Here is a 117,882-nt window from a genome sequence, read left to right as displayed (position 1 = left end):
TAAAATATCAATAAAATATATTAACAAAAAAAATTATATATATATATAAAATGCTGCCCCCGACCCCACCAGCCCCCAAGCCCTGTCAGCCCACTTTCAGCATGCTTACTATCTTCCAACAGGCCAAGTAATCTACTTGTTACATGTACTTGTTTCCTCTCTGTCTCCCTACTCTGCCCATGTCAGCGCCCCAAGAGCAGGGTCTTTGTTTTGGACTCTGAGGCAGTCCCAGTGCCAGGACACAGGAGATCAATATTTACTGATTTCATGATTCCGTTTACTTATGGGAACAAAAAGCTGTTCCCATAAATTCCAGCACTACCCACCTCCAAAATTTCAGTCGGGATTACCAGGTTCCAGCCCCAAGTTCCCAAATTCTGACCCTAGAGTCCAGGGTTAGCCTCCTGGCTGTGGAATCCGGGTCCCAGAACCCGCTCACCTCAGGCTCTGGAATGGGAGAGAACCCAGATCCCAAAGCTGGAATCCCGGGCCCTCCAGGCCCAGGGTCCAGAACTCGGGATCCCCAGACTCAGGCTTCGCATCCAGTCCCCCCCCCCCCCCTTCCCTCCAATCTGGGCTCCGGGATTCAGGATTCAGGCTCGCAGTCCGCGCCGGGACTCAGCGGCAGCCCCGGCACTGAGATTTTGAAAAATCTGGCGCCTGCCTCGGGGTGGAGCGTGGGAGGGAGGGCGGGCGGGCGGCGGCGCCGGGTGGGGGGCTGGGGAGGCGGGAAGACCGCGACGGGCTGCGGGGGGCCGCTCTGGGCTCGCGGATTCTCGCCCACCGCCCGCACTCCCCACCCTCAAAGCAGACCGCAGTCGGCCCGTGACTTTCCAGCTTCCTGGGGTCCCAGGGTCTCAGATTCGAATCCTGACCCCGCCACGCCCCTGCTGGGGTCCCGGGACTGGTTCCCTAAAAAAAATAAAATAAAATAAAAAATCCCCGTGTGCCTCAGTTTCCCGAAGACCCCACGGCGTGTCGTGCCTGGGGAGCCCGCGGAGTGGACGGGCCAACTCGGCCGGGGCCCAGATCTCGGGGCCCCGGGAAGGGGAAGGGGGCGATCACGGCCGCATCTGTCGCCGCCCCACCCGCTTAGCGCCAAAATTTGAAAATTGCCAACGCCTCCCAAACTGTGCACAGGGAGCGGGAGCTTGGGCCCCACCCACGGGAAGCGCGGGGCTTTCTGGGACTTGGAGTCCAGCTCCCGCGGGTGGGGGGTGGGGGTCTCGCCAAGGCCAGCGCTGAGAGATCAGGACCTGGGGTAGGGGCCAGACTCCATGGCACAGAGGGGAAGACAGGCCCGCGCAGCCAGGGTGGGAGTGGCAAGTGCCAAGAGGGGCCAGCGCGATGGGCAGCGGTGGGACCCCACAGAGCCTTGAATGGCAGGTGGGTGGGCATCAGGTCCTTACGGCGGTCCCGGGGACTTCAATGGGGAGTGGTCTGCAGCTAAGTCTGGGGGGTGGAGGATAGGAAAGGTGATTCCATGCCACCCCAAACCTCAATCATATTCTCCCCTTGACCCTGCCTCCTGTAGTATCACTATTTCATATTTTTATGTAAATCCCAACTGTCATAAATATTTTATATTTCTACCAGTAGGAGAAAAAAACAGTGGGTCCACAGACACAAGGTAACTTTTCAGAAAACAGCATAGTCACAGTTTAGCCAGGTATTCACTTGTACCTGTCTGGGTTCTAAGGCTGGGCCCTCTGTTTCAGGTGTTCAAGACAGGTGAGTACTCCTTCCCTGGTGGATTGGCTGGGGTCCCTGAGGAAGGCTGGACCAAATGGCCCAGGTGCATGTGTGGGAAGGAGGGATTCTGGCAGAAGGAACACCTGGCAAGTTCCAGAGCAACAGAAAGGAAGTACTTCTTAAAAAAAAAAAAAATATATATATATATATATATATATATATATATATGTATGTATATATTATTGATTTCAGAGAGGAAAGGAGAGGGAGAGAGATAGAAATATCAGTGATGAGAGAGACTCATCGATCGGCTGCCTCCTGCACACACCACAATGGGGATCGAGCCCGCAACCCAGGCATGTGCCCTGACTGGGAATCAAACCGTGACCTCCTGTTTCATAGGTCGATGCTCAACCAGAGTCATGCCAGCTGGGCAGGAAGTAATTCTTAACTGGGGGGGGGGCAATTTGCCCCCCAGGTGACATGGGGCAATATCTGGAGACATTTTTGGTTGCCCCGACTGGAGGTGGTGGTGCTGCTAGTGACATCAGATAGTAGTGGGGAGAGAGCAAACATGTTGCTCCACATCCTCGGAGGAACAGAATGGCCATCCACCACAGCGAGGGATGGGGCCCAAATTCCACAGTGCCCAGACCCTACTTTATCAATTTGCCTCTTCTGGACATTTTTATATAAGTGGAATCATACAGTATGCGGACTTTGTGTCTAGTTTCTTTCACTGAACATGTTTTTTCTTAATTAAACATAATAACAGTTTCAGGTGTACAACCTAATGATTCAATATTTATATATATTGGGGAATGATCACCACCATAAGTCTCGTTAACATCCATACATAGTTGCAATTTTTTCTTGTGATGAGAACTTTAAAGATTTCTCTTAGCAACTTTCAAATACAGAGTATTGTTAACTATAGCCATGCGGTACATCACATCCCCATTACTTATTTATCTTAAAACTGGAAGTTTGTACCTTTAGATCCCTGTCATCCATTCGTGTCTGCCCCCATCTGTTTCCTGTATCTATGAGCTTGTGGTTTGTTTTTATGTTTTTCATGTGTGTCTTTTTTAAGTCAGGTATGAGTGAGATCACTGAGCATGTTTTTAAGCGGTTTTCACCATTTTTACTTGGTAAAAATGTATTTTATTGATTTTTTACAGAGAGGAAGGGAAAGGGATAGAGAGTTAGAAACATCAATGACAGAGAAACATTGATCAGCTGCCTCCTGCACACCTCCCATTGGGGATGTGCTCACAACCAAGGTACATGCCCTTGAACAGAATCGAACCTGGGACCTTCAGTCCGCAAACTGCAAGCCGACGCTCTATCCACCAAGCCAAACCGGTTTCGGCACCATTTTTACTTTTAATAAGACTTCAAAGAGATTGATAGGTGATACGAATGGGGAAATTGAGGCACTGTAAAGAAACCCCATGTCACACCTCAGTGGCGGAGCTGCGATTTAAAAATATATATTTATTTTTTATTGATTTCACAGAGGAAGGAAGAGGGAGAGAGAGAAACATCAATGATGAGAGAGAATCATTGATTGACTGCCTCCTGCACGTCCCCCACTGGGGTTCGAGCCCGCAACCCAGGCATGTGCCCTTGACCGGAATTGAACCCGGGACCAGTCTGCAGGCCGACGCCCTAACCACTGAGCAAAACCGGCTAGGGCAAGGCGCTGCGATTTTGAAGCCCAACGGTTTGGCTCTGGACCCGAGGCCTTTGGCTAGCTGTTTAATGAATAGCTAGTAAAACAGCAAGAGGCTGAGCGGGAGTCCCCCCTCCCAACCCTCGCAGGGACTTCAGCTCCCGGCATGCCCCGTAAGGCACTCGGCCGGACTACAAATTCCAGGCAGCCTAGCGCCAGCGGCAGCGGGCGGCCGGCGCCATCTTGGTCGGCGGCGCGGATTGAATGAGCCCGCCGAGCCGCGGCCGCCGTGGGGAACCGCGCGGGCCCCGAGGAGCCGCCGAGGCCGCCGCTGCCGCCGCCATGGCCACGGCCACGCCGCTGTCCGGCCGCAAGGGCGGGCCTGCCACGCCGCTGTCGCCCACGCGCCTGTCGAGGCTGCAGGAGAAGGAGGAGCTGCGCGAGCTCAATGACCGCCTGGCGCACTACATCGACCGAGTCCGCGCGCTGGAGCTGGAGAATGACCGGCTCCTGCTCAAGATCTCCGAGCGGGAGGAGGTGACCACGCGCGAGGTGGGCAAGGGCTTCGGCCTTCGAGGCGGGTCCACCGACGGGTTCCCAGGGGGCTTGGGAGGCCCTGAGCGCGGTGTGCACGCCGGGGCGGGCGCCGCCCACCGGAGGAGTCCCCAGGAAGGGTCCCCAGGGGGCTTTGGGTATCCCCCAGGGGTGCCGTGTTGGGCAGATCTAGCCTCCGAGGATTCCCTGGGGGATCTGGGTCCACCCCCCCTCCGCTGTGCGACAGGTGGAGATGGGCAGGCCCCGCCCACCAAGGGTTTGAGGAAATCTGGGGGGGGGGTCCCCTGAGTGACTTGGTGTGCACCAGGCGAGGCCCCGCCCCAAAGGGGGTTATGGGGCGCTCGCCCGATGCGTTTGGGTGTTCGGGTGTCCTGGGAGAAAATTTGGGGGCGGTTCCCTGGCCTCCGAAGTGACTGGAAAGCTCAGGCTGACAGGGGCCTACGGAGGGGCGTCCCGTCTGGGCGGGGGGGGTCCCTGGGTAACTCGCGCGGTCGGTTCTCCGTGGAACTTTGCGCGGGTCCTGTGCTGAGTCCTAGGGAGTTCGGGGGCTGGGCGGGGGTTGGGCAGAAAGGCGCCATCTCCTACCCGAGCTGGGGTGGGGTCCGAGAGGAGGTGGCTGATGCCTCGCGGGTCAGGTGGGAAATTTGGGAAGCTCTCAGTTGGCCTCGCACCCCATGACTCTTGGGCGTGAGCCTGGTCCTCCCGAGGGGCGGAGGGGAGGAGCAGTCGGGAGGTCTTGGGGAACCAGAGGGCTCCAAGTTGGTCCCGGACTTCCCTGCAGACTGAGGGCAGAGGGGCCTGGTAAGTCCCGCCCCCTAAGGGAATGTGGGGACCCAGTGCCTGGGGGGGTCTGTGCGAGGCTGGGGACTTACCCAGAGCCACCTCTCCTTTTCTCCGTCCCAGGGGCGGGCCCTGCCTACCGGGGGGTCGCCAGGGGGCTTTGGGTGTTCCCTAGGGGTGCAGTGTTGAGCAGACCTAGCCTCTGAGGACTCCCCAGAGGATCTGGGGCAGGCCCCGCCCACCAAGGAGTTCGAGGAAATGTGGGGTCCCCTGAGTGACTGGATGTAAACCAGGCGAGGCCCAAGGGTGGGCCTTCTAAATAAGAGGGAGTGCCCACCATGTGCTTCCCTGTGGCCTTGGTGGGAGAGCCAGGTCCTGAGCCTCGCCTTCCCCATCCGGAGAATGGGCCAAATGAGGGGCTTATGGCCGGAGAGCAGCTGGGGGTCATTTTTGGGAGCTGCTTGCCCTCTGTGTGACCTTGAGTCTCACTACTTCCTCTGTAAAGTGGAAGTAATAATACCTTTTGGGCTTGTTTGTGGGGCTACGATGAGTTAATATTTTGTAAAATAGAGGCAATGGAATATAGGACAGGTGCCCAGCAGAAGCACTGGTCTGGGGTCTGTTGTCCCTGTTTAGTAGTGGCTGGGACAGGAACCCACTCAGAAAGTGGAGCTTGGGTGTTGGGGGAGAGACCGTCTGGTGGTTGGTGGAGTTCTCAGTTGCTTGGGATTCCGTATTCAAACTCAGGTCCAAATTCTGCTTTTAATCTGGGTGACCTTGGGCACATCACTCAGCTGCTTGGAGCCTCAGTTTTGTTATCTGTTCGGTGGGGCTAGAATTGTCCCCTGCAAATTGTCACACACACCCCCACGCCCGCCTTAGCAGTGTGAGGGTCCTCAGGTTGCCAGCCTAGTTTCTCCCTGCGGGGCTAGTCTGCACCCCATGTTTGAGCTGGTTTCTTGTCTTCCCCATCCCCCCAAGTGGACCCCCTGCAAATGGAGTGAGACTGACTTTTGGGAGTGTTGAACTTAGTGGGCTCCCTGGAGGGCATGTCCCTGACCCCTGTCTGTCTGGGTGTGGCTTATTTCTCAGCTGCTAAGGCTTGCTCTAATGTAAGTTAACATCTGGGAGCAAAGGGTGGCTGTGGGGGCTAAGCCTATCCGACAGAGGCCGGTGGGGAGGTCGGGGGGGTGGGTGGGCTCTAGGTGATGACAGGTGTATTCACAGCTGACTAGGGAGTTCCAACCAGCTTGTTCTTTTGGAGCTCCCTGCTGCTTAGGAGGTGAGGTGGTCAATGCAGGTCAGTGGAGGAAGCTGATGGATAACCTACTGGAGAGGGGACCTGGAGCAGTGAGTGGGGTGGTCAGTGGGCTGTAAGGAGGGAGTGGCCTGCAAGTGGCCTTGGGCTACAGTGGGACCCAGGCTTCAGGCTGTTGGAGAGGACAGAGTGAGGCAATAGGTGGTGAGCAGGGTGGTGGGAAGTGGGTGGCAAATGGGGGCTGGGAAGATGGCTGTACTAGGAGAGTTGTGGATGTGTCATGATGAGGAGTATGCAGGTTACCTGTACAGCATCGTCTCACTGGGGTGATCCTCCCCTCCAGGTGACACTGGGCAATGTCTGGGACATTTCTTTTTTCTTTTTCTTTTTAAAAAATATATATCTTTATTGATTTCAGAGAGGAAGGAAGAGGGAGAGAGAGATAGAAACATCAATGATGAGAGAGAATCATTGATCGGCTGCCTCCTGCACGCCCCCTACTGGGGATCAAGCCCGCAACCCAGGCATGTGCCCTTAACTGAAATCGAACCCGGGACCTTTCAGTCCGCAGGCCGACACTCTATCCACTGAGCCAAACCAGCTAGGGCTCTGGGGACATTTCTGGTTGTTATGACTGGGGGGTGCTCCTAGCATTGAGTGGGTGGGGCCAGGGGGTGCTGCTCAGCTCCACAGTGCCCAGGATGGCCCCAAATGTCAGTAGTGTAAGGGCTGAGAAGCCACGTAAGGAAGCCATTTAAAATGTTAGAAGCATACCACACAAGTCCTTCTGTCCTTCGGGAGAAGCCAGGGCTGCAAGGGAAGCCCGGGTGCCAGAGGGAAGCCAGTGCCTGCAGGCGGGGGGGGGGGGGGGGGGGGAACGGAAGGTCTACTCTTGCACGAATTTCGTGCATCGGGCCTCTAGTTTGTAGTAAAATCCAAGCAATTCAGGTGCCCAGGGTAAAACTAAAGCTCTGCTCTCCCCCTCCGCTGGTGCCCATCTTGCTCCGTTGTCTGGTCTACATACATGCTCCTTCATACTTGTTGATACAAACCTGGCCGTGTGTGCATTCCAGGCCTTTCCCATTGGATGCCAGTTGATATCTCTTGGCTGAGTGGGCAGTACTTGGTGAATAACCACTGCCCATATCACTGGAGGGGTTCTGGAAGGTGGGGGGCTGAGGCTGGCCAGACTTCTGTTTGAGAAAGATCGTGGGTGCTGGGAGAGGGGTGTTGTGAGCCAGGGAGGGGTGGTTCTTCAGGGAGCCTTCCCAGTCTGGTGTTAAGTTCCTCTTGGCTTCAGTTTCTTTTCCCTTACCTGCCCAGGTGTCCTGTTGCTTTGGGGCTGGGGGTGAGGGTGTGGGGCAGGGCTCCCCAAGGGGTAGGGGCTGGGTTCCTGGAGCTTGAGGGAGGAGCTACCACTTGGGGTAGGGCCCGAATCCACCCACAAGAGCCCATGTTTGGGTTTTACCTGTAGAGCTGTGTATTTGTCTCCCCAGGGACACAGGCAACAGGAAAGGACACCTCTGGTTATCTGTACACACACAGACACACACACACCCCACCCCAACGGGAGAGGGACCGCTTGGGCCTTTTTTCTTTTATGGCTTGCCCAAGTGCCAAACAGGAGGAATCCCGACAAATGTGTGAGCACATGTTGGCTGGGGGTGGAGTGCCCAGGCGTCTGCAGTGACCACAGTGATGGTCACAGGTGCAGGGAAGTGAGGGCCACCTGTTTGTCGTCTGAAAGATCCTTTGGGAAGTCTGCTGTCTGTTCATTGTTCTCTAGACAAGGATTTTCTAAATTGTCCCAGTGCGTAGATCAGGGTCAGCACATGTTTTGTGAAAAGAGCCAGAGTCGTTTTCAGCTCTGGGCTGGGTGATCTCAGTCACGATTACTGCCCTGGGCCGTTCTAGTGGGAAAGGCCAGGCAGCTTGTCCGTAAAGCTTTACACAGGCTGAAAGGTATTCATCTCATTGCCTGTGTCACAAAGTATCTTTTTCTTTTTCCCCCTAAGCCCGTGGTCGGCAAACCAGGGCTTGCGAGCCACATGTGGCTCTTTGGCCCCTTGAGTGTGGCTCTTCCACAAAATACCACGGCCTGAGCTAGTCTATTTTGAAGAAGTGGCATTTAGAAGAAGTTTAAGTTAAAAAATTTGGCTCTCAAAAGAAATTTCAATCGTTGTACTGTTGATATTTGGCTCTGTTGACTAATGAGTTTGCCGACCACTGCCCTAAGCCATTTAAAAATGTAAAAACCGCCCTAACCGGTTTGGCTCAGTGGATAGAGCATTGGCCTGCGGACTCGGGTCCCAGGTTCGATTCCGGTCAAGGGCATGTACCTTGGTTGCAGGCACATCCCCAGTAGGGAGTGTGCAGGAGGCAGCTGATGGATGTTTCTCTCTCATCGATGTTTCTAACTCTATCCCTCTCTCTTCCTCTCTGTAAAAAATCAATAAAATACATTTTTCTTAAAAATGTAAAAACCATCCTGGACTTGCAGGCTGGGCAAAATCAGGCAGTGGGCTAGAGTTCTAGCCTATGGGCCTGAGTTTGCAGACCTGGCTAGAATAACTGCCTTAAGACACACACACCCCAGAAATACCACCGAAAAACAAAGTGCTTTAAACACTGGCCCAGGAGCCTGGAGCAGGGCCTGCAAGTGGGGCACTCATCTTGAACACAGAATCTAATGGGGGCACCAAAATCTCAGTCATGGAGATGAATGATATATTTTTAATTAACCTTATTTTTAGGCCAGTTTTAGATTTACAAAAAATGGCAAAGGTAATACAGAGTTCCCAATGTACCCCAACCCAGTTTCCCCTGTTAACATCTTATATTAGGCCCTGGTGGGTAGCTCAGTTGGTTAGAGCATTGTCCCAATACACCAAGGTTTCGGGTTCGATCCCCAGTTAGGGCACATATGAGTCAACCAATTAATGTATAAATAAGTGAAACAACAAATAGATGTTTCCTTCTCTCCCCCTCTCCTTTCCCCCCTCTCTCTAAAATCAGATTTCCTTAATTTTCCCCTGAGGTCCCAGGACCCCATCCAGGATCTCCCATGACAGTGTCACATCTCCTTGGACCCCTCTAGGCTGTGACATTTCTGACACATTCATCAGTTTTCATGCCCTGGGCATTCGTGAGGAGGAGGGGCTAGGAGTTTGGTAGATGGGCCTCTATCCGGTCATCTGGTGTTTTTCTCATGGTCTGGCTGAGGCAATGGGATAGGCAATGTGTTAATGAAATATTTTTCAAGTTGGAATTAATGCAAAAAAAAAAATCCATGGTGAACAAAATACCAAAAACTTAAATCCAGTATCAGAATTGCTGGTTTTCCCTTTTTCCTGAGCTCTGACCTGGTTTTTTGTTGTGTTGCTGCAGTTGGAGACCCTCCTGTTCAAAGAGGGGAGGGTGGGAGAGAAAGGGCTCCAGTAGGCACTCAATCTTCCTATTCTTTCTTTTTTTATTGATTTAGAGAAAAACATTGCGTTGTTCTACTTATTTATGCATTCATTGGTCGATTCTTGTATGTTCCCTGACTGGGGATCAAACCTTGGTAGATCCAGACGACACTCCAACCAACTGAGCTAGCTGGCCAGGGTTAGGCACCCAGTCTTGGGGGCAGGGGGCAGGAGACCTTGTCTATGGCTTCTCCCCCAGGGTACCAGACCCTCCCTGGAGTCAGCAGAGTTCTGGAAGTTGAGACAGAAGAAGACAGAGCAAAGATAGGCATGTGATCCCAGATGCTCGGCTGTCTTTAGAGAGTAGGGCCAGCAGTTTTTTGTGAATTGAGAGTTTATTTCAAAAGGCAGTTCCTAGAAGGTGGGAATGGAGGGGATGACCCAAGGTGACTACTGTCGGTGGGAGAGAGGGCCCTTGCTGTGTGTGTGGAGGGGAGTGGGGAGTGGCCAGGGTGCAGGAGGGAGAAACTTGCTTTGCATCTGCTCACCTTACTGTGTATCCTGACCCCCTCTCAGAATTGTCCCCAGCAGACCTGCTCTATCCTGTATTTTCACAGTTCAGGAGAGGGCAGTTTACTGATTTGTGCCTCGGTTTTCCTATCTGTGAAATGGATCCAGGAACCCATATCCTGCTCTGAGGGATGATAGGTCTTGGAGCTGCTGCAGTGAGGTGGGATATCCAGGCCTGGGAAGGTGGGAGGTGGGAGTCTCAGCCTGGCTCTTAAGTCCCACCTTGTCCAGATTTGCCCAGGACATTCTGGAAGATCCCACATCAGGAAACCCCTCTGTCCTGTGGAAACCGGGACCATTGGTCACTCTACTGACAAGTCCTTGGCAGCTCCCCTAAACCCCTCTGCTCAGGGGCCTTTCCTGTGAAAGGGAGGGGAGTGGCCCTCTCAGGATCTAAGCTGACCCCACCCCCAGCACAGATACTCGCTGGTGTCCTGTAGCTTTGTGGCACATGGTGCAGCTGTTCAAGCCAGCTGCCCTGAGAGCGGGCCTGCTGTCGCCCATCTGTCAGCACCACATGGCGTCTTAAAAGCTTTGTTGAGCTATAACTTCCATCTGATACAGTTCACCTAATTAAACTCTGTAGTTCAGTGGTTTTTGATATATTGAAAGTATGCAGTCATCACCACTAATTCCAGAACGTTCGTCCCCACAAGAAACCCTGTCCCCATCAGCAGTCACTCCCTGGCCCCGACACCCACTAACCCACTCTCTGTCTCTGGGTTTACTTGTCCTGGACATTTCACATAAATAGAATCACACACTCTGGCCTTTTGGGTCTGGCTTCTCTCACTGAACATCATTGTTTCAGGGCTTATCCACATTGTAGCAAGTGTCAGCGCTTTACTCCTTTACATGGCTGAGTAATATTCCGGTATTCTGCAGGACCACATTCGTTATCCATCATCCGTCAAAGGACATTTGTGTTTTCACTTTTTGGCAGTTGTGAATCATGCTGCTGTGAACACATGTGCAGGTTTTGTGTAAATGTGTTATTTATCCTGGGTGGAGATCTAGCAGTGGATTTGCTGGGTTATGTGGTTACTCTCTGTTTAACCATCTGAGCAATCACCAGACTGCCTTCCACAGCAGCTGCACCTTTATCATGGAGGTTCCCATTTCTCCATGGCCTCACCAGCACTTGTCACCATCCATCTTCTTTAGCTGTCCCAGTGGAGGTGAGGTGGTATCACCGCCCTGGTTTGGTTCCAGGTATTTGTAAACACGTGCACCTCCACATGGGGAGGGTGGGCAAGGAGGCTGATGGGAAATATAAGTTGTGCATCCAACTGCTAGGTGTGACCTGGCAGGGGACAAGTGGTGGGGCAGGTCAGGCAACCTGGGGCCTCCCAGGGTTGGTGGGCTGAGCTGGTCGGAGGCCTCCCGGGTTAGTAGGAGCTGTGTCCCATGGCAGGCCATCCTGTGTCCCATGGCAGGTATCCTGTGTCCCATGGCAGGCCACTGTTGTGGGGGCTTTTTTCACCTGGGCCTTGCTTTCTCCCCAGGTAAGCGGCATTAAGACGCTGTACGAATCGGAGCTGGCCGATGCCCGCCGAGTGCTGGACGAGACAGCCCGGGAGCGGGCCCGGCTGCAGATCGAAATAGGGAAACTGAGGTCTGAGGTGGAAGAGGCCAACAAAAGGTAAGGGGTGCAGCTGGTGTGGTGCTGTCCTGATTCTAGGGCCGTAGTGTGTACAGGGCGGGGCGGGCACTAGAGTCAGGGGCTTGTCAGCCCCCTGTGTGGTGGAGTCACTCAGAAGCACCCAGAAAACCTTTGGGGCTTGTCCAAGCTGGTGGCCCCCACTCAGACAGACCTGGGAGCTGGTCCTGTGGGTTCTTGGAGGCCAGGGGTCAGGAGTGCACTGGCTGCTGGGTGGGTGAGGGTGAACTCTGTATCCTAGCCTTCTAGCTATCCCCGGACCACCTTTAATCCCACCCACCCCACAATATAATTTGGCCCAAGGAGGGTTTTGAACCTGGGCAGCATTCCTAGGACTGAATCTAGGAGGTGGTAGTACCAGGTCAGCCTCCTCCTTCAGGCCACAGAGCCCGGCTTCCCCAAGGACCCACTGCTCTCTTCCTCTACCCTGGGTTTGGGAGACGGCGATGTGCCAACTTCCCTGTTCCTGGGGCCCATGCAGGCCCAACTTGTCTTATGCATGGTGAGGTGGTCTTTATCCTCTGTGCCTCCTCTCTGTGTCCTCATCCTGGGAAACTTTGGGGCCAACTCCCCAGCCCCATCCTCACCCAATCAGACCCATTGTGGCCGGGCAACCTTCAGGCTGTCTTTTTTTCTTATTTGCAAAGCATGTTCTTTTGCCTGCTTATAAATTAAAAGGTTTCAAAAATTGGGAAAACAAGTTGGTGCTGGTGATAGTAGCAGAAGTAATAAAGTAGTGTGTGTGTGTGTGTGTGTGTGTGTGTGTGTGTGTGTGTTAATCCTTACCCAAGTACATATTTTTTTCCCATTGATTTTTAGAGAGAGTGGAAGGGAAGGGGAGAGACAGAGAGAGAGAGAAACTTTGATGTGAGAAAGACACATCAGTCGGTTGCCTCCCGCACCCACCCTGACCAGGCCGGGGATTGAGCCTGCACCCAAGGTACATACTCTTGACTGGAATCCACCTTTAGTCTGAGGGCTGACACTAACCACTGAGTAAAACCAACTAGGGCAAAGTAATTTAAAAATATAGATATTTTTATTGATTTCAAAGAGGAAGGGAGAGGGAGAGAGATAGAAACGTCAATGATGAGAGAGAATCATCGATCGGCCGTCTCCTGCACGCTCTGCACTGGGGATCGAGCCCACAACCTGGGCATGTGCCCTTAACTGGAATTGAACCTGGAACCCCTCAGTCCACAGGCCAACACTCTATCCACTGAGTCAGACCAGGTAGGGCCAAAGTAATTTTTTTTAATACTCATCCGAGGATATGCTTTCATTGGTATCTGGAGAGAGAGAAACATTGATCGGTTGCCTCCCGATGCACCCTGACTGGGGATTGAACCCACAACCTTTTGGTGAATAGGACAGTGTTCCAGCCAACTGAGCCACCCGGCCAGGGTGTAATAAAATAATTTAAATACATCAAGTATTAAAGTAATACAGGGGATACCATGAGTAACACCAAGTTCAGGCATGATCCCCTTTCATCCTCACAGTGACCCTAGCAAGGCCAGACTACCATCATCTCCCTTTACAGAGGGGGAAACTGAGGCACGGGATTGGGGACTTGTCCACGGTCCCTCAGCTCAGCAGTGACCAGGACCAAGGCCTGGACCCTGGTTTCCTGAGTTCCTCTGGTAGTTCCAACAGCCAACAGCAACCTTCATATTTGTGGCATTTTCTTCTTCTTTTTTTGATTAATAGATTTTAAAAAAATTTTAATTGATTTTTTTAGGGAGAGAGAGATAGAAACATTGATGAGAGAGAAACATTGATGAGCTGCCTCCTGCATGCACCCCACTGGGAATCAAGCCCAAAATCTGGGCATCTGCCCTGACCTGGAATCGAACCGACAATATCCTGGTGCATGACTCGATGCTCAACCACTGAGCCACACCAGCTATGCTTTTTTTCCCCTTCCTTTTTTTTTAATAGAGGTTTTTTTTTTTTTGTTTTTTTTTTAGCAGTTTTAGGTTTACAGGAAAATGAATGGAACGTTCCGTTTCAAAAATCACCCCTTGGGTTTCCCCATTGTTAATATCTTACATTAATGAGTGAACCATGTTGTTATAAATGACTAGAGGCCTGGTGCACGAATTTGTGCACCAGTAGGGTCCCTCGGCCTGGCCTGTTGGATAGGGCCAAAACTGGCTCTTCCGACGTCCCCTGAGGGGACCTGGATTGCGAGAGGGCGCAGGCCAGGCCGAGGGACCCCACCGGTGCATGATTGGGGCTGGGGAGGATGTGGGAGGTTGGCCAGCTGGGGAAGAACTGCGGGAGGACTCCAGGGTGTGTCCAGCTCGTCTGCTCAGTCCTGATGGGCCAGACCTCAGCAGCAAGATAACCTACTGGTCAGAGCGTCTGCCCCCTGATGGCCAGTGCATGTCATAGCAACTGGTTGACTGGTCCACTGTCTGCCCCCTGGTGGTCAGTGCATATCATAGCGAGCAGTTGAGTGGCCTTAGCATATCATTAACATATTACGCTTTGATTGGTTGAACGGACAATATGACCAGACACTTAGCATATTAGGCTTTTATTATATAGGATGAGTCAATATCTATACATTATTATCAACTGAAGTTCAGAATTGACATTCTGCTTGCTGTTCTTTGTCTGGGCTGAGAAGTCATGTTTTTTTTCTGTTTATCAGAGTCATAGATGTTCACTGTCAAGAAAGTGGAAAATGCAAGATAGTTTAAAGAGAAAAATGGAAGTGTCCGTGAGCCTCCACCCAAATGGAATTGCCTTGGCTGATCTGATACGTGTCTTTTCCGCCTTTTTAATTTAAACTAAAGGTGGACACAGATAGCTATGAGGTTCTTTTGGTATAGCGAGCCTTTTCATCTTCTGAGTTACCAATGTCCTCTGACATGATGTCGCAGTTGCTGGCACGGACCAGCATCTGGGAGTGTGTCACCAGTGGCTGCCATGGCTCAGGTTGGTCCCATTGTTCTGTGACAGTTTCTTTGGATGACAACTGTGTCCATTGTCAGGACAGTCATTTCCCTTGGCTTCTAAGCAAGATTCACCCAATTCTGGGTATGGTGGGTGACTTGTTTATTTAAGGCCCCCACTCTGAAAAGATGGCTTCCTAGACTCTCTGGGCCTATGGCTTTTTCCTTTTCTGCTCTCAGGCCTTCAGCATTACAGGTCTGCAGGCACTTCTCTAGATTGTCTGACTTTCTGTTCCTTGTCTTCAAGTCCTCCCATGGCAGGGAAGTGGATGGGCTGTAACCCCAAGCATGGTTTGAACTTCCAAATAGGTCACATCTAGTGCTCTTTTCTTTTCTTTTTATTTATTTATTTTTTAATAATTCTTTATTGTTGAAAGTATTACATATGTCCCCTTATTTTCCCCATTGACGCCCTCTGGCCCGCCCCTGCGCCCCCCGCCCCAGGCCTTCAACCACCCTATTGTCTGTGTCCATGGGTTATGCATATATGCATACAAGGTCTTTGGTTGATTACCTGCCACCCACCCACCTTCCCCTGCCTTCCTTCTGAGATTCCCCACTCTGTTCCATGCTTCCATGTCTCTGGATCCACTTTGTTCATCTGTTTATTTTGTTACTTAGATTCCACATAAGAGTTCGATCACGTGATACTTGTCTTTCTCTGACTTTCACTTAGCATGATACTTTCCAGGTCCCTCCATGCTGCTCAAAGGGTAAGAGATTCTTCTTTTTTACTACTGCATAGTATTTCATGGTGTAAATGTACGACAGCTTTTTTATCCACTCATCTACTGATGGTCACTTGGGCTGTTTCCAGATCTTAGCTGTTGTAAATTATGCTGCTATGAATATAGGAGTGCATACATTCTTTCTGATTGGTGCTTCGGGTTTCTTAGGATATAGTCCTAGAAGTGGGATCACTGTGTCAAGTGGCAGTTCCATATTTAATTTTCTGAGGAAACACCACACTTTTCTTTTTTTAAATTCTTTATTGTTTAAAGTATTACATATAGTATTACATATGTCTCCTTTTTTCCCCATTGACCTCTCCCTGGCCACCGCTCAACCCCCAGCACATGCCCTCACCCCCCCCTAGTGTCTGTGTCCATTGGTTATGCTTATATGCATGCATATAAGTCTTTTTTTTAAATATATTTTTATTGATTTCAGAGAGAAAGGGAGAAGGAGAGAGAGATAGAAATATCAATGTTGAGAGAGAATCATTGATTGGCTGCCTCCTGCAAGCCCCCCATTGGGGATCGAGCCGCAACCCAGGCATGTGCCACTGACCGGAAATGAACCCGGCACCCTTCAGTCCACAGGCTGACGTTCTATCCACTAAGCCAAACTGGCCAGGGCAGCATACAAGTCTTTTGGTTGATCTCTTACCCCTCACCCCCACCCTCCCTTACCTTTCCTCTGAGGTGTGACGGTCTGTTTGATGCTTCTATGTCTCTGGATCTATTTTGTTCATCAGTTTATGTTCATTACATTTCACAAATGAGTGAGATCATGTGATATTTATCTTCCTCCTACTGGCTTATTTCGCTTAGCATAATGCTCTCCAGGTCCATCCATGCTGTTGCAAATGGTAAGAGTTCTTTCTTTTTTACAGCAGCATAGTATTCCATTGTGTAGATGTACCGTCTTTTAATCCACTCATCTGCTGATGGGCACTTAGGCTGTTTCCAAATCTTAGCTATTGTAAATTGTGCTGCTATGAACACAGGGGTGCATATATCCTTTCTGATTGCTGTTTCTGATTTCTTGGGATATATTCCTAGGAGTGGGATTACTGGGTCAAACGGAAGTTCCATTTTTAATTTTTTGAGGACACTCCATACTATTCTCCACAGTGGCTGCACCAGTCAGCATTCCCACCAGCAGTGCACGAGGGTTCCTTTTTCTCCACATCCTCGCCAGCACTTGTCATTTGTTGGTGATAGCCATTCTGACATGTGTGAGATGGTACCTCATTGTCGTTTTGATTTGCTTCTCTTGATTAGTGACTTTGAGCATGTTTTCATATGTCTCTTGGCCTTCTGTGTGTCCTCTTTGGAGAAGTGTCTATTAAGGTCCTTTGCCCATTTTTAAATTGGATTGTTTGTCTTCCTTTTGTTAAGTTGTATGAGTTCCTTATATATTTTGGATATTAACCCTTTATCAGATGTATCATTGCCAAATATGTTCTCCCATACAGTGGGCTCTCTTTTTGTTTTGTTGATGGTTTCTTTTTTTTAATATATATATATATATATTTTTTTTTTTTCTTTTAATTTCAGAGAGGAAGGGAGAGAGAGAAACATCAATGATGAGAGAGAATCACCGATCGTCTGCCTCCTGCACACCGCCCCCCCCTACTGGGGATGAAGCCTGCAACTCAGGCATGCGCCCCTGACTAGAATTGAACCCGGGACCCTTCAGTCTGTAGGCTGACGCTCTATCCACTGAGTCAAACCAGCTAGGGCTGTTGATGGTTTCTTTTGCTGTGCAGCTTTTTATTTTGATGTAGTCCCATTTGTTTATTTACTCCTTAGTTTCCTTTGCCTTAGGAGATGTATCTGTAAACATATTGCTATGAGAGATGTCTGAGATTTTGCTGCCTATGGTTTCTTCTAGGATTTTTATGGTTTCATGACTTATATTTAAGTCTTTTATCCATTTTGAGTTTATCCTTGTGTATGGTGAAAGTTGGTGATCTAGTTTCATTTTTTTGCATGTATCTGTTCAATTTTCCCAGCACCATTTATTGAAGAGACTGTCTTCACTCCACTGTATGCTCTTGCCTCCTTTGTCAAATACTAATTGAGCGAAATGGCTTGGGTCGATTTCTGGGTTCTCTGTTCTGTTCCATTGATCTATATGCCTGTTCTTGTGCCAGTATTGTTTTGATTATGGTGGCTTTGTAGTATAACTTGAAATCTGGTATTGTGATTCCTTCAACTTTGTTTTTCTTCTTTTTTTTTTATTTTTTATTTTTTATTTTTTTTAAAATATATTTTATTGATTTTTTACAGAGAGGAAGGAAGAGGGATAGAGAGCTAGAAACATCGATGAGAGAGAAACACCGATCAGCTGCCTCCTGCACACCTCCCACTGGGGATGTGCCCGCAACCAAGGCACATGCCCTTGACCGGAATCGAACCCGGGACCCTTCAGTCCGCAGGCTGACGCTCTATCCACTGAGCCAAACCGGTTCTGGCTCTTCTTTTTTTTTTTTTAAATATATATATTTTTTATTTCAGAGAGGAAGGGAAAGATAGAAACATCAATGAAGAGAGAGAATCATTGATCGGCTACCTCCTGCATGCCCACTGGGGATCTAGCCCAAGACCCAGTCATGTACCCTGACCAGGAATAGAACCGTGACCTCCTGGTTCATAGGTCAATGCTCAACCACTGAGCCACACTGGCCGGGCTCCAGTGCTTTTCTGTTCCTGACAAATTAATCACCAAATCCCTATGATGGTAGAATTGCGGGTCGCCGTGTGGAGGACCCAACAAGTAGGCCAGTTACTCTCACATAATCCTTCTGGAATTATGGTTACACAGATAAGGCATTTGCTTGAACACCTTAAAGCTCTTAAGAAACAGGTGCACAAGCCTGGGAGAGCTGCCACAAGTTCGAGTTGCTAATCTTGAACTTGCTGGGCCTGAACACTCTTGTGCTGGAACTACTGCACCTGGTAGTCCACGTAAAGGTGCAGCTCCCATCCGGCACATGCTCAGTCCCTACCTCCCTTCCCTGCTTCATCTCTCTCTTTTTTTAAAAATATATTTTATTGCTTTTTTACAGAGAGGAAGGGAGAGGGATAGAGAGTTAGAAACATCGATGAGAGAGAAACATCCATCAGCTGCCTCCTGCACACCCCACACGGGATGTGCCCGCAACCAAGGTACATGCCCTTGACCAGAATCGAACCTGGGACCTTTCAGTCCAGAGGCCGACGCTCTATCCACTGAGCCAAACCGGTTAGGGTTCATCTGTCCTTAAAACAGGTTCACGTCTAATAGGCAGCATATTTCTCTGTCTCTGCTTCGTGTGAGCAGGGCTGTTTCCACATGCAACTCTGGTGTGAGGACAGCGTTCTCCACATTGAAGTCTCTGATCTCTCTGCCACCCCAGTTCACATGAGCTTATGCAGTGTCCCCAGTGGTTTTCATGCAGGGTGACTGCCCCCAAAGAGCTGGGTGATGCCTGGAGATATTAGTGGTCCTCACAAGGGGTGGGGGCCAGGGATGCTGCTCAACCTCCCACAGTGCACAGGACAGCCCCACAGAATGACCCAGCCCTCATGTCCCCAGTACTGAGGGGAGACCCTTAGTGTCCCTACAATTGCTGAGATGGCCCAGTAAGTTGGGAAATAGGTGGCTAAGCTTTCAACCCCAAGAAAATGAAGAATTACATTCAGAAATGTATAGGAGTCTAAAGTTCATGCTATTAATAGTTGTATATTTAAGAATCCATTTGACATCTTAAATATTTAATATTGGAAATAATTGTCTATTAGAATACCAGGTGATCCTGTGTGAAATAACTAAAGTTTACGCAGGTCAACTTTCAAAGGCCAGGCTTTTAATTTATAACTTTAATAAATTACACATTAGCGTTCTCTCCTAAGTGATCCTTTTCACAATTAAAAATCTCAGAAAAGGACATGAAAACCCATGCCTTGAGGGTTTTTTGAACACTTGTATTTGTAGGTGAAAAGAGTCCTGATGGTGCGGGGCAGGTTTCAGGAAGGGTCACTTTTTATGCCCACAAGTGAGGCTCCCTTACCAGAAAGTGGGGGATGGGTCAAGTCCCAAGAGCAAAAGGGCCCTTGGCTCAAGCAGAAGTGAATTTTGTCTTAGGCCAGGGGTGGGCAAACTTTTTGACTCGAGGTCCACAATGGGTTCTTAAACTGGACCGGAGGGTCGGAACAAAAGCATGGATGGAGTGTTTGTGTGAACTAATATAAATTCAAAGTAAACATCATTACATAAAAGGGTACAGTCTTTTTTTATTTTTATTTCAATAGTTTTATTCATTTCAAACATTTTAACAAGAAGAATATAAACACTAATTATTATAATTTGAAACTTCAAAAATTGGAGGAATCATAGCACAATAACATACCTTATATTGAAGATGGCAAAGGCAAAATAAAATTGCCTAACAAAGGAAAGGTACAAAAGCCTTTCAAATTAAACTTAAATATAATAAAATAATTTAAAACTAAAACAAATAGAAAAGAACAAAATGTGTAAACAGTAAATTAAACATTTTCTTTAGTGCAACTTCCAAATTATGCCCGGGACGTAGATGTAGATGGCAATGTAGACTGGGTTGAAAGGTTTTTGGTCTTTAAAACATCAACTTCAGTGGGAACAGTGTTGTTGGTCTCCTTTTTAGCTAATGCTCTGATACTGTGCTCTCCAGGGGCGTGTCTCCCTACATCACCACGATAACGTGTCTACGCATTCCCAGGGTGATGTCGGGGGACGCTTCCGCGGGCATTACAAGGAGCCTCTGGAAGACTGAGAGGTTGTTCCTTCTACTGAATGGGCGGATATAAATCCGCCCACTCAGAAGAAGGAGCTGCGGCCGTGTTTCCCGATGTTGCCATGTTAACACTGCTGCTGGTGAAGGAGTGGAGGGGAGAGCAAGAGAACCCTCCGCTCTTTCGGCTCCGGGGGCCGGATAGAACAGCCGAATGGGCCGGATCCGGCCCGCGGGCCGTAGTTTGCCCACGGCTGTTTAGGCCCTCCCTGGGCCCCACTGCATAGCTGCTCAATCCTCCCAGCTAACCTCTGCTCTTGACTTTCAGCTCCAAGAAGAGGGATGGTGAGCTCACGGTGGCCCAGGGCCGTGTGAAGGAACTGGAGTCCCTGTTCCACCGGAGTGAGGCAGAGCTGGCTGCTGCCCTCAGTGATAAGCGCAGCCTCGAGAGTGATGTGGCCGAGCTTCGGGCCCAGCTGGCCAAGGTAGGCCCGGGACAGACCCTAGTCTGGAGACAAGAGGCCTCGAGGTGGTGGGCATGTGAGGGTCCTGGGGTGGCCAAGGAACTTCACGCAGGTGTGAGTTTGTATATTTAAAGACATCCCTGGGCACGAGGAGCCAGACGAGTGCAACAAAGAGACAGCCAGGGCACAAGGGCAGCAGACAGGCTGTCACCTCAGCTTCTTGTCCTGTGTCTCCCAGGCAGAGGACGGTCATTCAGTGGCCAAGAAGCAGCTGGAGAAGGAGACGCTGATGCGCGTGGACCTGGAGAACCGCTGTCAGAGCCTACAGGAGGAGCTCGACTTCCGCAAGAGCGTCTTCGAGGAGGTGAGCTTTGTCTCTACTGTCAGAATGTGGTCCACCTTCATTTTTTTGCATGTGTCTCTCCAGTTTTCCCAGCACCACTTGTTGAAGAGCCAGTCTGTACCCCATTGTATATCCTTGCCTCCTTTGTAGATCAATTAACACAGTGAGGATTATTTCTGGGTTTTCTGTTCTGTTTCCTTGATCTGTGTGTCTGTTTTTATGCCCATACTATGCCGTTTTGATTATTGTAGCTTTATAGTATGGTTTGATATCAGGGCACATGATACCTCCCACTTTGTTCTTTCTCAAAATTTCTTTGGCTATTTGGTGTCCTTTTTAAAAAACAACAACATGTTTTTATTGATTTTAGAGAGAAACATTGATCAGTTGCCTCCTGCACGCACCCTGATAGGGAATAGAACCCAAAATATGGGTATGTGCCTGACTGGGAATTGAACTGGTGACCTCTCAGTTTATGGTACAATGCTCAGCCAACTGAGCCATGCCAGCCAGGGTTACTTGGCGTCTATTCTGGTTTCATATAAGTTTTAGGATTAGTTGTTCTAATTCTGTGTGTGTGTGTGTGTGTGTGTGCGCGCGCCCGCGTGTATGCCAAGATCATTCTTATCAGAAAAATTTAGGAAACCAAGCCCTTTGAGATTGCCCTCTCTCTGGCCAGTATTACAAAACAACAAGTCTTATAAGTGCCCTGCAGGTTTCCCACCCACTTCAATGTCACAGATGAACTCCCTGCATGGCTGGACCAATCAGATGTGCAGAAGGTAGTTGTTAGATAGACCTCAGTGGTCAACATAACCAGGGAATGAATAGCAGTGTTTTTTGTGTTTCTTTATCCAGGTGGACAAACTAAAAGCAAGTGTGCTGAAAGATGACATGATGACCAGTTTTGAATAATATATTGAGCAGTGCTGATCCATTACTTCTTTTATATTAATTGCTTACCAGATTTATGATTTTTCCATTTATTTTCCAGTTCCCATCCCTTTCTCCCCTTTAGTGCCTTTAGTAGCCATCAGCTTGTTTTTTGCATTTATGGGTCTGTTTCCATTTTATTTTGTTTGTTTTGTTCTTTAGATTCCACACATAAGTGAAATCATACGGTATTTTTCTTTCTCTCTTATTTCTCCAACTTATTTCATGTTGCAGGATACCTTGTAGGTCCATCCATGTTGTCGCAAATGGCAAGATTTTATTCTTTTTTATGGCTGAGTAATATTCCATTGTATGTATGTACCCCGTCTTTATCTAATCAGCTATCAGTGGACACTTAGGTTGCTTCCATAGCTTGACTATTGTAAATAATATAGCAATGAACATAAGGGTGCATCTATCTTTTCGAATTAGTATTTTGTGTTTTTTTTTCGGGTAAATAATCAGAAGAGGATTTGCTGTGTCATAAGGTGGTTCTATTTTTGATTTTTAAGGCACCTCCATACTGTTTTCCATAGTGGCTACACCAATTTATAATCCTACCAACAGTACAACAGAACAGGAGTTCCCTTTTGTCAACACTTGTTTGCTGATTCATTGATGATAGCCGTTCTGATAGGTGTGAGGTGAGATCTCATTGTGATTGGGTTTTAATTTGCAGTTTTCTGATGATTACTGAGACATGACATTGAGCATCTTTTCATATGTCCATTGGCCACTGGTGTGTCATCTTAGGAAAAGGTCCTCTGCTCATTGTTTAATAGGATTGTTTTTGTTTTAATTGTTGAGATGTATAAGTAAGTTCTTTATATATGTTGGGTATTAATTAGCCTCTTATCTGCGGTATTGTTTGCAAATATCTTTTCCCATTTGGTTGGTTGGTTGTTTTTGTTGTTAATCTTCACCCGAGGATATTTTTTCCATTGATTTTTCAGAGGGAGTGGAAAGGAGGGCGAGAGACAGAGAAACATTGATATGAAAGAGACACATCGATTGGTTGCCTCCCACAGGTGCCCCAACTGGGACCAGGGATCAAGCCTGTAACCCAGGTACATGCCCTTGACTGGAACCAAACCCGCAACCCTTCAGTTGGAGGGCCAACGCTCTAACCACTGACCCAAACTGGTAGGGCTGGTTGCCTTGTATTTTATTGTTTCAGGTCTTACACTTAAGACTTGAATCTAATTTGGGTTAATTTCTGTGTGTGGTGTCAGCAGTCTAGTTTCACTCTTTTGCATGTGGCTGTCCAGTTTTCCCAGCACCATTTATTGAAGAAACTTCCTTTTCTCAGACAACATTGTATGTTTTGGGTTCCTTTATTGAAAATTAGTTGTCCATATGAGGGTTTATTTCTGGACTCTCAATTCTGTCACATTGGTCTATGTGTCTTTCTACCAGTAGGGTACTGTTCAGACTATTATGGCTTTTTATTTTATTGATTTCAGAGAGGAAGGGAGAGGGAGAGAGAGATAGAAACACCAATGATGAGAGAGAATCATTGATCTGCTGCCTCCTGCATGCCCCATACTAGTGATCAAGCCCATAATCCCGGCATGTGCTCTGACCAGGAATCTAACCGTGACCTCCTGGTTCATAGGTCAACGCTCAACCACTTAGCCAGGCCATATTGTGGCTTTTTATTGTTGTTTTGTTAATCCTCACCTGAGGATATTTTCCTATTAATTTTTAGGGAGAGTGGAAGAGAGAGGGAAAGACAGAAACATCAGTGTGAGAGAAACACATCGATTGGTTGCCTCCTGCACAAGCGCCGGCCAGGGCCAGGGCCGGGGAGGAGCCTGCAACCAAGGTATGTGCCCTTGACTGGATCAAACCTGGGACCCTTTGGTTCACAGGCCGACACTCCATTGAGCCAAACCAGCTAGGGCCATATGTGGCTTTTTAATATAGTTTGAAGTTGGGGAGTGTGATACCCTTGGTTATTCATGGTACCTGATGGATTGTTTCTCTGCCTATGCATTTGAGACAGTGGACTCTTGTTTAGTTTTGCTTTTAACAGTTCAGCAGGTTCATAAGTAGAGGTTTTCTTTTCCTTTCCAGCAGGAGGTTCAATAGTGCCAGTTTGTTTTCCTCTCACCTGCATGAGGGCAATTCCAGGATCTGGGTGAGGCAGTGTCACCTGGGTCATGGAAAATGCCCCATATACCCCAAGGTGGTGGGCATCCCCTCTGTCTTGGGTCAGGTGGTGCTCCGGGCCTATAGGTTTCCAGTGCTGCCTCCTTGTTTTGTTTTTTTAATCCTCACTAAGGATATTTTTTTCATCGATTTTGAGAGACTAGAAGGGAGGGAAGTGGCGGGGGGTGAGGATTGTTTGCCTCCCTGCCCCAACCACGGCCAGGGGTATTGAACCTGCAACTGAGGGACATGCCCTTGACCAGGGATTGAACCACGAGTGACCCTTTGGTCTGTAGGCCGACGCTTTAACCACTTAGCAAAACTGGCAGGGCCAGAGATGTCTCTTAAGATGGACACTTGCCCTGGCTGGGTTTCTCAATGGTTGGAGCGTCAGCCCACAGACTGAAGGGTCTCGAGTTTGATTCCCAGTCAAGGGCATGTACCTGGGTTATGGATTTGATCCCCGACCCCAGTCAGGGCACATTCGGGAGTCAACTAATTGATGTGTCTCTCTCATGTCAATGTTTCTTCCCCCCCCCACCCCCATCCCGCCCCCGCCTGTCTTAAAATCAATGGAAAAAATATCCTTGGCTGAGGATTTTTAAAAAAAGGACACTTGTCATTGGGTTTAGGGCCCACCTGGATAATCCAGGGTGATCTTACCTTGAGACCCATAACTTAATTATATCTGCAAAGTCTTTTTTCTTTTTAAATTAAGGTCACACTCAGGTTCTGGAGATTAGGATATGGCTATACCTTTTTTCCTTTTTTTTTTTTTTTTACAGAGAGAGGGGTAGAGAGAATCATAGATTGAGATTGATCAGTTGCCTCCTGCACATGTCCAAATCGGGGATTGAACCTGCCACCCTTTGGTATACGGCAGTGGTCGGCAAACTCATTAGTCAACAGAGCCAAATATCAACAGTACGATTGAAATTTCTTTTGAGAGCCAAATTTTTTAAACTTCTTCTAACGCCACTTCTTCAAAATAGACTCGCCCAGGCCGTGGTATTTTGTGGAAGAGCCACACTCAAGGGGCCAAAGAGCCGCATGTGGCTCTCGAGCCACAGTTTGCCGACCACGGGTATACGGGATGATGCTCCAACCAAGGGAGCCACACTGGCCAGGGTGCAGGTATACCTTTATGGGGCCACCATTCAGTCCACTCCAGTCCCTCCCCATCAAAGGGCAGGGTGGGGCCCTGCACTCCCCTCTGTTCTTGGGTCTGGTCAACCCTCATCCCCAACTTCCTAATGCCTGTGCCTTGGCTCCCTGGCATAGCCAGGCCTGGCTGGGAGGGGATGAGGGCCCCACAGTTAGAGCTAGGGTTCTGTGTCCTCTGGGAGGGGGCCCTCCCACATTGTCATCACAGGGCCCATTGTGCTGCCATGGCCCAGATGGAACCTTACAGCCGGGCAGTGGGCAGTTCCTGGGCCGGGAAGAGCTGCTGGCAGGAGGGCACACATGCAGCTGAGAAGTGGTCTGTGGCTCCAGCCAGGCCCCATGACAGCCAGGGCCTCCAGGGGAGTCAGGGAGAAGGCCAGGAGGAGAGCTGAAGGGGGACCCATGAAGGTACCCAAGTCTACCAGGGACCAATGAAGAGGCCCATGTGGGGTGATGGGAGGACACCGTGGAAGGGGGTCCCTGAGATGGGCTGTGATGAGCTCCTGGGGGAGTGGACTATGAAGGGAACCCACGAAGTGGACTATGAAGGGAACCCATAGGGGTGCAGTGAGGGGTTGTGCGCAGGGCAGTGCAAGAGGGACCTGGCAAGAAGCTGTGGGGCGCGTGGTGAAGGTGGGTGTGCTGTCGTGGGTTCCACAGGAACGTGATTGGCTTCCCAGGGTGATACTCCTGTTGTACTTACAAACCGATGACACATTGACAGCGACTGGTTTCTGAGCTGGCATTGAGTGGGAGAGGATCCTTTTCCTCTGGAGCCCCCTAGCCTGCCCCCCACCTGCACTTGGCCCCACTGTGGGCCTGGGGCAGCTACATTGGTGGCACTTGTGGTTTGGACTTCCACCTGCTGGTTTATTCAACTGTCACTGTCATGATGGCCAGATGTCTCAGGCCCTGGGCACCTGGGACAGACTTGGTCAGAAATATCTTTTTTAACTAGAGGCCTGGTGCATGAAAATTCATGCACTGGAGGTGGGGGGGGGTGGTCCCTCAGCCCGGCCTACCCCCTCTCACAGTCCAGGAGCCCTCAGGGGCGGGAGGCAATCCGGTGATCAGGGGAAGGCGATGCCCCCATCACACCTCTGCTGCTGCCACTGCCAGCAGTGTAAGCCCTGGGCGGCTGGGCAGCTGACATCCAAGCCTTGCCTGTGCCTCGGGCCAGCCCTAGGTGGCTGGGGGGCTGAGGGGACTGGGGAACTCCGGAGGCAGGCGCCCGGGAGGGGCTGAGGGGACTGGGCGCCGCCACCTTGTGGCTGTGGGCTCCACCATCTTTGAGGGCATGGCAGTCAATTAGCATATGCCCTCTTTATTAGATAGGATAACTTCATTGAAATATTCCCATGTCATAAAGCTTTCAAAGTGTACAATTTAAAGTGGTTTTTAGTATATTTAACAAGGTTGAGGGACCATCACCTCTAATTCTAGAACATTTCATCACCCCAGAAAGAAGCCCGGCACCCATTAGCAGTTTCTCCCAAACCCCCTACTTCCTATCTATGGATGTGCCTGTTCTGGACAGTTCACATAAATGGACTCACACACTGTGCGGCCTTTTGTGTCTGGCTTCTTTCATTGGACATCATGTTTTCAAGGACCATCCATGTTGTAGCGAGTGTCAGTGCTTTGTTCCTTTTCATGGTTGAGTAATACTCCGCTGTGTGGATAAACCACATTGTGTTTGTCCATTCATCATTAGAAGGACGTTTGGGCTGTGTCCTCTCTGGTGATTGTGAAATGTATATTCATTAATAATTTGTGAAACCAGGGTGACTCCTCAGAGGTTCCCTTTTTGCACAGTTTTGAGCCCTCGCTTACACCTGACACTTGGGTGGAAGACACTGGTGAGCAGGATGGGTTGGTGGCAGGGCTGGGGGTGTTACTCCCCGGCCCACCAGCCCTGCTACCGGCCTCAGTGCGTCAGCGTGCTCTGTCCCCAGGAGGTGCGGGAGACACGCCGGCAGCATGAGCGGCACCTGGTGGAGGTGGACAGCGGCCAGCAGCAGGAGTACGACTTCAGGATGGCACAGGCCCTGGAGGAGCTGCGAGGCCAGCACGACGAGCAAGTGCGGCTCTACAAGCTGGAGCTGGAGCAGGCCTACCAGGCCAAGGTGCTGGGGGGAGGGGGCCGGAGACGGCAGGTGGGATGGGATAGATGGTATGGACAGGACAGGGAGGGGGAACAGGACAGGGGAAAGTGCAGGTGGCCCCTCTTGCCCCATGCCCAATGCCTCATCTTCCTGCTTCTGTCTCCTCAGCTGGACAATGCCAAGCTGTGCTCTGACCAGAATGATAAGGCCGCCAGCGCTGCCCGTGAGGAGCTGAAGGAAGCACGCATGCGAGTTGAGTCCCTCAGCTACCAGCTCTCCAGCCTCCAGAAGCAGGTGACTCACGGGAGTTCCTGCCTGCCCCTGCCCCACAACCCCAGCAGTTCTTCCTCCCGCTAGGGTAGTAGATGCAACCTTGAAGGTCAAGCACCCGGCCATTCCTGTCCCATCCCTGAGTGAGGCTCCCAGCTGCTGGCCCCCCACCAGGCCTGGTGTCTGGCTTGGAGCCAGGTGGGTTTCTTATGACCCACACAGGCCGCCCTGACCTGGCCCTCGGACCCCTCCCCAGGCTAGTGCAGCTGAGGACCGGATCCGGGAGCTAGAGGAGGCCATGGCTGGGGAACGTGACAGGTTCCGGAAGATGCTGGACGCTAAGGAGCTGGAGATGACAGAAATGCGAGATATGATGCAGCAGCAGCTGGCCGAGTACCAGGAGCTGTTGGACGTCAAGCTGGCTCTGGACATGGAGATCAGTGCCTACCGCAAGCTGCTGGAGGGCGAGGAGGAGAGGTGGGGGAAGGGGGAGGCAAGAGGTAGTGAGGAGAGGTGGGGGAAGGGGGAGGCAAGAGGTAGTGAGGAGAGGTGGGGGAAGGGGGAGGCAAGAGGTTGCTGGCTAGGAGGAGAGATCAGGTGGCATGAGGGATGGGTCCAGGAAGGGAGAGGGTGGGAGGTGGAGGGTAGGGTTTTTAGGGAGGTATAAGGAGGAGAGGCTAGGGAGGTGTAAGGAGGAGAGGCCAGCCTGGGGCCGGTCAGGATGGACTGCTGAGTGAGTCTGCCTACTTAGCACTGTCTGGGCTGTTCTGGTCTGACCTTAAGCCAACAGGCTCTTGCTGCCACCACCAGTCACCCTGTGCCCCTTCCCCCAGGCTGAAGCTTTCCCCCAGCCCATCGTCACGGGTCACCATCTCAAGGGCCACCTCGAGCAGCGGCAGCAGTGTGTCCATGATGGGACGCTCTGGCCGCAGCAAGCGGAGGCGGCTAGAGACAGAGGAGCCACCGGGCACAGGCTCCAGTGGCATCAGCTCGGGCGGCAGCAGCAGCAGCAGCAGCAGTTTCCACCTGGCCCAGCAGGCCTCAGCCTCGGGCAGCGTTAGCATTGAGGAGATTGACCTGGAGGGCAAGTTTGTGCAGCTGAAGAACAGCTCGGACAAGGTAAGGAGCCTTGCTGCTGGGGTGGAGGGTTCTCCCCAGTTGGGTCTGGGCTGTGTTTCAGGCCATTCCCCTTTGCAGGACCAGTCTCTGGGGAACTGGAGGATCAAGAGGCAGGTCCTAGAAGGGGCGGAGATTGCCTACAAGTTTACACCCAAGTATGTGCTTCGGGCTGGCCAGACTGTCACGGTAGGTGGCTTTGGAAGGGCAGGTGGACTGAGTGGAGGGAGTTGCGGGGATAGGAGTGGCCACCAGTGGGAGGGAGATGGCAGCAACCACACAGGTGACAGAATGTGTGATTGGGGCTGGAGAAGCAGGACCTGGCTTGGGGGATGGAGTCGTGGTTGAGTATCCGGTTTTGAGAAAAGCTGCCTGCTGTCACAAATCACGTGTGTGCCGGCATTGTTCCACTGGGCCCTCCCTAGAGCCCTTTGGAATGCCTAATTGTCATTCCAGGTTCCCATGGTGGAGGTGGGTCAGTCCGGGCTATCTGGGCCAGTGGGAATTGGCAAGAGATGTAACTAATAGTCATGGGCATGGGCCTTGGAGCTAACAGGCTTCAGATCCCAGCTCATCCTGTTTGCCAAGATGAGTGTCCTTGGCCACTATGAACTTCAGTTTCTTCTTCCATACCTTAGTGATCATTTCTGGGTAGGACCCAGTAAGGCTGGAAGGATTAAACACCTGGTGCATCTAAGGGGGGCTCTGATAAGGGACTGGCTAATAGCACATGAACCGGGACCAGAGCCAACATTGACAGGGAGGCCCTCCTGTGTGTCTCCAGGTGTGGGCAGCTGGTGCAGGGGTGGCCCACAGCCCCCCATCGACACTTGTGTGGAAGAGTCAGAACAGCTGGGGCACAGGCGAGAGCTTCCGGACTGTCCTTGTCAACGCCGATGGGGAGGTGGGTATTTGGGACTTGGGATGTGGGGGTTCCTCTGCCTCAGTCCTTGTGTCTCCCCTATCCACCTCACACCACACCACCAGCCAGTGCAGGAAGGAGCCCTGGGGTGGAGCCTAGGCCAGTGAAGGCAGCCCTGGGCCTGGTCCCCAGATGGCACTCTGCAGTGTGGTGACACCCTGAACAAGCATGTTAACTGCCACCAATGTCGGCTGGGCCCTGCACCTGAGGGGTTGGGTGGCCATGGCTCTTGTCTTACACAGGAAGTGGCCATCAGAACGGTGAAACAGTCCTCGGTGGTGCGGGAGACCGAGAACGGGGAGGAGGGAGAAGAGGAGGGAGCCGAATTTGGCGAGGAGGATCTTTTCCATCAGCAGGTAGGGCCCCAGGGGGCTCACTCGGGCGCACACATGCATACACATGCATTGCTGGGCCCTGCAATTTGTAGCTAGAGACGGCCATGGGGGCAGCATTCCTTGCCTCTAGGTCTTGCTTGTTTTGTGGACCTCGGGGTACTAGTCCAGGGACCCCTGGGAGTGGGGTGTTGAAAGTGGATTGCCTCTCTAGGTGGCACCACTGGTTCTGCTCTCGTGGTCTTAGAGAATGCTCTCTGGCACCATGATTTTGGTCAGAGAATGGTGCCTTAAATAATGGCCTTTGGGGAGAAGATGGAGAGCCTAGCACCACACCGTCTTAGATTAGGCTGTGGAACTTCGGTGTTTGAGACAAAATTGTGATGTGTTAGGTAGCTGAGAACAGAAGTAAGGGAAACATGGAAGGTTCTGGAACAGGGACAGTTGTGGCTGATGCCATTAGCCCTGTCATCCTTTTGGGGGCTGCTCTTCCTGAGGTGGCTCAGTCCCTGGGCTGGCCCAGCCCCTCCATGGTGGAGTTGGGGGCCACCAGCCCCACGTGACTGCTGCTGTCCTTCCCTCCAGGGGGACCCGAGGACCACCTCCAGAGGCTGCCGCGTGATGTGAATGGAACACGCCTCATCACATCTTTCTTTCCCCAGAGCCACTGAAGACTATTTTTATATCACTGGCTTTCTTCCGTCCTTCATACATTTCTAGAGAATTTTTAAGCAAACTGCCAGAATGTGGGGTGGGTCTCTGTCTGTTCTATCAGTGGGTTTCTATGGACCCTCCCTCCAACCACTGTCCAGGGGTCTTTCAGTGCCCATTCCCCGTGGGTTGAACTCCAGGCCCAGGAACCTAATGGCTGATGGGTTTGGTCTTGGAGGCTGGAGGGGCCCGTGTACTGCCCCTCCCTCCTCAGTCTAACGGGATGGCAGAGAAGCTGCAGGAATTCAGTAGTTGTCCTTTGTATTAAGCTTTTAAAAACCAAAATCAGAATCCAGGTTCCTGCCTGGTGGGATAGGGGTGTCCACGATGGGTTTGGTGGCTCTGCCCACCAGAACGTGGTGTGGGAGCTCTCGGGAGTCACAGGTTTTACTGTCTGCCTGGCTTTAGGGTTATTGTAACTCCTGCTCTGAAGGTGCTGGGTGACAGGCAGGGTTTTCCACCTGTGTCGATCAGGGCACCGCTGGGTGGGGGGCTCCTTGTTCCTATTATGGCTGCCTAACCCATGCATTTCTGGAACAAGACCAGTAGGACAGGAGGGAAGGAAACCTGGGGACAGGAACACTTTAAACCCAATACTGGTAACCAGGTAAAGTGAGGGGACAAGTGTGAACCTCAGCAGCAAACGCCTCAGGTTTTAGAACCATGTCCACGTGTAACCACTTCGTGCCCTCCTGTCACGAAGACACTGACTTCAGGGTGAGCCATTGGATGCCCCCCCACATATACCTTGTGCCGGGGCTGAATGCCAGCCTCCCGCCTTCATCTATATATATATATATAGTGACCCCAAAAAATGTATACACACTTTGAATAATTATAAAGGCAGTGTTTATTAAAACACATTTTCAAAATTGAGTATCAGCTATTACAGTGTATACATTTTTTGTGGACACACTGTATTCTGCATATATATCACTATTCTTGCTTCTATCTGTAACTCTTGTGGAAATAGTTACTCAGGCCACTGCCAGCTGACCCCTTTAGGGTGGTTCCATGTCACAGGCTAGCTTCTGGCTGCCTAGTGACCCTCTCTGCATTAGCCTACCGTTTACAGCCCCCACCTAGATACACAGAAGTTATTTTTTTAATGGATATTTATTTTTTTACATTGGTCAGTACTCAGATTGCCGATCCTGCTTCCATGGCTCAGGCCAGAGTCATGGGGACACTCCCCCAGGGAGCCTGTCCCAGTGAGCTCTGAGCCCACAGATGGCATACTTCTTCAGAAAGGGCAGCTATGAGCCTGGGCGGCAGTCTCAGCACCCCAGTGGCTGGCCCTGTGGTTCCCTTGGCTGGGAGAAGCACACCTGCCCATTTGCCCTGCGCACACCCCCAGGCCTGGCTTTCCTTGGGAATTGCTTATAGTGAGGAGGGGTGGAGACCAGAGCCCATGCCAGTGGAACCCCAGTGGCTGACAACCTAAATGTGTTGTGTTCAGAGTTCACCCACAGCCCTCACTTTACATCTGGGTCCTTCCCGTGGCCACCGTAAGTTCCCAGGCCTAGGAGGGAAGTGTGCCACCAGGACAACTCACAGAAGGGTCTGGTGGGCCCCACAGAGCTTGCCAGCCTGGCAATGCAGCACCCTGTACCCCACCTGAACTTTTCCTGGGAGTGCTGGCAGGGCTCCTGAGGCTGAAGGTTGTATGCATTCCCCCCACCCCAGACAAAAGGGGCAGTGACATTTTTGGGGAATCAGGGAAATCAAAACTATTTTTGAATTTGAGTCTGTGGTTTGCCAACAGTCGTTCTCTGTTACAAGCTCATGGACAGAAAGGGAGAGGGCCCCCCTAGTGCTTGGCAGAGGCCTTGGGTGGAGCTGGGAAGTGGTCCAGGCCACCACAGGGGAGAGTCATCTGGGCCCGGGGTGACACTCATCAGTAATGAAGTGTTTGGAACCATGGGGCAGAAAGCAATGTGAAATTGCTTGCCATGGCCTGGGAAACAGTGCATGTGTCCTTAAACAAGCTTAGCTTTAAGCCACTTACAATGATGCAGAAGTGATTCCTCTGTCTGAGCCCTTGTCATGTGATTGAACCCAGCACTGGTCCCAGAGAAAAACCAGGCCGGCCCCCAGCAGGGGTGAGGGGGCGGCATGCAGGGAGGTGTCTGCCAGAGCACACCGAGTCCAGAGCCCAGGCCTGGGCACCCACCTAGGACGTGATCACTCAGCTAGTTTCCTAGCTGAGACTGACAGGAGACCCTGCAGTTGTGTTCATATGAGCATATCCGAAGGACTAACCTTCCTCCAGGCCAGCAGCGCTACTCACCAGGTTTTCCGACCGATCCGGGCCTCAGCACAACTAGCAGTGGAGTAGGCTTCCAGAACTGCGGGGTGGGGGTGGGGGTGGGGTCTGCACTTTCATTTCAGATGTATTGTTGGTTTTGAAGGTGCATGCCAAATGTGTGGTCTTTTTTTTCCCCTCCAATGCTTTGTAATATACATTTTCTGACTGGAAACGTTTTTGTACAACACTCCAATAAACATTTTGCTTTTAAGTTGTGCCTCTGAGCTTGCTTTGAAGCTGGGTTACTGAAGCCCAACTGCTAAAATGCCAATGGGCTTCTTCCCAGAAAGACTCACTAGAGGGGTGTCGGGATGGGGCAGTGCAGGGTCCCACTGACCTCACCCCTCCCAGGAGCAAACTCAAAGACACATAAAAGTTATTATCCCTGGGACAACTGAGGGCTGGACCAGTGGTTTCTGACAAGGCAGAGATGAGCAGAAGGCTGGGAGCCCTCTGCGGTGAGCACCACTGCTCGTGTCCTCCGCCTGCATAGGGCGCAGGGGAGCACTGCAGTGGTTCCCAGCCACATGGCCCAGATCCTTCTGCCTCTGAACAAAGGGACGTCAGGGCCCCGGGTCTCCACCTGAGACTGATGCTTAGGTACCTTCTAGGCTCCTAAACCCCCTGACAGCCATAACCTACACAGGCCACTTTCTGTACAACGAGATAAACGAAGAGAAGGCTGGAGAGATGGCTCAATCCAGGGGTTTGTTCCAGTCTTATATTTCATGAGCCTGTTTTGGCCTGAACAAAGGGAGTAAGTGGGATCACACCATTACTACACACACCTGGCCTCCCTACCCCAGGGCCAATCCTTAGGCACCAGCTCACCTCCCACTGACTTGCCAAAACCCCTGGCACACGCAGCCTACACAGTCTACTACATCAGAACACTTTTCAATGACTGGGAGAGAGCATTATTTTGTCTAATTCTTTTTTCTTCCTTTCTTTTTTGTTAATCCTCGCCGGAGGATATTTTTCCATTGATTTTTAGAGAGAGGGAAAGACAAAGAAATATCAACGTGAGAGAAACATCCACTGGTTGTCTCCCGCATGCTCCCCAACCAGGGCCAGGGATCGAGCCTGCAACCAAGGCACGTGCCCTTGACCAGATTCAAATCCGGGACCCTTCAGTCAACAGGCCTACACTCTATTCATTGAGCCAAATGGCTAGGGCTATTTTGTCTAATTCTTTTTTATATTTTTATTTTTTTATTGATTTGGGAGAGGGAGGGAGAGAGAGAAACATCAATGATAAGAAAGAATCATTAATTGGCTGCCTTTTGCACGCCCCCCACTGGGGATCGAGCCCGAAACCCAGGCACGTGCCCTTGACTGGAATTGAACCCGGGACCTTTCAGTCCGCAGGCCCATGCTCTATACACTGAGCCAAACCAGCTAGGGCTTGTCTAATTCTTAAAAACCTTCATACACAGTTAAACAAAATGAAAAGAAAAAATACCTTTCAAAGGAACAAGGAAAACATCTTAAGGAAATGGAAATAATTTGCCTGATAAAGAATTCAAAGAAAGAGTCATATGATGCTCACCAAACTAGAGAATTATTTAGGGAGAATTTCAACAAAGAGAAAGTATAAGAAAGAACCAAGCAAACCTGAAGAGGACAACAAATGAAATGGGAAATACAGCAGGAGGAGGAAACTTTATGCATATTCAGTTGGTCCGTCCATGATGGCGTCCATCTGTGAGGCTGAAGTAGGCAGAGAAACCTGCAGGCCACTTACCAGACTTGTGATGTTCTGATACTGGCCAGAGAGAGGGCTATTGCCAAGGGTTTGGTTTCCTAAACTAATGAGATTTACTTTGGACACACGCACACACACACGCACACATACAAAGAATTAGAATAACTAATCCTAAAACTTAAATGGAATCACAAAAGACCCCAAACATCCAAAGAAATCGTGAGAAAGAACGAAGTGGGAGATATCACGATCCCTGATATCAAACAATAAAGCTACAATGAAACAGGATGGTACTGGCATAAAAACAAACATATAGATCAATAGAGAGCCCAGAAATAAATCATCCCTAATACAGACCATATATCTATGACAAAGGAGGCAGACTCACAGAGTACAAACGGGTTTGCCAGAAGGGAGGGGGTTGGGGGATTGGGTAAAAAGGACACCTGAAACTAATATTGACTTTGTCAACTGTAACTGAAAAATAAAATCAGAAGAAACGAAGATGGCAGTGTAGGTAAATGCCGTTACTCACTGCCTCCCACAACCACATCAAAATTACAACTAAAATACAGAACAACCATCATTCAGAACCACCTGAAATCTGCCTGAATGAAGTCCTACAACTAGAAAAGTAAAGAAGAAAGCACAGAGGCTGATAGGAGGGGCGGAGGCGATTAAGGGCTGGGCTGACACCCACGTATGGCATTTTTTTAATCAGGAGGGAGATCTCCAAGGCCTCCACTGAGAAGCAGAGGGTCCCAGCCCCAAACCAGCCCCCCAACCCAGGGCTGGGAAGAGTAAGTCCCCATAAGTTTGGACTGTAAAAACCAGTGGGGATTGTGGCTGATGGAATCCCAGGTGTTCCTCTTAAAAGCCCACAAATGAGCTTACACGGTCATGATTCCTCTGAGCTCCAGCCCCAGGCTGTGGCTTTGGGGAAGTCCAGGGATGTATGGGAAGGAATTGGATTGTCTGGCATTGGGGCAGGAACTCAGGGGCAGCTTCCTCCCAGACAGGGTGCCCACAGGGTTCACTGTTCCTATGCTGGGACCTCCCCTCCCTCCCCCGCCCCCCCCCCCCCATGTCAAAGAGCAGACTGGTGGCCATATCTGAGTTTCCATCAGTGTGGCCCACACTGTTCGCTTGGCCCTGGTGATTCCCTGAGACCCCACCCAACCCAATTTGCAGTCCCAGCCAAGCTGTTTGTAGCTGCTTTTCCATATGAATGGCCTAGCCTGGTCAGGCTTCACGCTGTGCTAGCACGTTAAACGCCCAGCCTGTTTTGTCAGTCACTGGTGAGTGACATGGCGCTTAACGTGTTAAACAAGCAGCAGCTGGAGTCAGCATGCCCCAAACCTATCAATAAAAGGCCCAATACCCAGCACTAGCACCAGCCTGCCTTGCCTCACATCTGGGCCTCGCCTGGGCACTTCCTCACCCAATACAAATAGCAGGCATCTGCGATCTCTCTGTAGCTCCTGCCAGGTGGCCCCAGGCAGTGGCTGACTTTGCACCTCCCAAGAGGCCCCAGGGAGACCCCAGAGACAGTGTACTGTACCGAGTAGACAGCTTCAGATTACAACTCTGCACATCCACAAGTGACACACTCAAGGGGCAGACTCAGTGAGCACCAAGCCCCACTGAAGCAAGTCCTGCTCCACAGGGGACATGTCTCCTGCACAGCAGCTCTTCCATTATAGACACAGCTGGTCCTCACAGCCAACTGAAATGGAGGCCAATTCCTCCCAATGACGCCAACACCAATCAACGCTCAACTCCAAGACTGCACACAGCCCACATAGGGGCACACCTATAGTGCCCAACTCAGGTGACTGGGGAGGCTGAGCCACTGGGCCCTACAGTACACCTATTACACAAGGCCCACTACCAACTCCAAGAGACATAACAGCTCTACCTAATACATAGAAACAAACACAGGGAAGCAGCCAAATGTGGAGACAAACATGTCACAAATGAAAGACATGGAAGCAAGCAAGCTACTGGATACAGAGTTCAAAACAATGGTTATAAGTTTACTCAAGGATCTTAATGACAGCTTCAAGGGACTTAATGAGACTTTCAATGAGGATCTCAGTGAGAATGTCAAAGACATGAAAAAAGACCAGTCGGAAATTAAACATACACTAACTGAAATAAAGAACAGCTTACAGGGATTCAACAGTAGAGGATTCCGAGAATCAAATCAACGATTTGGAACATGAGGAAGCAAAAAACACCCAATCAGAAAAGCAAAAAAAAGAACACAAAAATATGAAGATAGTGTAAGGAGTCTCTGGGATAATTTCAAGCATACCAACATTTGCATTATGGGGGTGCCAGAAGGAGAAGAGAGAGAGCAAGATATTGAAAACCTATTTGAAGAAATAATGACAGAAAACTTCCCCTACCTCAGTGGTCGGCAAACCACGGCTCGCAAGCCACATGCTGCTCTTTGGCCCCTTGAGTGTTCTAACGCCACTTCTTCAAAATAGACTTGCCCAGGCCGAAAACCGACTTCTGCGCATGGGCCACGAAGTTTCAATCGCACTGTACGTGCACGCCCGCACGTGGTATTTTATGGAAGAGCCACACTCAAGGGGCCAAAGAGCTGCATGTGGCTCGCGAGCCGCCGTCTGCCAACCGCTGCGAAAGAAATAGACTTACAAGTCCAGGAAGCACAGAGTCCCAAACAAGAGGAATCCAAAGAGGACCACACCAAGACACATCATAATTAAAATGCCAAGAGCAAAAGACAGAGAATATATTTTTTTTAAAGCAGTCCCTGTCGGCTTTCTTTATCAATGTTTTCTTTTTTTACATATATTTTATTGATTTTTACAGAGAGGAAGGGAGAGAGAAAGAGTTAGAAACATCGATGAGAGAGAATCATTAATCAGCTGCCTCCTGCATGCCCCATACTGGGGATCGAGCTCGCAACCAAGGTACATGCCCTTTACCGGAAACGAATCCAGGACCCTTCAGTCCACAGGCCGATGCTCTATCCACTAAGCCAAACCAGTTAGGGCCAAAGAGAAAATTAAAAGCAGCAAGAGAAAAGTAGTTAGTTACCTACAAGGAAGCATCCATATGATTGTCAGCTGATTTTTCAACAGAAACTATGCAGGCCAGAAGGGAGTGGCAAGAAATATTCTCAGTGATGAATAGCAAGGACCTACAACCAAGATTACTCTACCCAGCAAAGCTATCATTCAGAATTGAAGGGCAGATAAAGAGCTTCACAGATAAGAAAAAGCTAAAGGAGTTCATCACCAACAAACCAGTATTATATGAAATGCTGAAGGGTATTTTTTAAGAAGAGGGAGAAGAAGAAGGAAGAAGAAAGAAGAAAGGAGGAGGATGAGGGGGAGGAGAAAAAGATAAAAAAGACAAACAATAAAATGGCAATAAACACATATCTAAAAACAAATCTAAAAATCAAAATAAACTAATAAAAAATCTAATAAAAAGAATCAGAGGCATGGAGACGTAGAACAGACTCATGAATCTCAGAGGGAAGGGGTGGGGTGGGGAGGTGGGAAGAGATTAACCAAAGATCTTATATGCTTACTAGAGGCCCAGTGCACGAAATTTTTGCACTCCCCTCAGCCTGGCCTGCGCCCTCTTGCAGTCGGGGAGCCCTTGGGGGATGTCCAACTAATGGCTTAGGCCCGCTCCCCTGGGCTAAGCCATCAGCTGGACATCCTTAGTGCTGCCACAGAGGCGGGAGTGGCTCCCACCACCACCACTGCGCTCTCCAGCCATGAGTCCAGCTCAGGGCTTCTGGCTGAGCGGCGCTCCCTCTGTGGGAATGCACTGACCACCAGGGGGCAGCTCCTGCATTGAGTGTCTGCCCCCTGGTGGTCAATGTGTGTCATAACGACCGGTCATTCCACCGTTCGGTCGATTTGCATATTACCTTTTATTATATAGGATATGCATTACCTATGGACACAGACAATAGGGTGGTGAAGGCCTGGGGTGGGGCAGGAACTGTGTGGAGGGGGGCAACGGGGGGAAAAAAGAGGGATATCTGTAATACACTCAACAATAAAGTTAAAAATTAAATTAAAAGTTAAAGCCTGGCCAGTGTTGCTCAGTGGTTGAGCATTAACCTAGGAACCAGGAGGTCCCAGTTCAATTCCTGGTCAGGGCACATGCCTGGGTTGTGGGCTCCATCCCCCGTAGAGGGTGTGCAGGAGGCAGCCAATCAATGATTCTCTCTCATCATTGATGCTTCTATCTCTCTCTCTCCCTCTCTCTTTCACCCTGAAATCAATATATATATATATATATAAAGTTAAGAATACAGCTGCCACACAATCCAGCAATTCTACTTGGAGGTATTTATCCAAAGGGAAAAAACAACACTAATTTCAAAAGACATAAGCATCCCTATATTCATTGCAGCACAATTTTTAATAGCTAAGATCTAGAAACAGCCCAAGTGCCCATCGATAGATGAGTGGATAAAAAAACTGTGGTAAGCCTGGCCATGGTGGCTCAGTGATTGAGCATCGACCTATGAACCCAGAGGTCATGGTTCGATTCTGTGGTCAGGGCACATACCCAGGTTGCAAGCTCAATCCCCAATGGGAGAGTGCAAGAGGCAGCCAATCCATGATGCTCTCTCATCATTGATGTTTCTGTCTCTCTCTCCCTCTCCCTTCCTCTCTGAAATCAATTAAAAAAAAAAAGCTGTGGTACATTTATACCATGGAATACTATGCAGCAGTAAAAAGGATCTCTTACCCTTTGAGACAGCATGGAGGGGCCTAGAGAGTATTATGTTAAGTGAAATACGCCAGTCAGAGAAAAATCAAGTATCACACGATCTTTCTCATATGTGGAATCTAATGAACAAAATAAACTATTGAACAAAATTGAGACATAGAAGCATGGAACAGACTGTGGTATCTCAGAGGGAAGGTGGGGGGGGGAATCAACTGAAGAACTTGTATGCATATATGCATAATACATGGACAATAGGGTGGTGAAGGCCTGAGGCGGGGCGGGGGATGGGCGCAGGCTATAAGGGGTCAATGGGGGGGAAAAGAGGACAAAAAAAGAGGTGTTACAAGGAACAGAGTTGCCCAAGTCTTATGGTGACTACTGCCATGCCTACCTCACCCATGACTCTCCGTCTGTGAGAAAGACATCCTGCAGTGGCAGGAAACAGAGAATGTGAAAGACGACTATCAGAAATGGATGCAAGAGCACGACTGAAAAAATGACTGCAGCATTTCAGCAAGGAAGGGTACCTCCTACTCCACTCTGCTCCTCCTGCAGGGGCAATGATCCCACCTCCCCCGAGTCTCCCAGGTCCTTCTCGCCTTGGTATAACACCAGCACCCCGTATGGGGCCTTCCCATGATGCCAATGGGCCCTCCGCCTCCTGGGATGATGCCAGTGGGACCTGCTCCTGGAATGAGGCCGCCTATGAAAGGGCACATGCCAATGATGCCTGGGCCCCAAATAATGTATATTCTTTCTCCGGTTAACAAGTGGTTAAGACCCACACACACTTTAATTAAGTACCACTGGCAGGTGCAGACAGGCTCCACTTCCTAACCTTCCCTGGCAGTACCTGCTACCGTAGTTTTCTGCATTGTTTTTCTAGCGGGCTCTTCACAAGGCCGGCGTTCTCCAACTCTTGAGGCGCCTAGGGTTCTCCCGAGCTCCACTCCCGTGCGGCGAGCACCGTACACTTGACGCCACCACCCCCTACGCATGCGCGGTGGGATGAGCTGGGGGCTGGGCCTGTGCTCGGAGTGCTGCTCCCTGCGACAGGTCGGAGTCACCGGCTCCCTGCGCAGCCTGCGGCCCCGCAATCTACGCGAGACCTCAGCTCCCAACGTAACCGCGGGCATGTGGGAGTCGTGGTCTGGACCGTCGCCCCGCCCCCAGCACTCCCGGACTCCATTTCCCGTGGATCCACGCGCCGCCGACTTCCGGTGCAGGTACGGGTCGGCGCACGCGGCCGCGAGCCGGTTGACTTTGCGGAGCTATGGATAGCTTCAGCTCGGACTTCGGCGGCTCCGGCAGCGGCAAGCTGGACCCCGGGCTTATCATGGAGCAGGTGAAGGTGCAGATCGCCGTGGCCAACGCACAGGAGCTGCTGCAGGTCCGGGGCCGGGCTGGGGGCGGGGGCCGAGGGCCGCGGGGGCCGCCAGGAGGCGGGCGTAGCGGCTGAGGGTTCGCATGTCCCAACAGAGGATGACGGACAAGTGCTTCCGGAAGTGCATCGGGAAGCCGGGGGGCTCTCTGGACAATTCGGAGCAGGTGAGACCCTTGGGGCCGGCATGAGTCTTGGGCTCGGACTGGCGAGGGGCCTCTGCGCGTGCGCGAAGTAAGGGGTCGGCTTGGTGGGACCGCTGCGCGTGCGCAGTCCGCTGCCCGGAGTGAGGGACGCGGGTTAGGGAAACCCTGAGCTGATCCCTGCACTTTCCTCGCCTCCAGAAATGCATCGCCATGTGCATGGACCGCTATATGGACGCCTGGAACACCGTATCCCGCGCCTACAACTCACGGTTGCAGCGAGAACGAGCCAATATGTGATCGGGAAATGCGGTGCCTGGCCAAGCCAGTGGGCCGCCCCACCCGTGTTCGATTTCCATAAATGTGCTTTGTGAGGCAGGGGCCAGCGTGTGCGTGCTGCCTGCCCATGTTTATGAGGATGAGACTGGTGCTGGGACACTTGGAATTTTGTCCCCCGCCCCCTGGCCAGACCGACCTCCCACCTGCCAGCGAGTGTAGTTGGGGACCCTGGATTTTCCCAAAGTGCTGGCAGCGCTGTGGCACCTTTCCTGGTGTGCCCCGGTCACCTTTATGCCCTAGCCATAGATTTCCGGTGGGCCTGGAGGGTGGGGATATGGTCAGACCCCACCTGAGCTGTGACCTCCTGTGGGTGGGCTGACAAATAAATGGATGAGGGAGGGGTGGAGAGAGTCCTGTGTGTCTTCCCTGGAGGAGGCTTTTGTCTGGGGTACCTGGGTCCCCTGCCCAGACTGAGCGTCAGTCTCTGCCCCCACCCTCCCCCACCCCCCATTTTCGCCCTGGGCACTTGCTGCTGGTTCCCTGGATGACACAAAAGGAACCTTGAAGATGAGGCTGAACCCCAGCCCCAAAGGCTGGGATTATGGCAGCCCTCTTCCTGGGAGGTCTTGCTACTTCACCCCACCCATCTTTCATCCCAACTTTAGGCCCTGGGTCATGGGCAGTCAAGTAGTTCTTGCTGTGATGTGCAAGTGTGTGAGCCAGTAAGTTAGGGACAAGGGGCTTTTTATTGGAACAAAAGATACAGTAAAACTGTACTCCCACTGCCCGCAGCACTCCCCTCCCACCATCTGGACTGGACTCCCCTTCTCGGACTGCTGGCTGGTTGGTTACTACTGCCTTGTCCTCCCAGGCCTGGACAGCCATGGGATGGTCACTCCTGGATGTTCTGTGTGATCCAGCCTCTCACAGCAGCCACCCGGGTATAGACACCTGGGAAGTGAGGTCGCCCGCAGCCATAGCCCCAGCTGGTGACCCCAGTTAACACCCACTGGCCAGAGGGTTCCCTGCAGGCCAGAGGTCCCCCAGCATCACCCTGAGGGGAGGAGAGAGGAAAGGCACTCAGAGAGAGCAGGCCAGTTTCCCCCACCTCCCCATAGCAACCCTCGGGCAAGAGAGGACTGACCCAATCTGCACACCTTGAGTGGCTGGCCACCACAGTAGTGTCTCCTGGGCTCCCCATGTGACCCCAAGTGAGTAGCCCTGTGAGCCTCACTTTTACTATCTGGGAAATAGGCTTAATGCTAGGATAAGCCACTCATCTGTCTAGCAGACATTTGTGAGCACCTGCCACAGGTTCCCTAGTACAGTGGTCGGCAAACTCATTAGTCAACAGAGCGGCAAACCGCGGCTCGCGAGCCGCATGTGGCTCGCGAGCCGCCGTTTGCCGACCACTGCCCTAGAACAGCTTTACACTGCATGCAGCCTGTTCCCATTCCTCGCCTGCAGGGCGGCAGTGAGGATGTGGGGTGGGAACTGGCTCGTAATGGATGCCCAATAAACTGGTCCATTGAAACATCTGAGGGTGAAAAGGTTCCCTGCTTGATCAGCTTAAGTTTGCACCAGAGTAGGTCCTGGCTGTGGGCTTTAGAGCAACCAGAACCTTGCTCTCCCAGATGGATGGGGCCCTTACCCCGCAGAACACCCATTTCCATTTTAAACTGTGCTCACTGAACAGCTGTCCACGCCACCCTGAGGGAAGCCGGCACACAACATGCGGCTGCTGATCTGCACGGGGTAGTAGCGGCGGCAGGCCTGCTCACTGAGGAGGCGCACAGCCGCCTTCTGCAGTTGCCGTGCCATGGAGCCTGTGGGTGAGAGGGGCAGTAGGCCACAAGGGACCAGGCTGGAGGCCTTCCTGATGCCCCCACACCAGGCCAATAACCCCTGAGGGTGCGGGCCTGGCTTTGCGTATTAGACTCTCCTACCTCCCTCTCGAACGGAGCCCCAGCCGGTGATTACACAGCGTGCCCCATTGGGGGGCCGGGGTGCAGGCTCAGGTAGGCAGATGGGCTGAACCAGGCGGCTTCGGTGCACAGGCCCTACCAACTCCAGCAGCGCCACATCATAGTCGAGCGTGTAGAGGTTGTAGAAGGGGTGTTTGTAGATGCGTGCCACGCGCTCCAGCTGCCCATCAGTGCCACTTAGGAACGGTGTGCCCAGAAAGGCCACCCACTGCTTGGGGTCTCCATAGCTGTAGGGTACGTGGGGACAGGTGTCCTGGATCCCCGCACTCCAGTCACCACCTGCCTGTGGCTCCTCTGGACTCTGCCCCATAGGGCTGTGGCTTGTCCTTGCCTGTGCCCCAGGGGGTTGGTCAGGGACCTTTGGCAGGGCACTCGGCCTCTGGGCCCTGTGTTGCTCATGGATATGGGGATGAGTCATCCCTTCCTCATAGGACAGTGAGGGGGGCCTTGCCTGAAATGCACCCACAGCAATGAGGTGACATCACAAATTATCTGTTTCTGCCCAATATTAGGGCTCTGGTGGCCAGAGGGTTCCTGCCCATTCCCTCTGACCCCGTCCTGCAGTGTGCAGAGTGTGCACAAGAACTGGGTGTCTCCAAGGAGGGAGGACCCCTGGCCTGCTCCACCCTACTGAGCAGCCTGCCATGAAGGGGACTCCCCAGTGTGTGGCCTTTGGAGAATGGAGAGGTCTCAGGTACCGAGAGACACCATGCACCACCAAGCTGGGCCCTGGACTGGAAGAGGCTGCAGCCCTGGGGTTTGGGGCGGGAGGTGTGTGGCAGGGTGTGTGCGAGTGGTGTGTGTAGGATTGAATCCCTGCAGCCCCATGTGGTGAGTGGGCAGGGGTGGGCTGCACGGACTAGGGGCAGCAGTGGTGGGGGTGGGGGCATAACCGTAAGTTTGGGGGTCACAAGTCATTTCCGGTGAACCACCAATGGGCTGGGGCATTGGGGGCAGACGAGACTCACACGTCAAAGCAGTGTGCAGCAGACAGCAACCACCTCTCAGCCACCAGCACGGCCCCGCAGCGGTGCTCCCGGCGCCGCAGCCACAGGCTCACCTGCCACGGCCACTCCCCGAGGCCTGCGGCGCTGCCGCCCACGATCCTGGTCAGCGCTGCCACGGGTGCCAGGCCGCAGTCTGCAGGAGAGCGGGCATAGGGCATTGGGCAGATGCAGTGTCTCACACTGCCCCTTGAGTGGGGTGGGGGACCCGCCTGGAAAAAACTCCGCACAAACACTGGACTTAGTACTTGGTCCTACAAACACGCCTCCTCTAGGCTTTTCCCAAATAATATTTGAAATGCATTGAAGTATGTTTCCTACAACCTCAGCTTTGGGGCTGTGCCTCCTCCCCAGATGGGGACCAGGATAATGTCCTCTCCCACCACCACGCCTTCCCAGGCATCTCAGTCCCTTAGGAGCTGGGTTCTCTGCTGGCTCAGATCTTCCCACACACCTTAGCACGCCAGGAGGCCCCTACTTGCCCACCAGCTCCTGTGCTAGTTTGTCTTCCCAGACACCCTGTGCTGTGACACCCGTCACCCCTAGCACAAGGTGCACCCTCAGAACACAACTGCAAAAAGTACAGGGTGGTGTCAAGCGGGTGCTGAAGGGACTCATCACCCATCAGGGGCACGCCTACCCACCTGGTCCCACAGGGCCATTCAGAGCCTGCCCCTTCCCACCCACTCCCACCACCCAGCTGCCTCCACCACCCTCCAGATTGAGGAAAGGCTCCCGCTCTGGATTCAGCTGGAAGAAGAGATGGGGAGACAAGAGGCCACCTGCCCCATCCCTGCTAGCCTCACCGCCTCCACACTGACACCATCTGGACCTTGCCCAGGACCCAGGGGCCTGGGGAATCTGGCAGAAGCTGTGCTCCCTTTCCTGGAAACGCTGTCCCCACAACGGACGCCTGCCCGTAGCTACTGGAAACGTGAAAATCAGGCTAAAGGCCAGAACCAGATGAAGCTAGTTGGGGAGTTAAACTGTTTCTCCCAAGAACAGTTACAGCTGTACAGTATCACACACCCATGTTCTCTGAGTACCCCTGCTGGAAACCCTGTGCCCCGAACCAGACTGGCAGAAAATGCTGTGAAGGAAAGGTCCCACTTGGGTCTGGAGGGTCTAAATCCCGAAACTTTGCCTCGATTTCCAGTCCAGGTGCAGGGTTCAGATAAGGGGGTTCTAGACTCAACAAGTCACCTCTATCTTAACTGTGATTCCCAAGGAGACAGGACCCAGATCCTCCCCGCCCTCCGAACCCACATCCAGGCCCTTGGCACATGGTCTGCTTTGGTCTGAGCCGATGAAAACCCTGCTTCATCTCAAGGTCACCTACACAGCACTCCGCCCCCAGATCCTGACCTCCTGACGACCGGGCTTGCTTTGTTTGGCGACCCGTCCCTGGTTCCTCTGGTGTGCGGCTGCCTTGTTGCCGAGCACATGAATCTGGCCTGGTGGGTTCAGGTCTGTGTTTAGTGACAGGCTGATGGAGCCAGGCCACTGCCTGACCATGTGCAGGGGGAAAAGGTAAGAACCCTCATGACATGTCATGAAGGATACGGCGGAGCAGTGGGATCATGGGGAGTTTTCCCCAAACTTCTCTGTAATGGGATTAAGTTATACACACACCCCTGCCCATACCAATCTGAAGGACAACGGACCTAAGGAGGGCCCAGGGAGGGGGACTGATGATGGAGGAAAGAGGCAGAGACATCTCCCTGGATCAATCTCTGCAAGGAGCCACCGTGAAGATGACGGGGGACTTGGGGCAGTGGGAAGTTCTGGGGAAGTTTGCAGTGAGGAGGAAGGTGGGTGCAGCCTGCATAGACCAGCAGCCTGTGTGCTGAGCATCTGCCCCCTTTGGGAGCTCACCAGAGCAACCTGCTCCCCGCCTCCCCACCTGAGTGAAAGCAGCCCAGACATGGTCCCCAGAATCTGGATATGAGAGCATTAAGTTCATGTCTGCCTGGAGAGTGGGAGGGTTTGCTAACATGGGGTGCACCTGGCAAGTCCCATGTCATGCAGAAGTCAGAGTGTTTTCTCTGTGGTCCCCCAGGTATCTGCTGACTTAGTCTTCGCTTGAGCCACATGAAATCGCCCGTACCTGATGGGGCTTTATTTTTGACCAACAAATACAGCAGTTTTATATAGTTCTGATTAATCCTATATAATAAAGAAGCAATATGCAAATTGACCGTCATACCCTCACACAAGATGGCCGCCCCCATGTGGTCCCAAGATGGCCACCACAAGATGGCCGGCAGGGGAGGGTAGTTGTGGGTGATCAGGCCAGCGGGGGAGGGCAGTTGGGGGCGATCGGGCTGGCAGGGAAGTGGTTAGGGGCAATCAGGCAGGCAGGCAGGCAAGTGGTTGGGAGCCAGCAGTCCTGGATTGTGAGAGGGATGTCCAACTGCCGGTTTAGGCCCGATCCCTAAACCGGCAGTCAGACATCCCCCAAGGGGTCCCAGATTGGAGAGGGTGCAGGCTGGGCTGTGGGACACCCTCCCCCCGACAGTGCACGAATTTCATGCACTGGGCCTCTAATAGTTAATAAAAGTGAACTCAGCATTTTAGACACGAATGGAAGGATCTCAGGGCTACATTCTCTCTCAGTGTCTCCACAGGCCAGTGAGATACCCTCTCAGCCCATAACGGGAGCCTGGGAAACCAGCTGGCCCTGTGCCCCAGCTTGGTCCTGCTCGGTCCTCCTCTCTCCTAACTATGTACCATTCTGCTATGAGTTTGTTTCTCCACCTTCTGGGTTCCTGCTGCACCTGAGCGTAGCATGGGGTCTGGCCCAGAGGGTGGCATTATGAGCATGGGATGAGTGGATGGAGAATTCCCCTCATGGAGACCCTGGTCAGGGACTCCCTGGTGTACCCCCTGAAGTTTCCTTTTAAAAAATGGGAGCTGACAGGGGTTGCAGATTAAGACATTTGCCATTAGGTGGTGCAGGTCTGCCCATTCAGTGCCTGCCCATTCAGTGCCCGCCCATGCCCATGTCCCTGGCTGTCAGGATGATGATGGGCAGACTTGTGTCCCCACAAAAGCCATAGTTAAAGCTCTGATCTCCAGGACATCAGAATGTGGCTATGGGGAGAGAGGGCCTGTGAAGAAGTGATTAAGGTACAGTGAGGTCATTGGGTGTGGGTCCTAATCCAATATGACTGGATGGATTCCTTCTAAGAAGAGATCAGGACACAGACACAGAGGGACGACCCTGTGAGGACACAGGGAGAAGGCGGCCGTCTGCGTGCCAAGGAGAGTGGCTTCAGGAGAACCAGCCCTGCTGACACCTGGCCTCCAGGACTGGGAGCCAGTAAATGTCGCTGCGTAAGCCCCCAGCCTGTGGGATGCTGACAGCAGCCCTGACAGACTGACGCTGGACCCCTGCCACCGACACGTGTCACCCATTCCTCCCAGTACCTGGAAGCTGGGGGTCCTTGGTGGTCCGCGAGGCATTTGGAAGTGGCGTCTGCCCCCCCGCAGTGGTGCTCACGGCACTGGCAGTCCTGTTGGCAGGTTGGCTGGTTGTCCTGCTGGTGGTCCGGAGGGTGGGTCTGCTGGCGGTGACCCCCAGGACTGTGAGGCCAGCCATTGTCCCGGGGACATGAGTGGTGGTGGCAGGCATCCTTGTGGTGGAGGAGGCAGGTGTGGGGAGTGGGGAGGAGGACATGACATCCAGGATCCAGCCCTTCAGACTGGTGATGCGAGCATACACGCCAGGTTTCTTAGCCTGAGCACAGCCAATCCCCCAGCTGACAATCCCCGCCAGATAAAACACACCAGGGGTCTCCTCACAGGCGAGGGGGCCCCCAGAGTCACCCTAAAAAGAAGGAAAGAGGGCTGGCTGTGGCCATCGGGCACCTCTCTGCAGAGGGCACTGCCAGGACCTCCTGCATTCCCACAGTGGGAGAGGCCCGTCAGGGGAGCAAGAGGACAGAGCATGGGACACGGCCACAGCCCCGCCCTCGTCCCCATGCCCCACCTCCCCAGGAGTGAATCCTGTTGGACAGTGTGGTCATATGTGTACTAATCTGGGATTAGCTTTATTTCAGTTAATATACAGTGTACCTGCCTTGGCTGGTTTGGCTCAGTGGATAGAGCGCCGGCCTGTGGACCGAAGGGTCCTGGGTTCGATTCCAGTCAAGGGCATATGCCCGGGTTGTGGGCTTGATCCCCAGTTGGGGGTGTGCAGGAGGCAGCCGATCAATGATTCTCTCTCATCATTGATGTTTCCATCTCTCTCTCCCTCTCCCTTCCTCTCTGAAATCAATAAAAATACATTTAAATATATGCAATGTATCTCTTTTTAAATATGTACATATAAAATATGACTTTAAATATGCATATAGATATATTGAAGTATGTGTACATTTTGTATATATCTACATTCTTAAAAACGTTTTAAATAGATTTTTAAAAAATATAGTTTTATTTTGATTTTAGAGAGAGAGGAAGGGAGAGGGAGAGAGAAACATCCATCAGCTACCTTCTGCATGACCCCCACTGGGGATGGAGCCCGAAACCTGGGCATGTGCCCTGACTGGGAATCAAACTGGTGACCTCGTGGTGCATGGGACAACACTCAGCCAACTGAGCCACATCGGCCAGGGCCTACCACACACTTTTAAACTGCTACCTCCTCTCCTGCTGGGACATACTATCATTTCTCTAAATTACTCGTATTTAAAGACAGTTCAATTCCAGATTTCCCCTCACTGAAAATCCTCAAATCTGAACAAAGGAGCACTGCCAGGGGCAGGGTGTGGGCTCTTCATCTGAATCCCGCTCCATCCCCTCTGCGTGCTACCTGGCAGGAGTCGACCCTGCCCTCCAGGAAGCCGGCGCAGAGCATCCTGTCCGTGAGCGAGAAGTTGTAGAGGGCACTGCACGCCTTCTGGTCTATGATGCCCACGGACGCGCGCTGGAGAGTGTCTGGCTTCGTTGCTGCCAGGAAAAGGAGACCCCCCATAATGACACAGAGTGATCACCGTTCAGTAAATGGTTCGGCTCTGAAAGGTACCCTGCTCATCCTGCAGATGAAGAAACTGAGGCTCACAGTGTTGCTGGGAAGCTGAGTCACACAACAAGAAGGAGGTGGAGCCCGGATCTCTGCAGCCCTAGCATCTCAGCACCGTCCCAAGCGATTCCCTAGCCCCTTGGGTGACCTGTGGGGAGGCCACTCTGAGTTTCCAAAGGAAGCGTTAACTCTTGGGGCTCTGAAGGGTACAGCACAAGGGTCTGAAACTTCTAGAAAGGCCACAGAGGAAGTATTTTCAGCTTTACGGGCCAGTCTCTGTCGGGGCTACTCATTTCTGCTTTTGTAGCAGGAAAGCCACCACAGATCATCTATCAACAAATGGACTTTGCTGTGTGCCAGTTAAATGTTATGTATAAAAAAGAGCTGCGTTGGGCCTGTGGCTGGAGTTTGCAACCCCTGGAGGAGTGCAGAGACCCGTGGTTTGCAGGCATTGGGAGCAGGGACCCCACCAGGCACTCACCATTTCCCTCCTGCGTGTTACCCCATCCGGAGATCATGCACTTCCGGCCCACGGGGAACTTCTGGATGGCCAGGGGCAGGCAGAGGGGCTGGATGTATTTGTTGAAGACCAGGGGCCCTGACAGCTCCAGGATGGCCACGTCGAAGTCCAGGATGCTGGGGTTGTACTGGGGGTGCAGCACTGTCCTTTTGAGGCCCATCTTCACCGGGCTCCCGCCGATGCCCGTGAGAGACACAGTACCCAGGTGGGCTTGCACCAGCTCCACCTTTGTGCTGCCAACAAGGGGCCACTCAGACACACCTGCTGCCCCAGGAAGCCAGGCAGAGCTGCAGGGCCCAGACTCTGGGGAGGGGCACCGGGAGGATGGAGGGGCCCCATGTCTGCTCCCCCAAAGCAGTCCCAAACTGGGAGGCTGGGGGCAAGACAGGGAGCCCCTTTGGGCCTCATTTCCTTGTCTGTAATGAGAGGGAGTTGGCCCAGCGGCACGAGAGGCCCCGACAGCTTTATGACACAAAGGTCAGTGCCGCCTGGCTGTCCCTCCCCAGTTACCCCCTAGTGCTCCCCGAAAATCAGCTTGACAGATTATTCCCCCTTGAGATGGCTCCTCCAGGGTCCCCCACTTCTCCTTCATGCTCCCCTCTCATTTGCAATCAGACATCCAGACACCAGGATCGTGAGCCGGGTGAGGTGGGGGCTGCGGAGGGGGCTCTGCCGTGGCCACCCAGTGCCTAGATGGCCACACGTTTGGTCTTAAGTGGTTTCAGAATGCTGGGGAAGGCCGGAGGGAAGGGGACCCAGTGGGGATGGGGGAGCTGAGCCGGGGCTGGTCTTACTGGTTGAAGCAGTGGGCTGCCGACAGCAGCCAGCGGTCTCCCACCACAGTTGCTCCGCAGAAGTGCCTGGAACCTTCCTTCAGGCTGACCTGCCAGGGCACCTCCCCAGCGGTGGCTCCGAACCCGCCCACGATCCGGGTGGGCTTCTCCATTGCTGGTCTGGCGCCACACTCTATGAGGGGAGAGAAGGGGGCCCGGGTGCCTCAGCTCAGAGTGGGAGCACCTGAGCCTAGGAGGGCCCCCAGACACCAGATGCAGCCCCCGGGCTCTGATTGGGCCGGGGCAAACCACTCCCATTATGCAGATGGGTCATTGAGGCTTAAAAGTGCCCTAATGTCCTAAGGCAGTGGTCGGCAAACTGCAGCTCCCAAGCCCTCTAGGTTTGCCACTCTGTTGACTAATGAGTTTGCCGACCACTGTCCTAAGGACTAGCAGCAAGTATGTGGCACAGCTGGAGGGAATAGGTTAAAAATGAGAAGATAGCCCTGACTGCTTGCTCAGTGGGTAGAGCATATGCCCTTGGACTGAAGGGTCACAGGTTTGATTCTGGTCAAGGGCACGTACCTGGGTTGCAGGCTCCATCCCTGGCCCCCCCACTCAGGGCACGTGCAGGGGGCAACCAAGCAATGTGAGTTATGGATGTTTCTCTCTGTCTGTCTCTCCCCCTTCTTTCCACTCTAAAAAAAAATCAATGGGGAAAAAAATAATCCTCGAATGAGGATTAACAAAAACAAATAAATAAATGAAAAAAATACCCTCAAGTGAGGATTAAGAAAAGGAGAAGAAAAAAATTATAAAGTGCCCTGGCCCCATCAGACTAAGACCTGAAGCCAGACACAGACCTGAAGCCCCCAAGGTCAGGTTTATGAGCTTGCTACAAGGGGGGAGCCAGCACATCAGAACCACGGTGGGGGGTCACCAAACAAAGGGGGACTCAGGTTACTGTGGGATCTTGGGATGGGGTGGCGTATAGGGGCCATTTTTGTGAAACAGAGTTTGGAAGGGCTCAGAGCACCGTGGTTTTGCGGGACCATAGAGGGCCGCTGTCAGATCTGGGTCCTTGGAACCCACCAAGTGAAGACAGATGTAAATGTGTTTCAAGACCCAAGTCCCACAAGGCCAACAGACTTAACTGCTGAACCGGACACTCTAAAATGTGTACAATGGTTGATTTCATGTTACGTTTCTTGCGTGTCACCACAATGAAAAATAAAAGTAAAAACACACGGATAAGCTGGATTTTAAAAAGAAGCATGTGAATTAACAGAAGCATGCAAGCACATCTAGGAAAATTTTGAAAAGAAAAAAAAAAGCGAGGGTTCTTTGATATGAAAATGTACACATACGCGCTCTGTGTAAGTGGTGTTTCTGGAGGGCACCCACATGTGAAAACTCAGTTGGTCTCTCTCCCTCCCTGGTCCCACCATCGTGGTCACTAGCCTCTTGTTGACCCTTTGGGGTATTCTGTGTTTACCCCATTGGATTGCTTGACTTTTCTTGGCCATAAATCTGAAGGATGCCCATGTGTGTCTTAGCCTGTGCTCATGACAGGCATCACTGATCCATCACCCATCTCTTCCCCACGGAGTGCTTCAGGAAGCCAGTGCCAATCGATCCGACCCTGCAGGGCGCACGCGCCTGCCCCTGCCATCTCCCCAGGAAATACCTTGTGGCTTGGAGGCCGTCACTGAGTCAAGAGGTGCCGAGCTGGGGGCCACTGTGGGTTTGGTGGGGGTGTTGACCACCTGGCTCTTGGGGCTGGTGGACCAGACAGTGCTGGGGGTGGCGGGGGCAGGAGCCTCCGTGGGAACCAGAGGCTTGCTGGCCATGGCAATCGCCCCCAGGATCCAGTCTCGCAGCCTGGTCACTCGGGCATAGACCCCTGGGCGCCGGGCTTCCGCACAGCCGATGCCCCAGCTCACGATGCCGGCCAGGAAGAACCTGCCAGAGGGCTCCTCGCAGACCAGGGGGCCTCCTGAATCACCCTAGGAGGCAAAGGCACACCCTCAGAGGAGTCAGGGCTCCCTGGCTCCAGGTCCCAGAGCTGCAGGGTCCGAGAGCCGTCCCTGGGTGGGGACCTCTCCCCACACCAGCTCACAGAGGAAATGTGGGCTGATAATTCACATCTCGGAACCTCCGTTTCCTCTTTCATAAAAATAAAATAGGGCGGTAGGACCATGGGATCTTGAAGATCTCCTTCAGTTCTACCACTAGCAGTTCAAAACCCAGCCCCAGTCAGCACCGTCCTCTGCCCTCTGTATCTCACTGCATCTTCGCGATGCCACCCTTGCTCAGGTTGGCAGTGCGGCTGCCCTGCTGGAGCCTCCAGTCAGCTCACTGGCTGCGGGGCCTTCTCCTGCCGTGCCTGCTCTCTCCTCACTTCTCCTGTCTTGTGATCCTTTGCCGTCTCCTCACACCCAGCTCACCTTGACTCTTACATTCTCAAACACAAGCATTTTCTTATTATTTCCTTTTCCCCATTTTATTTATTTTTTATTTTTAAATATTTTTTATTGATTTTGAGAGAGAGAGGAAGGGAGAAGGAGAGAGAGAGAGAGAGAATCGTCGATCAGCTGACCTCCTGCATGCTCCCTACCAGGGATCAAATCTGCACCCGGGTATGTGCCCTAACCGGGAATCGAACTGGCAACCTTTTGGTGCGTGGGATGAGCCCAACCCACTGAGCCACACCGGCCAGGGCCCCATTTTATTTTGATGTATTGATTTTGAGAGAGAGAGGAAGAGAGAGATTTGTTGTCCTACTTATTTATGCATTCATTGGTTGATTCTTGTATGTGACCTGACTGGGATCGAACCCACAACATCAGCGTATCAGGAGGATGCTCTAATCCACTGAACTACCTGGCCAGGGCTCATTTTATTTTATTTTTAATATATATTTTTATTGATTTCAGAAAGGAAGGGAGAGGGAGAGAGAGATAGAAACATCAATGATGAGAGAGAATCATTGATCGACTGCCTCCTGCATGCACCCCAGTGGGGATCGAGCCCGCAACCCGAGCATGTGCCCTTGACCAGAATCGAACCCGGGACCCTTCAATCCGCAGGCTGATGCTCTATCCACTGAGCCAAACCACCTAGGGCCAGGGCTCATTTTATTTTTTAATTTATTGAGGTGATGCTGGTTAACAAAATTATACAGGTTTCAGGTGCACAATTCTACAACACATCGTCTGTACACTGTACTGTGTGTTCACCACCCCACGTTAAGTCTCCGACCATCAGCGGTGCTCTCTCATTATTTCCCAACATTTCCTCCAGGTTCTGGGTTTTTGATATGGCAACCTGAGCACATGTAGCAGTCTCTCCTCACCCACCAGGCTTTAGAAATGAGAACAAACATATACCATAAACTACAGCCCTGGCCAGTGTGCCTCAGTGGGTAGAGCGTCGGCCCCTGCACTACAGGTTCAATTCCCAGTCAAGGACATGCACCTGGGTTGCAGGTTGGATTCCTCAGCCCTGGTCAGGGGTCATGCAGAGGCAACCAATCCATGTGTCTCTCTCTTTTCCCCTTCCTCCCTTCCTCTTTCTCTAGAAATCAATGGAAAAAATAGCCTCGTGTGAGGATAAACAAAACAACAACACACGCAGAAATACAAACCTACAAAGAAGGAAATCCAGAGCTAAATCCTGTGCTAAAAACCAAGGGTAGAAACCTGGGGGCCTCCTTTGGCCGCCTCCTTAGGTGGGGCGTTGTCTGGGGCCCCTGTGGGCCCAGGGCTCACCTGGCAAGAATCCACCTTGCCATCCAGGTAGCCGGCGCACACCATCCGGTCCGTGAGTGAGTTGCCGTACAGGCTGGCGCACAAGGCCTGGTCCAGCAGCTCCACGGTGGCTTTCTGCAGCATCTCCGGCTTGATCACTGCCCGGGACGGGAGAGACCAGTGGGGTGAGTATTCTGGGGCCCTGGCAGTCAGCCTGAGCCAGAATGCTGAAGGACTTCGCTTCTCTGTGCCTCAGTTTCCCCAGCTGCAAGCAGAGATGCTGCAGCACCAGCCTCAGAAACTAGCGAAGAGTAAAGGCTCCACAACGCCTACGGATAACACTCTCCGCTCCGACAGCTAGGAGGTGTTCCAGGTTAACACCCCAAGACTGGGCTCCACGTCTCCGCTGCCCTTACCTGCGTCTGCTGTTACTCTAGTCCAGGGGCGGGGAACACAGGCCATATAAGGCCCGAGAAATCATTTGGTCTGGCCCTGCCAAGGCATTAGGGGTGCGTTAATTAAATGTTTGACCGAATATAGCAGGCTAATTTTTAAGGTGATAATTTTGTCTGACGTTATAAATATCCAAATGGCCCTTGGCAGAAAAAAGGTTCCCCACCCCTGCTCTAGTCCTACCCTGCTGGAGTCATTTCTCAGGCCGACAGCCAGTGCCATCTTGGCTAAACATGAAATCAGATCATATCTTTTTTTCCCCCTCAACAACCCCTTCCCCCAGGGTGTGTGCCTCCTGACTCAGCCTAAATGCCCAAAACTGAACCACCTACCCCAGGGCCCTTGCACACCCTGTTCCAGCTGCCTAGCATGATTGTCCCGAGGCATTCGCTTGCCTTCTGCCTTCCTCTCCTTTCTCAAGGAGGCCTCTCCTGACCTCCCTATTTACAATTGCAGCCCCCATCCTGGTTATTTTCTCCACTGCTTTCATCACCATCTATCACTCATCTTGTTTAGTATTTACTGCCCCTACAATTGCCATGTCCGGTACAGTAGCGAGCGGCCACATGTGTAAATGAAATAAAATGCAAAACTCAGTTTCTCAGTAGCACTGGCCACATTTCTTGGGGCTGACGGCTCCCATAGTGGATGGTACCAACAGACAGCACACCCATCACCGAGGACGGCGATGCTGGATGGTGCTGGGCCGGACTGGATGGGGAGCGCCCCGTGCGTAGGGACTTCTGTCTGTTTTGCTTGCTGCATTATCTCTGGAACAGTGAGCTGGAGGGGCTCACATGTTTATTGATTGGATTTAGTCATCAGCTCCTTTCCCTCCTGATTAGGTTCTTGTGGCAAATACCTTTCCTTATCACAAAAATCCTAATCTCCCAGGATTTTTCTTTTTTCTAAGGCAGGCACAGACCAGAGAAAACCCCCAAACACAGGCCAGGGGGCCTTGCCGGGGAGGTCAGGTGTGCCCGAGGCTCAGACCCTGGCCTCAGGAAGCCTAGGGAGGACAGCCCCACGCCCAGGCTCCAGAGTCATGGACAGGCACTGTCTGTACAAACCTGTGTACCTGCCCACCTGGTCTGCGGCTGTGGCTACTCTACTGCACACGGCAGCTCTAGAACGTTCTGGACCAACGTTGTCTCAGAGAACTTTCCCCAATGATGGGACTCTTTCCTGTGCCCCGACTCTTTGCCTGTCTGGGTTTGCATCATCCGCCATGACTTAGTTGAGGTGTCACTTTGCGGGCCTTTCGTAAAGCTGTCCTCCATCCTGTTGGTTTCCTCCCCAGCACTTATCACCACCCAATCACAACCGGTTCTCATTATTTGAGGCAGTTCTGGTCTCTAAAGTCACTACGAACACTGGATTCCTGAATATGAACTACTGTTCTTGGGGAAATGCAGAGTTAGGTTCCTGTGACTCTGGTCACAGCATTTCCTCAAGCAATCGATGCATAACCTTGTGCTATGTGTGTTTCCGTTTAAAGAAGCCGTACTTAATACACAGGCAGTCCTCGGGTTACGTCGGAGATCCGTCCCTACGGCGCGACTTAACGCGATTTTCGCCGTAAGTCAGAACCCACCTACATAAGCACCTACATGGAGCACGTACACGGCAGTAACGAAGTGAAACAGTAAACAAATTTAAAAGAAAGATAACAATTCCTGACCTGTACTTGTGGTAAATAAATAATAAACATAAAGCACATATGTACATACGTCAAAATGACGGAACTTTTTTTTTTTATAACTACTGTAAATGGGAGATGGCGACGTAACCACGAAATGACGTATGTCGGGTCCGACGTAACCGGAGGACTGCCTGTACATTTGTCCAAAATAATGGAGCCACTTTAAAACGGAGTCAAAGCTGCCACCCCAGAACTGCCTGCACGTCTTGTGCCTCAAACCTTGGGATGTTAAAACAGGCAAAACAACCCTCCGACATACCTTCGTCCCCACTAATCGCGCACTGTGATTTAGAGCAGGGGTCAGCAATCCTTATCTCTCAGGCCAGATACTTGTTGGTGTGTGTGTGTGTGTGTGTGCGCGCACTTTTCTGGAATCTCCACTAGTTGTTTTTATAGATAAAGCTTTTTTTAAAAAAATATATATTTTATTGATTTTTTTACAGAGAGGAAGGGAAAGAGAGAGTTAGAAACATTGATGAGAGAGAAACATCCATCAGCTGCCTCCTGCACACCTCCTACTGGGGATGTGCCCACAACCAAGGTACATGCCCTTGACCGGAATCGAACCCGGGACCCTTCAGTCTGCAGGCCGACGCTCTATCCACTGAGCCAAACCGGTTAGGGCTGTTTTTATAGATAAAGCTTCATTGGTTCATTTAAAAAAAAAAAAAAAAAAAGGGCCAAATAACCCTTGGGCTGGGCTTGGGCAACCTTGTGTCCCAAAGAACTGTTTGCAAAGATAGTAAGAAAGCAGATATTGTGACTGCTGGACAGACAGCTACCAGGCTGAAGAGTAAAAGCAGTTTTCAGGATAAACACCACTATGTCATGCTGTGGGCACTGTGAGAATAAACAAGCCATCTTTTCTGTCAAAGAACCGTTTAGACAGCCGCCATTTTGGACTGCATGACTTGGCAGCCGCCATGTTGGCCGCATGGCTTGCAGCTCCCCTGGGGGCTGCCATCTTGAAACAGCAAAGGCCAACCCCTCCCTTTGAATTAGCCAATCGCGAAAGACTGTGCGCCTGAGCTCCAATCAAAAGCAAAGCACAGGTCACGTGCCTCAGGGATTATAAAGCCAGCAGCCTGCCTGCTCGGTGTGCATGCCCTTCCAGACCATGTGCGCACCCTTCTACGTAGAAGTAAAGATGTTTGCCTTGCTGCCTGGCTCCCGAGTGTTTTGTGTTCTACCAGGACTCTGCATTTGGGGGCTCACCTTATTTCTAACAGGCACCAACAGCACTGCCTTCCTTCTGTAGATGTAACTGTTCCTCTTGCCTTCCTCACAAATACCCATCGCCTTGTCTCCTCATCGGAACTCTGCGCTCCTTCATTGACCTTGAACTCAAGGCCAGCAGTGCTATAACTCATGCCTAAACGAAGTTGATCTAACACCGTTTCTCCCTGAGGCACATGGCAGCCTTCTTGTGCCACACTAGCCAGCACTTCAGCCTTGTGCTTGGGGGACAGCAAAATCAGCCACAAAAAGCACAAAAATGCAAAAAAACCACACACACAAAAAAAAACACACACCCACAAAACCCCCCAAAAAACATGGCAGTAAATATACCATGAAAAGGACCCTCCCTTACAGTCTGAGCTGAAACAAGGAGGCAGGGCATCACCTTAAATGAGAACATGCTTGTCCTCAACTCAAACACATCCTCTCTGTGCGCATCCGCAATTGAGCACAAAATTCCCATTTGTATCTACTTGGGGTTCCAAATAAATATTAGCAAGTGGCGAATCTGCAACAGGGAATTGTGGGTAAGGGGGAGAACTGTGTGGTTAAATTTGCTCCTGGCAGCCGGCAGGGAGGGGAGCTTACGGAAGTCCTCCTTGAGGTAGCCCCAGCCAGAGATCAGACACTTCCTCCTGGGCGGGAAGACGTGCGTGGCCGCCGGCAGGCACACGGGCTGGACGTGCCGGCTGAAGGGCAGAGGGCTGCCCAGCCGGAGCACCGCCACGTCGAAGTCGGCGGTGTCGGAGTTATAGGAGGGGTGCGTGATGATCTGGGCCACGCGGGCCCGCACCGTGCTGGCCTCGGAGCCGCTGAGCTGGGTGGTGCCAGCGTATGCCACCCACTCGGTGGGATCTTGGAACCTGCGGGGCAAACGAATGGCACTGAGCGGCCCCTCTGCACGGGGCTGGGGAGGGGCTTAAGAGAGGGAGGTCATCTCTGGGGGCCAATGTTAAGGGGTGCCCCAAAACTCAGTCATCAAGACATATTTTCAAGCAACATCGTCAGAAATCATAATAAGTACCAAAAAAAAAAAAAAAGGTGTGGGGATTAGCAACTTTTTAAACAAAGACAGAATCCCACAGGGCTGAGTTAAGGTGAGAAATGTTAAGGGACACGAAATACTGTGAATCTGTACCGTGGGTTCTAAGGACACCCAGGAGAAGTGGTGAGGCCAAGGCGGAAGGGAAGGTGGGCTCCAGGGTGAGGTGGGGGCGGCCCCGAGCCTCAGGGACAGGGGCTCACTCGTTGAAGCAGTGGGCAGCGGACACCAGCCACCTGGCCCCGATGACGGCGGCCCCGCAGAAGTGCTCGTTGTTTTCTCGGAGGCTGACTTGCCAAGGGAACTCCCCCGGGGACGCTTCCACGCCGCCCACAATCCTGCCAGCTGTTCTCCAGGCGGGCTGCAAACCGCAGTCTGCAAGACAGGTCACCAGCCAGGACCTCGAGGAGGCAGGACTGCGGCCATGCCCCGGGACACCTGCCTCTGAGCCTCTCATCCCCACAACCCCGACGTGGAAGGACAGGCCCAGGGTCCCACACTTGGCTTTTCTGTGCAAAGTGGGCCAGGGGGCATGGCCCAAGACCAGGCCAGGCAGGCGGACTGACCACAGTGGACCTCGTCGGATCCATCGGAGCAGTCCGCTTTGTCATCACACTCGGGGTTCACTTTGGTCACACACTGGCTGTTCCCGCAGGAGAAGGCATTCCCTGGACAGTGTCCTGTGGGCAGAGAAGAACCGCGTTTCTGACTTCACTCCGTCTGTCCCCGCTGCAGCGAGATTCCACTTTCCCGCTCAGAACCTCCGGCGTGGAGGACATCTATCCCCTCTCCTTTCTGAGGGCTTGTGACATGATGTCCAAAAGAGCAGGGAGACAGCATGGACGTCAGTCAGCACCAAGCCAGGGCTGGGCCACAGAAGTGTCTGTGCGCATGTGTGTGATTCCACATTTCTAGGACCCATGTTTAAAAAAGTGAGAAATAAGTGAAATTAAAGAATTTTCATTGTGGTCAAATAGGCAACATAAAACTTGCCACGTTGACCGTTTTAAGTGTGTGGTTCATACTGGGGCCAGGTCACGCTCTGTGGGGCCTGTCCTGGGCACTGGGAGGCTGTGACAGCCAAGGACGTCTCCAGACAGCACTCCGTGTCGCTGGGGGCCGTCACCCCTGGAGGAAGCACTGAGATGAAACGAAATACATGCATCTACACGTGTGTCTCCAGCTGACTGGAAGGACAGTCACTAAAATATTAACAGTGATGACATTCCAGGGAGCATTTATTCTTTTTTCTTTGTGGCCCCCAAACTTTTTCTTTTTTTTAAACAACAGGTTTCCACCACTTTTCAAAAAACCCCAGAAACCAAGGAATGTTTTCTCTTAATCATGCTTGGCCATGTATACTTCAAAGTGCCTCATCTTTAGTTGAAATTTTTTAAAATTTATTTTTCAATTACAGTTGAAATACAATTATTATATTAGCTTCAGGTGTACAGCATAGGGGTTGGACGTTTATATACCTTACCAAGCGACCCCCTCAGTAGGTCGAGGTTCTAACGAAAGGCTCCGTCTGTAAACGCTGTGCAAACACAGGACTTGGAATCTGTGCACAGAACCAGCGTTCACCTGTGCGGGCATTTCCTTTGCGCCCTTGAACCGAGTCGTAGGAGCCCTCTCGCCGTGACCACAGGCAGAGGAAACCTGGCCGAGGGCAGGCAGCTCGTGGGCGGGAGGAAAACATACCTGATTTCAAGTCTCTTTCCGTCAGTGGCCCCTTCTGGCTTCCTGCAGTGAAATGGAGAGAGATATAAGCTCACTCGGTGAGTGGCGGCAGTCTTTGAAAACATCACACTGCAAAGCAGAGAGCAGCTCTGTCCACCGTGGGAGCCACTTAAACGTCTAACTTAAATCAAGTGAGATGAAGCCAGATGGAACACGGTGTTCCTCAGTCTAGCGGCCACATGACGAGTGTTCAACAGCCAACGGGGCTGGTGGCTGCCATAGCGGACAGCACAGCCATGAGACATTCCCACCCCCACGGCATTGTGTTCGTGCTGACGTGAAGGCCACTAAGACTCAGCTGGTGTGTCAGGGTTGGTGGGGAGGGGACCATAAATGTCCTGTAGGGCCAGGGCCAGGGCCAGGGCGAGGGCGAGGGTGAGGGCAAGGTGATCAGTCTTTCATCTGACAATAGTCTGATGCATCCTCAGATTTTATTTTATTTTATTTTTTAAATATATTTTATTGATTTTTCACAGAGAGGAAGGGAGAGGGATAGAGAGTTAGAAACATCAATCGATCAGCTGCCTCCTGCACACCCCCCACTGGGGATGTGCCCGCAACCAAGGTACATGCCCTTGACCGGAATCGAACCCGGGACTGCTCAGTCCCTAGGCCGACGCTCTAGCCACTGAGCCAAACCGGTTAGGGCCTCAGATTTTAGAATTTATCTTATTTCCATACCAGAGGTCAACAAAATGCAGTCATGGGCCAAACCTGACCCACCACTTGTTTTGTTTTTTTAAATATATATTTTATTGATTTTTTTACAGAGAGGAAGGGAGAGGGATAGAGTTAGAAACATCGATGAGAGAGAAACATTGATCAGCTGCCTCTTGCACACCCCCTACTGGGGATGTGCCCACAACCAAGGTACATGCCCTTGACCAGAATCGAACCTGGGACCCTTCAGTCCGCAGGCCAACACTCTATCCACTGAGCCAAACCCCACCACTTGTTTTTGTAAATAAAGTTTTATTGTTACACAGCCGTGTCCATTTGTTCAGACATTGTCCTGGGCTGCTTTTGTGCTCCTATAGCAGAGCCCAGTGGTGGGCTACCAAGATGAAAATAGTTACACTCGGCCGTTCACCGGTGGCTGACGCCTGTTCCATACCATTGAGGGTGAAGCAGGGGGAGGGGTGATGATTGAAAACCTAAAGTTTAATGCTCCCCTCCATAGCCTCTCAATGTCTTGGGTCTCCACTGCCTACTTGCCTGTGAGCTCGGCAGACACAATGGTGCCGTGGGCAGCCAGGGGGATGCCGTGGCCCTGCAGCCTCGCCCAGAGTCCCTGCTGCAGCAGCTCCTGCTCCAGCCCCAGGTCCAGCGAGCGCAGGGCTAGCAGCAGGAAGTGCAGCCGGAAACGCACAAGGACACTGGAGTTCCCTTCCCTGCAGACAGGAGAGAGGCCTATGGAGGGCGGGCTCCCCTCGCTGGAATCTCCCAGCATCTGGGTGTCCACCAAGGTTCCTTCAGCCCCAAGGAGGCCCCGGCTCACCTGTAACTCAGCACCGTGCAGCCCACGCAGCTGGCCTCCAGCTCTGTCTTCCTGAAGCTGCTGACAAACTACAACGAAACAACAGCAGCAAATGTTGAGACCAGAGCACGGGCGCCCGTCCCCCAGGAAGCCTGTCCTGGGTGGGAAGCTGGGGCGGGGGTGGAAAAGCACCTCCTCTTAGACCCAATGCATGCGGCGACTTCCCAGAGCCACGTGATGCCAGGGAAGGACATTCCAAAGTTATTCATAGGAAAATATTGCTCCATGGAAGCAATAAACGGGGTCCATCCACACACTAGAAATTACTCAGCCGTGAAAAGGAGTGAGGCACGGACACTTGCTACAAGGTGGATGGACCTTGTAAACATGATGCTCAGTGAGAGAAGCCAGACACAGAAAGGCCACGTTCAGATCAGGCAGAGCCACAGAAAGCGGTTGGTGATTGCCAGGGGCTGGAAGCAGGGGTGGGTGATGGGGACAGGGTTTATTTTGGGGTGATGGACACAGCAGTCCATATCCTAATTGCCTGCATCGATAGCTGTACTGTCTCATAGAACGTTCTACAAAGTCCCAGAATGTTCTACCTCTGTCCCGCCCCGCATGGCAGCCACCATCACGTGGCTACTGAGCATTTGAAACATGGCTGGTGCTACTGAGGAAATGATTTTTACCTTTTAGTTCATTTTAATTAATTCATGCTTAAATTTTTTTTAAATATATTTTTATTGATTTCGGAGAGGAAGGGAGAGGGAGAGAGAGATAGAAACATCAATGATGAGAGAGAATCATTGATCAGCTGCCTCCTGCACGCCCCCTACTGGAGATGGAGCCTGCAACCCAGGCATGTGCCCTTGACCAGAATCGAGTCCAGGACCCTTCAGTGTGCAGGCTGATGCTCTATCCACTGAGCCAAACTGGTGAGGGCCATGCTTAAATCTTAAAACAGATACTTGATTCACTAAGCACCACATGTACAGGGCTCATCCACGCTATAGTGTCAGTGACTCACTCCTTTTCATGGCTGAGTAATACTCCAGGGCGTGCAGGGACCACATCTGTGTATCCGTTCATCGGCTGACGGACAGCTGGGTCGCTTCCACTTTTTAGCCATTGTGAATCCTACTGCAGTGAGCATGCGTGTGCAGGTTTCTGTGTGGACATGTGTTTTCATCTCTCTTGGGTGGATACCGAGGAGCAGAATTGATTGCTGAGTCATAGGATGACCCTACATTTAACTTTCTGATGCACAGCTAGGCTTTTCCATAGCAGCAGCCCCATTCCATAGTCCCACCAGCCACGAATGGGGATTCCCACTTCTCCACTGGAAGACAACTTACAGCCTTTACACGTGGCCTACAAGCCCCGCAGGAGCCACTTCCCGTTGGGCACCATTCTCCTCCGCATTCTCCAACGCGCCAGCCTCGGCCACACAGGCCTTGCCCAACTCCTCCACGCACCCGCCTCCCTGCCCCATGCCCGCCTGGGTCTCCCCCTGCTCAGCTTGCTCGGCATGAGAGCTTCTCTTGGTGGAAGCTCCTGGCCACCCACCTTGCCCCCTTGCTCTCAGGTGCCCCTCACCAGCATTTCCAGGGCGGGCGTCAGCGTGCGGTAGTAGTCGGAGGCCTCCTGCTGCAGGCTGCGGGCGTACCGGATTCCTTGCAGCTCGGCCGTGTGCTCCACATCGACACCCTGTGTAGAGAGGGAGGCTGCGGGCGAGACCAGGGCTCTGTGAGAGAGCCCACTGCGGGCTCAGCTAAGGGGCCTCGAAGGCCCCACCACCTAGGGCAGTGGTCGGCAAACTGCGGCTCGCGAGCCACATGCGGCTCGTGAGCCGCGGTTTGCTGCTCTGTTGACTAATGAGTTTGCCGACCACTGACCTAGGGGCCCGGGTCACCTGATAAATACGTGGGTGGGCTGACTCCCCAGGGGTTGTCCTGGCTGATTGTTAGCAGTGCCTCCTTTTCAACTCTCACATGTCCCCCACCTGGAGTTCCCCAGGGACAGCACAGAGCCTCAGAGGTCCCCAGGTTTTGCGTGAGGGCAGGACTAACTCCCAGTTACCCTTGTCTCACTGGATGTGCCTGGCCAGGGCCTGAAGCCGACTTCAGCCAAAAATGGCTGAAATGACCTCAGGATACCTCCCCTCCACTTTAGAGCAGCAATCCCACCTGCGCCCTGGGAAGGGGACACCAAATACTGCAGGGCATGACCACAGCCACAGGCACCAGGACCCTCGGACCACCGCCCCAGGACACCACCCTCTGAAAACACTGGGTTTACAACTGTCAGAAATATTTTGTCAAAAGTACACATTAGCGCCCGGCCAGTGTGGCTCCGTGGTTGAGCGTCAATCCATGCACCAAGAGGTCACTGGTTCGATTCCAGGTCAGAATACATGCCTGGCTTTTGGGTTTGATCCCCAGCAGGAGGAGTGCAGGAGGCAGCCAATCAATGTTGATGTTTCTTTCTCATCATTGATGTTTCTATCTCTCTCCCTTCCTCTCTCAAATCAATAGAAACATATTTTTAAAAAGATTGCACCTTTAAAAAAGAAAAAAGTACACACTAGCAAGGAATGGTAGTTATAAAAATGTTAAATAACTAATACAATAGTAACCACATAAACCATGAAAACACGCATTTCTCACTGTTGAAATATGTTGGGACTGTCAAAAGAACACACTAGCAAAAATGATCATAATTGCAAACATTTATTACTATTATTATTTGTTAAATATATTTTTTATTGATTTCAGAGAGGAAGGGAGAGGGAGAGAGAGATAGGAACATCAATGATGAGAATCATTGATCGGCTGCCTCCTGCACGCCCCCTACTGGGGATAGAGCCCACAACCCGGGCATGTGCCCTTGACTGGAATCGAACCTGGGACCCTTCAGTCCACAGGCCGATGCTTTATCCACTGAGCCAAAGCAGCTAGGGCCAAAATTTTTTTTAAATTATAGTAGCTGCCACATAAACCATGAGAGCTGGGTCCCAATTCTATTTATTATGAGTGAATACTCATCTAGACAGATATTTAGATATTTGTTTATTGAGTAGATAAAATAAATATTCTAAACCAATTCTAAAAATTTTGCTTTTAGGTTTGTCTTCTCATTCAATAAATTAAAAGTAAAGAAAAATGAGCATCCTGTTGTGTAGACAAAATTGCTATGCTCTGTATCCAACTAAGCCTTTCTGTTTCCCCCGGAAATAGTCACAGACTCCCCAGGGGTTGTCCTGACTGATTATTAACAGCAGAGATGCCCCAGCACCCTCCCCCAGGTCCCCCCAAGGTTAACTTGTGAGCTGTCTTAAAGGGCAAAGGGATACATTTTCATTTTAACTTTAAAGTGTTTGTTTGTTTTATATTTTTATTGACTTCAGAGAGGAAGGGAGAGAGAGAGAAACATCAATGATGAGAGAGAATCATCAATCGGCTGGCTCCTGCATGCCCCACACAGGCACATGCCCCACCTGGGAATCAAACTGTGACCTCCCGGTTTATAGGTCGATGCTCAATCACGGAGCCACCCTGGCCGGGCCATTTATTTTATTTTATTATTTTATTTTATTTTTATAATATATTTTTATTGATTTCAGAGAGAAAGGGAGAGGAGAGAGAGATAGAAACATCAATGATGAGAATCATTGATCAGCTGCCTCCTGCATACCCCCTACTGGGGATGGAGCCCACAACCTGGGCATGTGCCCTTGACCGGAATCGAACCTGGGACCCTTCAGACCACAGGCCAACGCTCTACCCACTGAGCTAAACTGGCTAGGGCTGGGCCTTTTTTTAAATTAAAAAAATCTTTAAGTGCTTCTTAAAGCCTTCCTTGGTTTCAGGGGTCCTGCTGGGGATTATGTTTATCTCTTATTCACAAAATGTATCAGTGCTTCTAGAATAAAGGTGTGAAACCCTGCCTCCTCCTCTCCCTGGTGCAAGGATACCCACATACGTATGCACACTCTCACACACATATACACCCTCGTGCATGGGCACACATGCATACTGACACATACATGAACACACATACTCTCACGCACACACATGTCTACATACATGCACAGGTGCACACACATACACACGAGTCCAACTTCCTGCACTTGATGCCAAGAGCCACTAGGGGCCTTGGTGAGCTGTGTCCAGCTTTGAGATATTCCTGATGTTCCACAAATATATATACTTCTAAATGAGGGGGACCCACCTAGCATTGCCAAGCTACTACTTGCTATCATCATCTCATGAAAGCAAGGTGACTTCCATAGTCCCAAATAAAACCGTAAGAACCTTATCCTCTCAGAATAAGCCCATTCCAGAGCCACAGAACTTCCCGAGACGACAGAATGTTCTAGATCTGTGCTGTCCAGTACAGTAGCCACGAGCCACCTGTGGAATGTGACTGATGGGGACTGAGGAATTTAATTTTTAAAGATTATTTCATTTTAATGGATTTCACTCTAAATAGCCCATGGGGCTCGGGGTTACCATCATGGACGGCCCTGGAACGCAGCACAATCTGTAGGGACCTGCAGCGCATTCTGTTGAAATATAAGAAGAACTTCCTTTGTGATTTTTATAACTGCAGTCCCACACCATATAGATGGGTCATCATTTTGCATGTTTCGTTTTAAATTCTATCAGTGTCTACTGGGAACAAATATGAAATGGGAACCATTGTGTGGTGGAATATAGACCATTGTTCATTTTTTTAAAAAAATATATTTTATTGATATTTCACAGAGAGGAAGGGAGAGGGATAGAGAGCTAGAAACATCGATGAGAGAGAAACATCGATCAGCTGCCTTCTGCACACCTCCCACTGGGGATGTGCCCGAAACCAAGGTACATGCCCTTGACCAGAATCGAACCCGGGACCTTTCAGTCCGCAGGCCGACACTCTATCCACTGAGCCAAACCGGTTTCAGCCATTGTTCATTTTTTTTTAATACGTTTCAAGTTTCTTAAGACTTTCGTTTTATTTTTTAAAAATATGTTTTTATTGATTTCAGAGAGAGGAAGGGAGAGGGAGAGAGAGATAGAAACATCAATGATGAGAGAGGAAAAAAGATCGGTTGCCTCTGCATGTGCCCTGACTGGGAATTGAACCCTGACCTCCTGGTTCATGGGTCAGTGCTCAACCACTGAGCCACACTGGCCGGGCTCTCAAGACTTTTAATAAATTCATTTCTCTGTCGCTATTTGTCCATTTCACCCCGGCTGTGAAAGCGTCCTTGGAGAGCCCAGCTGTGGGAAATGAAATTACGCAGGTATTAACTTGCCTGTCCGTGTGCCCACCCACCTCCGTGTGTGCCTGGTCTGCTCATCGTATCCCTTGGGTGGCAGGAAGGGCCAGCCTTCAATTCCACGCTTGCACACTCAGCCCTCTGTCTCTGGAGATAAACATAATCCCCACGCGGACACCACTGAGCCACCTCTGAGCGTCATTGTGCAAGTCACCCAGTGCATGAACCCACGCAAGCCCTCAGCCACTTACCCACAAGGACTGCCAGGGTGAGGATGACGATGCTGGTGGCCACCGCAGCGGAGAGCGCCACTCGGCAGCACGCAGCGTCCGGTGCGGGGACTTCTTTGGTTGCCCCAGGCATGAGCTGTAACTCACCAGCGGTGGGCTCCATGGCTCCCAGACCCTCAGACAGCCACCTGGATGCCCGCAGAAAAGGGGCAGACAAATATCAGCGCTGGAGGGTGTTCCTCTTCCCCTAAGCCATCTTGTGCAGATGTGGCAGCTGTCAACAGTGCCCTAGGCCCCAGCAGACTCATTTTAAAACGTGGCCTCAACGTGCTGGCTGTGCAGAAGGCCACATTACAGGTTTTCTGTGTTACTCAACATCTACCTACTTAAATGTTAATCTCACTCAAAAATTAGATGTGGCAAAGGGGGAAAAGGGGGACATATGTAATACTTTGAACAATAAAGATAAATTTTTTAAAAAGAAGAGAAAGCCCAGCTGGGGTGGCTCAGTGGTTGAGCATTAACTTATGAACCAGGAGGTCACAGTTCAATTCCCGGTCAAGGCACATGCCCGGGTTGCAGGCTCAATCCCCAGTGTGGGGTGTGCAGGAGGCAGTTGATCAATAATTCTCTCTCATCATTAATGTCTCTCTCTCCCTCTCCCCTCCTCTCTGAAATCAATATATATATTGATTACCTCTCTCTCTCTCTCTCTCTCTCTCTCTCTCTCTCTCTCTCTCTGTAATATGCAAAACGTCATGACCGCTCAGGAGGAGGCTGCGCACTCCTGAGGTGGGCGGGAGGGGACTGCGTGCACGGTGAGGCAAGCCACGGATGGCACAGGCCCGCAGAGAACAGGGCCTGCCAGCTGCGACGCACCGGCAGTACCGCCTCTGCGTGTGAGCTGCAGAAGAAACACCTTTTCTGACCGCTCAATGGCTAAGCTCCCTGTACGCCACTTGCAGTGTTCTTGGTAACTTGGGTAATAAGAATCCAAGAAAGTGATCTAGGGTTTTTCCACCTCATTCCTGGAGAAGGTCTGCTGCTGGAGGGCTAAGAAATGTCATATCCTGCCCTAGCCGGTTTGCCTCAGTGGATAGAGCCTTGGCCTGCCAACCTCAGGGTCTGGGTTTGATTCTGATCAAGGGCATGTACCTAGGTTGCAGGCTCCTCCCTGGCCGGGGCCCAGGTCAGGGCTCATGCCGGAGGCAACCAGTTGAAGTTTCCCTCTCACATTGATGTTCTCTCTGTCTTTCCCTCTCTCTTCCACGCTCTCTAAAAATCAATGGAAACATATCCTCAGGTGAGGATAAAAAAAAAAAAAAAAGAAAGGTCATATCTTATGAAAGAAACATCTTGAAAATGCCTAAAGAAAGTTGTCATTTTTTTGTGGTGAAGGGACTGGAGTCTGTGCTGATGAAAACACCTTGGCGGCTGTGGTGGCCAGCAGTGGCAGCAGCAGCGGGGGTGATGGGGGCGGCGTCTTCCCCTGATCAGCCTGGTTGCCTCCTGCAGAGGGAGGCAGGGAGCGGGCCTAAGCTGTCAAAAGGACATCCCCTGAGGGCTCCCAGATTGGAGAGGGTGCAGGTCGGGCTGAGGGACATCACCCCCCTCCCGTGCACGAATCTCATGCACCGGGCCCCTAGTATATATATTTAAATGAGAGAAATGTGGGCTGTGCATGCAGGCTCTCTGGAGGTCGTTGGAGTCCATTGCTGGAAAGAATACGTATCAGTTTCCTGGGGCTGCTGTAACACATTGCCACAAACCCAGAGGCTTAAAGGAACATAGATTTATTATCTCGCAGCTGGAGGTCAGAAGTCTCCAAATAGAGGGCTGTGGTTCTCCTGGGGGCTCCAGGGTCCCAGTTCCCAGAAAGCAGAGCTGAGAGATGGTGACAGGCTGAGCCCTGGCACCTTTGCCTCTGAAACTTTTTGTCAAGAGCCAACGAAGTCTCTTTTTCACGTAAGGCAGGTGGTTTCTGCCCCTCAAGACTAGAAAAGCCCTAAGACAGAGCCTTAAGACATAGCCCCCCACCACCACCGGGTAATTCTCTGAGGTTCCCGAGACCTGAGCAGACCTCTCTTCCAAACCCACTGCATTCCCAGCCCCAGAGGAGCCCTTCTTGCCAGAGGGGCTGAATCACCAGCACGCCTCCTGCAGAGGTGGCTCTCATGACCTCGCCTTCGCCTTGGCTCCCGGAGGCTGCCTGCACCGTGTGGGCGGAGAGGATCCATCCCTGGACTCTGACACTTCCCCCCCTCTCCCCCGTCAGAAAACCGCAGAGAAGAGAGCTGGGTGACAATCCTATGCTATGTTCCTTGACAGGGCTCCGTGAAGATGCCACCGGCTGGGGGCCTCCCTGAAGGTCATGGAGTCGCTTTGGAGGCTCCTGGGGATGAAGAGCAGGCCTGGGTGTCAGATAAAATACAGGACACCCCATTAAATGTGCATTTCAGAGGAACAACACAGACTTCTATAGCCTAAGTATGTCCCTGGAACGGTGGAGTCTGTGTGTCCACTTTGCTGGGCCTGTTGTTTGGTCAAGCATTATTCTAGATGTTGCTGTGAGGGTGATATTTAAACGAGATAACATTTAAATGGGTAGATGTTGAGTAAGGCGGAGGACCTTCTGTAATGAGGTCTTCTGCACGCCACCGCCCGGAGCTGGTGAGAAAGGGGAGCTGCGCGGGGGCGGCGGGGCGCGGGGCAGGCGGGGAGCGAGGCTGCATAACACTTGCCCCTTTATCCTCACACTTGAGCTGAATTGCCTCCCGAGGAGCCAAGAATCTCTAAGAATCACTTGATGAAATGTTTTAGGGACAAAGACACCAAGATTCATTTCTGTGATTAAGGCTGGAAACTCAAAGTTAGTGTGTGAGCTCATTGACGCCCCCCACCCTAAGCACACACACTACGTTCATTCAACCCCAGCTGCTCCTGCTACCCCCACGCCGCGGGTTTTCTAAGGATTCCTGTGTTCTCTAAGTTGTCTTGTCATCATCGTCATTAGGGCACAGGAGGGGCCCTGCTGCCATTTAGCATCGAATATAGAAGCACCATTCATTCGACTCTCCATCTGTCTGATACGTATGACCTGGTTGCCCGATGCTGGGTACCCAACCCTGAATGAGGCAGATGTGATTCTCTGAGCTCACCGAGCTTAAACCTTACTGGCAGAGGCCTAAATAATTTAAAATGACGGCAACAACAAAGGCTCAAAAATCGAGATATATCCCTGGGACTATCTAGACGGGGGTCAGACGGGGGTCAGAGGCGGCTTCCTGAGGGAGGGAGGAGTTAGCTGAATTCCGAAGGATAAATAAGAATTCAGTAAGTGCCCAGTGGAAGGAACAGATGTTCGGACAGTCAGAACAAAGTATGCAAAAAGCCCCATGGCAGGAGGGAGGGCGGAAGGCCAATGCGGAGGAAGTGTGTCAGTCAGCTGTTGCTTTGTGACAAATTACCAGAAATGCCGCAGCTTGCCACAATGCACGTTGATTTTCTCAAGGTTTCCGTGGGTCAGGATCCCGGCGTGGTTAAGCCGAGTCCCCGGCTCAGGGTCTCAGGAGGCTGCAGTCACGGTGTTACCTCCGCTGCACCCTTGTCCAGGGGGTCACCTGGGGAAGGGTCCACTTCCAAGCTCCTATTGTTGGCAAAATGCATTTTCTTGCAATTGTAGGCCTCAGGTCCCCATTTTCTTTCTGGCTGTTGACCAGGGGCTGCTGTCAGCTCCTGGGGTCCTCCTGCTCACAGGCCCCCTGACAACATGGCAGCGACTCATCAAGCCTGGAGAACCCGCCTCCTGTCAGCTGGGACGGAGTCTTAGAGAATACCCAGGGGAGCCACACTGTCACTTCGCTCATCTAACGGGACCCAATCAAGGGAGGGACCGTGGCGTCACCTCCAGTGGTTCTTCACACTCATGGGGAAGGGATTATATAGGTCGTGGACCCCAGGAAGCAGAAACCTGGGGAACTGCCTTAGAAGTCTGAAACTAGCATGAAACTAGCATGGAGACTAGACCTTTGACCTTAGGGTCAGCCCTAAACTCCTCACTAAGAAAAGGAGTTACAAAAGAGAGATTTCACAGCCATTAGGACAGCTACTATAACACACACACACACACACACACACACACACCAGACAATAACAAACGTTGGTGAGGATGTGGAGAAACCTAACCCTTACGCCCTGTTTGTGGGAATGAGAAATGGGGCAGCTGCCTGGAAAACAGCTTGGTGGTTCTTCAAAAAAATTACAGAGTCACTATATGACTCAGCAGTTCCCCTTCTGGGTAGATTCCCAAAGGAATGGAAGGCGGGACTCAAACAAGCACGTGCACATCTGCACTCACAGCAGCATGAGTCACAACAGCCAAAAGGCGGAAGCAGCCCCAGTGCCCATCGATGAGTGAATGATTAAACACAATGGAGTCCATCCACACACTGGAGTATTAGTCAGCCACGAAGAGGAAAGAAGCACTGCCATAGCCAGTTTGGCTCAGTGGATAGAGCCTCAGCCCGCGGACCGAAGGGTCCTGGGTTCAATTCTGGTCAAGGGCAGGTACCTTGGTTGCAGGCTCCTCCCGGGCCCGGGCCCTGGTCAGGGCGCGTGCAGGAGGCAACCAGGCAATGTGTTTCTCTCACATCGCTGTTTCTCCCTGTCTTTCCCTCTCTCTTCCACTCTCCCTAAAAATCACTGGAAAAATATCCTCGGGTGAGGATTAAAAAAAAAAAGGAAGCACTGATCCTTGTGATCCTTGCCACAATACGGCCGAACCTGAACCTTAAGGACGTTAGGCTCAGTGAGAGAAGCCAGACACTGAAGGACAAACGCTGTGTGATCCACTCAGAGGAGGCCTAGGACTCAGATCCACAGAGAGAGAAAGTGGATGTGGGCGTCAGGGCCTGGGGCAGGGGAGATGGAGTTAGGGTTTAATGGTTACGTTGGTGAATTTTATGTTATAAAAAGTAAAAAGGAAGGAAATTTTTTAAGAAAGAGAACGAGAGGAACTGCTGGGAACTGGAATGTGAGAAGAAGGAGCTGGTGCGGGGGACAAAGTCTCAGAACCACGGGGACACCCTGGAACTGGGTCTCCACAGAAATGTCCAGAATGAGGAGAGCCAACAGCCAGTATCTGCGAACAAACAAGGAAACGCGGGCGGCGCCTCCGGGCCAGCTGTGCGCCTCTCCAGCTCCTTGCACACCCGTGCTTCATGCCCCGGCTCGACCCCCCCGTGGCCCTCCTCGAAGGGCAGAGAAACCTCATCTAGCAGTTGGCAGGCTTGGTGCAGAGCAGATAGAAATCAGGCTACAGCCCTAGCCGGCTTGGCTCTGTGGATAGAGCGTCAGCCTGCGAACTGAAAGGTCCCAGGTTCGATTCCGGCCAAGGGCACATGCCTGGGTTGCGGGCTCAATCCCCAGTAGGGGGTGTGCAGGAGGCAGCTGATCAATGATTCTCTCTCATCTTTGATGTTTCTATCTCTCTCTCCTTCTCTCTTCCTCTCTGAAATCAGTAAAGAAATAAATTTTTTTAAAAAAAGAAATCAGGCTACAAACTCTGCCTTTGAACCAAGCAAGGCTCAGAAAAGGCAGTGACAGCTCGATCCAAAAATTCTGACAGTGTCTCTGGTGCTTCCGTAGGAACAGCATGTTGCTTGGGCGCTAGTGGCAGGCAGAGTAATGCCCCCATCCTGGTCCCAGGCCTGTGAGCACACGACCTCACACGGTAAAGGGTCTCTGCAGGTGGGGTTAAGTAAAACACCCTGAGATAGGGCCGACCCTGGATTACAGGGGGTCCAGTGTCATCACAGGGTCCCCATAAAACGAAGGAGGGAGGGTCAGATGGAAGAGGCTGTGCTGCTGGCTGTGAAGATGGAGGAAGAGCCGAGAGCCTGGGATGTGGCACCTCTAGAAGCTGGAAAAGTCCGGAAGCAATTCGCCCTGGAGCCTCCAGAAGGACCAGACCTCCCACACCGGGGTATTAAACCCTGTGAGGTTCACTTTGTCACAGCAGCAACAGGAAACTAATACAGGCTTTGTGGGCAATGCTGCCCAGTGCTGACCTTAGAGAGAGGGTTGAGGCTGATCCGGGCATTGGGCATCTTTGTAGGAATAATACCTTCCCCCACTGTTCTCTGGGTCACGTGGGAGGACTGCTGGTCATCAGAAGACGAATGTCCACATTCCAGCTTCAACCTGACTAATCTATGACCCCAGAGGCAGTTCACTTCCTCAGGCCTCATTACCTCTGGTTGATCAGATTTGTCCCTTTAGTACTAATTTTCCGTGCTGTGTGGGTGACAATGTCATTTTTGTCTTCCCAGAATCCCCCTCTTTGGTAATCATGGTGTCCCCATGTGGTGCCCCCACCCACCTGTCCCCCAGGCCTGCCAATCACAGCACCTACTCCTTCATCCAATCGGGTACCACCTCTCCCATCCGCTGATACTCTAGACAAGCCCCCAAGTGTTCTGTCACTCCTCCTTCCTCCTTCCCCTCCTTGCTGGTCACCTCCAAATCTGGCCAGCCAGTCTACTTCCTTCCTCCTCTCCAGGGCCTCCACCCACCTATGCCAGCTTTCACAACCTTCACCCCTTCCCTGGGCTAGTGGCTTTCTTGCTAACTCCAGGCTTGCCCCTACCCATCAATTTTTTTCATACAGCTAGAGCTCTCTGCCTAAACCAGGAGTTCTCATCTGGGTCTGATTCCGCTCCCAGGGGACCCTGGTGACATCTGGGAACAACTTTAGTTATCACAATTGGGGGTGCTCCTGGCACAGAGTGGATGGGAGTCAGAGATGTTGATCCGCACCCCACAGTGCCCAGGACGCCCTGAACGTCAGTTGTGCCCAGAGGGAGAAAGCTGACCTATCTACCCATGATGGCATCACTTCCTGCTCTTCCACAGCTCTTCACCACCCTTAGCACCAAGTTCAAATTCTCAACCCCAACACCCTCCCAGCTCATCACTCAGCACCCACCACGTCCAGCCATTCCACGTTTGTTCTGCTCCCAAAGACATCCTGGCCCTGCTACTACATGGATGGACCTGGAGGACGTTATGCTCAGGGACATAAGCCAGTCACAGAAGGACACATACTGTGCAATCCCACACAGAGGCGGTCCCTAGAGTTGTCACACCCAGAGACTGAGGGTAGAATGGGGGTGGCAGGGGCTGGCTTGGGAATCGGGTATAGAGTTCTACACGGACGCACCCATTTCACAGAGACTTTGCAGTGCCTGTGAGTTCTTCAAGGACGGAAACGTGTCTTCCGCACCTTCTCTCATCTTCCTGCAAAGTTTTTGCAAACAGTTGGCATGGACAAGACCTCTACTGCTTGAGTGAAAAGTTGACAAGGTTGCCAAAGAAGAAGTGGGCCACGTGCTTATTAGCTTTGCAAAAAGTGAACTACACACCTCCAGCAGCGGCCCGCCTGGGCTGCTTTCTCTTCCATCTCAGGTTGAAAAGCAGAAGCCGGAGTCGTCACGGTGTAATTATCGAGTCCTAAGGTAACATCCACTTAATACCCAAATTTCCCCAAACACCCATCTTTCTAAATCGAAGTAAACTTCTGACCAAGATGTAAAGTTCATTGAGGGCTTAAAAAAAAGTCAGCCAAATGAATTATTTGGTGTTGGGCAGGTGAAAAACAAATGTGCCCGTTTAGATGTATCTTTTTCTTTTCACTCAGATGGAATGGAGACAGACTGTCTCAGACAAGTGGGTGTTTTGCTTAAGAGAGAGGCAAAGGGATGGAAGGATCTGGAAGATCCTTGACACCCCTAATCTCAGGCTACACAATCTCTTCTAGAATTTGCTTTATTTTTATTTTTTGCAAAGATTGGGGGTGGGAGAGAATGGGATACAAAAGCTGAGTAGAAAGAGGGAAGATAGCTGATTAAGAGAAATAAGAGAGAGCACACGGGGCCCCCGCTGGCTCCGCACGGCAGCCTGGAGCTAGGAGAAAGCCTTGACAGGATGAGGCATAATTAATGTTTTTGAAAGCCACATAGGAGGATAAGTTACCACCTGAGCTTGAGAGATACATGAGAACACCCCAGGCAAAGCTGAAGAATAGATGTGCAGTTGTAAAATAAGAGATGGGAGTGGGCGAGGGGCTCGCTGGCCCCAGGTCGAGGAATGGTCCCTCTAGTTTTGAGACGGATCGGCGCCAGATCTAAGATCTGAAGGGTTCACCAAGATACAGGGAAGGAATCGAGATACAGGGAAGGAATCGAGATACAGAGCAGAACTGAACTGTGAGTTGTTAGCGCTGACGTCCCCCACGTGAGCCTGTGGTTCGACCAGCCCCTGGCGTCATACATGCCACTGTCCACTGTCCTCTGTGGGAGGCAGAGGCCTGACTCGCACTCCAGCTCGGCAGTGATGGCGTGGCACTGAGCGAGCCACTCCCCGCTGCGGTGACGGGTCATCCTAGGCCACCTGAACTGTTCCCGCTTGAACTTGGATATCAGGACATCTGGCCACCCGACTCCCCTTCTGTCTTCATGTGCCAGGAAGGGTCTGGAACAATTTGGGGGTTTTTCTGAGGAGGTGCTAAGCAAGAGGACTTTGTGAACTGAGCCGTAATAGTGGATGAGGCAGGAACGCCCGTTTGCAGCCTCCTGGAGGAGAGTCTCGTTTTAAGGCCAGCGTGTCCTTAATGCACTCTCATGCTTGCCAGTGTTTGTTTCCAAAAAGAGTGAACCTCAGATGCAGAGCTTTCTGGGAGGAGACTCAGGCCAAGGCCAAGGCCGAGGGTGAGGTGATGGAGGCCCTGGCTTCAGGGGGCAAAATTTAAGAGGGCTCCAAAGACCTTGGTCCACAAGATAAATAATAGATGCAACAATTTTTTTAAAGACATTTTTATTGATTTCAGAGAGGAAGGCAGAGAGAGAGAGAGAGAGAAAGGCAGAAACATCGATGAGAGGAACACTGATGGGCTGCCACCTGCACATCCCTCACTGGGGATGGAGCTTGCAACCCAGGCATGTGTCCTGACCGGGAATAGAACTGTGACCTCCTGGCTCATAGGTTGACGCTCAACCACTGAGCCACACCAGCTGGGCTATGCAACAATTTTTAAAAATAAAAATTAAGCCCTGGTCGGTGGCTCAGTTGGTTGATACATCATCCCGTAGACCAAAAGGTTGGGATTCGATTCCCCTGTCGGGGCACATACCTGGTTTTCAGGTTCGATCTCTGGTCAGGGTGCATAGAGGAGGCAACTGATTGATGTTTCTCTCACATGGATGTTTCTCTCTCTCCCTTCCTCTCTCTCTAAAAATCAATGGAAAAAACTATCCTCAGGTGAGGATTAACAAACAACAACAAAAAAAAGGAAAAAAGAAATGAAAAATTGCATTCTCTTACTTGTTTCCTATTTGTACATGTCAGTAACTAAGTTTCCTTAAAAAAATTTTAGGTTTAAAAGGAAGGCCATTTAAAGAAGATTAAATAACTAATTTTCATGGACTACATAGAGCTATGCCCCCATGATCCCCTCTGGTTTATGGTTTTAATAATATCCCTGATGGCTACAAGTTCCAGCACAGACTCAGGTCCAAATGGTTACTGGAACCTTCTTCTGGATGACCTCAGGTGACCCCTGTGGCCCCCACTTCCTGGTGTTCACACCCCTGTGTAATTTCCTCCCCTTGAGTGTGATCAGGACCTATGACTTGCTTCTAAACAACAGACTATATGGCAGAGGTGATGGGACGTCACTGTCATGATTGCATGACATTCTATAAGACTCTGTTTTAGCAGACTGGAGCTGGCTTGATGAAGTAAGTGACCGTGCTGGAGAAGCGACCTCCAGTAGCTGAGAGTGGCTATCCGCTGACAGCCAGCTCAAGCCAGGCCCTTCATCATCTGTCAACAACCTGAATGAGTTTGGAAGTGGGTCCTTCCTCAGTCAGGCCTTCATATGAGAACACAGCCCAGCCAGCCCTCTGATTGCAGTCTCATGAGACCCTGAGCAGAGAACCCAGCGAGGTCATGTCCAGACTTCTGACCCACAGAAACTGTGAGATAATAAACAGAAATTGTTTCAAGCAACCACAATCTAATGACTGACAAGCATCTCAAATATGACACACACCAAACTGAGTTCCTGATAGCTCTTCTCATGCCCCCCAAATACCTGTTCCTCCCACGGTTTTCCCCCTCAGACAGAAGCTCTGTCTCTTTGATTGCTCAGGGCAAAAGGTCATTGGTGACACCTTTCTCAGAGCCCCCATCCAGTCTGCCTGACAATGCTATCAGCCTTCACCTTCAAAATATATCTAGAATTGGGCCACCTCCACCATTTCCACCCTGGGATAAGGAGAGCATTGCCCTGGCCTTATTGAGGGCTGGCTGCTTCCATCCTCATCACCAAAAATCTGAGGCCATGTCTCGCCTCTGCTCAAACCTCCCCATGGCTCTCACTCCCTGAGGTCCCACCTGATCTTTGGTTTCTGTCTTCAGCTCCTCCCTCCTCCCTCCCTCAGATCCAGCTACATGGGCTTCCTCGTTGTTCCTCAATCATTCCAGGCATAGTCCAGCCTCAGGGCCTTTGCGCGTGCTATGCCCCCGCCCCTGATGTGCTTATCTATAGCCTCACGGTTGTTACCTCCACATCCCCTGCCTTGTTTTCTCCTGAATTTTGCAAGCTGTACTCATGGGCGTAGACGGCAGGATGGTCTCTTCCAGGATGCAGAGCCTGGGGTGCCCTGGAGTCCCTTTGGGAGATGGGGCTGATCCTTTGAGAAGGGAGCCAGGGAGAGAACAGCCACAATGTTCTCTCCACTCTACCCCAATATTAACCAAGAGAGTGAGTTATCTCACTCTGCACTCTGGCCTTGCAGTTCAAGGATTACAGTTTGATAACTACAGCTGGTACATTGCTCCTCAAGAGAATGAAAATGTGCTGAGAGAAATGGGTCACACTAAATATTTACATACGTTATCACCACTCTGCTGGGAGGCCAGCCATATTCTGATAGAAGAGGAAACAGAGGCACACAGGAGCTAGAGGTCACAGGATGTGGTGGTTTGAAAATGCCCACAAAGTCTTTGCCCCCCTCTTTTTGGCAGAGCCCGATTTGCCTCCTTTTGAGTGCAGACTACTTGATGACTCAATCCTAATGTACCAGAAGCGATGGAGCGTGACTTCTGAGACTAAGTTACAAAAGATGCGTGACTTCCTCCTTACTCTCTCTGGGATCACTCAATAGGCCATCCCAGCCACCATGTTGTGAGGACGCTCAAGCAGCACTACAAAGGGGCCACACGTGGCGAGAAGTAGGAACCTCCTGCCAACAGCCACACAGGGAGCCATTCTTGAAGTTGCTCCTCTAGCCCCAGTCGAGCTTTCAGATGAGGCAGCCCCAACCAGCAGCTTGACTGGGAGACAGACCCTCAGCCAGAACCACTCAGATGATCACTCCCAAATTCTTACCCACAGAAACTGGCATAATAAATATTTGTTTTTCAATCTGCTATATTTGGAGATAATCTGTTATGCAGCAACTGATAACTAATACACAGAATTCCAGAGCCCATGAGCCTTCTGTCTGGTGTTCCGAGTTCCCGCCCAGGAAGCACACACTCTTCTCAGTGGCCCATCCTGAACCTGTCTCTTCATAGCCCTTAGCCCCCGTCCTTCCTGCAGTCGGCCAAGTGCCCACCATGAATCTCCTCTTTGCCTTCAATGGGCAGTTTTACCTAGTTGGTTAAGACAGTGGTTCATCCTCTCCAAGGGGAAACAGAATGCTTGGGTTCACTTTCTTCCGAGCAGGATCAGCTATGAACTTCAACAAAACCCCTAACTTCTTCTCAGCTTTCCCCTGGCACCTAAACGTCTCCCCCAACTCACTCTCAACTCTGTCACATCTTGCCTACCTGTCTGCAGGACCTTTTTATTTCTGCTAATCCAAGGTGATCCTGGATTTTAGAATCTCCCATCCCACGTGTCTCCCAATTTTCGGTCCCACTGCAGCCAAAACGTGTTTATGGAACAGGCATCACTTGTCTATACCACAGCCTCTCCTGCTTCTCCCCACCCTCTTCCTCAGATTCAAACCAAGCCAGCAAAACCTCCCTCCCCTTTGCCCCAACTTCATGAAATAAATCACTCTGCAAGCCTAAAGGAAATTTAATAAGTTTGGCTGCTTCTTTCTCTTTGTCTGTGGACTTTTTGTTAGGTTTTCATGGGAAGAGGTATTTGTGAGAAAACTGTTTGTGGTGATGATATCTTGTGTTCTTGCAGCTTTATAACATGCACAGGAGAAATGGAGTTGGAGATCTTGGGGGTGGGGTGCAGGGGAGAAGCCGACAAACACCCAGGTGATACCCAGGAAAACAGATGAAGACGCCCAGGTTTGAAAAAAGAAACTTCCAATCACTCAGGACTTCTGTCCTTTAAAATGAATGCACGTCCTGAATGCAATGGGGGTCCCTGGCTTGGATCCAGGACAGAAAGAAGACATGAGTGGGAACACAGGAAATTAGAATAAAGTCTCTGAGAGTGCTGACAATATTAATTTTTTAGTTCTGATTGTTGTGCTGTGGCTACATAAGATTTTTAAAAATATTTTTTTAATTGACTTCAGGGAGGAAGGGAGCAGGAGAGGGAGATAGAAACATCAATGATTAGAGAAAATCATGGAGCCCGCGATCCGGGCATGTGCCCCAATGTGAAATCAAAACATGACCTCCTGGTTCATCGGTCGATGCTCAACCACCGAGCCACACCGGCCGGGCATTACATAAGATTTTAACACCAGTGGAAGCTGGGTGAAGGGTGGATGGGGCCTTCCCTGCTATCTTGGCAACTGAAATTATTCCGGAATCATTTTCTTTCTTTTTTTTTTTTTCTTTCTTCCTTAGGAACCATTTTCTTTAATTAACAGAGGTAAAGTAAGTAAAACATCAAAGCCTTATGCAGATACCAGCCAACAACTCTGAACAGGTTATCCTCTGGGTTAATGTTAGAGCCACGCAGATTCACGTCATTAGCGTGGGACAGCCATTTCCCTGTCTCCGCTTGCGTGGATCTGATGTGCTTATGCCTAGAGAAAACTGTTTGTGGTGATGATATCTTGTGTTCTTGCAGCTTTATAACATGCACCAAGTCCACACCTCGCACCTGTGCGCTCACAGACGTCAGTAAGTTAAGTGAGCCCTCAGGGGCCGCACAACTATCCTCCCGTTATAGGTGACAAAACCGAGCCTTAGAGAGACCACCTCCTCTCTGTCTCTGCATCTCTCTGTCTCTATGTATATGTTTCTGTCTGCTTCTCTGTCTGTCTGTCTCTCTCTGCTTCTTTCTGTCTCTCTTTGTCTTGTCTCTGCCTCTCTGTCTCTCTGTATCTGTCTCTTGCCTCTCCCTGTCTGTCTGTGTCTGCCTCCATCTCTCTGTCTCTATCTCTGGCTTTTTATCTCTTTGTCTGTCTGTCTGTCTGTCTATCTGCCCCTCTCTCTATATCTCTGTTTCTCTGTCTCTGCCTCTCTCTGTCCCTCTCAGCCCTTCTCCCCCTCCTCTCTTAAATGCACACAATTCCTAGAATTCCAGAAATTCCTCCCATTTTGCTAGTGACTTCTCTACCACGAACCCCAGGACCCTGCTGTCCAGGTTGAGGCAACTGAGCCATGAAGACGGGGACCAGAGACAGTGGCATCCACACGGCTCCATCACACACACCCTCTCCCCGCCTGTCCCTCTCTCCTTCCTTTCCCAAAGGATGAGAAGAGCAGCCCAGACCCAGGCCCGCTCTGCTTCCGTCCCAGCCTCCTCCAGGACGAACAGGACTCACCTGCCACGGGTCAGGGGAACACCTGCCCCTATACATTCACTCTGCAGTCCCCCTGCCGCCGCTCCCGACCTGGACGGACAGCTGCGGTAACAGGAGCAGACCCTTCTGTAGCAGGCTGCTCCCCGTCAGAGTCCCAGCCTTGATAAAAGGCCGTCCAACATGCTCTGTCTACACTGCAAGCCACATGTTTTACACCCTATGCCTTCAGAATTCTGCAGAGACAACTTTGACCACCACACACACACACAGCAGGAGGGGCTTCGGGTCCACCCACTCGCATCCACACTGTATGAGCGCATGGACACATGTCTGGGCTTTTGTTTGCTGGGACAAGAGGGCTGCCCACTGCAACATGGACTCAGGTTACGTGGCTGTTACATTCGTGTCAGCAGCAGTGACTCTTGTCCCATTTTCCAGAGGAAACTTGCAAGGGGGAGTTCACACACACGCAGTCATACACTCCACCTCATGCAACCACATACTGTTGCGACTAAACCATACCCAATTGCACACCACAAACTTAGTTATACACACAAAAACACATAATCATATACAACCACACACAATGACACAACCACATGTGAGTGATCACACGTAATTACACAATCATATACAATCACACACTATCACTACATGCACAACCATACAGTTATACAACACACAAACACACAATGATACAACCACACATAATCATGACCACACACAATCACATACAATCTCACACATGTGACCCACAGGCACACACAATCATACACAACCCTAAACATGTAATGGCACAACCACACACAGCCATGACCACATGCAGTCACACATGTGGTCACACACATGGCGCAACCACACAGTCTCACAAACACACACACATGCACCACCTGGCCAGGGCGGCAGGCAGGTGGGTGAGCTCTGGGTCTGCAGGATCAGCACCCCATGGGCACAGGCAGAGGTGCCGTGGGGGCACCACCCCTGCTTGTCAGATGTTACGTCCCACAGTCACGATGCACAAAAGGTGTCCCTTGTGCACTCGGTTCACAGTCCCAGTAAGTGGACACTAACCGGGGCCGAGGGGCCTGGGGGATGTGAAAACACATTCCCCAAACCTCTGGCCATCCCAACGCCCATGCCTTCCCATGTGGGGTCCCGGGAGCCTGGCTTTTGACCCCTGAAAGATGGGTAAGGAGAGTGAGGACTTAGCCATCCTCAGTCAAGTCATGGGAAATACAAAAATTTCTAATGAGACCATGAGAACTTGGAGAACATCACAAAATGTGTGCCGAGAATGGCTTTCCTGTGTCGTGTAACTAAATCCCCCAACAAAGACAACTCCACCCCAGTTTCAGGCAACACCCTCCCCCAACTGTTACCCCCAAATCTTTGTCATTTTATTCACTCACCAGCAACTAAGAAACTGAGACAGGGGAGGGAGAGAAGCACAGCGACTCCTTATAAACACAAGTCAGTCTTTACCCATCTTTGTCCATCTGAGTTTTGCCGCAGCCCTACCCCCCCACCCCCTTGCAGTCCCCACCCCAAGACTCCGGGCTGAGGCACCATCCTTGGTTTTAGTCACATTAATTCACAGAAAGGCCAGAAAACTGCCGTCGGGGATGGGGAGTCCTGGGGACCTCCTGCCTGCAGTGTGCACGCGCGGGTGCGCCGCATCTACCCGGATGCACACACCACAGAGGTGTCTACACAGCCCTCTGCGTGCACACGGCCAGTCCACATGTCTACACAGCCTCATTCACACACCCCGATCGTGGTCACACAGCCCGTCCACGCATCTACGAAGCCACGTCCACACAACGCGACGCCCGGGAGAACTGAGGCTCAGAGAGGGGCCTCTCTGCCCCATTTCAGGAGACCCCCCCCCCGCCCCTCCGCTCACGGACCCGGACTCACCGCGCTCTGCCCGAGGCTGCACCGCGTCCAGCGCCCGCTGCGCAAACCGAGCCCAACCTTAGGGAGCGGGGCGGGGCTGGGGCATCGCGGACTGAGCTGGGACGGCACCTGGGCAGGGGCGGCACCTGGGCTGGGGGCAACACAGGTTGAGGGCGGGACCTGGGCTGGAGGCGGGACCTATGCAGGGGGCGGCTCAGGCTCGGGTAGCGCCTGGGTTGGGAGCCGGACTGGGCTGCGGGGCGGGACCTGGGCGTGGGGCGCCACCGGCTAGGGTCGCTCATCCCCTCCCCCACCGGGGCATCACCCGCCCCTACCTCCCCTGGGCGCACGTGAGCCCCTCCCCCTACTCTCAGCCCCTCCAGAGGACGTTGTGGCCCAGGTGAAGCTCCAGCAGTCGACCACCCGCTTGGGGAACGGGCGGACCAGCAGGGGGTGGGGAGTGGGTGCACCCGGTGCCTGGGAGCCAGGGGTTGGGTGGTCCGTTCCTGGACCCTCGGGCTCCGTCAGGTGGAGGGCAGGGCCTGGGCAGGTGAGCTCACGTGGGCAGGTGGTCAGGACGAAGGCAGGGGAGGGGTGCAGGGATCTGCAGAAGCAGATGCTCAGAGAGCTTGGGGAAGGGGTGCCCTGTGTGAATAAGTACAACATTTTTTAAAAAATAAACTTGCTTTTAGAACAGTTTTGGATTTACAGAAAAGTCAGGAAGCTAGTACTAGGGTTTCCAAGCACCTGGCACTCAGTTTTCCCCATTATTGGCATCTTACATCACTGTGAGATATTAACAAACTAATGTCCACCATTGTTAACTAGCACGCTTTATTCAGATTCCTCAGTTTCCCCAACATCTCCCCAGGACCGCGGGACAGGCCCTCTAGGCTGTGGCCGTTTCTCAGCCTTTCCTCTTTCTGGACGCCCGGGGCAGTAGTGAGGAGGAGGGCTCGGGAGTTTGGTAGGCGCTCCTCTGTTGGGGTTCTTCAGGTGTGTTTCTCACCATCTGGCTGGGGCAATGGCTTGAGCTCTTTTGATGCACCTGGCAGGGCCACGAGGCAGCCCAGCCTACCTTCTCACTTCCAACTTGGATTGCTTATTCCCGCTAGGACACCATGCCCACCCGCCCTGAAAACTGTTAGGACTGTAGGGCAATATAATCATCCTTAATGGCCATTCGTAAGCTTCCTGCCACAGGAGACACAGGCCAGGAAAAAAAGCTTGCTGGACACCAGGAGTCAGACCATGTAAGAAAGTGAAACTGTCCCGAGGACATCTGATTGCACACCTGCGTTCCATCGCATTCCAAGCCCACCAGCTCAGCCCTCGAACCCACTGATGTTTCCCGCTAGTGACTGCATATAAGGGCGCTGCCATCATCAACCCAATGTCCCCTCGGCTCAGTGCTGTGCAGCCCTTCCCTTTGGATAGCCCATCCCCAACCCCTTCCCTTAAATAAATTCAATTTTCTTAGATCACCATCTGAGATGGCCATTTAGCCTGCCCACAGGCACCATCCACCATGTTCACCTTTCAAAGACCACCATCTTTGTTCAGGACACTTCCAGAATATTTTGAACCGGTCGTTTTACCACCATCAGTTGCAACATCTTTGTGCCCTAAGTGGTGATTTACTGTTTGGGGGAGTGCTGCAGGCCACAGGGGCCACGCCTGGTGTTGGAGGGGGAGCTGTCCCACGGAGTCCCAGCTATCTGCAGCAGGCTCCCATTTACTGAACATGTGTGGGTTCTCTCTGGTGCTCAGGATGATCCTGCAGAAGTTGCTGTCACTCTTTCTGGCAGAAGAGGCAGCTGTAGCCCCAGAGGGCAGTGATGTGTCCAAAGTCACCCAGCTCAAGACCTGGGTTCTTCCCCCTGCTACCTCCTTCTTTGAGCCAGGACAGCTGTGTGGGGAGGACCCTGCAACCTCTGGGGGCCACCCTCTGCCCTCCCAGGGCATCCACTGGGCTCTTTCTGGAGCTCCAGCCCCCTGACATGTCAATGACTTCCCCACATGGCTGGCCATCCCCTCCCCTCTCTAACCAAGGCCCTCACCCTCCATTCTTGAATGCTGGCACCAGCCAGGCTCACTTCCCCACCCAGCCTAGAACCACCCCTCCTGAGTCCTTTGGGCTCAGCTAACAGTTGCCTCCTCCAGGTAGCCTTCCCTGATACCTGCTTCCCAAGTTGGAGCTAGGGGCCTCTCCTGCACTGACCCATGTCCTGTCCTTCTCACCACGCTGAGTCACCTGGGTCAGAGCAGGGTCCAAAACTCACATTCATCCTTGAGCCCGTGCAGGGGCCCTGACACACTGCAGGCACTCAATGAAGGCTGGCTGAATGAATGAGTGGATAAATGAAAAATGTGAGCAAACGGAGTGACTTAATAAAAGGAAATCACTGTCCTTATAGCAGTGTTCAAGACGCTCAGCTGTGCACCCCAATGGAGCAGAAATAAAACATGGTCTTTCCAGAGAAGTGTGTGGGGCTCTCCCTACCTGGGCACCCACTGGGCTCTGCCACCCTCACAAAGGCCTGACCACCATCAGTTGTGTAACATGGACAGACCACCAAGTCAATACAGTGAATCAGTGCTGCCCTAGGTACCTGACCTCAGGCTCAGCCCCCATGATGGGCAATGGGTATGTCACCACCACGTCACAGAGGACTCAGAGACAGGATGAACCTGCCCAAGACCACTCTGAGGCACTCCCTTTAGAAAAGCTTATCAAGATTACTACCAGTTAAAACTTACAAACAACTGATTTTAAATATTCCAGAATTACTTGGCAGTAATTAAGTCATCCCTTCCCAGCTGGTTTAAATTAGGCTTTGCAGTGTCCACCCTAAACTTGGCTGGCGGCTTGCTCCTTATTTTCTGTTGGTCTCAGAGGGTTTGGGGTCTTTTTGCCCAAGAAGGGGGGATGGGGACACCTGGAGTCCACACATCTCTGCTCGAATCTCGCCTGGCCTGGTGCGGGCTGGCTGGCCTTGGAGACATGCCTCCTGTATGTGCAAATAAGGGGTTGGTGACAACAGAACATTGGTCTCAACATTCTGGCCAGCTCCCCTGGCTGCAGAGTGCCCACGTCTTTATAATCTGCATTACTGCGGGGGTCCACACTCTGGAGCAGGTCAACCAGATCTGGCCCACTGCCTGTCTCTGCACAGCCGCTTGCTAAGAAAGAGCTTTATGTTTCTAAACAGTTGGAAAATACCAAAAAGAATGTTTCCTGATCTGTGAAAACTACATGGAACTCGCATTTCAGTGTCCACCAATAGTTTTGGCCACAGTCACCCCGTTTGCTCACATGTTGTCTGATGCTTCCAGCCACAGCAGCAGAGTTGACTAGCTGTGACAGAAGCTGTGTGGCCTGAAAAGTCTCAAACATTTGCCACCTGACCTTTATGGCAGGTCTGCAGCCCACACTATAGGTGATTTCCTTCCGATTTCTAAGATAACCATGAATAAGCTAACAGTATCCAAGACATGGGGAACAGACTTCCTTCAACTCTGAAATGCCATGATGACACCACACTCACGATTAGCGGCACTGCAGCAAAAGTCCAGCTTCAGCACCAGCCAGCATGGCCTGTCGATTTGCCTGATACCTATAAGCAAGTGTCTATGCAGAGCAGCCCGCCCCCGCGCGCCCCCCGCTCACCATGTGCCTGGTTGGGGTGCCAGGTTCCTCCAGCTCACTGCACCTCAGAAAAGGCCAAGGTCGAGTCCTACATATCAAAAGCTGTTTAATTATAAGATATGAATAGAAGCAAGGCCAAAACTGCAAACAAAAACTGTAGGAACTAACATCGCCTTCAAATCCCGTGACATTTGTCTAATTTCCAAAACAAAAGAGATTCCCATCTTTGACACCGATGTACAAAATGGCTTAGATTAAAGCACAGGCCGAGGGTCAGACAGGGTCCACGTGGGTCCTTTGCCCAGGCCGCCCCAGGGCTACATCCAGGTCCCGGCCCCCAAGGAGTTCCCGTGGGGCCAAAGGTCCAGCTGCTCTCCCTCCCAGGAGAAACACAGGGAAACAGGTGGAAGACATCTTTTTTTCTGAGGAATAAAATTTCTCCCTTGAGAAGTGTGGCTAACAAAGATGGTTTGCCAGTCTGTCTGGCGCTGGTATTTTTGGAGTGGATCATGGTTTGGCCTGTTCCCATGGTCTACAAGATGCAGGACCGGGACCACATGGCTGGAAGGTCTGTGCCTTCACGTCACTCCGATGGAAAATCTTCTGAACATGAGTCTGGAGGCTGTGTGGACGGACAGGGAGGAGCAAGGTCCGAGGGCCACAGACAGTCCTGGCAGTCGGTAGCCCCAAGGCACCTGCCATTCAGAGTGGTGGTGACACATGCAACACGATGGTGGACGGAGGGTGCCGGGAGGGGGCCTCTGGGCATGTCATGAGGTTCAGAGGTAGAAAACAAAATGCCAGTTCCAAAATATTCCCCCACGTTCCAGAAGCTCCTCGCAGATGCTCGCCTTGCTCGTGCTGCAGCTGGAGGCCAGGGAGTCGTGTGCTGGAATGCGGTCAAGAACGTGCAGATGCCCGTGATGTGGAAAGGGAAGCCCGGTCCCTCTGTGCTGAGGCAGCGGAGCTGACACAAAGGACAGAGCTGGCTGTTGAGGGCTCTGGGGTGTTGGGCCCTGTGGACCCAAGGACCTGGCCACCCGGCCTGATGCCCATCCTGCCTCCAGGAGGGGCAGTCCAAGAGAGGCGACACCACTGGAATTTCGGAAAGTCGTGGCTGTTTATTAAGACATGGAGGAGTTGGATGGAGTACAGGCTGCAGACACTCCTGGGCTGACCAAGGAACCAGGGTCAGGCTCAGACCAAGAGCCCCTGTCCATTTACCACCAGCTTTGCTGGCAGCTCTTAGCCCGGCTCCCGAACCTGTCCAGAGGTGGATGCAGACCCCATGCCAGCTGGGCTGTGGGCCTGAGTCCACACCTCCAGGCCTGGGCTTTCGGCATCTGGACCAGCTGTGCTGCAGAAGGAAAGCCATGGCCTTCGGGGGCAGACCACTCCCCTCTGGCCCAGGACAGGGCATCTCCAGGGGAACCTGAAGGAAGCAGCAGCATGGTGTAAGCACCAAGTGTGGCAGGTGTGCAGCCATCAGTGGGCAGAGGTGACGCTCCTGCCCTTTCTGAGGTTCCCCTGAGACTCTGACTAGGAAGAATATGGGGCTGGGATCGCGGGACGGGGACCTCGGCAGTCCAAGGGGTTGCGGTGGCCACATGAGCTGGGAGCAGGGCCGAGGTCCAGGTGTGGCTGGGCTTGAGGAGGCAGAGATGTGAGCATTGGCCAGACCAGAGCACCGAGTTGAGGGAATGGCAGGTCCAGTCTTAGAGGGACAGCAAGGGACTGAGGCTGCACTGTCCTCCTTGGCTAAAGTGCCTGGCAGGCCTGAAGGCTCAGGGGTGTGGCTGGCAGGACTCAAGGGTTCCTGGGTGGACACACCGACCACATCCTGAAGATCAGCCAGTTCTGGAGGCTGCTCTTCGGGCAGTGTGGGCTTGACCTGTGCTTCTCCTGGAGGCTGCTGGGAAAACACAACCTCGGAGTCTTTCAGAGGCTGTGGGCCTTCGGCTGAGGCTGGCACCCAAGGAGGCTGAGGTAGATCCTTCTGGAAGAGGAGAGAGCCAGTGGTAAGGTGTGGGCGAGGCCAGTGAAGCCTCAGGGGAGGAGAGGCAGGAGTCACTGTGCCCAGAGGGTCAGGCTCTAGGCCGGGGGTGGGGAACCTTTGTTCTGCCAAGGGCCATTTGAATATTTATAACATAATTCACGGGCTACACAAAATTATCAACTTAAAAATTAGCCTGCTATAGTTAGTCAAATACTTAATTAACTCACTTCAATGCCGTGGCAGGGCCAGACCAAATGATGTTGCAGCCCTTATACAGCCCGTGGACCAGACGTTCCCCCTCCCTACTCTGGCCCCAGTCCCATCGGCCAGCATGCAGGCCACAGGAAGGGGACCTGGCGCAGAAACCTGGCTGACATCACTGGCTTGTTCCCCACGCCTGAACCTTCTAGCACCAGCTCACCAGTTCTGTGGCAAAGCCAATGCCCATGGGGACTGAGACCCTTTGAGGACCATGGGCACTGACCCAGGCGGCCTTCCCCAACAGCATGGGAAAGAGTCCGGCTCCAGGCGGGTTAATGTCAGACCTGGAGCCCTGGTCCTTTCTGAGGTAATACCACACTCAACGGTACTGCTGAGCGTGCCATGTCACACTCAGTGGAGAAGCCCCACGATACCCCCTCCTTTGGGCAGTGTGCTGGGCTGACCTACAGGCGAGGAAGGCTGGTCTGGCACACTCTCCCTGCTGTCACTCCTTCATGGCTGGGCCTGAGGTGTCAGGTCCCCTGCAGAGCCTAGAGCCTGAGCTGTGACAGCTCTTGCCCTGGCAGAGGGGCTCCAGTGCACCCCCTAGACTAACACTGCATTCTCCATGGTGAAAGCCAATACCCACACAAGTGGGGTGCTGCTGTGCTGTGGGACCAGCACCTTCCTCACATGGCAGCCACACATTGTCCCCTCCGTGGGGATGGCTGAGCCACCAGAGCAACGTGGACACAACACCCAAATCAAAATCTTCTGGAAATGGGGAGACACCAACACAGGAGGGGGCTGCAGGGTTTAGTTGTAAAACTAGAGGCTTTACTCAACTTTAATTCTAGTTAAGGCTTATGGGTTATTATTTCTCGCAGACAGTCATAGCAAACTGGTATTCACCGCAAAGCCACTGCCCGTCCAGAACATGCCCAGCTCTCCGCGCCACAGGGCTAGGGCGCCACTGGTGATCAGCGTGCAGGGCACCAGGTAGAGGAGGGCCGGCTGGCCACGCTGCATGAGGGCCAGGGCCATGAACGTCACCAGGAGGCCGATGCCATAGGCTGGAGGGACAGAGATAAGCAGTGTGTTATCTGGGCCAGCGGTCCCCAAGGCCAAACACCCCCCTCGAAGGAATGCTGGGAACACAGGGTACCAGACATGACACTGGGACAAGCCGATGAGATTTGGATACTTCCAGAAGTTAATGGAACCTTCTGGCATCTTCCAGGACATATGGCCCAACTAGTCCTGAGAGGACAGGCAAGAAAGGAGTCAGGTTTCAATGAGAAGACAGGAGAAGCTGAGAGGCTGGAGAGAAGATAGGACATTGGGGAGGGGAGGGGACATTGGGGAGAGCAGGGGACATTGGGGAGAGCAGGGGACATTGGGGAGGGGAGGGGACATTAGGGAGAGGAAGAGACATTGGGGAGAGCAGTGGACATTGGGGAGGTGAAGGGACATTGGGGAGAGCAGGGGACATTGGGGAGGGGAGGGGACATTAGGGAGAGGAAGAGACATTGGGGAGAGCAGTGGACATTGGGGAGGTGAAGGGACATTGGGGAGAGCAGGGGACATTGGGGAGGGGAGGGGACATTGGGAGGGGAGGAGACATTAGGGAGAGGAAGAGACATTGGGGAGAGCAGGGGACATTGGGGAGAGCAGGGGACATTGGGGAGGGGAGGGGATATTGGGGAGGGGAAGGGACATTGGGGAGAGCAGGGGACATTGGGGAGGATAGGAGACATTGGGGAGAGCAGGGGACATTGGGGAGGGGAGGGGACATTGGGGAGAGCAGGGGACATTGGGGAGGGGAGGGGACATTGGGGAGAGCAGGGGACATTGGGGAGGATAGGGGACATTGGGGAGAGCAGGGGACATTGGGGAGGGGAGGGGACATTGGGGAGGTGAGGGGACATTGGGGAGAGCAGGGGACATTGGGGAGGGGAGGGGATATTAGGGAGGGGAAGGGACATTGGGGAGAGCAGGGGACATTGGGGAGGGAAGGGGACATTGGGGAGAGCAGGGGACATTGGGGAGAGCAGGGGACATTGGTGAGGGGAGGGGACATTGGGGAGAGCAGGGGACATTGGTGAGGGGAGGAGACATTGGGGAGGGGAAGAGACATTGGGGAGAGAAGGGGACATTGGGGAGAGCAGGGGACATTGGGGAGGGGAAGGGACATTGGGGAGAGCAGGGGACACTGGGGAGGAAAGTGGACATTGTGGAGAGCAGGGGACATTGGGGAGAGCAGGGGACATTGGGGAGGGGAAGGGACATTGGGGAGAGCAGGGGACACTGGGGAGGAAAGGGGACATTGTGGAGAGCAGGGGACATTGGGGAGAGCAGGGGACATTGGGGAGGAAAGGGGACATTGGGGAGAGCAGGGGACATTGGGGAGGGGAGGGGACATTGGGGAGAGCAGGGGACATTGGGGAGGGGAGGGGACATTGTGGAGAGCAGGGGACATTGGGGAGAGCAGGGGACATTGGGGAGAGCAGGGGACATTGAGGAGGGGAGGGGACATTGGGGAGAGCAGGGGACATTGGAAGGGGAGGGGACATTGCGGAGAGCAGGGGACATTGGGAAGGGGAGGGGACATTGGGGAGATGAGGGGACATTAGGGAGAGGAAGAGACATTGGGGAGAGCAGGGGACATTGGGGAGAGCAGGTGACATTGGGGAGGGGAAGGGACATTGGGGAGAGCAGGGGACATTGGGGAGGGGAGGGGACCTTGGGGAGGGGAGGGGACCTTGGGGAGAGTGGGGACATTGTGGAGAGCAGGGGACATTGGGGAGGGGAGGGGACATTGGGGAGAGCAGGGGACATTGCGGAGAGCAGGGGACATTGGGGAGGGGAGGGGACACTGGGGAGAGCAGGGGACATTGGGGAGAGCAGGGGACATTGGGGAGGGGAAGGGACATTGGGGAGAGCAGGGGACATTGGGGAGGGGAAGGGACATTGGGGAGAGCAGGGGACATTGCGGAGAGCAGGGGACATTGGGGAGGGGAGGGGACACTGGGGAGAGCAGGGGACATTGGGGAGAGCAGGGGACATTGGGGAGGGGAAGGGACATTGGGGAGAGCAGGGGACATTGGGGAGGGGAAGGGACATTGGGGAGAGCAGGGGACATTGGGGAGGGGAGGGGACCTTGGGGAGGGGAGGGGACCTTGGGGAGAGTGGGGACATTGTGGAGAGCAGGGGACATTGGGGAGGGGAGGGGACATTGGGGAGGGGAGGGGACATTAGGGAGGGGAGAGGACATTGGGGAGAGCAGGGGACATTGGGGAGGGGAAGGGACATTGGGGAGAGCAGGGGACATTGGGGAGAGCAGGGGACATTGGGGAGGGGAGGGGACATTGTGGAGAGCAGGGGACATTGGGGAGAGCAGGGGACATTGGGGAGAGCAGGGGACATTGGGGAGGGGAAGGGACATTGGGGAGAGCAGGGGACACTGGGGAGGGGAAGAAACATTGGGGAGAGCAGGGGACATTGGGGAGGGGAAGGGACATTGGGGAGAGCAGGGGACATTGGGGAGGGGAGGGGACATTGGGGAGGGGAGGGGACATTAGGGAGGGGAGAGGACATTGGGGAGAGCAGGGGACATTGGGGAGGGGAGGGGACATTGGGGAGAGCAGGGGACATTGGGGAGGGGAGGGGACACTGGGGAGAGCAGGGGACATTGGGGAGAGCAGGGGACATTGGGGAGGGAAGGGGACACTGGGGAGAGCAGGGGACATTGGGGAGAGCAGGGGACATTGGGGAGGGGAAGGGACATTGGGGAGAGCAGGGGACATTGGGGAGGGGAGAGGACATTGGGGAGAGCAGGGGACATTGGGGAGGGGAGGGGACATTGGGGAGGGGAAGGGACATTGGGGAGAGCAGGGGACATTGTGGAGGGGAGGGGACATTGGGGAGGGGAGGGGACATTAGGGAGAGGAAGAGACATTGGGGAGAGCTGGGGACATTGGGGAGAGCAGGGGACATTGGGGAGGGGAAGGGACATTGGGGAGAGCAGGGGACATTGGAAGGGGAGGGGACATTGCGGAGAGCAGGGGACATTGGGAAGGGGAGGGGACATTGGGGAGAGGAAGGGACATTGGGGAGAGCTGGGGACATTGGGGAGAGCAGGGGACATTGGGGAGAGCAGGGGACATTGGGGAGGGGAGGGGACATTGGGGAGAGCAGGGGACATTGGGGAGGGGAGGGGACATTGGGGAGGGGAGGGGACATTGGGGAGAGCAGGGGACATTGGGGAGGGGAAGGGACATTGGGGAGGGGAGGGGACATTGGGGAGGGGAGGGGACATTGGGGAGGGGAGGGGACATTGGGGAGAGCAGGGGATATTGGGGAGGGGAGGGGACATTGGGGAGAGCAGGGGACATTGGGGAGGGGAGGGGACATTGGGGAGAGCAGGGGACATTGGGGAGGGGAGGGGACATTGGGGAAAGCAGGGGACATTGGGGAGGGGAGGGGACATTGTGGAGGGAAGGGGACACTGGGCAGCGGAGGGTGACTGGAGATGAGGAAATCCCGGGGCTTTCTGATCAGCAGTAGCAGCTGTGGGAAGGGTCTGAACCACAGAAGCAGCTGAAGAGTTGTGAAAATGCCCAAATATCTCATTTTTATAAGCTTTTAGTTAGAAATATAATTTTGAATTACAATAATATACACGCAGAATTAGGAAATAAAATCTCCGATAACCTAATCATGACCCCGGAAAAGAATGATTTATTCCCATGAGCCGCTTGGTGAAGCATGGAGGGTGAAGGGGCGTGACGTCTGCAATTCGCTCTCACAGCTCAGAATAAACCTGTATTACATGTGCGTGAGTGTGACTATGTGGCCACGTATGCATACACATGCAGAGAGAGAATAGTGAGGCAACTGGAATGAAACATCACCGCTGGGCACTGAGAGCGGGAGTGTGGAGTCTCTTGGACTAATCTTACGGCAGTGATCTTGGAATTATTTCAAAGGACAAAGTTACAGGAAAAGCAGCCTTTAACTGGAAGCTTCCTGCAGAGCCCAGAGCCCGTGTCCAGCATCCACCTGGGCCCTGTCCTGACCTCACCCAGCACTCCCAGTGGTGTGCTCGCCTAGGGAGGGTGCCTATGCAACCATGTCGACGCCCATGTGTCCTACGAGTGATTTCACAGGCAGACGCTGGAAGGATGCAGACGTCTGGCAGCTGTGTACGATCTAAAGGGCTCCAATGATGGAACTACGGGAACCTTCTGGCACACTGGTTTAGACAGGGAAGCCCCTGCCACTGTGTCTTTACAGAGCAGTTTTGAGGACGATAACTTGGAGAAATGTTCAGATACAATGAGCCAGCAATTGCAGGCACCAGGGTGGGCAGGACCAAACTGTAATTACCCCAAAATGTGACTGAAGGCCAGCCTGTGCCCTCTTGTGCTATAGTGACATCTACAAGGTCTCTCCACTGGTGTAGAAGCTGCCAGGCCTGTGCATTCTGCTCTCTGCCCATGACAAGGGGCAGGGGGCAAGGGAACACCAGCTGGCTCTCCTGCAGAAGTAGGCAGGTGTGTACAAGAGCAAGTGTATGACACACTTCTCTTCCTTGAGAGCTGACAGGGTGGGGACAATAAAAGGATTTTTTTAATCCTTACCAGAGGATATTTTCCCATTGATTTTGAGAGAGAGTGGAAAGGAGGGGAAAGGGGGAGAAAGAGAAAGAGAGGAGAGAGATCAATGTGAGACACATCAATTGGTTGCTTCCTGCACACACCCCAGCCCCAGTCATGGCTGGGGATTGAACCTGCAACCCAGGTATGTGCCCTCAACTGGAATCGAACTCGAGACCCTCCAGTCCACAGGCTGATATTCTTAACTGCTGAGCCACCGGCCAGGGCTAGCTGGGAAATATTTTAAAGCAATCAGGGCTCAACAGAAAATGAGAAAATATCACCTTTGTGTCATTGGCTTTGGTAATAAAAGAAACCAATGAAAGAAAGAAAGAAAGAGAGAGAGAGAAGGGAGGGAGGGAGGGAAGGAGGGAGGGAGGGAGGGAGGGAGGGAGGGGGGAGGGAGGGGGGGAGAGAGAGAAAAGGGAGGGAGGGAGGGACCAACGGAAGACAAGCAAGAAAAAGAGAAAGACAAAAGGGAGACAAGAGAAAAGAAAAACAACTGCAACAATCACAGAAAGGTAAGAAAAAGGACTATGCAGTGAGAAGAGGCTGCGACGCCCCCTTTCTACCAGCTCCATGAGCCGCTGAGAAAGGATGGGGGTCCGAGGGCCACAGCCTGGCCTTCCCACGCTGGTGCTTACCGATGGTGCAGGCCACAAAGTAGACCCTGGACGACTGCACCTGGATGTCAAACCTGTGGCAGTACGCCACGAGCAGCCCTGGGAGAAGAGAACATGGCCAGTCCTCACCGGAGCTGGGGGAGAGCCAGTGCCCCGTGGGAAGGGCCGGGCACTGTGCATGGTCTCATCTAACAGCCATTATTGCTATTTCACAGATGGCCACACTGCCGGCTCAGAAAGGAGCTGTAACCCGAGACCCTGGGCCAGTGCATACCCCACACCATGGAGGGGCAGGGAGGTCCCGCCTGGGGCGCAGTGGGCTGTCAAGGCCATACTCTGTCCTGGGTAGCCAGCCCCAGGCAGGCACATCTGTGTAGTCATGACCCACAGAACAGAGCTGTCCCCAGGGCCGACGTGGAGCTACCTCGACCATGCACCACCTACCGGCCCCCAACCCGACACTACCAGGACACCTGGGTGCCCTCAGGGCTGAGGGGTGACCCACCCATGTGTCCAGCCCCTGTACCTGGGACCAGGATGTCCCCAAAACCCAGGAGGGAGAAGGGCCGGTCACATAGGGCCAGTGGCGAGGCGTTCAGCCTGGGCACCTTCAGGACCATGGGCAGCTGTGGGGAGAGGAGGCAACACCTGCAGACCAGTCCAAGCCAAAAGCTCCCCTCCAGCCACCAGGGTCTGAACATACCTTCTCACGTGTAGCCGAGTCCGCAGGCCCGGTCGCTACTTCCACCATGATACTGTTCCCGCTCTAACACAGGAGAGCCACATCAGAGTGGGGGCGTGGGGTATGGGGTTCGGACAGTGTGGGAGGGGAAGGGCAGGGGTCAGGAGCTCCCACCTTGGTCAGGAAGGGTGTGATGAACACGAAGAAGATGTCATAGATGAACAGCACCATCAGCAGCAGCGTGCAGGCCTGGGGAGACACGTCCTGAGGGGCCGGCCCAGAACTCCCAGGCACACAGACCCCCCTGGCACAAACCCATAGAGACACCCCCACACCCTTGATTCCCCTCACAAGGCTCAGAATATTCCCACTGGGATAAAGCCTTTTTGAGCGTCTGAAGACCTGCCCAGGCCTTGGGCAACAGGAGACGAGGGAGAGTGTCCAGAGCGACATGCAGTGGAGGGCTGGGCAGAGCGTGAGGCACACTCTCCAGGTTTCCCAGTCATGGGAAAGGTGGCCGAAGTGAGCAGGTGGGAGACATACGTTCCATGATGGGTCAGCTATGGGTCTAGGGAGGTGATGCCCTTCACCTTCCTTCCCCATGTGTTTCTAAGTTTTTTCCACCAGGTCTTATAGACAATAATCTCAGGCCCCAAGCTCAGAGGAGAAGGCCAGGACAGAGCTGGGTGGCAGGCAGGTCTGGCCGCTCAAGGTATGGGGCTGACACAGAAAAGGCCCTCATGACTCGGGCTCCCCAGGGTCCCTCCCCAGGGTTCTCACCTTGAAAGTGGGGAGGCGGATCGTTTTTAGCATGTAGAGACAGAAGGCGATACCCAGCGCATCCTGAAGGATCCAGGCCCACCTGGAGGGCAGAGCAGCATCATTTGCTGGCTCCATCAAGAGCCACTACCTATCCGGTCCCTCCCTACTCAGACACCTTACCCACACCAAGCAGTCTGAAACACCCCGCACTGGGCCTGGCCTCACCATGTTTCAAAGGCTCAGGCACTGTCAGAGGCAGCAATGTGGGTTCCAAAACCTGGGAGACGGACCCACTTCGTTGGGACAGGTGGGGCAGTGATGGATGACAGGGCAAGGGATAAATGAACCCTCCACTCTAACACCAAGAGGCCAGAGAAAGACAGACAATGCTGGGCCCTCTGTCTCTCTACAGTGGTGGCTTTCGTACCCAGATCACAGGATGGGGTGAGAAACCTGTGCCCAGCCAGGTTACATACTTTCAGCCCCAGGGGAAATTAGGGCTCAGACCCACGGGGGCAGGCTCTGAGGATGAGCATCTGGAGTCCCCCGAACGGTTCCATGGGAACAAGCAGCAGAGGCAAGACCCATCTCAAATATCTGCATTAACCCAACACCATCGGGCGCTGCCATCCCACAGCCATACTCCTGGACCTGCATATTAGATCTGTGCTGTGAAGGCCTCACATGGAGGCTCTAAGAAAGAACTAGCCTGATAGAGGGGCCAGCGGGGACAGGGGGCATTCACCGCCCGAGGCCTTGGGGGTGGTAGAGCCCCCACCTGCCTGGGCTGTCCTCCCCTTCCTGCCTCGCCCTGCACCTTGGCCAGGGCTCTGCCTGCCCACCTCCCTCATCAGATGCTTCAGACAAGGGATCGAACATTTCCCCACCAGGGCAGGTTGAAGAACAGGGAAAGTTCGAAGGTGGTGGGTGGGCACATGTTGGCTGCATGCACCCAGAGGTACAGGAACCATGGCCCGTTCTAATTTTATACAACAGAGAAGTGTCTTGGCTTAGATTTAACTGTGAGAATTCAGGTTCTCTTTGTGTACAAAGGACTCAAAATATTTTCCCATTTTCCTTCTGCCACTTAAATCTGTTATGGCTCCAAAAGGAGGTGCCGCCAAGAACATTTAACTGCCTTGGGAAAGGCTCGTTGAGAGCGCCAGATGGTGTCAGCGATAGCAGGAGGGGGTTGGGCAGGAACAGGCCTGCTCTGTCCTCCTAGCGCAGCCCGGGCTCCAGGCCACAGGGCAGGCGCGCTGCCTTGCACGGGAGGCCGAGCTTAGGGTAGCAAGTGCTCAGAGAAGCCAGCCAGCCTCCCTGAACCATCCGTGAGGGTGCTGGCTGAGCACACCCGTTGGGCACCACCTCGGGAGCAGTGGGGACAAGTGGCGCCAGGGACAGCGTCCCCTCCCGCCGCCCAGGGCCCCATTGAGGCCGTCCTGGAGAACACAGCTTGGGGTGCCCAGGCCAAGAGGGTTTGCAGCACCTCATATCCAGATTCAATCACTGTTCATGTGGCACCCAGACAAGTCAAATGAAACTAGACGCAGGAGGCAAGCAGGGCAGCCACGGCTGGGCAGCCGTCAGCTGAGCCCCGTCAACACCTGGACGCCACTCGGCCACTGCTTCCAGAGGACGGAAAGGAGGGCTTTTGATAACCAAGGAGGTGAACTGGCTCCAGGTGCCCCCAAATGGCCTCCGGGGAGGTACAGGAAGACTGCAGTCCAGCACTCGGAGCATCTGAGGACAGCCCTCAAGGGGGGGGGGGGGCCTCCTAAGCCCTAAGACCTAGGGGGCTGTACTCACTGGTCCTCATTCCGGAAGATTCCCCACACCACACTGACACCCACGCAGAACAATGCCAGGAGCAGCATGCGGACCTGAGGGCACTTGTGGAAGTAGGGCAGGCTGCTGCTGCAGACCCTGAGACGGGTAGGGGAGAAGGGGGCAATTGTCATGGGCAGCATGCCCCTCACCCCCCAAATGATCTCTGACTCTTCCACCCTTGTTCCCACCCAGCACCCAGAAGGGTCATCTCAACTCCTACCCGAAAGCCTCTCAGCCCCCTTAAGTCCGACTCCAACAAGCCCGCTGCCCAGGCCTCCTGCTATCCTCCAGGCTCGGCTCTCAGAGGGGCCACTCACCACCCTGCCCACCTGGCCCTGCCCTCCTCCACTTCCCGTTCTCTGTTAAACCCACCCACAATTCCCCTGAGGTTCCCAAGAGCAGAGGAAGTCAGGTGGGGGCAGGCACTTAGGGTGAACAACACTTGGCCAGTTTCCAAGCCAGCCTGCCCACAAGGAGCTCAGAAGAGCCCACGGGAGCCCTCAGCCCAGTACCGTGCCTCCCGGCTTGTCCCAGGTCCCCACCTCTCACCCTTGTATGGCAACCTTAAAAGGTCTCATCCACCCTGACCGGTTTGGCTCAGTGGATAGAGCATCGGCCTGCGGACTGAAGGGTCCCAGGTTCGATTCCGGTCAAGGGCATGTACCTTGGTTGCAGTCATATACCCAGTGGGAGGTGTGCAGGAGGCAGCTGATTGATGTTTCTCTCTCATCAATGTTTCTAACTCTCCCTCTCCCTTCCTCTCTGTAAAAAATCAATAAAATACATATTTAAAAAAAATAAATAAAGGAGGTCTCATCCCCCTTGTCTAAAACCTTGAGGAGCTGCCCATATACCCTATAAGAACCAAACTGGGCCTCTGGCAGCAGGGAGCCTCCAGGCCTGAACCACCAGTGCATCCAGCCAGGTGGCCCAGCCTTGCTCTGCCCTGCCAGGCACCCCTGCCCAGTACCCACATGCACCCACATCATCCCACTCCGCCCCTGTGTCCCCACACTGGGCCTATCTGCCCTGGAATGGAAGGTGGGGAGAGGGAAGCCACTCAGAAGAGGCCTCGGGAGGACTGAGAAAGCCCACTCACCTCCCATTCTGTTCTGCTCCCAAGGCCCATGAACACCCAGCAAGCACTGAGAGAGCACCTGTTATCAGCCTGTGCTGTGCCGGACTGGCCAAGGACCACAGAAGAGTTGGGGGCGTTCTTGAATCATGGAAGCAGAGCTTGGAGCCTCAGGGGCCAGAGGACGGGAAACAGTAGTTGGGCCAAGGAGAGGCTGTGGTGTAGGACCTCAAGCACAAAGCTGGGGGCAGGGGGCTGAGTGGGGCTGGGCAAAGGCCACCTGAGGAAGCTCACCTGCATTTGCCAAATGGCAACCTCTGGACCAATGGCGACAGGCAGCTGTAAAGGCCCGTGGAGGAGGCCAGGCAGAAAATCCCAATGATCACGTAGACTGCAGAACAGGGTGGCAGTGAGGGGAAAGGCAGGCTGCGGGGTCCCAGCACACCCCCAAGAAGGGCCCCGTGCACTCTTGCACTTGGGCAGGATGACCTTCACCCGGTAAAGGGAGGGGACAAAGCCCTCCTTTCGCCCTGCTGTCCACTGGACTTCTCCAGAGGAGCCACAGCCCGCGGAGACGTACCAAGGTGGTCGTAGAAGTAGTACAGGAGCACCAGCATGGAACAGCACATGACCACAAAGACGCAGGTCATGACGGGCGTCACGTCCACAGCCTCGTCCTCCTGCTTCTCAGGCTCATCATCCCGCTTGTGCTTCATATACCTTCTTGAGAAACACGGGTCATGAGGACACCTGGCCAGCTGGCACAGCGCCAAGGACTAAGGGCCACAGAGACTGGGAAGGACTGGCAGAGACAGCTCATCTGTTGGCCTGTCCGCCCTCTCCAGACCCACTATGTGTCCACAGTGCCCCTCCAACGGGAGAGCCAGACCTGCCCCTTGGACCTCACGTCCTTGTCCAGGAGCTCAGGGTCCTCGCAGACAAGGCTCCTGCAGGTGGGATACTGGTCACCCACTATGAGATGCCCTTGAACACTGCTGAGACTACCCACAGGCCCCGTCTCCTGAGTGCGCCCCAGGCGGGGACGGCCTGGGCTCGCATCCCAGTGCCAGAGCACAATCTCGGGGAGCAGGACCCAGAGGGCCTTTGGCTGGGTCTCCCAGGTATTCACAGCAACTGTATTCCAGAAGGTTCTCTGAGAGTATGGACACCTCTCTTCTGAGCAGTCCTGTTACTCTCACATTTTCACTTCCCAGCGTTAGGGGGAACCAACAGTTACACATGTGCACACATGTACACACAATGCACACACACATAAAGGAAGGATACCTACTTCTTCACGTCCCGGCTCCCAGCCCAGTAGCCCCCAAGGGCAACGGTGCCGACGGCCATGATGAAGATGATGACCATGTTGTAGTCCAGCATGGGCTCGTGCGGGGCATACAATGCTGCCCTCACCGATCGGCCAAAATTCTGCCTCGGAGAACACATCAGAGTTCAAGGCCAAGGCCCCCTGCCCTATGCCTTCTTCCACTGACCCCAAAGCAATCAGCTCTGACGTAACAAGCTGTGTATGAAGACAGGCAAGCAGCCCCGCATGCGAGAACACAGCCCCGAGCTGAGATGTGCACGTGCTTGAATGAGGGTGCACATCACCTGTGTAACATCAGGTGGCCTATGGGGGACCCTCGGGGAGAGGTGTGAGGCCTGCGCTTACTGTGAACTTCTGGAAGTTTCACAAAGACTGGAGATTCTTGTTTACTTATATAATGATGCTCACTGTGCTCCAGACCCAACTCCCCAAATCAAAGATGAACATGGGCCTCGGGTCAGACAGGCCTGGGCCAGGAGTGTGCAAGCAACAGAGAGGGAGCTATGCTCATTCTCCATGTATGGGGAGCGCCAGGCTGGCCAAGCCTGGAGCCTGGGTTACTCTAACCAGCTGCACAGGGCACTTCAGGGCCATGGTCTCCATTCCTGGCATTAGATGGCCCTGGAGGCTACATTCACGATGTGGCTGACTCACAGTGGGCAAGACCCACCCCTGGCCAGCCCCAGACAGGATAGCCTTGCCACGACCTACTCAGGCCCAGGGCCCAACAGACTTCAGGGGGAGGGACCCCTTACCTTAAAAATGTCCAGCATGTCTTTGTAGCTGAGCAGGGCCACGGGAATGCCGATCTCCTCATACTGCGTCTTGTTGCCTCCTGGGGGGACCTGGGAGTCCAGAGGAGGCAGATCTGCTGACTGACCAAGGCCCACCCAGGATGGCACAAACAGTCAACCCCCCCCTGATGGCATGGCTCACAGAGCTAGCTAGCCCTCTCTCTGAGGAAGGGGAAGATTCCCTCGTGTGTGCTGGGTCATCAGGTGCCAGCACAGGAGGGGGACACACAAGGAGGGAGGCCTACAGGCTCGGCATCACCCACTAGGGGAGGAAAACCTAACCCTTCACTCAAACCTTGGGGTCAGGAGCCAATCCACCCTGCTAGGGGCCTGGAGGAGAGGCCAGCAGGTAGGCCCATGCCACCTGCTTCTTAGAAGTCACCCTCAGAGCTCTGCCTTGAGGACCTGTATCCCCCAACCCACAGGACTGCTCTGGGATAAGCCCCCTCCAAGATGAGGGTCCAAAGGCCTGAGTCCACAGCCAGTCAGCAAACCAAACTTCTCTCTCCTGGCTGTGGCTGCCCGTTCCTGGACAGCACCCATCCCCACTTTGGTTGGGGCACAGGGGCTCCGCCCGGCTTCCCTTAGGGCACCTCCAACCCTTGCCCTCGGTAGGTCCTATTGTCCAGAAGGGCGCCCAGGCAGCTGTACCAGGGTCTCCTTGCTGACGATGAGCAGCCCGTGTGCCCCGCTGCCCTGGGCCAGCCTCACTTTGTCGTAGAAGGTGCAGTTCCCCCGAGTCACCAGTGGAATCTGGTTGCTGAAGCCTTTGGCAGGGAGGTCGGATGCAGAGCAGAGCATGGAAGTCGTCCAGTCCCTCAGCTGCAAGAGAGACTGAGGGAAGGCAGAGCTCATAGGAGCTGTTCTGGAAGAGTCAGGGCAGGCCCCAGTCCTCACGGGAACCAAGGCATCGAAGAAAGCTGCCCAGCTGTGCTGAGCCTTCAGTATCCAGATCACTACCGTGAGCGCCATCCTGATGCCCCTCCCCTTAGGTCCCACGGGACTTCAGGCCCTTGCACCAAGAAAGGATGAGAGGTGGAGGGTGGGCAGGGCCTGCAAACACACATACCAAACGCAAGGCAGACAGGAGGGACAGGTGGTGTGCGCTCAGAGCAAACCCCTCAGAAATCCTCCCTGCATCTCCAGATCCACCTCTAGCATCCATTATGGATGGGATACAAGGGGCAAGAGCATCAGCCTCTGTAGTGAGAACTCACCCACAAGAGCATCCTCCAGGTCCTCTGAGTGGAGGAGCGAGGCCAGACCAGGGAGAGGGGTCTTCTATAAGAAAAGCAGAGCCCTTCCCCGCCCTCTGCTGTCTCTCCTCTCGGGAACCCTCTGGCAGCCAGCCCCCATCCAACACATGGAAGCCTGGCTGGTGCCTCCACCAGAGGCATCTCTAGATAGCACTCCAAACAGATGCCTTTCATTCATGACCAAAGAAACTGAGGCCCAGAGAGGTTAACGGGCCCCTTTAGGGCTGCCCAGAGACCTCTCAAGTGTGACTAGATCCCACCCCATAGCTCCCAGCTGAGGTCCTTTGAAGCTCTTTCCCCCAGCTGGCTCTCTGCAAGGGAGAGTCTCTTCAAGGGCCCCTCTGGACACTGGGCAGAGGGGTGGAGGGATGACAGCAAGACAGACAAGATCCCAAGCTGAAAGGAGTGTTCAGAGCCACCTTGCCAGGAGGGCCACCAGTCCAATACTCACCGCCTTGCTGAGGTCGTGTGGTAGGTGGGCCCACTGTGGGTTGTAGAGGATGCAGTAATCCTTGCCTTTGGGGCCCCCCATCTCGGAGACCACGTGTACCATGCCATACTCACAGGCCACCTGAAGCAATGGGGCAGGGGGCAAAGAGCTCAGGGTAGGGGCCGGACCATCCATGACATGGGGTACAAGTTAAAAGAGGACACTTGTGAAGGCTGGGATGGTTTCCTCCCTGACAGGACAGAGAGGACACACACAGAAGTATCTCATGATGGAGAAAAAGAGGGGGGACAGCGAGTACAAGGACAAGTCTCCCTAGGGAGACCTGGGTGTGACCTCAGCCCTGTCAGCACCCAGCCAGGGGCACACACCACACTCACAGGCCCTGGCCCCTCCTGGCCCCTGGGCTCTGTGGAGCTGAAAGGGCCTGTCTGGACCCTGATCAAGCTCTGCACGCTTTGGGCTCCTAGGCCTGCCCTTCTGTAGCTCTCACTCCCCTTGGGCTATAAACACCTCCAGACAGAGGCGGAGAATGCACCCCTGGGTTCCCCAAGTCTGCCACAGAGACAAACAGGTGGCAGCTGCTCCCAATAAAGGACACGTGATGGGGACAGTCATCACCTGGCACAGTGGAACCCACACCGTGGACACGGCTTTGCCAAGGTGAGGGAGGGGTAAGGGGCTCTGATTTGGCCAAGGATCCTGACAGACTGTGTGCTCCAACACCAGGCCTGGAGCACCAGGTCTCAGACAGCTGGGCCCTCTGCGAAAACACAGCCAGGCCAATCCAAGAGCTTCCTACCCTGGCCCTGGTCACCTGGCAGTGGTGGCAGCATGTAGGAAAGCCCAGGGTGCCCCAACCTTGAAGTCTAAAGGCTGACACCAGGAGCTGGGTGCAAGTCCCACTTTCCACAGTCCCCAACTGCCACTGTTCCAGTCAGCCCATCAGCTCTGACACTTCCATTTGTCACCCTGAGTGAGGCGCTGACCGCCAAAGCAATGCTTACATGGTGCAAAGCTTTCAGGGCCACCCAGCTTTCTGGGAGGGAAGGGCAGGAAGGTAGACTGCCTGAGTCCAACCCAAGGTCTCAAGAGCACTTCACTAAGGCCGCATCCTGCCATAACTGCCTCTGTTCCCGGAGAAACCCCACACACCTCACGTCACCTCGTTCCCTTCACCAAAGGCAGAATTAGGAGACCCCTCTTCAGGTTCTCCCACCAGACTGCCCCCCAAGAGTGCCCTTCAACCTGGCCCTAAATACTGTACCTGGTATATGCCCCCTCCAATGCTCAGAGCCCCTGGCACCTCCTCACACTGGGACCACGTGGGGAGCAGTAGAGTCCCTCAACCTCGACAGAGCCAGAGAATGCACCCCTGGTTTCCCGAGAGTCTGCCACAGAGACAAACAGCCCACCTTCTGTGTTTGCAAATAAAGTTTTATTGGAACACAGCCACCCTATGCCAGTATGCAGGGCCTCTGGCTGTTCTCGGCTGCCACTGCTGAGTTGGGCAATTGCTTGCAAAGCTGAAAATATGCACTATCTGGCCCTTTCTGGAAAGTCTGCTGAACCTTGATCCATGGGAGCCAGGCTGATGATGAAAACTGTCATTTATGCAAAATGGAAGTGAATGGAAACTGGTTCTTTTTTTAAAAGTCATTTAAGCCCGGCCAGTGTGGCCCAGTGATTGAGCGCTAGCTAACCTATGAACCAGGTCACGGTTCAATTCCTGGCCAGGGCACCTGCCTGGATTGTGGTCTCGAACCCCAGTGGGGAGTGTGCAGGAGGTAGCCAATCAATGATTCTCTCTCATCATAGATGTTTCTATCTCTCTCTCCCTCTCCCTTCCTCTCTGAAATCAATATATATATATATACATATATACATACATATGTGTGTGTGTGCGTGTGCGTGTGTGTGTATTCCCCTCCCACCCGACAAGCAAACTTCATGGACTTTCCTCCCCACAACCTGAACAACTAAGCCTGTGCTTGTATCAACTGCCAGAGAGATCATGGTTTCACTTTGATTACAGTTCCCTCATCCTCTTGCGTTAAAGGAACTGGGAGAAGTTCTTCAAAAGGGCCCAGTGATACAAGTGCCCATGTTCCAACACAGCCTATCCCAATTTAGAGAACCAGAAACAGTCAAGGCTACCAAGGACAAGCCATCTTCTGACACATCACATTCAGAGTAAGTCCAGGAACTCCCAGAGGCATTATGCTTAAGGATTACTGTGAAAGCATCCATATCAGGGGCTTTGAGAGACTAATGGGTCCAGGCTGGGGCAGTCTTCCTTTCTCAGAAGATGTAGTGATTTCTGAGGGCAGAGAAATGAGGACCCAGATGCTTGGAAAGAGAGGTTTGGGTATAGGACAGTGTGAGGAGGGGATGGGGACAGGTGGAGGGGGCACAGGTGCAGGAGGGGCAAAGAAGCAGGTGGAGGAGAGGTAGGGAGGACAGGTGCAGGGCAGACAGGAGGGCACTAACGTTAGTTAAGACCTGATGAGTAAGAGCCTCCATCTGGCCTTTATGTACATATCCCACAGCAACTGAGAAAGGTGGGTCTATTAGGGAAAGTCAAATCCCTCACTGGATCACAAAATGGTAGCGAGTGTAGGGCTGTCAGCAAGCACCGCACCCCCTCCCACCCAGTGGAGAGCTAGGGTACTGGAGGAACCATAAAGAACCACACCCAGCCAAGGAGGGGTGCTGCGTCATCTCAGGGCGTATTTCCAACAGGGTTCTGTTCTGGAAAGGGCTGTCCCAATGGTGCTCCTCACTCTCTCCAACATTCTCCTGACTCTCCATACTCAAGATAAAGTTCAAACGCCTCAGCCTGCCTAGATAAGTCCAAAGGCCCCAACACCACGACCTTCTACCACCTGGCTCTGACATGCCCAGCCTGTCCCCCTGGACCCCAGCCTAGGGAGGTCACACGCAAGGCCTGCCCTTTACCCTCTGCCTAGAGCTGCTCCCACTGCTGGCCCTGCCCCTGCCCTCCAGCTTAGGGGGGAACCCCAGCCTGTCTTCAAGTGCACCTGAAGGAACTCCTTTAGGCTGACATCTTTTTCAGGATGCAAGCATCAGACTACCTTCACATCAACCACAGCAGAGCCCTCATTGTCCCCAAATAAGTCATCAGCTCTCACACCTCCACCTGGCTCATGCCACTCCCACCACCTGTACCATCCTCCCTCAACCTTAAAGACCTGGCAAACACCGCTCAGGCCACTGCTTCTGAAAAGCCTTCCCAGACAAACTGAGTCACACTTCCTTCATGGTGTTCCCATGACTCTTCACAGCCTCTCGCTTTGCCCTCATTCAAAATATCTGGAGAGCCCATACCCTGCCCTCAAATTGCTCAGACCTCAAACTGGTAATTAAACAGGCAGGAGTACAAGGGGCTGGCAAACAGATGGGAGGGGGTATCTTAAAGAGTTTGGGGAAGGTACAGTTAAGCTGAGACTGGAAGAATGACCAGGGTGGTCCAAGAAAACAAAAACAAACAAAAATAACAAAGAGCAGAGTGCTTCAATTAACTAGAGCTGGAAAGGGAGAGACGCTTCCTGGGCAGCCAGATCACAGAGGCCTCCCAAATGCACCGGGAGGCCATAGGAAGTCTCTCATCGGGACGTGACAAGAGCTGACACACTTTGAAAGAGATCATTACTGCTGTGTTACGAATGGACCGGGACTGTGGGGGACAACAGTGGCCCTGGGAGGCCGTCAGCCACCCGCCCTGAGCTACAAGAGAGGTGGCAGTGGGGTGGAGTGAACAAGTCAAGGTTAATGACCGTGTTTGTAGGGCTGTTAGGGAAACCAGTCCCCGAGCTGCTGAACCCAGAGGAAAGGGTGGATTTGGAAATAAAAGATGCACGACTGACAATGTACATCAGCCACTTCGTAGTCAGTCCCTCACTAGCACCTGAGACCCTTAACGTTAAGTGACAAAGAAGCATCCGGCGGTTCATTACCCCATGCACCATCTCGCTGAGTCCACGCTGTACCCTTTGCTCCTTTTGTAGAGGAGCAACTGAAGCCCAAAGCGAAGAACTCCCTGGCCCAAGGTCACGTTGTAAAAGTGAGACGGAAATTCGACCCCCCTCCAGGGTTACTGGCCGCTCCCCCGACACTGCCTAGGTGTCGCGCTGGACAGCTTACCACAACCATGAGGGTGGGCGCTGGCATCGCACGTAAGGGGAAACTAAGGTCGGAGAGGGGCAGCCACCTGGCCAAAGCAGACAGGAGCGTCCCTGGCGGCGGTTGGAGACCCCGAGATGGATCAGCAGGGCCGGAGGGCGGGAGAAGGTCCCCCAAACCTCAGACCCGCGTGGAACTGAGCAACGATGCAAAGGGCTTTCGAGGAGGAGAAGGGAGCTGGGCCGGTGACAGGCCCGCAAGGTCACGGCGGGGCTCCGGGCCCAAAAGCCGCCCGCGCGGGGACGCGTGTCCCCGAGGCTGCCCCCAGGCCGGGACGGGCGGGACCTGCGCGCGGCAGGGTACCGAGAGGCTGGGTCACCGCATCCGGCGGGACCAGCGGGACGGGCGCAGCCCTCACCTGGGCCGCGAGGAGTAGGCAGGCCGCCGCGAGCCACGCCAGCGCCGCTGCCGCCGCCGCCATGTTGGCGGGTCCCAGCCACAGGCGTCGCCAGATGTTTCCCAGCAACGCCCCGGCGCGCCGCGCCGCGCAAGCGCACTGCATGTGCCGCGCTAGCGTGCGGAGGGGGATCAAAGGGCACGGGAGCTGTGCCTCCGCTGAGCGGCGCGGCGCGGCAAGATGGCGGTGAGCGCGGTGGGGGCCGGCGAGGGCCAAGGGGGCCAAGGGGCTGGCCGCGTTCCCCGCCTCACGCGCTCTGCTTCCCCCGCAGGACAAAGAGAAAAAGAAGAAGGAGAGCATCTTGGACCTATCCAAGTACATCGACAAGACGATCCGGGTGAAGTTTCAGGGAGGCCGCGAAGGTGAGGAACCCGCTTCTGCACCCCCTAATGACTTACGAGAAGTAATGAGGGGCAAGAGTGACAGCTGATACCCGGGCACCGCTTAGGCACTTTGCCCGGATAACTCGCGCAAGCTTCCTAGAGACGCCGGGTGGTCGGTGCTGCTATGCCCCTTTGCAGCTGGGGAAGCTGAGGCTGGGAAAGGGAACTTAACCCAAAGCCACAGTAGTACACCTGGGGCTGGGATGCAAGGCTTTGCCTCCTGTGTGGTTCTGCCGCTGCAGCTCCTCACTGATCCCCCTTCACCAGTGCTCCTAAAGATTCGCAGTTAACTTTGGGGCCCAAATGTTCTTGGTTGTGGAAGCCATCCTGGACACCGTGGGTTGTTGAGCGCCATTCCTGGCCTCGACCCACTGGGTGCTAGGAGCATTCCTGGCCTCGACCCACTGGATGCTAGGCATTTTGTTTGCTTTAAATATTTATCTATCTATAATATATAAAAAAGCCTACACTACCAGTCGATCAGTAGCTATGACGCGCACTGACCACCAGGGGGGCAGACGCTCAACGCAGGAGCTGCCCCCTGGTGGTCAGTACGCTCCCACAGCAGGAGCGCTGCTCAGCCCGGAGCCGGGCTCAGGCGGGGCTGGTGAGCGCAGCTGCAGCAGCAGCACTACTGAGCTGCTGCTGCAGCAGGCGCAGTGGGGCCAGGATGAGCAAGCGGGAACAGCATAATGCTTGGCCCCAGCTCGGACTCTTCCCCGGCCGCCTGCTGCTTCTCACACTGCTACATCCCTTGGGGATGTTGGACTGCCGATTTCAGCCCCTGCCAGGATCAGGCTGGAACCTTCAGTCTGACATCCCCAGAGGGATCCCAGATTGCAAGAGGGCGCAGGCCAGGCTGAGGGACCCCACTGGTGCACGAATCCGTGCACTGGGCCTCTAGTCTATATATATAAAAGCCTAAGCAACCATTTGACCCGGTGGCTATAACGTGCACTGACCACCAGGGGGCAGATGCTCAATGCACAGGCATGTAAACATGGAACAGACTGATGAATCTCAGGGGGGAGGGGGGAGGGAGGTGAGCAGGAAGAAATTAACCAAAGATCTTATATGCATACTAGAGGCCCAGTGCACGGATTCATGCACTGGTGGGGTCCCTCGGCCTGGCCTGTGGGGCCTCTAGTATTTTTAATGATTTCAGAGGGGAAGGGAGAGGGAGAGAGAGAAACATTAATGATTAGAGAGAATCATTGATTGGCCGCCTCCCACACACACCTCCATCCCCCCCCCCCGCCCCCCACTAGAGATCAAGCCTGCAAACCTGGGTATGTGCCCTGTCAGGGAATCGAGCCCTTACCTCCTGGTTCTAGGTCAAGGCTCAATCACTGAGCCATGCGGGCCGGCATGCTGGCAGCATCCCTTAGTTTTGACAGCCAAAATGTCTTAGACATCGCCCAGTGTCCCCTGGGGGGCAGAATTGCCCCTTTGAGGCCAGAGTCCAACAGTCAGTCTCCACATATGGGGCAGAGGGACCTGTTAAAAACAAATCAAATCTTGTTCGCTATTCAGCCCTCTGGGGGCTCCCCCTTGTCCCGGGGTAAATACAAACCTTTGGTACCTCTGAGTCACTAATGGGGCTCTCATCTGCCACTGGGCTATAAAGGCACATGTTTTCTCTGCCTGTAGTGCTGTTACCAGGTTATCTGCCAGAGTCATTTTCCTGCTCTCAACTCAGGGTTTTGGCTCTGGGAAGCCTTCCCTGACCCTCCACCTTCCCTGAGGCCTCCTTGTTATAATTTCCTGGCAGTACCTGGCAGTTTGCAGCTTTATGTGTAAACATGGTGCTTAACTTTGCATCTGCCACTGGAATCTAGTGAGAAGGCAGTACAGTACCTAGTCCCTGCCTTTCAGGGGAAATGGGCCCATAGCGTGCTGACGTAGTTGGGCCAAGAGAGGAGTGGGCAAAGAGGGGTGAGAGTTGGAGCATCACAAGCAGAAGCACAAATGAGTGTGAAGGTCTGCAGGCCAGAGAGAACAGTTGGGAGAGGCAGCAATGGGCAGGAAGGATGGATGGCCTGTCAGGGGCACTGGGGGCTTACCCCACTCTCAGGTGCAAAGATACATCACTTGGTCAAGGAACCATAACCTATGATGCTTGGGTTTTTTGTTGTTCAGTTTTTTTTTAATCCTCACCTGAGGAGTGAGGATATTGTTTCCATTGATTTTTAGAGAGAGTGGAAGGGATGGGGGGAGGGGGTAAGAGAGAAAGGGAAATATCATTGTGTTAGAGACACATTGGTTGCCTCCCACTCGAACGCCATCCAGGGCCAGAGGTTGAACCTGCAACCTAGGTAGGTGCCCTTGACCAGGAATCGAGTTCAAAACCCTTGCTCCATGGGCCGAAACTCTAACCACTGAGAGGTAAAATTCACATAACAAAATTAACCATTTTAAGGTATGCCATTTAGTGACATTTGGTACCTGCCTCCTGAACCACTGTTGATCTTACACCTTTCCATTTCTCTTCTCTTCTTGGTGATTCCCACAAGCCAGTGGAATCCTGAAAGGGTTTGACCCGCTCCTCAACCTTGTGCTTGATGGCACCATCGAATACATGAGAGGTGAGTGCAGCCAGCAGGATTGGAGGCCTCCAGGACTTGCGGGGCCTTACTGCTCCAGACCCTGCCATCTGAATGGTAAATGTGGTCCCTGTCCCAGCATTCCAGACAAGCTCAATACACCATCCTCTCAGAGACTTCAGGGATGTTGGAAGTGTTTTGCTAATCCACCATTACTGATCCTGAGACACTTGCTGCCTGGCTTGGTTGGAAAGATGCCAACTGGCCCTGGCTGGGTAGCTTAGTTGGTTAGAACATCATCCCGATACACCACGGTTGCAGGTTAGATCCCCACTCAGGGCACACACAAGAATCAACTGATGAATGCATAACTAAGTGGATCAACAAATTGGTGTGTTTCTTTCAAATCAACAAATTTAAAAAAAGAAATGCCAACCTATTCTAGGGCTTGGTCAGCCCCCTGTCTCCTGCCATTCCCATGTGTTACTTCTGCAGCTGACAAAGGGTCCCATTCCTCTCCCAGGGGTCCTCAAACTTTTTAAACAGGGGGCCAGTTCACTGTCCCTCAGACCGTTGGAGGGCCGGGCTATAGTTTTAAAAAAAAAAAAAACTATGAACAAATTCCTATGTGCACTGCGGGCCCGGGATGAGTCGGCTACTAAGCAGGTCAGGCAGCGGCACCCGGCAGGCCGGATAAATGTCCTCGGCGGGCCACATGTGGCCCACGGGCCGTAGTTTGAGGACCCCTGGTACCATGCCCCCAGTCCCCGTACCCCTAAATCGCAAGACCCTCCATCTGCAGCAGCACACAGCAGTCAGGCCACCCCTGACCCATTAGCCAACAAGTTATTTTTGTTAATTTTCACCCAAGGACATTCTTCCATTGATTTCTAGAGAGTAGAGGGGAGGACAAGAGAAGAGAGAGAAACATGGATGTGAGAGACACATCAATTGGTTGCCTTCAGCACGCTCCCCAACTGGGGCCTGGATTCAAACCTGCAACCCAGGTACATGCCCTTGAGTGAGAACTGAACCCACAACCTTTCAGTGCATGGACCAGTGCTCTGACCACTGAGCAACATCTGCCAGGACAGCCAACAAGTTCTTCAACTCAGCTTGATCCAGGCATTAAGGGGATGCCAACACCTAGGAGGGAGAGAGGGAGGTTCTTGCTCCTCATGGGACCATTAATGCCTTGAGACATAGGTTGCTCTGGTAAAAAGTTATCACAGCCACACAAGAGTGTCACTGGGCCACCAAGCAGAAACATGGTCAGCCCAGTTGGTGAATTCCAGGAGGCCTCTCGCTTTGCCCTCATTTTTTCTCTTCCTGCCTCGGTCCACCCAGAGTCCCAGCCCTGCCACCTTGGATGGATGAATTTCCTTGTCTATAAGACAGACCCACCACCTGGGGCCAGTGGGGAAACCAGGCCAGCTCAAGCATGCAGAGCGCTGAGGACTGGTTGGCCCTGGGAGGTGTGGCTGCTGCTCCTTCTACAGAGCCTCTCCTACCAGGGTGCTGCCTCACTTGCTGAGCAAGTCTGTGTCCCCTCCTCTCAGTCCAGAACAGCCCCTCAGGGAGGCCCAGATGCATAGGGTATGGGAAGGTCAGGCCCACACAGCTGTTGTCCCTGCAGAATCTGAGGGTGGACGGCTGCCTCTCAGATGGGGTCTCTGATTTCCCTGCGCCAGCTGGTCTCCCCTCCCCCACATCCTTCAGTAATAGTAATGGGGACTTTTGGTCACTGTGACCTCAGAAGAGCATCCCTGGAACTTACTGTCACTTCCATGGGGTCCCTCTCGCTCTGCTGTTAACACCTTTGACACTGGTGAACAGTGGCCCCGCAGGGCTTTCACAGATCTGTGTTCCAGCTGCCTGTCTGATTACATAGCCCCAGGGTCTCTGCTGGCTCAGGTGCCCGTGCCCCCAATTAGCTTCGCTACCCAAGCATCCCTGCGGTCCCCTGGGCCTCCGTGTACTCATTTGCAGAATGAGGGCAGGCTTCGGATGGTGGGTTCCAGAACTCCTCTCATCCGTGGGCCACTGCAGGGAGAAGGGCTGCATGTCTGGCTTTGGGAGGCGTTTGGCCTGCTGCCCTGGCCAGCATGACCCCTCCAAAGCCCTGGATGGAGGGATGGGGGAAGCGATCAGAGGACCCTTTGATTCGGATCTTCAGACCCCGTCCTGCCCCAGGCATGGTCTCAAGTTCTTACTCCTACCCTCTCTTCCTCCGCAGACCCTGATGACCAATACAAGCTTACAGAGGACACCCGCCAGCTGGGCCTGGTGGTGTGCAGGGGCACCTCAGTGGTGCTCATCTGCCCGCAGGATGGCATGGAGGCAATTCCCAACCCCTTCATCCAGCAGCAAGAGGCCTAGCAGGCGGGGAGGGCACAGACAAGGACGCCGTCAGACTTGGAGCTGTCCCTCCTGCTTTAAATGCTGCCCGCAGAAATGGAACTTTCCTTTTTGTATAGGTTATTTTTTGTTTTCTTAATAAAATTGCAAATCTCTCATTTCCAGGAGCCCCAGAATCTTGCTTTCAGCCTTGATATTCTGGCAAAGCTTGGTCACAGGGATTCAGTTCAGCTGAGATGCCAAGCGCCAGCCGTGGTCAGTGATGGGGACTGGGGCATTCCAAGATGACTGAGCACGCACTGTCCAGGCCGGGGGATAGGGACTTGTGAGGCTGGAGCCAGGTGCAGACATCCCAGGCCAGCCTGTGGCTCCAGGAGGGTGTACCAGCCGCCAGCCTTCTCAGCAGGCAGGTCCCAGCAGCCTGACTCTGCTCCTCTGCTTTGTCCCTTCAGTGCCTCCATATGCTATCCTGAGTGGTCCCCCAAACCAGGGCCTTCCATTCACGTCTCTGCTTACAGCTTCATTCTCACAAAGAACCACGCAGATGGAGTGTGACTCTCAGTCCAGTCCTGCAGCCTCCAAGTTCTCCTGACTCTCCTCACATCCCCTCAGTCCAGCCCCAGCCCACCCAGGGCCCTTCCCCCTGCTCCTCTCAGCCCAGGACTCCACCCCAACCCTCTCCACAGCTGGTCCACTCAGTGGTCATGCTCATGAATGCCCCTTCAGTGCCCCATTCTTAAAAGCAGGGCTTTTCCTGGCTCCTGTTTCATAAACTCTGTCCTTGTTAAAGACTGTCCCCCACGGTACTGTGCCTGAGTGACAGTAGGGCTGAGGCTAGCAACCCATTCACTAATAGCTGGGGTCACACAGGGAGTGACAGCTGGATGGCTACCTGTTCGTCACAGCCACCAGATAAACTGAAACCACTGGCTCCCTCCTTATCTCGGGATCTGGGCTCTGCTGTGGCCAGGCAGGATTAGCTCCAGCTGCTGGGAATTAGGGGCCCAGGGGCCAGCGCATACACATGCTCATCCTTCCTGCCATCTGGCCCTGCCCACCTCCTCCAGTCCCTTATTAGAGGCCTCATTCCAGAGCCAAAGCCTCCAATAGCTGGGCACTGGCAGTGCTAGCCTAGCTGTGGGTGGATTGCACCCCCAGGGAAGGCTGTGCCCTAGAACCTGGGCACGCCCAGCATGCCAGCATCCAAACCTCTGTGCCTCAATGTCAGAAAGATTTCCTCTGTTCATTTGACAATAGGGGGACAGGGAGGCAACACCATGGAGAGAATGAACCCAGGCCTCTGGTCTATTCATTCTGCATACCCAGCCTACCCTATCTGAGGCCAAGATACAGGCTGAGGCAGGCCTGAGAGCTTAAGGTCGGAGGGCTCAGGAGCTCAACCCCCAGGGTGGGATGGGGTGGAGGGCAACATGTTTGCAGGCTAATTAGACCGCATTAGAGCCAGGACAGAGGGACACCTGGTTTTCCAGCCCCAAGCTTCTGTTACAGAGGAAGCAAGGCTTGTGTCTGGCACCCCCTGCCCCATAGTTGTGCCCCTCAAAGCAGCCCCCAGGCTCCAGACCGCTCTCCACTGACCCCCTCACCTCCCAGCAAACTGATGAGGGCAAAAGCTGCCCTCAGTAGCCACCAAGTCCAGGGCTCAAATCTCCCACCATTTGCTGTGTGGCTTAGAGGAAGTGTCCCAACCATTCTGAGGTCTAGTTCTTTCTTAAGTTCAAGCAAAGGCATTGCATATCCACTCTGTGGGTAGGCACTGGGCTGCAGTTGTGTGGGGAGTTAAGAGCACAAAGCTTTGTGTTGAAGTCTGGAAATGAGAGCAGAATGCTGGGGGTGGGGGGGCAAAAGAGGGAGACCTGACTTTTGGGGGGCTCAGGCAGAACTCCCCAGAAAGGGAGATAAGATGAGATCCTGCCATTGAGTCATATCTGCCCTAGAGAGTCGCTTTGACCTAGTTTGTAAATAACCTAGCTGCCCATCCCTGGGGGATCTGCTATACAAACTCGGGTTCCTGCAACAACTACAAGGCAACGTTTTACAAAGACATTGAGCTCTCTGTGCAGGGTGCTTAAATATAAGCACAAATCCTCTGCAGCTCTTCCTAGCAAGGGCGGGGGTCTATCTCTCCAACCTTTAGATTCTGGAGACTTGATTTGCTGGTAAGAATATGGCAGAAATGACAGTGTGGGAACTCAGAGACTAGTTTGCAACGGGGCCTTGTGGCTTCCACCTGTGTCCTCTGGGAATGCTGCCCTGACAGAAGGAAGCCGGACCAGCTTCCTGGAGCCTGGGAAGCCCTGTGGAGGAGCACTGAGGCCCCCAGCCGACAGCCAGCACCACGTGCCTGTGCCCTAGTAAGCGCTTCAGGATTTCTGGGGAACCCCGCAGGCGTCTGGGGCCTCCCGAGTTAACCCAGGAGGAGCTTTGCAGCCAACCTACAGAATCGTGAGAAATAATAAATTGTTTTATGCCACCGAGTTTGAGGGATGTTTGTTATGCAGTGACAGGTCACTAAGACGTGCTCACAGAGGCCTGTGACAGATTGCACAGGGAAACACAGGTTTATCACGATACATACAGTATAATGCCATTCAATTAAAATAATACATTTTTTAAATATCTTGTGTTTCTGTGCTTTTAAGTGTACAGGGAAAGACCTGGAAGGACCTGGGATTGAAGATAGTGATCAAAGGAGTCTGATAGCCTATTCTCATTGTAATATTTCACAAGGAGAGGTAGAATAGTTCATATTTAATAGTTCATATAGTTCATAGTTTAATATTATATGAAAAGTTTAATATTTTACAAGGAGTCAGAGAAAGAGAAGGCCAGAAGCACATGGGGAGACACAGAGGCAGATTTACAGAGATGGGGATGGCAGGGGAGAGAAATGAAGACACAGCCACCTGGCCATCGAAACTGGACCCCCCACTCCTTGCCCTCCTAGACGCAGCGTAAATCCCCAGCCCTCACAGCCAGCAGCCAGCCCATAATGCCATCTGACTCCTGCCTGGATCCCGTCCTTCTGGCTCCCAGCCCACAGTCCTTGCAGGCCTCAGAACACTAGGCAGGGCCTTCAGCCATCAGACCCAGGGCCAACCCTACTGCACATGCAGATGGTCACCATGGCCCACAGCTTCTGCGTGCTGGCTGAGAGGCCTCATGTGTTGTCTACCAAGGCCCCGCTCTGGGAGACATCACTAGAGCCCCCAGCACCAGGCCAGAAAGGGGCAGACCCCAGCTTGAGCTCAGACCAGCCAGAGAGCCCCATGATACCACCCCAATTACAGATTCTGAGGTCTCTGAAAGGTGGACAGGATTTTGACATTGGTGATGCTCAGTCCTGCCTCACAGCTGCCTTGTCTCCAAAACAGCTTTTGTAAAGGATGGGCTAACACCCCTTCTGGTTCACTTAACCTTCCCCCAAATCCCTTCATTATCCCTGTTCACAGATGATGAAACGGATGCCCAGAGAGGTTCAGCACCTTTTTAAGGGTCACACAGCCTCCTGCACCTTCTGCTCCCCACCTCCTATACCCAAAAGCCACCAAAGCTGACTGTCTCATGGGTGCAGAAAGTAAGCCCAAGCTGAATGGGTGGGAGATCTCATGTGGTAGGGGGCAAACAGAAGGGAGGGAATCCCTGCCCACCACCCTGGCTCCAGTCAGGAGCTGGGAGGGAGCAGGTGCCCTCGCTCTCACACTGCAGGTCCATTCCTGCCACCAAAAGCCAAGAGGAGACCTCACTGCAACTCCCCACTCCCGCGAAAGGACTGGACAAGGCCTGTATCCTGCGACCCTTTGCCACAGAGCCCCCCAACCCCCCGCTGCATCTGGGCATGCCACTGTCTGTTTCTGGATCCCCGGTTCCGGGTGAGGGAAACAAGAGCAATCCAGTTCTGCATGGATTCAGACAAGGACATGGATGTAAAAGGAAGCAGACATAGATGTAAAAGGAAGAGGGTTCTGTGAATGGGAAACTTTGCAAATGTGTGTGGATCTTGGATCCCCAGGGATGTTGGTTTGAGCTCAGGGTCAGCCCAGGCTGAGACAGTGATGACACGCCTCCAGATGGCCCTCCTGCTCCCCACTGCTCTCAACATATCCCTCCCCAACTTCAAGCCCACGCAGAGCCCCCGCTGTCTGCAGAACTATTAAACTAGGAGCGTCCGGCTGGCGTGGCCAGGAGGTCACAGTTCGATTCCCAGTCAGGGCATATGCCTGGGTTGTGGGCTTGATCCCCAATGTGGGGCCTGCAGGAGGCAGCCAATCAATGATTCCCTCTGATCATTGATGTTTCTATCTCTCCCTCTCCCTTCCTCTCTGAAATCAATAAAAACATATTTTTTAAAAAAGAAGAAGACTAGGAGCTAGAGGGTAGGAGGTCTCTGATGCCCAATAAATTCTGGCTACTGAATGAGGGCCCTCCTGTCTTGTCAAGCTTTCTACCTCCATTCAGGACCCAGGTGAGCAATCTGGGGTTCCTTGATCCACCCTGCCAGCTCCCACCCATCCATCAGGGCCATGCCATGCTGACCAGAACCAGCAGGGGTCAGAAATCACCCAGAAATGAAGAGCCAGAGGCAGAAAACAACTGTCCTGTTGTGCTATACAACCCAGAGGGATTAGTATTATTTCCATGTTACAGATGGGATGCCAGAGAGGTTCCGTCACTAGCTTTGG

General features: G+C 52.9%; 5 protein-coding genes across 18 annotated transcripts; 3 read left to right on the top strand and 2 right to left on the bottom strand.

The window, feature by feature from the left end:
• The first annotated feature begins 3,607 nt into the window (after positions 1-3,607).
• Positions 3,608-33,070, top strand: LMNB2 (lamin B2). Of its 2 annotated transcripts, XM_080672500.1 has the most exons (12): positions 3,608-3,919; positions 11,443-11,579; positions 20,371-20,527; positions 20,745-20,870; positions 27,053-27,223; positions 27,371-27,496; positions 27,729-27,949; positions 28,306-28,591; positions 28,670-28,777; positions 29,373-29,492; positions 29,753-29,866; positions 30,428-33,070. In XM_080672500.1, exons 1-12 carry the CDS (start codon positions 3,632-3,634, stop codon positions 30,467-30,469), a joined length of 1,896 nt encoding a protein of 631 aa, XP_080528626.1. In that variant the 5' UTR covers positions 3,608-3,631; the 3' UTR covers positions 30,470-33,070. The 2 variants fall into 2 exon arrangements, with proteins under 2 accessions (XP_080528626.1, XP_080528625.1); XM_080672499.1 differs by having other exon boundaries at positions 28,306-28,777.
• A 7,431-nt stretch (positions 33,071-40,501) lies between these two features.
• On the top strand, positions 40,502-42,643 carry TIMM13 (translocase of inner mitochondrial membrane 13). The gene is made up of 3 exons (XM_080672498.1): positions 40,502-40,690; positions 40,780-40,848; positions 41,026-42,643. Exons 1-3 carry the CDS (start codon positions 40,574-40,576, stop codon positions 41,122-41,124), a joined length of 285 nt encoding a protein of 94 aa, XP_080528624.1. The 5' UTR covers positions 40,502-40,573; the 3' UTR covers positions 41,125-42,643.
• On the bottom strand, positions 41,833-67,478 carry TMPRSS9 (transmembrane serine protease 9; the record flags this gene model as incomplete). Its single annotated transcript, XM_080672497.1, has 18 exons — positions 41,833-42,157; positions 42,793-42,929; positions 43,050-43,315; positions 44,057-44,228; positions 47,522-47,921; positions 48,909-49,045; positions 49,600-49,871; positions 50,433-50,604; positions 52,099-52,417; positions 54,182-54,318; positions 58,143-58,417; positions 58,800-58,971; positions 59,163-59,276; positions 60,298-60,335; positions 61,548-61,727; positions 61,835-61,902; positions 63,413-63,540; positions 67,337-67,478. The coding sequence occupies 18 exons, from the start codon at positions 67,476-67,478 to the stop codon at positions 41,996-41,998; spliced, it is 3,291 nt and encodes a 1,096-aa protein (XP_080528623.1). The 3' UTR covers positions 41,833-41,995.
• A 19,252-nt stretch (positions 67,479-86,730) lies between these two features.
• SPPL2B (signal peptide peptidase like 2B) lies at positions 86,731-108,024 on the bottom strand. Of its 13 annotated transcripts, none has more exons than XM_080675775.1 (15): positions 107,860-108,024; positions 103,302-103,421; positions 102,246-102,428; positions 101,556-101,645; positions 100,762-100,901; positions 100,051-100,190; positions 99,765-99,861; positions 98,375-98,491; positions 96,584-96,665; positions 95,978-96,052; positions 95,825-95,887; positions 95,648-95,747; positions 95,143-95,220; positions 89,688-89,914; positions 86,731-88,640 (listed from the first exon to the last, which is right to left on the bottom strand). In XM_080675775.1, exons 1-14 carry the CDS (start codon positions 108,001-108,003, stop codon positions 89,733-89,735), a joined length of 1,611 nt encoding a protein of 536 aa, XP_080531901.1. In that variant the 5' UTR covers positions 108,004-108,024; the 3' UTR covers positions 86,731-88,640; positions 89,688-89,732. The 13 variants fall into 13 exon arrangements, with proteins under 13 accessions (XP_080531901.1, XP_080531902.1, XP_080531900.1 ...); XM_080675776.1 differs by having other exon boundaries at positions 100,051-100,193; positions 102,246-102,416; XM_080675774.1 differs by having other exon boundaries at positions 86,731-88,637; positions 100,051-100,193; positions 107,860-108,023.
• Positions 107,963-113,344, top strand: LSM7 (LSM7 homolog, U6 small nuclear RNA and mRNA degradation associated). Its single transcript, XM_080675788.1, has 4 exons — positions 107,963-108,084; positions 108,170-108,260; positions 110,795-110,866; positions 113,061-113,344. The coding sequence occupies exons 1-4, from the start codon at positions 108,079-108,081 to the stop codon at positions 113,201-113,203; spliced, it is 312 nt and encodes a 103-aa protein (XP_080531914.1). The 5' UTR covers positions 107,963-108,078; the 3' UTR covers positions 113,204-113,344.
• Positions 113,345-117,882: the final 4,538 nt, after the last annotated feature.

Source organism: Plecotus auritus, assembly GCF_963455305.1.
Source record: "Plecotus auritus genome assembly, chromosome: 6".
NCBI lineage: Eukaryota > Metazoa > Chordata > Mammalia > Chiroptera > Vespertilionidae > Plecotus > Plecotus auritus.
Note: the sequence above shows the minus strand (reverse complement) of the source record. Positions and strands in the feature narration are given on the sequence as shown.

Excerpts from the sequence above, each read along its gene's own strand:
- TIMM13 (XM_080672498.1), top strand. The coding sequence starts at position 40,574 with ATGGATAGCTTCAGCTCGGACTTCGGCGGCTCCGGCAGCGGCAAGCTG. Across the intron at positions 40,691-40,779 it reads ACGCACAGGAGCTGCTGCAG|AGGATGACGGACAAGTGCTT; the intron begins GTCCGGGGCCGG and ends ATGTCCCAACAG. Across the intron at positions 40,849-41,025 it reads CTCTGGACAATTCGGAGCAG|AAATGCATCGCCATGTGCAT; the intron begins GTGAGACCCTTG and ends CCTCGCCTCCAG.
- LMNB2 (XM_080672499.1), top strand. The coding sequence starts at position 3,632 with ATGAGCCCGCCGAGCCGCGGCCGCCGTGGGGAACCGCGCGGGCCCCGA. Across the intron at positions 11,580-20,370 it reads GTGGAAGAGGCCAACAAAAG|CTCCAAGAAGAGGGATGGTG; the intron begins GTAAGGGGTGCA and ends CTTGACTTTCAG. Across the intron at positions 29,867-30,427 it reads AGGATCTTTTCCATCAGCAG|GGGGACCCGAGGACCACCTC; the intron begins GTAGGGCCCCAG and ends CCTTCCCTCCAG.
- SPPL2B (XM_080675772.1), bottom strand. The coding sequence starts at position 108,003 with ATGCAGTGCGCTTGCGCGGCGCGGCGCGCCGGGGCGTTGCTGGGAAAC. Across the intron at positions 96,666-98,374 it reads ATCTTCCGGAATGAGGACCA|GTGGGCCTGGATCCTTCAGG; the intron begins GTGAGTACAGCC and ends TCTGCCCTCCAG. Across the intron at positions 95,888-95,977 it reads TCACACCCTTCCTGACCAAG|AGCGGGAACAGTATCATGGT; the intron begins GTGGGAGCTCCT and ends CTCCTGTGTTAG.
- LSM7 (XM_080675788.1), top strand. Across the intron at positions 108,261-110,794 it reads GTTTCAGGGAGGCCGCGAAG|CCAGTGGAATCCTGAAAGGG; the intron begins GTGAGGAACCCG and ends GATTCCCACAAG. Across the intron at positions 110,867-113,060 it reads CACCATCGAATACATGAGAG|ACCCTGATGACCAATACAAG; the intron begins GTGAGTGCAGCC and ends CTTCCTCCGCAG.